This window comes from Leopardus geoffroyi, chromosome A2 (genome assembly GCF_018350155.1).
Source record: "Leopardus geoffroyi isolate Oge1 chromosome A2, O.geoffroyi_Oge1_pat1.0, whole genome shotgun sequence".
Taxonomy (NCBI): domain Eukaryota; kingdom Metazoa; phylum Chordata; class Mammalia; order Carnivora; family Felidae; genus Leopardus; species Leopardus geoffroyi.
Window position 1 is genome coordinate 9,820,578 of NC_059331.1, and position 121,896 is coordinate 9,942,473.

A 121,896-nucleotide genomic window follows, 5' to 3' on the forward strand; every position below is an offset into this window, starting at 1 on the left:
CAGGATGGGGTAAAAGTTGGATAAGCGAGTGCCCGGAGGTACACCAGGTACATGCAGTCCTGTGGGCCCGGGACGGGGGTGCTGGGTCAAGGGACCCTAACAGACCCAGCCGCCCCATAGGTCACCCCAGCTCACACGCACGGCTGCCTGCCGGGCCCCATGGCAACGCTGCACACAGAGACATCAAACAGGCCCTGCCGAGGAAGTCCCACGTCACTGTGGTTAGGGTGGCTCCTCCCAGCCCAGCCCCCCTGGCGCGCGTGTGCTCCTCCGTGCCAGTCAGGGCCCCTGCCTCCCATCGCCCTAGTGACGGGCTGTGTTGTGGACGGAGCAGGGATCCCACCACCTGCCCCCTCCCTAGCCAGTTCCAGCCATTCCCCACATCCGGGGCACGACGTTACGAGGTGGCCCCAGTTCACTGCCACGAACCCTTCCATTGAGCCACCCTCGGCCCGGGTGACAGCACCAGGGAAGCCCTTGCCTACCCACCTACGGCTGAGAGAAGCTGAGGCCCCAGGGATCTGTGGGGACCCCCACCCCCTCCCCCCAGCCTGGCGCCTGAAATCCCTAGGGCAGCGTCTGGGTGTTGCTCAGGGGCACTGGAGGGGTGAGTCAGACAGGAATAGCCCCCAGGCCTGGCCCAGCCCCCACCCGAGGACTGACTCACCACCCACCCAACACCGGATGACATCAGGGCCTGGCCTGCCACCCTCACCTGGCACCGCGCCAGAATGGGGGCGCCCGAGAGGTGTCACATCTGGCTGCCCTCTCCCCTCAGACCGGGACCTGGCAGGCGCAGGGTTAAGGAGGGGCCCTCCTGGGGGTCTCCCCCCTAATCCCATCCCCCCTTTCCCGGGGATTTCGGGCCCCAGCCCCTCTGACGTCACTGGGGGTTGCTATGGCAACTGGCCGAAGTTCCCAAATAAAATTACCGCGGGCGGGTTAAGTTTCCTAGGAGGCAGCCGACGGGTAAACAATGGCGGTGGCAGGCGGGGCCGATGAGGGGCCGTCTCCCCCCCCCCCCACTCTGCTGGGACTCGGGGGGTCCCCACGTCGGGGAGCAGCGTCCCCCCTCCCGCCCGGGACCCGAGAGCCTGTGAGCACCGAAGGCACCGGCGCACAGATGGGGGACAGCAAGGCCACCACCGAGATGAGCGGGGCGCGGGGGGGGGGGAGGGGGGGGGAGAGGGGACCTCGGACACGAGGCTAGGGCGGCGGGGAACAAAGAGGGGACCTGAGGCCTGGGATCCGCCCCCCGCAGACCCCGCCCCCCCCCCCCCCCCCCGACCCCGGCCGGCCGCCAGTCCAGCTGTGGCTGCTCCCAGCTGCCTGGCTCCCCACATCTGGCGGGCCGCGCGCTCACTTCCTGTCGCCCCGGCTGCCTGGAGGGAGGTAAAAATAACCCTCCCCCTCCCCCTGCCGGCGGGCGCAGACGGCGGATCCTCCCGGCCTGGAGGAGGGCGAGGCCGAGCCGCAGCCGGGGAGCGGAGCCCCCCTGAGGCCGCCTCCCGCCCCTCCCACTGCCTCGGTGTCCTGGGAGGAGGGGCGCCGGGGGGTGGCACGGATCCCGGGCTGCGGGACGGGGCTGAGGATCCTGTTGCTTTAGGGCCACCAGAAACCAGGGGAACCTTCGTGTCCAAGCCCCATCCCCCCCGCCCGTGGAGGAGGGGGGTGTGCCAGCTCCAACCCGCTGGTGGACTGCGACCAACGTGCCCGGGTTCCAGTCGGGGGTCACTCGCTCGCTGTATAGGCAAGTTACCGAAAGCTCTCTGAGCCTCCGTTTCCCTCTCTGTAAAATGGGATAACAGTGTTCACCTCAAGGTGCGTTTGCTCAGTACTGTTAGCTATTATCTTTTCGCCATCCCTGGGGAGGAGGGGAGCTAGGGGGCTTGAGACCTTCAAGTACTCCTGCCAGATAAAACACAGGACACCCCGTTGAAGCTGATTTTCAGAGAAACAAGGAATCACTTTGTACCGTAAGTTATGTCCCCGGCAATATTGGGGGACGTTATTATACTTAAAAAAATTTTTTTTACTTGTTCTGTATCCGAAAATCAAATTTAACTGCGTCTCCTGTATTTTTATTTGCTAAATCTGGCAGCCATCATCTCTGGCCCGAAAACACGCCAACAGACACCTCCCTGGCCTCCTTGCTCCTGGCCTTACCCCTTCCACCCCTTCTCCAGAGACAATCTAATCACATCTTCCCTCCTCCCTCTACCATTCAGTCTGCAAAAATTCCCATCCCCCCTTTCCCAGGGGGACGGGATTAGGGGGGAGACCCTACGTTCCTCCAGGGTCTCCCACCTCTTCTGACCACAGGCCCTGTTTGTCAGATCCCCACTTCTCCCCAGCCTTTCACACTCACCTGCCCGCTCGCTCGCAAGCATCCTTCAGATCCTAGGGCATTACTCTTCCAGGAAGGCTTCCTTCCTTCCCACCGTGACCCTCTGACTTTAGACTCTCCAGAACCCTGTACTTTTCTGCGTCCGCACTTCACCATCCCAGTGATTTATTCAATCATTTGAGTTAAAAAAAAAAAAAAAAAAAAAATCTTTTTTTTAAATGTTTATTTATTTTTGAGAGAGACAGAGACAGAATGCGAGTGGGCTAGGGGCAGAGAGAGAGGGAGACACAGAATCCGAAGCAGGCTCCAGGCTCTGAGCTGTCAGCACAGAGGCCCACGTGGGTCTGGAACTCACCAACCGGGAGATCATGACCTGAGCCGAAGTCGGGACGCTACACCGAACGAGCCATCCAGGCGCCCCAGTCGGTGGTACCTGTTATGGGGTCCTGGGGAGCTGGAATGAAGTGGTGCCGACTCCTGGGAAACTTCTCCCTGGCCTCAACTAGCCTGGCATAGCCTCTGGAGGCCAAGGCCTTCAACTGTCTTCTCTGCAGCCCCCACCACACTGTTGCAGGTCCCACCCGAACCGTGAGCTCAGACTCCCCCAGACATGACCACTGCCGCGAGGGGGAGCCCACGACACCCTGCCTGCGGTCAAGCTCGGAGTTCTGCATCCTCTGGCGAAGAAATGGGCCTGTGCCTCAGTTTCCCCATCTGTAAAATGGGCACAATACCTGCGAGCCGTCAGAGGGCTATTGTGAACATTAGTTAATATCCATAGGCACACACGTGTGTAGAGCAGCTTGGAACACAGAATGTATTCAGTGTTAGCTGCTTTGGGGGGGTGGGGGTGGGGATGAGAAGCCCAAATCCCCTCCTCCTGATCCCCCCAGCCCCAGGCAGGCACCCTAAGTCCCTCTACAAAAATGGTTTCCACTCCCTGGTCCAGCTCCTCAGGGCTCTTCTCACCCCACAGCAAGTACATCGTGCCATCCCCTGCTCCTGGCACCGGACTCCACAGGCCCGAGGGAGGGTCCGGCTTGCGGCGACACACGCTCTGTCCCCCGACCCTCATTGAACCGCAGCTGTCTCTTGCGCTCTCGTGTCTGCGCCCACCAGGACCGCAGGCCCGATCAGAGTCCTCAATCTCGGAAAGGCCGCCGCTCCCAAAGCCCCGCGCAGCTTCCATCCGGCGAGAGGCTCGAACCCTGCTCTCCCGGGCGGACGGGGCGGGCTCCCGGCGGCGGTTGCCCGGCAACGCGCTGTTTGTTAGCGCGGGGGGCGGGGCCGGCGCGCGCGGTGACTCACAGCGGCGTGATGCGGCCGGGCAACTCGCCCGGCAGCCTGGCGGGCGGCCCGGCTTCTGCCGGCCCCGGCGGCCGGAGGGGCCCGGCGGCGGGGGCGTCCCAGCCCCCAAGCGGGCGCCCGAGGCCCGTGGGGAAGCGGCCGAGCAAGGCTCCAGCTCTCGGGTTCGGTTCGAACCCGGGCCCAGCCTCTCACTCTCGAGTTACGTGCTCGTTGCCTCAGTTTGCTCATCGATAAAATGGAGTCCACGTTGCAGGATGCAGTAACCCTGCTCTGGCGCACGAGGCAGCTGGGATTATTACCCCGTTACACTCCGGAGCAGCGCTTTTGGTATAGCCCCGACCCGGTTTGATCTCCTGTGGCTTTGGGCCGCAAGGGAATCACACCGAGCCTCAGTTTCCCCATCTGGTAAAAGGAGGTAGCAAGAATTCCCTACCTCACGGGTGGTTTGAGGATCCATGAATCAATAGTGAGACAATGGCTGGCGCATCTCAGCGCCAGGGGTCTGCCCCCAACCAAGGAGGGGAGGAAGTGTAGGAAGTTTTCTCAGTGGTCTGAGCCCTACAGGGCAAGGAGGTCAGCGCAAGGCAGGTGCCCCTGGAAATGGGTGTGGGTCACAGGCTCAGAGTAGGATGGCATGAAGGCGGCTGCAGAGGCCCCCATCCCCAAGCCGGAGCTGGCAGCACCTGCTGCAAGCTGGCCAGAGGGGGGCCTGGGCTGAGTCACCGCCCAGCAATGAGGAGTGAGTCACGCAGGGCGGGGTCCCCCCCCCCCCCAGCCGCTCCCACAAAGGGCCTTTGAGAAGAGTTCCCCACCCCCTCCTCCAGTCCTTAAGCCCCTCTGGAGGGTGGGATGTGGGCCACGACCCTGATGGGCTACCCGCAGGAGCCCTGCCTGGCGGGCTACCTCCAGGAGCCCTGCCTGGCCTGGGAGGCAACAGCCGGTTTCCGCCATGTCTGTGAAAAGTCACCGTGGGCAGCCGGCTGTCCCCCCCCACGGAAGAGGGTTCCAGGCTGCCTGAGTCATTCCGGGGACAGCAGAGGGTCACATGCACAGAGTGGACAAACTGAGTCAGGCTGTCTAGTAAGGCTGGCAGGCAGGGGGGGCCCTGGATTCTGGCTTTGTGAAAACCCCAGGAAGAGCCATCTTTCCAGCCAACCCCCCCCCCCCCCCCCCCCCCGGGCTTGGGAACCTGCAGCTCAGGGAAACCCATGGCTTTTGGCAGGAAGAGGGGTGCACATCTGGCCATGTCTCCTTGGCTTTACCACCCCTCTGCCTTGTCTACAGTGGGGACTCCTTGTCTACAGTGGGGACTTCTCCCCACCTTAGCTGTCCTTGAACTTGGTGTGGAAGGAGCAGCAGGGCCCTGTGGCTGAGAAGAGTGAGGCTCTCTCTGCAGGGTCGGGTCCCACAATTCACAGCGACACCCAAACACTCAGTAATCAAGATGAAACTTTTTTGGGGCGCCTGGGTGGCGCAGTCGGTTAAGCGTCCGACTTCAGCCAGGTCACGATCTCGCGGTCTGTGAGTTCGAGCCCCGCGTCAGGCTCTGGGCTGATGGCTCAGAGCCTGGAGCCTGTTTCTGATTCTGTGTCTCCCTCTCTCTCTGCCCCTCCCCCGTTCATGCTCTGTCTCTCTCTGTCCCAAAAATAAATAAACGTTGAAAAAAAAAAAAATTAAAAAAAAAAAAAAAAAAAAGATGAAACTTTTTTAAAAAAGGTTTTATTTGTAAGTAATCTCTACACCCAGTGTGGGGCTCAAACCTACAACCCCAAGATCAAGAGTCACGCTCAATCGACTGAGCCACCCAGGCACCCCCTGAATCATTTTTTACAACCACTTTACTGAGATAAAATTTATATGCCATACAAATGCCTTATTTAAAGTATACAACTCGGGGGGGGGGGGAGGCACCTGGGTGGATCGGGGGCGCCTGGGTGGCTCAGTCGGTTGAGTGTGCAACTTTGGCTCAGGTCATGATCTTGCGGTTCGAGAGTTCAAGCCCCGCATCCGGCTCTGCACTGACAGCTCAGAGCCTGGAGCCTGCTTTGAATTCTGTGTCTCCCTCTCTATCTCTGACCCTCCCCTGCTTGTGCTCTCTCTCAAAAATGAATAAACATTTAAAAAAATTAAAAAAAAATGCACAATTAGGTGCTTTTAGTATATTCACCCCCACAATCAATTTTAGAACACTTTTATCCTCCTAAAAAGAAACCCAGGTACCCGTTAGTAGTCACCCCCCATTTCCCCTTCATCCTCCTTAGCCCCTGACACAACTAATCAACTTTCTATCCCTGTGTATGAATGGACTCCTATTGTGTGACTTAGGACTGGCTTCATTCACTTTTCAAGGCTCATTCGTGTTAGACCATGTATCACTACCTCGTTCCTTCTAATTGCCAGATAATATGTGGTATGGACACGTCCCTCCCCCCCGCCTTTTTTTTAAGTTTATTTAATCATTTGAGAGAGAGGGAGGGAGAAAGAGAATCCCAAGCAGGCTCCGAGCCATCAGCACAGAACCCGACGCAGGGCTCAATTCCACAAACTGTGAGATCATGACCTGAGCCAAAACCAAGAGTCGGTCACTTAACCAGCTGAGCCACCCAGGTGCCCCTACATCACATTTTTAAATCTATTCATCAGTCGATGGACATTTGGGTTGTTTGCACTTTGGGGCTGATGTGAATAATGCTGCTGTGAACATTCTGTGTAAGTTTTGTGTGGGAGATTAAGTAAGATTTGAGAAAAATAAACTTTTTGTAAGTATACTTCCAACACGGGGGCTCGAACTCACGACCCCGAGATCAGGAGTCACATGCTGTGTCGACTGAGCCACCCAGGCGCCCCTCAGGTGTAGACCTGAGCCTTCCAGGAAGGTTACCACTGATTGCACAGGGCTATTGAGATATGCTGTCAGCGTGGATTTTTAAAAATCTTTTAAGTATTTTATTTATTTCTTATTTATTTTAAAAGTTTATGTATTTTGAGAGAGAGGGGGAAAAAATCCCAAGCAGGCTTGAGCTGGAAGCATACAGACTAACCTGGGGTTCGATCTCACAAGCCGCGAGCTGATGACCTGAGCTGAAATCAAGAGTCAGATGCTTAACCAACTGAGCCACCCAGGTGCCCCTAAGTTTTCATTTATTTAAATAATGTCTACACCCCACATGAGGCTTGAACTCACGGCCCCGAGATGAAGAGTCTCCCCTCTCCTCCGGCAGACCCAGCCAGGTGCCCCACAGTGGATTTTTTTTTAAAGAATGTAAACAATCTGCTTAATAATTTTTATTTGATTGCATGTTGAAATGGTACTGTTTTGGGTATATTGGGTAGATGAAATATATGATTAACATTCATTTCACCTGTTTCTTTTGTCTTTTTTTTTTTTTTTTTAATGTGGCTGCTCGAAGTTTTTCGAATTCCGCATGTGACAGCTTGCGTTTGTGGTTTGCCAGAGCCTTCTGCTGAAGAGTGCTGTGCTGGAACCACTGCCTTGGTTTCCTTCCCTCTCTTTTACTTTTTTTTTTTTTTTTTTTTTTAATGTTTATTTATTTTTGAGAGACTCAGAGAGAGAGACTCAGAGAGATAGAGCACGAGTGGGGGAGGGGCAGAGAGAGAGGAAAGACACAGAATCTGAAGCAGGTTCCAGGCTCCGAGCTGTCAGCACAGAGCCTGACTCCGGGCTCCAACTCACGAACTGTGAGATCGTGACCCGAGGTGAAGTGGGACACTTAACCGACTGAGCCACCCAGGCGCCCTTCCTCTCCTTTGCTTCTCAAGGAGCTGCCTGGGCACATCGCTGACACCAAGTTGCCCAGCCCACCCGACTTCCTCAGCCATCGCTGTCCTCTATCTCTGGGTAACATCTGTCACCTTTGCTCTCTTCTGCCTTGGCTCCGGGACACTACTTTCTCCTGGTGTCCCTCCTCCTCTTCAGTCCTTTCTGTAAAATACCTCCCAAATGCCATCCTCCCCAGGCATAGCTCTGCTCACCGTGTATTGATGACCCCTTCTCTGAATATCTCCTCCAGGAAGTCCTACGGGTGTCTCTGACTCACCCTGTCCCCATGCACGTCCTTGGTTCCTCACTCCCTCTCGCTCGCTCTCCCTCTCGCTCTCCCTGTCTCTCTCTCCCTCAGCCCTGTCGGCCCCAGTTCCTGGGCTCCCCATTCCCATCTTCCCCCAGACCCCTACCTTAATCCAGTCCTGTGTGTTTTCTCCCGGACAGCCACTCCCCGCTGGCCCTCTGCTTCCAACCTTGTCCCCTTTGCAGGGTGCATGACCTGGTACATGTGACCTATTTTTGCTTAAAACCTCCCAAAGACTGCTTTTTCATGATCCAGGCAGTGACTGCACAGCTATATTTATTTATCAAAACTCATAGAATTGTATAAAGCCTGAATTTTACTCTCTGTAAATTATACCTCAATAAACTGAACTAAAAATAAAAACCCTCCAAATGTTCCTGTCTTACTTAAATCCAAACTCCTCCCTGGCCACTGCATGGCCCCACCTCCTCCAGAAGGCTTCCCTGATTGCACCCCATACTTAGGCTGGCCCCCATGCCCCCCCTCCCCCCGTACTCACTCGTGCCTCCAGCTCTCAGCCCTGAGAACTCATTACTATCAGCTAGCTATGTGACTGTCCCCCCCCCCCCCCAAACAGTGGCAGGCAGGTGCCATGTCTATTTTGTTCCCCAGCATGCCAGGAATATGGTAATTATCAATACATCGATGCAACAGATAATTGTCTGAGACTCTGCTCTGGTGCCACAACAATGATCAAGACAAAGCTTCCTGCCCTGAAGAAACTGACACTGACACGTGAGTACAGGAGACAGACAAGAAATGAGATATGCAGTAAAACATAGTGTGGTCAAAGGTGATAGGGTGATGGGTGAAAAACTAGGGCAGGATAAAGCAAGGGGGTGTGATTTTAAACAGGCAGGGAAGGTGTCACTGTGGAGGCGATCGTTGAGCACAGACCTGAAGGAGGCAGCCATGTGGGTATCTGGGGGAAGAGAGTCCCTAGTAGAGGGAACAGCCAGTGCAAAGGCCCTGAGACTGGACTGTGCCTGGTGTGTTTGAGGAACAGCGAGGAGGCCTGTGTACACAGAGCAGAACGAGCAAGGGAGGAGGTGAGGGCGGGGGTGGGGGGATGGGACAGGATAGCGTGTGCAGGGCTGTGGGGAGGAGTGTGCTCTGAGTGAAATGGGAAGCATGGAGAATTCCGAGCAGAGGAGGGACACGACCTGACTCGGCTGATCCCAGGTGCCCTCGGGCTGCTGGGGGTGGACCAGACAGACTGTGTGAAGCTGGGGCAGGAGAGCAGGGAGCTAGTGACTGCATGGGACCAGGAGGAGACCTGGTGGGCGCCCTGGGGCGAGTAGGATTCTGATGCATTTAGGAGGGACAGTAACTGAATTTATTAACGGGCTGCATTTTGTTAAGAAGGGTTTTGGCCCCAAGCGGCTGGAAGGATAGAGCTGCCATTTCCACAGATTGAGAAGATGGCTGAGAAGCTGGTTTGTGGTTGGAGTGAGCAAAACTCCTGCCCAGGGCCTCGTCCTGGCCCTGGACTGTCCCTTTCCAGTCTTTGGTGGGGGTGCAAAGGGAGGCATCCTCACAGTCTGGGTCTTGCCTTTTCAAGCTTTTCTCTTGGCTGACTCCTGAGTGTGCGAGCTACGCACCCATCTGGGCACGTGCAGCCACCACCCAAGACCCCCGCTGACCTGGCATGCGTACCCATGGCCACAAACTTGGGGACCCCTTGGGCCTGGGGCTCTGAGCTGTCATGGCTGAGAAGGGTGGCTCAGGCACCCGCCTGGCGTACATCTGGGTCTCTAAGAAGACCCCCGGGGGGACAGGAGGTGACATGGGGTGGGAAATCTCTCAAGAAGTTCAAGAAGGGCTGCTGCTGAGTCACAGCCCTGGGTCCCCTATGAGTCAGCACTGGCAGGGGCCCCAGGAACTGGGGGCTGGGGCTGGGGTGGGTAGGGCAGTTCCCACGCCCAGAGGAACCAGGCGGTTGGGGCACTGGGGCTTCCCCTACTGCCTCTCCCATCCTGTGCTGGTCCCCGGGGGGATATTCGGAGGACTCTAGGGGCAGGAAGCGGGGGAAGGGTGCTGACCACTGGACTGGGCTCCAGGAATCCTCTCTCCTGATCTGACCCGGTTCAGGAATGCAGAGGCCACCCGCCCAGCAACATGTTGCAGCAAGAAGGAGTAGAGCTAGCCATTAAGAGGGACCACGTGCAAGGGAGGCATTTGTGGGGACGTCGGTTCTATTTAAGAAGAGCTCCTTATTTCGGGGCCTCTGCATTTCGGCAGTGGAGGTTCCAGCCTGGGGGTGCAGGCGGGGTCCCAGCTGCCGAGAGGTAGGGGGTGTGGGAGGCGACGGGAGCTGAGCGCCAGCCTGCCCTCACGGAGGGGAGGGTTCTGGAGTCTGCTGCCCCCTGCTGGTGGCCTCGGGAAGCTCAGCGGGCAGAACTCGGAGCGCTTTTCCGGGCCAATCCTTGCAGGGAAGGAGATGGGGAAAGGCCTCGGGCAGAATTCCAGCTCTGCTGCTGTCCAGGCTGTGCCACCTTGGGCAAGGGGCAGCCCCTCTCTGGGCCTCAGTTGCCCGTCTGTAAAAAGCACAATATTCATTTCGTTGGCTTGCTGGGAAGAGTCTGAGATGATTGTCCGTGAATGAATTAATGAATGTTGTACATTTCAGAGTAGCCCTCTCCCTCTTTTCAGTTATCAAAGGGAAAGGCGGGGGAGGCGACCCCACCCACGAAGGCCCAATTACTATTTACTCCTGTCCTCTTCCTTACATGCTCTCCCTCTCAGGGAATTATCCCCCATTTTGGGGGGAGTCAGGCATAGAATAGACCTGGACCCCCGTAGCCTCTGGGGGATCCTAGGGACATCCACCTGCCTGGGCCAGCTGGAGCTTGGCTTTCCGGGCAGACCTGAGGAAGGGTGCAGGGTGTGGGGCAGGTGGACCTGTGAAGGGGAAACTCAGGCAGGACTATGGTGAGGGGGCCGAAGCGGGGGCGGCAGGGGTCGGGGTGGGGGGGGATATGGCCAGGTAGAGCAGGGCCATGGCTCCACGAGAGTTAAAGTCTGGGCTTGCGTGGGGTGCACAAAGGCTTCTCTGACGCCTTGTCAGACTGAGATGGGGGGATAAATAGAATGAGAAATCTGTCAGCTCAGCCCTGGACATGGGGAGGCCGCCTGGCTCCCTCACGGTCCCTGAGGTGAGGTGACTTCCCTCCACCAACCAGCAGCCATCATGGCCACAGCAGGCAGGGACTATGAGTGTGTGTTCGGAGTATATGAGGATACCTGTGTGTGGATCCCTGGTGGGAGTCTCAGCAAGTGTCCGTTTCCTGCCGGGTGTGCCTGTGTACCTGATGTGCGTGTATGTGAGGGAACAGGGGAGCTCCATGTAAGCATCTCTAGGTGATGAGGGGACCCCCCCCCACCTGTGTATAACTTTTGAGTCTACCTTCTGTATGTGGCCTGTGTATCTGGCCTGTGTGCATGCCTATGCCAGATGGTCAGAGGTACACGTGTCCCCAAATATCCCTGTATTTACTGTGTCCTTATGGACCCCTGTGCCCTGGGGACCTGTCTGGGGTTTTGTTTGTGTGGGTATGACTGTTGGTTTTATGAATTCTAGCATGCCTCTGCCCTTTGTACATGAGTCATTGCGCATATATTTGTGTGTCTGCGAACTTTGTGTCTGTGTGTGTCCCTGAGACTGTGTGTGCCTGGCATAGCTCTATAGATGTGTTCCTATTCTGTGTGTACATCCATGTGTGTTGGGGTATTGTGTTTCCAGGTGTTCCCATGACTGCACCTGGTGGGTGGGGAGGTATGTTGGTTCTCTGTGTATCCCTGTATGTCTGTGTATCTTGTGTGTGTTCTGTGGCCATCCCTTCGAGGTGAGTCTATGTGCCCGCTTGGTATTCTCTGTGCATGCCCCTGGGCTCCTCTCTATGTATATTTCAGTTCTGAACAATCCTGTCCTGTGGAAGGGATGTGTCTGTATTTTGCATGTGTCTGTGTGCTCCCTGGGCCTATTTGTGTAGCTCAGTTTTATGGACATCCTCGTGTGGCCGGTGCCCCGGTGTCCCCGCGTGTCCTGACATCCCCTCCTGCGGGTATGTGTGTCTGGAAACCCCTTGCACACCCTTCCCTGTGTTTGTGGTCCGCGTGCCTTTGTGCGCGTGTGCTCCCCGTGCGCCTTTGAGGTCTACGTGCGTCTGGGTCCCTGCGTGTGCCCGCTCGCGCCCCCGTGTCCCCCGCGCGGGCCCCGGGAGCTGCGTCCTGACGCCCCATGGGTATCCCGCGTGCGTCCCGGTGCGCCTGGCGGGAGGCCTCGGGGCACACACGGTCGCCGCCGGACCCACCGCCCGGCAAGGCGCGGGGAGGAGGGAGGGGGCGGCGGCAGCGGCGGGGAGCGCGGGCACGTCACCGAGACAGACAGGCGGGCGGAAGGGAGGCGGCGGCCGCGGGTTCGAGCCGGCGCCGGAGCCCCGCGGCCCCCTCCCCCGGCCCGCGGCCTGGGCCCCCCCCCCCCCCCCCCGCCCAGTCCGGGAGCCGCCGAAATGCAATTTCCCGTGCAGGCGCCTCGGCTCAGGGGGCTTTTCCGGGCGGGTTTGGAAAGAAGAGGGGCGACGCGGCCGCGGCCCAAAACGAGGTGAGCGCGGGCGCCAGGCGGGCGGGGGCGCCGCCCGCGGGGAGGGGGCGCGGCGGGGCGGGGCGGCGGCGGAACCCGGCTGCGGCCCCCTCGCGCACCTGCTCGCGGCCCGGGGGCCGGCGCCCTGGCCTCTGCAGCCCGGCCCTCCATTGTTGCGGAGGCTGGAGAAGGGGGGCGGGGAGGCCCCGGCGGCATCTCTGCATCTCGCCTTCCCCGAGAAGGGGAGCCGGGGAGACCAGACGCCCTAAAGAGGACAGGCCCTCAAGTACCCGAGGCTGGGCCGCCGAGGGGGAGGGCAGGCCGAGATGCCCCCGCCGGGAGGGGCTGCATGATGGGGGGCGTAGGGGCAGCGGTGCCTGGGCCGCCCGACACCTGACCACGGGGAGGCCCCGGGGCCGGGCGGTGGCGAGCTTTGTTCTTGGGGGCGCAGAGCGGGTGGGGGCCTCCGATATCCAGGGCTGGGAGAAGCTCAGGTCCGGCGCACGCGTTCGGGAAGGCGCCCCCGGCCAAGTTCACGGGCGCGCGGGCCTGCGCGGGCCCTGCGGAGACCGATCCAGGCGCGATTCGGGCGGGGGGGGGGGGGGGGGGGGGGGGGCCCATAGGGCCTGGCTGTGGCCGTGGCCCCGCGGCTCCAGCGGCGCCGCCTTCAGGAGCCCTGGCGCCCTCCGCGGGCTCCCCGCCGGCCTGTCATTACCTGCGGAGGCTGCAGGGTATTTACTGGGGCCAAGGTTTACTAACAGGAACACGCCCTCCAAAACTGGCCAAAGAAGGGAAAAATGGCCCAGAATCCCACTGCCGGGGAGCCTTTTTAAAGCGACAGGACCCCTTTCACAGGGACTTCGCCCTGGTGGGCATGCTGAGGGTGGGGGGATGAAGACCTCTTATTGGCTGGTAGGAGCTGAGAAGTGCCCCCCATCTCCTTTCCCACCCATCCCCCTGCCCTGGACTACTCACAGATACATTTATGGAGCCACAGTTAGATATTCCCAAATCCCTGATGAAGTCTCCCAATCCACATCATCCCTATTGTTACTCCCATCACCTGCGGGAACAGTCATCCGCACACTCGCACACACAGTCACTCACGATAACACTGCCACGTGGGCACACACATCACCCGCGATGACGAGGACGCGCAGGGCTGACAGCTGGAAAACATTGCTACGCTGAAAAATGCAGCCATCGCCGACAGTGGCCGCAGTGTAGGCACCGCCTTGCCTAAAACGTGGACATTCACACAGTTCTCTACTGCACGCGCACACACACCCGGATGCTCAGTGTTGCACGGGCACCCGCAGGCTGTCACCCAGGGTAACCATGACTACCGCAAATACTTAACCCCCCCCCCCATGTACTGATAGATACCACCATCCATAAGCACTGGAACAGACACACGTACACGATGTATTCATCCACGTGCCAGCCCAAGCAAGGATCTGCAGTCCCCCAGATGACTGGACACACACACACAGCTGGTATGAGGCCTGTGTGGACACTGACATCAGGCCATCATAATCGTGACGTACACACGCACAGATCCCCAGTAACACAGCTGCACGTGAGGACACACGGTGGCCCATGGTAAGACTGACCTCCTAGACCCCCATTATGACACCGTCACCCACAGACAGATGGGACCCTTCAGCAGTACCTACACCTATAGTCACCTACCCTAACACTTGATTATACACCTCGACACCTACAGTACCAACACACAGAATAACACACGCGCAATGGCCCACAGACCCACGGGAAAATGACAGAGGGACAAGCAGAAATCTACAGTCACCTGGATGTAAAGCCAACACTTGTTTATTGAGCATCTGTTATGTACCGGGCACTGTTCTAGCACTGGGATGCGAGAGATCAAAATCCCTGTCCTCCTGGAGCTGACATTTTAGTGAGGGCGGTCGGGGGGCACCATGATCAGATGACACACAGACTACAGTCACCCCCAGTGACACTGACAGACGACAGACACCCACACACGCTGGCTCACACGTCGACCTGCAGTTACTCACAATTAGCCTGACACACACCCACAGTCATACTGACATCCACACACAAACAGAAGCCCACGGGAGTGCCGACACTTGTGCCGACACAAAGACACCACTGGCGTAGACAGCCACCCACTACAGCACACGCCCACCTGGATATACAGACACCCACAGAACCCCCCGAATAGCCCAGCAGAGTAGCTAGGAGCCCAAGCCCACTGCAGACCCCCAGTTACAGGTCCATTGGTAGCTGCTGCCCGAGTTTTGGCACAGTCCACCCTGACCCAGACCCAGGGTTACTCTGCACCATGAACCTCACTAGAGTGTCTGAATTTCCCATCGACCTGCCCTAGGCCCCTCCCCCTCCCCAACCCCCACCCCTACCCTAGCCCCGGAGAAGCTGGACCCTTCTGCCTCCTCCATCTCTGGCCCCGTATCTGGTAGCCTTGAGATAGAAGCCCAGGGTCCCAGCCCACTGGCTGCCCCCAGGTCTTGATGGGACAGATGAGCCCCTTGGCTGAGGACCCTGTGTGAAAGGGCAGGCAGGTGGAGAGGAAGCCATGGGGAGGGCAGGTAGGAACCTGAGAGGTCATGGAGGTATCAGGGAGATGAGGAGTCCCCTTCCCTCCAGTCTACACAGCCTGGGCCATCGATGGGACTCCACTTGGGGACCTCCAAGTGCACTTTTGCTACACACTCCATAATGGGCTCTGTCGGCCAGGCCCTGACCAGCTCCTCCTGCACGTGCCCCACCAGGGTCTATCCACACACACAAGGGCACACACACAGGGACACGTGTACACTGGAGCAACTACGGGGTCATGCAACCAGGAACACTCGCATGGACATACACAGAGGGGCACACAAAGATGTGCAGGCTGCCAGACACCCTCTGGAAGCCCTGTACCTCTGACCTTGTGCCCCTGGCCCCTGTTCTTCAGCTTGACAGACCTGCCTCCTTCCGTCTGTACCCATCTGGGTCTGTTGGGACCTCTCACCTCCAACTCTGACCCCCAGACCCATGCCAGCTGCCTTGCCTTGCTGCCTTGCCCTCCTGGAGCTCAGGGTGAGGGTGGGTGTGGGGGCAGGTCAGTGTGGTTTTGGGATGGCTCCCCTCACCCATCACTCCCAACCCCCTGCCTAGACAGATCCTCCCAGTTGGGATGGGAGCTGGGGGCGGGGGGGAGGGGTGCTGTCCCAAGGACTAAGGAACAGGAAGAGGGAGAATGAGGGCTAAAATGGCCCTGAAAAGTCCTCCTTCCTTGCATCAGGGTCTGGAGTTGGGGTAGGAAACAGCCCCCCATCTTCACTCTGCTAGGCTTCAAAGTCAGATAGGGGGATGCCTGGGTGGCTCAGTGCATTGAACTCAGTCCATTTTTTTTTTAACGTTTTACTTATTTTTGAAAGAGAGAGAGACAGAATATGAGCGGGGGAGGGGCGGAGGGCAGGGAGGGGGTCGGGGGACACAAAAGCTGTGAAGCAGGCTCCAGGCTTTGAGCTGTCAGCACAGAGCCAGACAACGGGGCTCAAACTCACTAACCATGAGATCATGACCTCAGCTGAAGTCGGACACTTAACTTTCTGAGCCACCCAGGCGTCCCTGAGCATCTGACTCTTGATTTCCGCTCAGGTCATGATCCCAAGGTTGGGAGATGGAGCCCTGTGTTGGGCTCTGTGCTGGGCGTGGAGGCTGCTTAAGATTATCTCTTTCTCCCTCTGCCCCTCTCCCCTGTGCAAGCTCTCTCTCTCTCTCTCTCTCTCTCTCTCTGTCAAAAAAAAAAAAAAAAAAAAATCAGATGGAAGCCCAGTTGGCCCTTCAGAAAGCCATAGGACGCTTGATGGGAGGAACGGTCAGCTTCCTCTCTCCCACCTCCCCACGGGCCCCAAGTCCAGAGAGTGAGATGCAGAGCAGAGCCAACCCTCACCAAGGGCCAGACCCAGACTTGGAGGGGATAGGTTAACAGATCAGATGTAAAGAGGCAGACGCACACAGGCAGACCCAGACAGCAAGAGACAGGAGCACACACAGAGCAGGAGATCCAGACAAATACTGGCCCATGAGGGGCACAGTCAGACCCAGACAGACACCAAGGGCAAGGGCAGAAGCCTGCACTGACCACCATAGACAGAGAGACAGGCAGACCCAGGGTAAGCCCCAGGCAACCCCTCCTCCATAGGGCCTATAGGGGCTTTGGATTTCCTCCCACCCCTTCCTTTGGCTGGAAACCCTGCCTTCCTACCTGGGCTCTGACCCTCCGGACCAGGCACCCTCTGATGGTCCTTGTCTTGGAGACAACCCCTTTAGGGACTTCCCTCTTTGGTAGGTCAAGGTCAGAGCCCTCAAGGAATCAAGTCAGAGAGGAGACACAGAAGGAAAAGGGTGTCTTGAGGAGTCTCCCCACTATTGTGCCCAGTACCTTATGCCAGATGACTCCTCATTCTAGCTCCATAGTCATCGTCACAAACAAAGCTTCTGAGGAACCTGGGTGAGTTCTGTTCCAAACTCTTAGAGCCTCACCATCCTCATCGATAAAATGGGTATCCTAATAATAGTGATGTAGGTAAAGCATTATTATTATAAACTTCCCTTCCTGAACCACGCTTCTCCCCCATAGTTTTAGGCATTCTGTTCTTTAGGACCTTGATTTTCACTGCAGGAGACCCCACGTGGCTTTCTCAGAAGGGCCTAGATATCCTGAGCCTGGTAAAGGGGGGCCCTCAAACTATCCCCAGAATGGGGCCCTTTTGGCTGGATTGATGGGTGGTGGGGGAGGGCTCCCTACTCTGAACTCCAGTCTGGTGTGGGAACGTGGCTGGATCCCTGGCCAAGGTCAAGAATGTGGGCTCTAGGGAAGGGGCTTCATGAAGTAGGGGAGTTTCACAGGAGCGAGCATTTCCAGGATCCCCTCCCAGGGCTTCCTGTTTGGGGACAGGTCCTACAGGGGCAGAACTTAAGGACCGTGGGCTTCAAGGGGGTGGCCTTGGGGCCTCTGTAGGGACGGGGTTATGGGGGTCTAGGCAGGCTGACTTTAGAGGCGGGACTGAGGGGTGGGGCTTAGTGGCCTTGGGTGCTCCTGAAGCTGGAATATGGGCGTACCAGAAGGGGTGGGTTCAGAGGGCGGGGTGTGGAGGCAGGGCTTAGAGGATGTGGGCTTTTTGAAGATGGGCTTTGAAGGTGGTTTTATGAGGAATGACTTTGGGGGTGGGCTTTAGAGGACGGGTCCCGGGGACTGGCCATAGGAGTGTGGGCTTTCAGAGTCAGGCTTTAGGGAGGGGCCGGGGTGGGTGCAAGGGTCTCTGGGGGCTGGCTCCGGGTAGGGATCTGGGGACCTGGCTTGGAGAGTTGTGCTGGCTCAGTCCACCTTTGACAAGGGGCGTTTTGGGGTTAACTTAAGCTCAGCACACTTGGGATCCCTGACCCCCTCAGTATTTCCCAGTAAACTGAGAAGGGACTGGACATTTGAAGGCCTCTCCCCAGGCAGTCCCCAGACCCCAGTTGGAGGTGGCTTTTCCTGAGACTGCGCATGGAGGGTTGGGGTGGGGGACCTTGAGGGGGTGGGAGCCCAAATCTGTGGGCCCCTGGAGGGAGGGACTGGGAATGGGGAGGGGGCAGCATTTTGGTGCAGTTGGGAGTCTGAGCAGGGATTTGACTGATGCCTATTTTGAAGCCCCAGGGTGAGCGACCCTGTACCCCCACATCAAGGGGGCAGATGGCCAAGGGGGGTCTCTCCTCTAGTCCTCAGGATTCTCCGCTGTCCAGCTGTCCGGTGGACCAAGTGGCCCTACTGCTAGCCCCGAATTTGCAAAGAGGAACAACCCCCTGGGGTTGTTGTGATTCATAAACAATCTTGCCTTGCGGGGAACACATTGAAGCTCACAGAAGGTATTACATTGTATTAAAATGACTTGTTTATCTCTGTTGCATCAATGTCCTGGGGCAATAACCGTCTGGCAGCCAGACCTCTTGGGGCCACTAGGAATCCCTCCTTTGCCTCTCACTAGCAGTGGGTGCCCTTTGGCCTCAGTCTCCCAACTGACAAATAGGAGTCCTCTGCACCTTCCAGGACTGTTTTGAGGATGATTTGAGTAGATGCGCCGAGAAACAAGCCCACCGCCCAGTATTGCTGCCTCTATGTAGCAAAGCCTACGTAAATATCTACAGTTATTATTTATATTTATCTTGTGCTTTTTCCAGGTCCTGGAGCAGACAGGTCCTGCTTGCTGAATTACTGAGTTAATAGGTCCCTCACCCCCTCCAGTCTCTCCTGCCCCGATCCCACTGTCCAGTCCTGCCCCCCCTGGAGAAGTTGCCAAGGGTTTGGGGGAACATTCAACCTGTCGGTGAGTTTGGGCAGCTCAGGCAAACCATCGACCGTTGAGTGGACCCCGAGGCCTGGAACTGCCATCCACCCATCATGACCCCTGCCTTCTATATCTGGAGGGCCGGGGTAGCTCCCAGATCCAGCCTGGGCATCCCCTCCTTTAGGCCACAGCGAAGGTCACAATCAACATTCATTGTTGTCGGTGGGTTGTGAGGACGGAGGCCAGACCCACCGAGGGATGAATGTCACTGTGGCTGGGCCGGACACAGCCTGAGGGGAAGGGACAAGACCCACTCACGCGATGCCCTGACCTCAGCTCCTCACCCCTTGGGGAGGGCTGGCATCTGGGATCCTTATGGACACAGGCCTCATTTGGGGAATAAATCCAGGGGAGTGGGGGGAGTTGGGAGGCACCTGGAAAACCTTTCTGACGGGATAGTGAGCCCTGTTCCCAGAGGACTCAGGACTAGGATTTCTTGAACGAGTCAGTCAACCAATGAATGGGATGGGCAGGCAGCAGAGCCCCTCTTCTCTGTGTCTAGGTCCTGGGCCCAGCACCCACAGACCTCTGCTTTACCTGTGGTTGCCCCTTAGCACCTTGGTGCCTGCTCATCCCTTCATCTGCTGAGTCTCTGCCCCACCTGGGTACCTCTCGAGGGTCTCATTTGAGGGAGTGGGTGGGGATTGAGGTGCTGGGGGGGTCCCCCCCCTCCATTAACCCAGCCTGTGCCTCTGCTGCCCCCATAATGTTTTCTCACTTCCTGTCCACCCCAGGGCCAGCACCTAGCCATAGGGGCTTTGGTAACTGGATGGGGGAGACTGGCTTTTGTGTTGTCTTTGTGAAGTACGGGCAGGTGGCCTCATACCTCAGGGTGTTCATCCATGGAAGTGGTTCCACTGAAATAGGTGTGAAAGCTCCCTGAGGGGCTCCTGAGCTGGGCGTCTTGATCCTTGGCCTTCCCCGTGAACCAGGCACCATCCCCCTTCCAGAGACAGCCGCAGCATCTGCAGCTCCCCACCTTCCCCAAAGAGCCCAGGGGCACCCGGCCCCTCCCCCAGCCCAGGGGAAGGAAGACACAAGTTACTAAGTTACTGACTACATCAGTGCTTGTCTTTGGGGTGGGGCTTCCCCCTCCCCTCCCCGTCTCCCTGTGGGGCAGGACTGGCTGGCCTCACAGGCCTCCAAGAGGGGTAGGCAGGGGTAGCCCTCCCCATGCCCCTCTGTGTGGGGGATGGCTCCCAACTGTGGGTGCCCCCTGCAGCCTGTGTCCTGTCACTCCCCATCACCCCCAGCCCACCTAGAGACCATGTATCCCCTGGCAGGTGCCTTTATGGGGGAGCGGCAGCAAGCCCCCCTGTGACAATAAGGAACCTCCCATGGCCTGCTCCTCCCCCTTCACACTCCCTTGGAGGTATAAGGAGGGAACTGACAGCCCAGACTCCTAGGCTCCACAGAGGGGAAGGGAGGGGCAGAGGAAGGGTTAGAAAGCGGAGCTCTGGGCAGGCAAGGCTTCTCTCTGCCCCTCTACCTGGCACACACGCTGCCCAGCTATGGGAACCTTCAACCTATGGACGGATTACCTGGGTTTGGCGCGCCTGGTCGGGGCTCTGCGTGGGGAAGGGGAGCCTGAGACCAGGCTGGACCCCCAGCCACAGCCAGCTCCAGGACCTGGGGGTCAGAGGCCCAGCCCGGAATCTTCAGCAGCTCCTGAACGCCTGTGCTCTTTCTGCAAACACAACGGCGAGTCCCGGGCCATCTACCAGTCCCATGTGCTCAAGGACGAGGCCGGCCGGGTGCTGTGTCCCATCCTTCGTGACTACGTGTGCCCTCAGTGCGGCGCTACGCGTGAGCGTGCCCACACCCGTCGTTTCTGCCCGCTCACTGGCCAGGGCTACACCTCCGTCTACAGCTATACCACCCGCAACTCAGCTGGCAAGAGGGTATCCCGGCCTGATAAGGCGAGGATGCAGGACTCGGGGCATCGCAGAGGAGGAGCAGCAGGAGCGGGAGCAGCGGGCACGGGAGCAGCGGCGGCAGCCTGTGCAGGTGGCTGGGGAGACCCGCTGTGGAGGGGACCTGCCCCAGGCTGTGGCTCAGTCCTTCGGGGCCTCTATGAAGTGGGGTTAACCCAAGCACCCACTTTAGAGGGGCGGGGGGAGATGATCTGTGTAGAAACTTTAGAACAATATTCTAGAAGTGTTGCCCAATGTGAGTAAACTGGGGCTGGGATTAACTCGTGGCCTTGGGCAAGACTCTCCCTCTTTGGGCCCATGTGGGAAACGCCTTCTTTTCCAGGCATGGGGTGATCTGTCGGGGAGGCTGTGGGGACTAGTAGTGGGATCTGCAGTTAGGTATAGCAGGGGCTCCAGTCCCGCTTGGCACTTAGGAGCTGTGTGGCCTGAGAGAAGTTCTCAGCGTCTCTGAACCCTGGCTTCTTCATGCTCCTCCTTTGTTCACTCTTTCGCCAAATAGCTTGGGTGTCTGTTTTGTGCTGAGTGCTGGGCTGGGTCAGCGATGTGAAAATGTAGATGGGAGAGCGGCATTTCAGAGAGTGTGATGAGTGCTGAATGGGAGAGTCTGGAGGAAGCCCCTGGATCCGGATGGAGGGGTCCAGGAGGGCTTCCTGGGGGAAGTGACTTTTGAAAGTCTAATTCAGTTTGATGGAGTGCTGAGAAGTGTGGCCCAGGCATTGGAGCTCGTTCAGGAACCCAGTGAAGTTAATGTCTCTGGGACAGAATGCGTGTGCATGTATGGTGGAAGAGGTGTCAGAGACTTGGGGGAACAGCACAAAAGCCTTATAAATCTTGGACTTGGGTACTAGGGAGCCACAGAAGGGGCAAGACCAGGTCTGCATGTTAACAGTATGTTGGACCGTGGTAGACTGGACTGTCGGGACAGATTTCAGAATGTTAGAAGGCAGGAAGGAGGCTGGTCCTCCAGGCAAAGGTGTCAAGGCAGCAAGGAGGGAGAGACCCCAGCATCCAGGGAAACGTCAGGTTGTGTGTGGATCAGCTCAGGAGGGCAGCGGGGGCATAAGTTTATGAGAGCTTTGGCTGAAGCCTCCCTGAGGTCTAAACTGGCCCCACACTGCCTGGCTCACCCCATGGGTCACCCCATAGCGATCATCAAATGTGGATTCCATTTCTGCAGGTCTGGGTGGGGCCTGAGCACCTGCATTTCTAACGAGCTCCCAGCCAGGCAGGAAGGCCAGGGACCAGGCAGGCCGCAGGCTTGGTGTAGTTTGAGTTTACGTGGCAGCAGTTATTACAGATGCGAAAGGCCTCAGCTCCTGTGGGGTTTTAAAACAAATCGTTTTAGCAACTTTAATTGCTTTTGCGGAAGATGACTAACAGAAGAGGCAGGTCTGACTGGGCCATGTTGTTGCCCATTTGGGTGCCCGATGTGGGTATAGCCTCTTCCATCAGAGTGTGAGCTCCTTGAGGGAAGTGACTGGGCGGGACCATCTCACCCTCACCCCCAGAAGCTGTGCAGGGAGCATTTGTCCAAAGAGATGAGTCCCTCCGGGAGAAGACCATATTCCCCAAGAGATACAGTGAAGTCCAACTCGGAAATGGGGGAAGCCGAGGGTACATAGAAATGATGGCCTCAGAATTTGCTTTTTTTCCCCTCTTAAGTGGGAGGGAATAGGAAAACTCCCCAGATTTGGAGGGTGGGGTGGAGCAGCCCTCACCACAATACTGGCAGAAAGGCCAGCCTCCTGTAACATTCTGGGTGTAACAAATCCGGAGTCCCAGAGCCCTGCAGCCGCAAGGGGGCAGCGCAGCCAGCCAGAGTGGGAGTTTCTGGGCTTTGTATCCAGCTCTGGGTCCCACCCTGGGCTGTCCTGATCTGGCGGTCACAGGGATGCTATTCCAGGAGCGGCCCCCAGGTGGCGCCAGAGCCCTGGCAGCCTTGAAGTTTGAACCAGGACTTTGAGAGCCTTGAATCATACCCTATTATCGTTTTTCTCCTTCCCTCCGCTTTTTAAAATCCAGGTTCCAAAGGTGCTGGGAAGTCTTCTGGACCTTCACCCTCTTCCTGCTGTCCCTCCACTTCTGCCTAGGAGACTGGTGCAGGGAGGATGGAGATGCTGCCTTCCCCTGGGTGTGGGGACCCAAGCTGGATGGAAGATGTATTTTGGGGAAGGTCCACTTTGCAAGGACCTGCCCCTGGGCCCTTCCCCCAGCCTGGAGGCCTGGCTAAGAGAGCAGGGCCTGGGAGCACAGCTGAAAGAGCCCCCCCACCACGAGGAAGGAGGTGGCCGTTGGTCACCCTGGCCCTCCCTCCCCAGCACTGGCCACCCACTCAGCACTCAATAAATACTTATGAATGGATCAGCGTCAGAAGAGGCCAGGTCTTGGGACAAGGTAGTGTGAACAGCTCCAGAGGGGATGGGGCACCTCTTTTCTATTCTCACTGCATCTTTCAGCCCCCACATGTTACTCTGACCCCCACTTTCCCCAACTGTTATTTGGATTTTGGTTCATCCTGGAGCGCTGGGGTGAGCTTGCTTTATGCTGAGAAATGGGAGTGGGCACCACAGGGTGACAGCCCAGCACCTGAGCACGGCACTTGCTGCCCGGTTAGCACCCTGAAGCCATTTCTGTGATGTTTGGTATTTTCGAACTCCCTTCCAGCCATCTCTCACACACTGACATGCCAAATGGGCAGAATCCTCCACCCTGGAGGTGGGGGCTTGATAGGAGACTGTCCCTCCCCCTCCTCCCCAAATCATCCTGACCAAGGAGGCCCTCAGTGAATGTTTAGGTCATCACAGATGTCCCAGCAACCAAGGCCATGAAGTCACATGCCAGACCCTTCAGAACAGGGAAGGACTTCTTGAGGGGGTTGGCAAAGAATGGGAATATGTCCTGGGGGGTTGGGCCAGCCAAGGCCTTGGGCAGAAGGCACCATGGCTTTGGCTCTGCTTGGCCAGGGGAGGGAGATCCGTCCCTACCAGGTAGTGTGATCCAGTTCTCCTGGGGCAAAGGCTGAGCTTGTGGGAATCCCCACTCCGTGTCTGCTCCCCTGGCCTCCAGAGGGCAGCAGGTGGCAAGTGTCTGTCTAAATTCTTACCCCAAGCCAAGGGCTGGCCTGGGGTCTGGGGTTCCATCCCTAGCTCACACGGTCTCCCAGAGTTGGGTGGAAGCGGGATTTGGATTTTGCAGGTCCCCTCTGGCCCTTGGCTTTTGGACGTGGACCAGGACCCAAGGCCACCCAGGAGGAGGGCTGGGGATGGGAGACAGTCCTTGAGGACAGCCTGGTCCCTCTGCTTGGAGAGGGGAGGGAAGGAGGAGAAAGAAGACCCAGAGGAAGGCTCCTTAGCAGCCCCAAGAGTTTCAAACCGGGTTAGGGGACACAACATCCCAGCCACCCCCAGCTGCTTGTAAGTGCTCCTTGTATAGGCCAGAGCTGCTGGCACTTGAGACCCAGGGTACCAGGAGAAGGGGCATGTCCAGGCAGGTTCAAGGAAGAAGCTGCACATCCAGCCAGGAGAAGGGGGACCATGACCCACCTTGCTCTCCTCCAGCATGGGGTTTCCTGGGGTCTAAGAAGGCAGTAGGAGGGGATCTCTGCCTTGACTATAGGAAATGGGTGCAGGAGTCACAGGTCAAAGGACTAATGAAGGCTCCAGTCTGGTCAACCTTTTGGTGACCAATTTAATTGAAGCATCGTGTTCTGTAAAATGGGTTGGACAGCAGCACCTGCAGACACTAGCTGTGTTTGCATCAGTAACAATCCCCCAGCACTGCCTCCTTCCAGTCGGGGGCCTAAAAGCAGCTTTTTCCTTGGGGGATGGGTAAGGCCATCTGAGCTCTCAAAGCGAACCGACCAACTCTGCAGTTGGGTGATCAACTATGATGTCTCAGTGGGCTTGTTGCCCCACAGATACGGGTGTGTGTGTGTGCTTGGATGTGTACACACACATGGACACACAGCCACCCACTCCTGGAGACTGACACACTTAGCATCTTGTGGGGACCCCTTGATTCACAGGGCCCGGCAGTGGCCCAACCTGCCTACCTGGGGAGGATGAGAAGTAAAAGGAGAAAGAGGTGGTTAGGGAGGTTTGTGGGCAAAACGTAAGGAACTGAAAATGCCTCAAACCCCAAACAACAGGTCACAGATCCACACTAGGGAATCATTTATTAATGCTCTAACCAGAACAAATAAAATGGAAATCTGGAGAAAAACAAAGGTACCGCCAACAAAGGGAACCCTTTTCTCCTCCAGGAAAGAAACAAATTCTGAACCTCCCATAACCTGAGCTAAAGAACTGAAATTTGCAAATACAGATAAACATCCGGGCAGCTCTAGGCCCTGCTCAGAGCAGCTGGCTTCCTGAGTGTTGGGGGCACAGTCAGCCTCCAGCCTCCTGTCTCTGGCCTTTGCTGCAGCCCCAGGGAGGAGCAGGTCCCCTCCCGTACCAACTCCCAAGGGAGGCTATTGACTGAGGCCTGGCCTCCTGTGTTTCCCATGGAAAGCTGACTTCTGGGTAGGCTGAGGGAAGGTTTCTGGGGCCCACTGGGGAAACGCTGGAGCATCTTCTAGGGTAAACCAGGGGGCACACACGGCCTGCAGGCTTTCCGGGGTCTGCTGAGGGATTGTTTCCAGCTGTTTGGCAGGAGTACCAGGCACTTCTGGGGGCCAGCGCAGAGGAAACACGCATAGGCACTGTGAGCTTGCACACAAGTGTGCGCACAGGGCGCTCCTGAGGTGGTCTGGAAGTAATCTACAAATCCCTCCAGGATCGCTCCCCTGGAGGGAGATTCCCAGCTCCCTTTGATGTGTAGGGTGCTGGCGCTTTCCCTGCTGGCCTTGCCTTCCTGTAGTTGAGGCGCCTGAAAGCCTCCAGGTCCCGGTGGGTGCTCATGATCAGCCGGCTGCAGGAAGTGCCAGCGGGAGCTGTGCTCCACCAGACGTCCGTGCAAGGACCCCACCTCTCATTCGGGCACAAGTGGCTGCTCACTCTCCCACACAAGCTCACACACCTACACACTCAACGGATCATGGACACGCACACAGGCAGATGCTGGCACTGGGCCCTCCCCACCCCCCTCCAAGGCCCTGTCCCCTCTGCCACCCCTCCCACCCCACTCATCCATGGATCCCTGCCCAATGCTTACTTCAGGTTGGAGAGCTCAACGACAAGGCCACGCACGGTGTCTGTTGCGTCCTCCATCCTGGCAGCTTCGCAAGCTTTGATCCCTACACAGGTCCTGGGCGGGGGAAGGGAGGGATGACATGAAGCCTGACCTCACTGGACAGCTCTGTCAGAGTCTGTTCTGGGGGCTTTTGCTGGGCCTGGAGCGGTCTTCTCTGGACGTTAATACCTTTTACAGATACGAAGCCACCACAGGCAGAGCCCTCATGGCCAACCTGGCTAGCTGTACCATGAGAAGCACACTCAGAATCCAGCCGCCTCCCCACCACCTTGGTCCTTGTCTGGACAGCTGCCACAGCCTCCCTGGCCCCCAGTTCCTGCCCCTACAGCCTGTCCCCCATTCAGTGCTGGGGTGGGGTGGGCTGTGAAAATGGAAACCGGGTCGGGCCCAGTGCCCCTCCCTGCAGCCCTGCACCATCTGCCAGCACCTCCAGACCCCATCCCCTCATTCTCATTCCCTTCCCCCCCTGTTCCAGCCACACTGAATTCCTGGCTGTTCCCTGAGCACTTCTTAGGGCCCTGGAATGTTCTTTCCCAAATATCTCCTCCTGGTGGGGGGAGGGGGCCTTCCCTGATCACCACTGTAAATTTTTAACCCCTTCCTCACAGTGTTTTTCTCAACACTTCACCATCTGACTAATTTGCTGGTCTCTCACCCTCCCACCCCCACCAGATGGAAGATTTGTGTTTTGTCCCACACGGCCTCCCCCATGCCCAGAGCAATTCCTGGAAGAGCTGGCACTGGATGGCATTAGTATCTATGGAAGGGTAGATGCACCACAGCACCCACTGTATCTAACACATGTGGCCTGCGGGTGTGGGCAGTGGGCTGCCCTCCTGGACTTGAGTCAACAGCTGTTCCTAAATCCTCCCACACCCCAGCTTAGCAGTGTCTCCCGGGCTGTCACTGTGGGAACTCCAGTTCTGCCCCACCCGCTTCGGTCACCCTGAGCTGGCTTGCCTTAGCCTCTGCACGTCCCACTCAGCCACAGAACACTGAACCAGACCCATGACCTGCCTGGGGCTTCCAGTCATCCATGTGGGTCATATCAGAGGCCACTGGAGATTGACAACATGAATCTCTCTCCTCTTTGCTCAAGCAATAGTAAGGCCACTTTGACTAAAGTGCCACTGATCCCCTTGCAGTATGTGTATGTGTGTGTGTGTGTGGCAACAAGTGGTACAACAGGTACTATTTACAGATGTTATGCATGGGTAAGAGGTGGGAACGTGGCCACCTCTATCCTGAGGATGAGGGGGAGGAGGAGGAAAAGGAAGGAGACAAATTCTGCCAAGGGCTGTGTCTCTCACCCCTCCTCCACACTTGCCAGCCAGAAACAGAAACTTGGCCATGAATAATCGATAAGCTGCAGCCTCTGCAGAGAGGCCAGTTCAAGTACAAGGTAACAGGAGAGGACTGGCTCAGTGTTAGCGCCTGGCAGGGTGGGGAGAAAGGACACAAAGGGAGGTGATGGGACTGTGAAAGGCTCTGGGGTAGAGACAGAGGACCCCCCCAACACACACACACACACACACACACACACACACACACACACACACACATTCCATGGCCTGAAGGAGGGAGAAAGTGGCCTGCCTTAGGGCACAGAGCCAAGTGAGGAGATGGGACCAGTCAGGGACCCTGGAGGTCCAGAAGGTGCCAGAGTGGGAACAGACCCCCAGGTCACATGGGCCAACGGTTCTTAGCCCTGTCTGGGTCCTCTTCCCCTCTAGAGATTTAGGGAAAGCTCTAGAACCTCTCTCCACAAAAAGTACATGGTATGTCACAACAACCCATGGACCTGGGGGCACCTTCCCAGGGGTTCTGGGAAGAGACTGTGGTTTGTCTATAGATGGATGATCACGATTTTTCCACTCATGGGGATCAGGGGACATGCACAGTTTGAAAGATGGGGCTTGGCTCCCTTACTGAGGCCCATCCAGGGCAAGGCAGGCCTATGGTGAGGGAGAGTGTGGGAAGCGCCAGTGCCAGGAAAGCAGTGACGTTTTCCCCTCCCAGGCACTTAGGGACAACCGGTACTGGGGCAAGGGTCCTGGGTCAGCCTCCCCCCATCATGTCTACCTCAGCTGGAAGTCAGTGAGGGGGCCTCCATCAGCATGTAGGCTTGTGCCAGGCCAACAAGAGTCCAGCCTGCTCCCCAGAGGAAACAACTGTGAAGAGAGAGCACACATATGAATGACCTAGCTGTGAGCCCTGCACAGGGAAGGGTCATGCAGGGGACCTCTCGGTTCCTCCGGGCTATGTCAGGGACACGGAGGCAGAGAATCCTGCAGAACAGTGGTGTAGGGAAGGGACGGGATGCCCTAACAGCTAGACCCGGGGGCCGCCAGCCCCAGCTGCTCTCCCCACCTCCCCATTCCAAAAGAGCAGACAGGGCAATGTGGGGCCTGACCCTGGTGTCCCCTGCCGGGCCTGTGTTTTCTGAAGGGCTGATCTGTGCTGGCAGATGGCTCTGTCTCTGATGGCTGAGGTGTAGCACTGTCTCCTGCTCATCCTGCAGTATCTGGAAAGATACAGAGAAGACCCCCAGTAATGGTGACTGGGGCGAGGTGGGCATCCGGTGTTGAGGGGAAGAGGTCAGCCAGGTTTCATGTCAGGGAGAGATTTTGCAAATACATTTTAAGGAAAAATTTATAATTAATAGGGGAGAAAGCCAGATAACCCTGAGAAGCTTAAGTTTCTAAATGTCAACGGTGGTTTAACTTTCATGGAAAATGTCAGGCTCAATCATGGAGGTGACATATGTCCCTCTGAAAAGAGGCAAAGAGGCTGGGGCAGAGTGGCCGGCCCAGGGCCTCTTCTGGGGGGACCAAAGTCCTAGAGTAAGTCGGGACCCATTCCAAAAGACATCCTTTCAGAACCGAGCCCCTCTCTCCTGACAGCAGTGGGGGATGGGATGAAGGGCTTGAGCTACAGCTTACAGCTACAAATCGTCCCTGAATCCCAAGGAACAGACGTGAAGAGCTGCTTGTAGCCCAGCGGCTCTCACCAGGGAGGATCACCCCTAGGCACTTCACGCTGGTCGGCACACTTTGGTACTGGGGAAGGTGCTACGGGCGTGCTGTCGGTAGAGGTCGGGAGGGCCACTCAGCACCCTACAGTGCACAGGATAGCCCCACCACACAGAACTATCTGGGGCCAAATGCCAGCAGTGCCGAATTGGGAAGCCCGTCCAGTTATCTGCCAGGCATCTGGTTGACTTTCATGTAAGTGACTGTGGCTTAAAATACAACTTGGCATCACATGTTCACTCAACTCACTGTGCTGTTCTTGGCCATGAGGAATATTCTCCCTCCTGACAGGTACTACTGCCTCCACCAGGGTTCTGTGAATGTTTGACACAGTGAGGGCAGTTCTCCTCCAGAATGTGCTGGAGGCCACCACTCTAGGACCCAAGAGGGACTTGGAATCAGCTTTTTTTAAGTGACTTACGTGGCAGTGGTCTACAGAGGCCCCAGTGTCTCTGTGGGGAGTGTTACATCCTAAGGGAGCTACTATGAGAAGAAAACACCATAGTTTCCTGTGAGGAGACCTGGGTTTGAAACTGCTCTGTCATTGCTGTGTAACCTCTGGGACACCCCGAGTTGCCTCCTCCGAAGCAGTGCTCATGGCTGTGCCACCGTGAGGGACAGTGGGCAGGCCGCTGCTGCCACTCTCTCCATCTACCTGCACTCTATTCCCAAGTGTGCCTGTCCACGCAGCCTTCCTGCTGGGCCCCATCCAGAAGCTTTCCGTGGGAACCTGCCTGTGCCGGGGTCGCCCCAACTTGTTTGGGAACGCCCATTATCTAAACGAAACGTGCCCAGGCGTCAGCAGCCTTGTCAGGGCAGTGCTTCTGCCCCTGGGGGGCCTGTCAGGTCTGACCACCCCGGCTGTCTGCTGGGTCCCACCACTGCGGATTCCTTGGTGTTTTCAAAGCCCAAAGTCACTGGTGGCCGATCAGGAAGGGCTTGCTCTTTGCCTGCTGGATGCCACTAGACAGCCCAACAGCTCCTTTAGCCACTGCCCAGCAGTCAGAGACTGGGGGTAACTTAGACTGCTCTTCTTTCCAAGGGAGGGGTTTATATTTTTCAAGGGATGGGGCTTCAATTATAAAATTTCAGCTGCGCCAGGACCTGAACGCCCATCTATCCCAGGTACTTGTCTTCAAACGTTATGAGTGGACTACACGGCGATTGCTTTCCATGATCTTACTCATCTGGTGATTGAGAAATGGGTGGCACAAGGTACTGGGGGCCCACATGTGGCACCTGGGGCCTGGTCTGAAGCTACCTTGCAGGTAAACATGGTGAAGGGCCAAAGATGACCCTTGGCCATCCCCTGGGAAGGCAGCACCTTGGAGACTCACATTTGCTCAACCCAGCCACATTCCCCTCTGTGGCTGGAACAGCTGGCTTTCTTCAGCTAGGCACCAGATGAAATACTAGGCTTGTGTTTTGGGGCCATATTGTATAAAAAAACTCTTTTAAGTGCTGAAATGATAGGGTACAAAATGTTTACTCTGGGAGAGGCAGGTGGGAACAGTACAACCACAAACCTCACAGGGGCAGGGACCACGCCTGATGTGCTGACTCCTGGAAGAGCAGGCTCTTGATAAGCATGTAACTGAATTAATTTTTTAAACATTTCAACAGGACAGCCGAAGAAACAGAGGCCAATGTTTGTGAAGCAAGCTGGGTTCTGTGTTCCAGGACAGGCACAGCTGCAGAATCAGGCCAACCTGGGAACAGACCCAGCCTGCTTCACTCAGCTGCTTCACCTTGGGCAGGTGCCCAACCTCCTTCAGCCTCTTATCCACACCCAGTGTGTGGAAAGAGAACCACCTACCTTCCAGGGTGTGACCACAAAGCACTTAGCCCGGATTCAGGTGTGCCAGTGGTCACGGATGTGGTGCCTCCCTGGGGGTGGGGCCAAAGCAAGGCTGCTACCTGCCCTAGACAGGTGAATGCCAATGGCTGGTGTAGGCTCAGTAGCCAGGAAAGGTGATTTGGGGCAGCTCTCCCACTGCCTGTTGGGCAGGCAGATCCCTGAAGGAAAGAAAGTCCCTACGAATTCCAGCAGGAAAGCAAAATTCTTGTATATATTTGGAAAAAAAATTCATATCAGGATCCTGAAACGACCCTTAAGATGGGCAAAGGCTCTTTTCAGTTGGAGACTGAAGTCCTCTCCCCCATGCCCAGCTTTGACAACACTGGCTTTTTCAAAGGTACCCTCAAGGCTTCAGGCATCCTCTTTATATCCTTCAGAAACCTGCAGCCAGGGCCAGGCCCTGAAGCGTGGAGAGGGTGGGCACACCTGGGGGCTCCAGTCAAGGAATGGAGGACCTCCATCAACTCTGCCTGGGCTGACGGAATGCATGTGTGTCACTGCCTGGGGCTCTGCAGTTCCCACACAAACTCCTTACAGAAAGAAAGGCAGGACTGTCCTATCTGGAAAATCACTGACTCCATACACACTGAAGCTAAACCTCATTCTCTTAGACCCGTGTGCTGTATAAACAGATGACCACACACCCCAAATTCCCCACCGGTGGGTGGTTTGTGACAGGGCTCATGGCCACTTGACACCTACCTTGGGATAGTCTGGCTATCATGTGGGGAAACTCTTACCTGCTCAGGTGAGGCTGCAAGGTCAGGGACTTCTAGGGCATCCCGTATCTGGCTGTCTGGCAGGAAGTGAGGTTCCATGACTGGAGACTCCCCCAAGAGAGCCTGGTCTGCAGAGCCAGGAGGGGGTTCAGACCAGCCTGTGGGATCTTCAGGGGCATCTGGGTGGTCGTGGCAGGCCCTGGTCTCCTGGGAAGGGCCACCCACTGCTTCTCTGTGCATTGCAGGAGCAAAGGCTCCAAGAGACAGATTGAACCAGTCAAGGTCTTCTTTAGGGCTCTGGCTCCTTAACTCAGCTGCTTTTTCACCTTCAGGCTGCAATAGCAAAGGCAGTGCACATATCCCCCCCAGTCCCTCTTCATCCAGGCCAGGCGCCCTTGTTTGATCAACAGGTGGGCCCACTTCTGAGGCTAGAAGACTGGAATCTCCAGCACCTACTATGGGCTCTTTTATCCTGCGATCCAGAGCCAGGGAGCCTAAAGGGCCCCCCAGGATGTTGCCAGGGGGCTCGTCTTCCCACCTTGCCTCCCTTCTGCCTCCTGTCTCCCCAGTGAGAAGTGTGCAGCTGAGCAGGGCCCCACTGTGGCCTCCATCAGGGGCCTTCCCACTGGGAGAGGAAGGTGCCCTGGTGTTGGCCTGTTCATCTGGCTTGGCCACCTCTGGAGCCCTCCGTTCTGGCTCAGTGGGGTCTGTCCTCCTGTCTGTGATGACAAGGGTCCCAAGGGAGGAATGACTTGGGCCACTACAGCTCTGTTCTGCTTCCCTGCTAGTTTTGCTGGGTATCTGCATGGGGTCAGAGAGGGCCTGGTCTGCAGATCCGGGCTCTGGGCCCTGAGTGGAGGAGGGACCCAGGACACTGTCTCCTTTTTCTCTGTGCCCCTCAGGCAGGTCAGCCTCTGCTCCCCCTTGGACACCTGCTTCCTGGAGGCTTCCTCGGTCTGGCTCCTTCTCTTCAGCATCACTGCTCAGCAGGAGCCCTTTCTGGCCATGATAGCCTAGAACCCAACATCCCTTCCTGCTTTCACCATCCGGTGTGTTGGTTCCTTGCTCCGACAGGTGGTCCTGGCTGGCCCTCTCTGAGGCCAAGGGTACCATCCCCCGTTCTGGAGAGACATTGGTGGGAGCCGAGGGCGGAGAATCCCCACTTCCAGGCACAGGTGTCATGGGGTTTTGGTCTCTGTGTTCAGGGTGAGTGCTGTCTGCCTGGGTCTGGGCTCCCAGCTCCCTGGCCTCCCAGGAAGCAAGCCCTAGTGACTCCTCTTGCAGTCGGCTTCTGGCCTGTTGGCTACTGGGCCCTGGCGGTGTTTCCTATGGAGAGTAAAAGACTCAGCCTTGAGCCTTCAATAATCAACTAAAATTTTTTCTAGTTGTAACTATACCTGTACAAAGTCTCAGATGTTACACGTGGTGCACCCAGTACCATTCAGTACCAGTGCTGGGCATAGTTAGAGCCAGGGGCTGGAATGGGGACCAGAAGCAGAGGAATCCCTCTTTCCATCAGCTCCTTCTTCCCACCAACACTGGGCACATGGAGACTCTTGGACAGATCAAGGATATAAAAATCAAAGGGGCCTGTGGACTGTGTCAACGTCAACTGACCGGTGTTGGCAATGGATACTAGTTAGAAGATGTTACCACTGGAGGACACTGGAGGAGAGCACACAAGGACCTCTCTGTACTGTTTTATTTTCTTTCTTTCTTTCTTTTTTTTTTTTTATTTTTAAATGTTTTTATTTATTTTTGAAGGAGAGAGAGAGACAAAGCATGAGCAGAAAAAGACTCGTCATGCCCTTTACCCAGTTTCCCCCAGTGGTATCATCTTATATAACTTTAGTATAATATCACAGTCCCGATACCAACACTGATCAAGTCCACCGACCTTATTTGGCTTTCCAGCTTGACTTACGCTTGTTTGTGTGTGTGTATGAAGTTCTGCAAAGCTCTCTCAGTGGTGGAGGCTGTGCATCCACCACACAAATAAGATATGGGAAATCTCCAACACAGGGTCCCTTGTGCTGCCACGTGTAGCCACACTCACCTCCCCACCCCACCCTGGTCCAACTCCCTGCAACCACTAACCTACCCATCTGTATAATTTTCTCATTTCAATAACGTTATGCAAATGAAACCCTACGGTATATAACCTCTTGGGACTGGCTTTTCTCACTCCACATAACGCCCGAGAAATCCATCTAGATTGTTGCGTGTATCACTGGTTTGTTCCTCTTTCGTTGCTGGGTTGTGCTCTATGGTGTGTTCAGCCATTCACCCATTAAAGGATATCGGGTGTTCTCCGCTGGGGATGATTACAAACATGGCTGCTGGGAATGCCCATCCCTCACTTTTGTAGGGGCCCCTGTTGCCAGAGACATTATCACCCCGGGAGCTCATGGTAGAAAGGACAAGAAAGTACACTGTAAGACCCATCCCCTACCCCCAACCACACAAAAGCTTCCAAGAAGTAAAGGGGTTCAGGGACAGAATGTGGATTGCCTTTCTGCATTTTTACTACTATCATGCAACCTGGGGGAAACGGCTGTGGCCTTGACCACTTGGGTGCAGGCACAGCTGTCCTGAGCGCCTCACACAGGCGTGGCATACACTCCACACACATCTGTAGCATCACGCACTGAAAAAGGGCATGCAGACAGATGCAGGTCTAGCCAATGCCAAAGAAAACCAAGGTTGAACTCAGTAGCCAAGGCTGGTCCAAGCAGCTACTGGGTGTCTAACAGGCTCACCTGGCTGATTTTAGGGGTTCCACTCCTGGGGTCCTCTTCCCTCAACTCTGCTGGTCTTGTCAGTGTCTTCCTGGACTTTGGAAACTGGGGGACAAACCTCCTGGCTGAATTCTGTGGACCAGATACAAGAACAAAGCAGCAATAAAGATAAGGGCAGAATGAGGTCTCAGAAAACAAACACCAAACCAGTTCCTTTCTTGCAGCTTCAAATGCAGTCCTTGCCCTCCACTCCATCCCCAGCACACAGTCTCACCAACCTGTCAGCCTGTTGATGCCGAATGGAGATAAGAACTCCAGCTTAAGGGAGGCAGCGTTTGTAGTACATATATGAGGCCATAGAACAGGCTCACCTGGGAAAGAGGAGGGGGTGCTGGCTCCTTTTCTGGTTCCCCAAGGAGACTGGCGGGAGCTTGTGCTTCCTCAGCAGGGGAGCTGGGTGGAGAAAGGCAAAACAGAGGTGGTTCTGAAGTTCTGGAAAGCTGTCCGTGCGCGTGGTAAGACAAACAGAATGAATCCAAAGGCAAAGTAGTGCTCAGTCTCCTGCAAGGGAGGTCCTGGAGCACCTGCTTGGAGAGGGTGGGGTGGAGAAGGGGAGCTGTGCCTAGAGTGACATGTGACTGCCAAGAAGGGTGCAGAGTCTCACATCTAGAATCCAAGCTTCCTGCTCTGGCAGCACTTTACCCTTAGAATCCCAGGAATTGGCTCCTGAAATAAGAATAGGATTTCACATTTGGAATGACACTCTAACCCCCAACTCTGCAAATTCCAGAGAAAGGAAGTTGTAGATGCAAAAGACACAATGTCAGAAAAAACAGGTGTACTCATTAATTGCCAAAATGCAGAAGCAACTGAGATTGCATTTAGTGGGTGAATGGATAAACTGTGGTGCGTCCAGACAATGGAATATTATTCAGCATTAAAAGAAATGAGCTATCAAGCCATGAGAACACAGAGAGGAAGCTTAAATGCGTGTTACTAAGTGAAATAAGTGACCTGAAAAAGCTACATATCGTATGATGGAAACGCTATGACATTCTGGAAAAGGTAAAACTACGAAGACAATAAAAAGATCCGTGGGGCCAGAGTTGGAGAAAGGAGAGATGAACAGGTGGAGCGCAAAGAATATTTAGACAGTGAAAATACTGTGCATGAGATTTTAATGGTAGATACATGTCATTCTATGTTTGCCCAAACCCACAGAACATACAACACAGAGTGACCTCTAAAGTAAACTGTGGATTGCAAGTGATTATTACGTGTCAGTGCAGGTTCATCCTGGGTAACAAATGCACAGCTCTGGTGAGTGATTGTGACAATGGGTAAGGCTATGCATGTGTGGGGGCAGGGGTCTATATGGGAACTCTCCATTACCTTCTTTCCAATTTTATTATAAACCCAAAGACCTTAAAAAATTAGGTCTTTTTTTTTTTAATGTTTATTTATTTTTGAGAGACAGAGAGCGCAAGGGAGAGGCAGAGAGAGAGAGGGAGACAGAACCCAAAACAGGCTCCAGGCTCTGCAACGTCAGCGCAGAGCCCGACACGGGGCTTGAACTCACAAACTGCGAGACCATGACCTGAACCGAAGTCGGACACGTAACCAACTGAGCCACCCAGGCGACCCCCCCCCCCCAAATATTAGGTCTTTTTAAAAAGATTGTGAGACTTGTGGTTATATCTAAATAAATGTGGATGTATGTGTTGTTAAAAAAAATCAAAATCTGGAACTAAACCTTCATGATTTCACCTTTATAAGTGGAACAGGAAAAAGCACGAAGATACAGTAACAGGTTTAAACCGTGTCGGGAGGTTATGGAGACAGAATAAATCTAGATACTGACAGCAAGAGTTTGAAAAATTTTTTTTTAATTTTTAATGCTTATTTTCGAGAGAGACAGAAACAGAGTGAGAGTGGGGGAGGGGTGGAGAGAGCAAGAGCGAGAGAGAGAGAGAGAGAGAGAGAGAGGGAGACACAGAATCTGAAGCAGGCTCCAGGATCTGAGCTGTCAGCACAGAGCCCAACATGGGGCTCGAACCCACGAACTGTGAGATCATGACCTAAGTTGAAGTTCGATGCTCAACTGACTGAGCCACCCTGCCCCAAGAGTTTGAAAATTTTTAATTGGAGTGGATTATTTGGGTGGCTGCTAGGGTACTGGTAAAGATTTCATTTCTCAACATAAATGTGTTAAGCTTGTTGGCTTTGCTTTTTTCTGTTGTACTTCTATGCACATGGAATTTCTTAATTAAACATTTTGAAAACAAAAACAGAAAAAAGAGAGTGGGAACCCACTTCTGTAGGTTCTGACTATTCTTATGGACTAAGACAGTAGGGTGGGCAGTGCCTGGGACCCCATGAGCCCTGCTGGCCTCTCCAGGAGCGTGAAGCACAGTGACATCATGCTACCTGTCTGGGAGAACGGGTTAGCTGTGACATGCGGCCCCTCTTCATATCCCACACACCACAGGGCTGCCTTTAGTCTTAAGATTGCAATGACCTGCGACCACACAGCCCCCACCGCCAAAAACAGCTCTGTTGGTCAGACCATGTGCCGCAATTGTTTACTCAGAAAATTTGGTACACTGATCCATGATATTTTCTTTGAAGACTTCTGGTAGCAGGAATCCTCCTCTTAACTCCTGCTAACCCTTTCTACTTTGTTGTAGTTACATGTAGTTTAACTCCATGAATAGACTATGCTCCAGATCTTTCTTTTTCCCCCATTGTGCTTAATTACATATTCCTGAAAATAAAAATAAGGAAGCTGGGAAACCATGGTGGTTAGGAACACAGGAGCCAGACACAGCCAGACCCCAGCCTGCCCTGCACCAGCTCAGTAGCCTTGGGCAATAAGTCATTTGATATCTTGAAATTTCGGAGTCCTCACCTGTGACACAGGGATAAAAACTTACCTCACATAGCCACGAGGATTAAACGAACAGACAGACGTAAACTGTTTATTATTAGCACACTGTCTGGCACATAATATTTGCTATCCCCTTTCATGGCTTATTAGTTCGCAGACCCAGAACTCCATCGATCCTTTCTTGGTTAAGAAGGAATGTGGGATAAACACGGATTGGACCAGCAGAGGACAAGATGCATTCTATTACCAAGTGACCTTGAAACATTCAAGGTTTTCCTTGCCCGTGGTTAAAATATCAACCTTTCTCCCTGGAAAGGAGAGTCCTAGGAATGGCTTTGAGAAGCAACCTGAGGGGCCCTGAACCCGCAGAGGGAGGCGTGGCGTTGGATGGGTCATGGTTGTCCCCACGCTTTTGCATCCTGCCTACTGGATGGCTGTGCTGTGCCCACTGTTGGTGGGAAGGCTTGCTGGAATGTTCCAAGCCACCTACCTGGAGGCTTCCTGTACTGGTTCCTCTGTCCTCTGTTCGGCAGAGGGAACAGGTCCTGATCTGCCTTCTGACTCTTCAGGGAGACACAAACAGCCCCACTCAGAACTCTGGGGGGCCTGCCAGAGTCTCCTAGCCTTGGGTTCTTTGGGAGTTTTGGAGGACGGATTCCTTCTCCACCTAGTTTAGAGAGAAAGGAAAATGAAGGTATGGGAGGTACAAGGAGCAGGCACTTCCATGGCTGACAACCAACATGGCAGGGCCACTGCTGCAACATGAACAAGCTTGTTCCAAGAGCAGGAAACCCTTGCTCTGACACTAGCCTGGAGAGAGAGATGGGATGGAGCCTTGTCTAGGAGCTTAGGTGGCCATGGGATTCAAAGGCTTTTTACCTAAGGACTGGTCATGACTGAGACCAAATCCTGATGTGGCCTGGCACCAAACTACATAAGACAACCTGGTCCAGCCACCTGTCTCTCTGGGAAGGTGGGGAGAGATGTGTACTGGCTTCCTTGAGTCTCAGCTCAAATATTCCTGCAGAGGGCCATCCCTGACTTCTCTATAGGGCACCCCCTGTAGAGACCCACGGTCTGTTTCATTCACTTCACAGCTTTTTTTTGGCAGTATCTGATGTACTGGTTATTTTCTGTCTCCCTCAATACAACCTGCTCCATACAAAGAGGGGTCTATCTCACTCTCTACTGAGTCTCAAGTGCCTAGAAGATCATCTAGTATACCACTGGTGCTCAATAAGTACTTGGTACATGATTAAATAAACACACGTGTAAAACAGAGATCACCACCAGGAAACACTGGTAGGACTAAATTATGTACCACTCTAGTTTTCTGTGATGCCTGCAGAATATCCATCCTGGGAAAACTGGGACCTACAGTCATCGAGTGCTAGGGAGGTGACATCTCAGCTGCTCCTCGGCCCCTTGAATATCTGCAATACCTTCCCCATCACTGAAAGCAATTAAAAGCCTAACACCTATTTGCTGAATGAAGGAAACACCCTTACACGGAAACTGCCAATAGTGGCTGACTTGTAATACCTCTCCAAACCTGGCCCCAACCTACTCATTTATTCAAAAAACAAATGATAAAGGTTGAACCTAGACAACTCCATGACAGACGCTATCCTGAGAAGTTGGGTATGTTATGATACAACTTTGAGGCAGCATCCCACTGTTCTGCCCATCTTACAGATAAGAAAGCTGAGGCACCTGGAGGCCAAGGAATCTGGAATGGGATCCAGTCAGTCCAACTCCAGAGCCTGCATACTTAAGCGCACTTGAGCATTTATTGAGTACCTACTATGTACCGTGCCTCTGACCAGTGAGAACAAAAAGGCAAACCAGGTGGTCTTTCTGGAGTTCAGTCAGGTAGATCCTTTCCAACCTCAGCTAGAAGTAAACCCACTGAATGAGCCCCCCATCCCCAACATCTATCACTAGGGTCCTCGTTAGCATTCACTTGACTGTTTGTGCTCCAGTAGACCACTGTGACTTTTCTGTAATTTTTTTGATTCTGTTATGGTTCACGTGTACCCTTTTAGAACTTTACCTTACTGCTGTGTATTTGAATTAGTGCTCCTGGCGAGAAGCAATTTTCTCTCTCCCCTGTCTAGACCCTGAGGGTCATGAGGGCAGGACCTGAGTCTGCGGCACCCTTTGATCTCATCCTTGCCCCGCCTGCCGGTGCACCCTGCTTAGGTGCCCTCGCCAGTGCTGTACTTAGAGCAAGGCTCCAACGAACGCTTCTTACACAAGCATATTCCTACCCTGTGGTCTGCCAAAAAAGGCAAAATCGAGCAGCTTTGTTTATTTGGTTTCTTACGATGCCCAAACACCAGCTCGCTTTACTCATCCAATGGACATGTGTACCAAATAAAAAACAAAAATATCAACAGAAGTGAAGAGCCTCCCATTTCCTTCCTGTGATCTATCCCCACGGGACTAATTTAAGAAAAACTAAGGCAGAACCTTATGTTCAACACCAAAGGCCAAAGACGTTGGGAGGGAAGGGCTTCTTTCACCCCTTGCCAGAATCCTCTTCCTCTGTCCCCACCCCTTCCAGGACACACAGAAACAGCTGTCCTGGGCCAGCCCGGGGTCCACCGAGCTAGGGAGGCCACTGCCAAGAGAGGCCCCAAATGACATGCTGTGGGTGGGCCTGGCTGTCCCCAGCTTCCCCCTCCAAGGTCAGTGAAATTCCTGTGTTTCCAAGCAGCCTGTTGCTCATTTCTACACAAAACATTTTCAATCCGTTGCTAATTTTTGTCCCACATAGTTGGGGGAGTGGGGTGGGAAATGAGTGCTACTCCTCATGTTCATTAGCCAGTAAGTAATCATTTCTAAACTTCTACGAGGTTTAAGTTATCTTAGACAAGGACAGGGAGGTGGTGCTATACTATGTAACGTTGGGTATTTTTCTTTTCGAGTGAAGAAACGTACACGTAGGTTGACAAATAAAGAGGATTGTGATATCCCATAAAGCAAAAAACAGATTATAGGTCAATATGTGTGATGATTCTATTTTCCAGTGAAAACACTATATTGCTGTATATATATAGGAAAGTTTGGAACAAGCAGTGTAGCGAGGTTCATTTCTTGGCTTCTTATGCAATATTATGATTGATCGTTGTCCTGTGGTTTTGTTGGACATTAACCTCCTGGGAAGCTGGAGGGTAGGGTAGACAGAACCCTGAACTATTTTTGCAAGTTTTCTGTAAGACCAAAATTACTTTAGAATGAGGGTTTTTTTTTTTTTAAGTCTGGGGGGAGAATCATAACAGCACATATACACTTGTGTATACCTAGGGTCTATCCTCTGTGCTTTACAAATACTAATCCACATGTGAGCTCTAGGGCAGAGTGCTCCACCTCGGTACTGTTGACATTTGAGGCCAGATCATTCTGTGTTGTGGGGGGCTGTCCTGCGCATTCTAGGATTTTGAGCACATCCCAGGCCTCAACCCACTAAATGCCAGTCCCTGCCACCTTCCCCACATATATCAGTTGTGAAAACCAAAAATGTCTGTAGACATTTCCAGTGTCTTCCGAGGAGCAAAAAATCCTCCCACCAGGTTGAGAATCATTGTTTGAATGGACAGGGTAGGTGCCTTTATTATCTTCTATTTACAGAAAGGGGAAACTGAGGCACAAAGTAACTCATCTGCAATCACAGGGCAAGCATGAGAGCTGGGATGAACCCAGTTTTTTTTTTTTTTTTACGTTTATTTGTTTATCTTGAGAGAGAGAGAGAGAGAGAGAGAGAGAGAGAGAGAGACAAAACACGATCAGAGTAGGGGCAGAGGGAGAGGGGGAGAGAGAATCCCAAGCAGGCTCCATGCAAATCCCAGCACAGGGCCAAAATGCAGAGTTGGAGACTCAACAGAATGAGCCACCCAGGCTGCCCTCAACCCAGGGTTTTGGTTCCAGAGTGAAACACTTAGCCACCAACCGATGACCCTGTAGTATATCAAAGACCTTGTAGTTGAGGGCACCCGGGCGGCTCAGTCGGTTGAGCGTCCGACTCTGGCTCAGGTCGTGATCTTGTGGTTCATGAGTTCGAGCCCCACGTCGGGCTCTGTGCTGACAGCTCAGAGCCTGGAGCCTGCTTCGGATTCTGTGTCTCCCTCTCTTTCTGCCCCTCCCCCATTCATGCTCTGTCTCTGTCTCAAAAATAAATAAACTTAAAAAAAATTAAAAAGTTAAAAAAAAATAACGTTAAAAAAAAAAAAAAAAAGATCGGGGCGCCTGGGTGGCTCAGTCGGTTGAGCGTCCGACTTCAGCTCAGGTCACGATCTCACGATCCGTGAGTTCAAGCCCCGCGTTGGGCTCTGGGCTGATGGCTCAGAGCCTGGAGCCTGTTTCCGATTCTGTGTCTCCCTCTCTCTCTGCCCCTCCCCCGTTCATGCTCTGTCTCTCTCTGTCTCAAAAATAAATAAATGTTAAAAAAAAAAATTAAAAAAAAACCAAAACGCCTTGTAGCTCTATTCACAGGTTGTCTCTGAGAGCGCACCCCTGCCCTAAGCTTGTGGGATCCCACCCAAGGGTGGAGGAAACTCCAGAAAGCTTTCACTTTTTTTTACCATATGCACTTTCCACAATTCATCCTTTTCTCACCAGCTCCTATGAAGTCACTCCCCCCCGCCGAGGGGCTTGGCGGGGTCGTGTTAGCATTTCTACAACAAACAGGCCCACATCCTCCTGTAACCGGAAGCAGCAATAAAGACGTGTCAACTTGAGTGTCCAAATACCTGAAGTCCGAAGCTTCTTCCTCTTGGTCATTTTATCCCTCCTTTGAGAAATCTGAAAATGAGCACAATCCCATCGTTGTAAGCAGTCCTTGCCCCTGGGTACAGCCCCAGTGACCTTGGCTGAGGGCAGAAGCCACCCTCCCCGCACCTTGGCCCATCAGGCTGCCGGGATGCGGGGTGGGGGCAGGGGGTGGGAGGTCAAGCTGGGCCCCGAGGGAACATAGTGGGGGGGAGTCACAGCCACCTCAGGCCACGGCCCGCCCGCCTGGGAAGCCCTGGGGACACGGCTCTAGTCCCCACGTCGGGACAGAACATGGGAAGCCCCGTCCCTCTCCGCTCTGGTCGGAGGACCTTCCAGGGACACCCGAGGACCCTGGAAGGAGCCACCTGGGGCCCTTCAAAGGGTCAGGGAGCCCTGTGGGGGATGCCTGGGGCAGTCCAGACAAGTCGACACCGACCTGGGCCACAGAAGTTGTCAAGGTCCCTCTGTCCTTATCAGGAACTGGGTAGGTCTGCCTGGATCTGTCGGGGAACAACTCGGTTAAATTACTTGCATTAGAATTTTCTGAGAATATGAAGGGCAAAAGTTGGCCCTCACGGAGGCCGGGGGTCTGGCGCTGACTGTGGGGGGGGGGGAAGGGCGGAGAAGGCCCGAAGCCCGAGCGCTGTGGGCCCGACTTCCGGGGGCCGGACCCACACTAACCCTACCCCGGCCACCTAAAAGTATGGAATGTCCAGACCCGGGCCGCCAGGAGAGGCCAGAGCCCGCAGGTGGCCGCGCGACGCCGCGAACCGCGCGGCCGACACCGCCCCTCACACCTGCGCGCGCGCTCCACCTCTTTCCCGCGCATTCACGGCACCGCCGTGCGCAGGCGCGATGGCAGCACCGCCCCCGCATACGCGCGCACGCCCCGCCTCTTTCCCGCGCGGCCCGCGGCCCGCCCACCGCCCGGCAGTGCGCACGCGTGCCCGCGCACTGCCTGCCGGGAGTTGTAGTTTCAGTGCGGCGGGCCCAGCAAGTCCAGTGGCTGCGCTCTGGTGCCGCGGCGCCGAGGCCGAGGCGGAAGTGGGGCGGCCACCCCCGGGGTCGAGGGCGCGGGGTCAGCGGTCGCGGGGCGCCAACCAGGGGCGCGGGGCTCAGGAAGTGCGCGTGCGCGGCGATAGGCCCCAGGGGAGGAGGCAGGGCAAGGCCAGGCGAGGTGGCCAGTGGTCTGGGCATCCTGCCTGGAAGATGCACAAGAGGAAGGGACCCCCGGGGCCCCCCGGCCGAGGTGCCGCCGCCGCCCGCCAGGTGAGTCTATACCCCACGGCCCCGCCTAGAGAACCGTTCTCACCCCTATCACAGGTTCAGAGGAGGGCCCCACCCACCAGGGGAACCGATCACCACCCCCAGGTGAGCCCCGGTCCCCGCCTTCCAGATGAGGTTCTGCCCCCAAAGTGGGGCCTAGTGGCCCCGGCTCCCCAGCTCCTCAGCTCTTGGCGCCCCGCCCTGGGCTCGGAGCCACCTGTTGCCGAAGCCTCTCCAGTTTGGGAGGGGAAGGCCTCGGACCTGAGATAAGGATAGTTAATGTACTCCTGGTTTGGACACTCATGGAACCTCGCATCAGCCAGGCCAAGTCAGACTTTCTATCCCCACTGTACAGATGAGGACACTGAGGCCCAGAGAGGTGAAGACAGCTTCCCAAGGTCATAGGGATTAACAGCTTGGCCAGGGCTAAGTGCAAAATCCAGAGTGGCTGCCATGAGCCCACGGGACTGTAGTCTGGTCGTCCTTTTCCCTCTTCCGTCTCCTCTGCCCCAGGCACCTGGAAGGTTTGATTTTTCTTAGCTTTGGTGGAAGGAGCTCAGGCCATAGTTTAGTGCCCGGGTAATAGAATCTGGCCAACCTGGAGTTCCCTGCTGGCCTCTGCATGTTGGACACTCAGCTTCACAGCTCTTACACCTGTTTCCTCGTCTGTAAAATGGAGGCCCTAAGAGTCCCTATGTCACAGCACAGTTGTGAAAATTCACTGGAATAGTTTATGGAAAGTGCTAGAACCTAACACTCAATAAGCATAACTTATTTTGTTTAATGTTTATTTATTTTGGGGAGACAGAGAGACAGAGTGGGGGAGGGGCATAGAGAGAAGGAGACACAGAATCTGAAGCAGGCTCCAGGCTCTGAGCTGTCAGCACAGAGCCCGATGCAGGACTCGAACCCACAAAGCGTGGGATCATGACCTGGGCCGAAGTCAGACACTCAACCGACTGAGCCAATAAGCGTAACTTGTTACTGTTGAAAGGAGCCATACATAGTAGCCAGTATTTGCCCATTCTGGCCGACAGAAAAGGCCGTTTTGTGTAGTTCAGTGTAATATCATCACATCACGATTGGTCATTAGCTGGGACGGGATAGGAAGACAGGTCTGTGACACAATGAAAACCCCGCTTTCAGTTTCTATGTTGTCCCGGCTTCTCCTTGCTCTTGATAACTCCAGGCTTCCTGCGTGGCCCCCTCTGCTGAGTATGCTGGAAGGAAAAGCCCAGGTGTACCGAGTGGCTCAGCTTTGGGCAGGGTGTAGGGCCTGTCTTTCCCACTGAACTCAGTCAGCAGCACATTGTGGGTGTGGGCTCGGAGCAGGGAGCGGGGTCTCTCTGCCTGCCCTTTGCCCCGGGTTGATCTAGGCCAGAGGGCCTGGCCCATCTTGGAACACCTGTTGCATTCTCAACCCATTCCAGCCCCCTGGCACTTCCCTGGGGAAATTACTTTCCCTCCGAGACCTGGGTTTCCTTCCTGAGGGAAACCTGGGTCTGTCCTGGTTGCCTCTGGACAGGTGGGGTGCATTCCAAGGTCTGACTGGACCCTTACTGTTCCCTCAGCTGGGCCTGCTGGTTGACCTCTCCCCAGACGGCCTTATGATCCCCGAGGACGGAGTTAACGATGAGGAACTGGAGGCCGAGTTCTTGGCCTTGGTGGGGGGCCAGCCCCAAGTCCTGGAGAAGCTCAAAGGCAAAGGTGAGACTCTCAACACACCCCTGAACATTCTCTGAGCACCTGCTGTGGGCAGGACTCAGCCCTGGGCCCTGGGGAGAAGGGGGAAAGGAGAGACGGAGAAGGTCTCTGCCCTCCTAGAACCCGCAGCCTGGGTTAAGAGGTTAAGCGATCAACTCTGGACCCAGAGTGAGGGTTCAAATCGCAGTTGTGCTGCTTACTGGCTGTGTGACTGATGAGTCCCAGCACCTGTGTGGACTTCGGTTTCCCCGTCTGTAAAATGGGAACAATAACTGCCCTTAGTCACAGTAGTTCATCTTCTCGTGTGTGTTAAGTACTTCACACAGGGTCTCACATTTCCTCCAACATGCTGTCCCATGATCAGGTTGGGGTGAGGGAAGCACAGAGGGATGGGGGAGACCTGTGAGCTGGGGCCAGGTGCCCGCAAGAGACACCCACAATAAGGATGGTCAGCAGAAGAGCTAGAAAGTGCGGCTGGGAGGCCCAGCGCATGCAAAGCCCTCCCCCCTCCCCCCGTGGGAGGTGACAGGGTCAGCGACACTGCAGTGGGGTTTGGGGCTGGAGCTCCAAGGGGAGACGGAACCTTTACGCTTGTTAGCTAATTCAGTCCATTCTCATTATTAACGGATTCCATGTTTGTGAATTCACCAACGGGCTAAACTTTATTGGTAACACCAAAATCAATAGTCGGGGAGGTTTTTGGCAATTCCTTGCGGGCGTGCACAGAGCTGCAGAACGTTTGAGTCGCTCACCTTCCGCAGTCCCAGCTGAGAGAGCGCAAGATGACCGTCGGCCTTCTTGTCTCAGGGCTTCAAGTAAACACGGGTCCTTCTCACAGTCTGTGTAAGGCTGCATTTTGCTCATTTTGGCACTCTTTGTGGGTACTCTTTGTGTGGTACATTTTGCTGTTCAGAATGGCACTAAAGTGTGGCGCTTAGAGCTGTCTCGTGTCTTTAAGGGCAAGAAGTTTGTGATGCGCCTTATGGAGGAAATACGCTAGCAGATAAGCTTCATTCAGACACGAGTAGCCTTGAGTTCAATGTTAACAAACCAACAACATATATTTAAAAAGGTATAGTTAGATAGAGGCACGCATTGAACAAGGTTATGCATCGGCCGGTTGACGAAACTGTGCCCAGAGGCTCATGGGATCCTAACCTTGTATTTCCTCTAGGGCCAGTGGTCCAGTACTTGCTAAGTCAGTGTTGAAGGCACTTTTATAGGACGTAGGTAATGCAAATAATGAGAATAATTCGAATGACAAAGTGCTGACGACGTGCTTTTCTAGAACCTCATTTACCTTGAGTCCTCACGATGCATGTGTGAGGGAGAAACTTGCTCTCGTCTAATAGGTGGGAAGACTGAGGCCCGGGGAGGTCACGTGACTTGCCCAGGGCTCCACAGTAAGAAAGCTGCAGAGCCAGGGTCGGAAGTCCGGCTTGATAAGCACGAGAGGAGGCCGGCAGGATTAGCGGGATCATACCTGGTGGGCCTGAGGGCAGTGGGGTGCCATGGAAGGGCCAGTAGGGGGGCATGCTGCCCTATTCTTTAGGGCCATGGGTAACTGGGACAGGAGGCTGGGGACTCTTTTTTTTTTTTTTTTAATGTTTATTTATTTTTGAGAGAGAGAGGGAGACAGAGCATGAGTGGGCGGGGGGGGGGGGCGCAGAGAGAGAGGGAGACACAGAATCCGAAGCAGGCTCCAGGCTCTGGGCTGGCAGCACAGAGCCGGACGTGGGGCTCGAACCCGCCAATCGTGAGATCATGACCTGAGCCGAAGTCGGCCGCCCAATGGACTGAGCCACCCAGGTGCCCCATGGGGACTCTTGAAGGATCCCAGTCCATCTGGGGCCTGTCACTGCCACCAGGTCCCCTGCCCATGGAGGCCATTGAGAAGATGGCGAGCCTGTGCATGAGAGACCCAGATGAGGAGGAAGGTACCGATGACGAGGAGGATGTGGAGGCTGACGACGACCTGCTGGTGAGCACCCAGGGCAGGGCAGGGAGCCACCCATGCTGTCATTGCCCCGTGCAGCAGGCCCTCATGCCTGGCCTATGGCCGTGTGTCCCTGCAGGCAGAATTAAATGTGGTCCTTGGGGAGGAGCAGAAGTCTTTGGAGTCCCACCCTCCTGTGGCTCAGGTATAGCCCGACAACCTGCTCCCCGTAGTGCAGGGTTCAAGGCCTTCCCTTGCCCCTCAGCCATGTTACCTTGGGCAGGTGACATGACACCTCTGAGACCCAGTTCCCTGCACCCGGAACAATGATGATGATTTCTACCTGGGAGGGGGGGGGGCGGGGACAGCTGGCCCCCGGGGCACCATGCCTGGTGTGTGGAGCCCCTGGGGAGAGCCCAAGTGGGGTCACCACCCAGACCATGCCCCGGTCCCTCCTGCAGCCCAAAGCCGCAGCCCCCAGCCCCGGGGTGGAGGCCACCTTGCAGGAGAGGCTGGCCCTCTACCAGAGGGCGATCGAAAGCGCTAGGCAAGCTGGAGGTGGAGCCAAGATGCGGCGCTACGACCGGGGGCTTAAGGTGAGCGGGCGGGCGGGTGATGGGAGGGCGCTGGCACCCTACCGCCGGCCCACCGCACCCAGCTGTCAGGCTCCTCGGAAACCCATTTCACACCTTCTCTCAGACACTTGAAAACCTGCTGGCCTCGGTCCGGAAAGGTAATGCCATCGACGAAGGGGACATCCCACCGCCTGTGGCAGTGGGGAAGGGTCCGGCAGCCACCCCCAGCCACACGCCCGCACCCTCCCAGCCGGCCTCCACCACGAGCCAGCCAGCCCCGGAGCCCAGGGTCACGGTAGAAGGCCTGCCTTCCTCTGCCCCAGCCTCATCCATAGGCTTGGCTAAGCCCCAGCTTCCGCCAGGTAGGCCGGGGGCAGGGCTGGGCTGACATGGGATGTTGCAGGCGTGGGATTTACTCAGCACTTGACCATTCTGTGGGGGTGCAGGCCCTGCACTGACTGTCAGATATCCTTAACGCCCCTCGCCTCCCCAGGTCCTCATGTCTCTGGAGTTCACGAATGCCGTTTTTTGTACGTTTCGTGGTTTAATACATACAACATGACATTGGCCCTTTGAACCCTTTCTCAGTGTGCAATTGAGTAGCACATTCACCATGTGGTGCACCGGTCTCCTCTGTTTCCAAGACTGTTTCATCAAACAAAAACTCTCTTCCCGCGAAACACTAGCTCCCCATTTCTGCTCCCCCGGCCCCTGACAGCCGCCATCTATGCTCTATGAGTCTGCGTCTCCCGGATACGTCACGTAAGTGGGACGACACACGAGTTGTCCTTTGGTGCCAGCTTCTTTCACTTAGTGTCACCTTGCAGCACGCATCGGAGTCCCTTTTGAGGGCTAACGCGTAAGAGCTGTAAGTGGATAATTCCCCAGCCCTCAGCATGTCTGTCTTCTAAAACTTACCTGCGAGTTTATGAGTTCAAGCCCTGCGTCAGGCTCTGTGCTGACAGCTCGGAGCCTGGAGCCTGCTTTGGATTCTGTGTCTTCCTCTCTCTCTGCTCCTCCCCCACTCACACTCTGTCTCTGTCTCTGTCTCTGTCTCTGTCTCTCTCAAAAATAAACATTAAAAAAAACAAACAAACCCTCACCTGCGGGAGGTTTTCCTTCCCAACCTCTCCCTCTCCGGTGGCCTTCCTCCCACTACCCGAAAGGAGTGCCCGCCTCTGTCCCTTCTAGAATATCAACACAAGCACTGCCCCAGGGGCAAACGCTCCCCAAACATACGAAGAGACTTAAAACTGGGCTGGCCCGGTTGAGAAAGTAAACACCAGGTCTAAATCTTTCCACAGCCCGGCTGGTTTCTAAGCTATTGTTTTGGCAAAGTTCAGGGAAGGTTGTTGGAAATCGTCACCCGAAATGCTCAGCCAAAATCACCAAAGCTTTTTTCACGACGGGGTTTTGGCATACGACTTGGGTAGGGTCCAGGGAAGCCCGCAACATGGTGATAACAGGACCCCGTGTCTTCCCGTCTATTTGTTGGTATGAAGCAGGTTTCCTGGTGCTTTGAAAAAGAAAAAAGGGAAGTTGGGAAACAATGAACGGGGAAACGGGAGTTAATTGGTAGAAGGCGGACCCAGCCCCAGCCCTGTCAGCAAGAGGTGCCAGTGCGATAAAATTGTGCTCTTGGCATATAAAAATTCTTTATCAAAAAGCCTGATATATTTAGGCTTTGTTCAGTGCTATGCTAATAATACCAATGATTCAACCTGGAAGAATGTTTTCGCTGCCCCCCCCCCCCCCCCCCACCAAGAGGGAGCACAAGCAGGGGAGGGGCAGAGGGAAAGAGAGAATCTTAAGCTGTTAGTGTGGCCTGGATCTCACAACCCTGGGATAATGAGCTGAGCCCAAATCAAGAGTCAGATGGACGCTCAACTGACTCAGCCACTCAGGTGCCCCCAGAAGGACATTTTCTTAACTCCGAGAGACTCACTGTGATAGGAGATAAAACCGATCAAATGTCAACGCTCTTTTGCTTCCACTCACAGATACCTTTTCAGGCAAATAGACCTGAACTTAAAGCTGTAGGTGCAGTTGTCAGTCTGAAAAAGTACGACGCATGTAGCTTGCCAGGCGTTTCTAGGATTTGTGGACCCCGGTGGTTGTTTTGTTTTTTTATGTCAAAAATTGCACCAGTTGCCCTAAATTTAATGATACTTCTCCTGAAAACCTATCGAACGTGTCATTTAATACTGTAACTAGCATACTGTTTAAAAAAGCAATTTAGGGGGGCCTGGGTGGCTCAGTCGCTTGAGTGTCCGACATTGGCTCAGGTCACGATCTCGCGGTCCGTGAGTTCAGGCCCCACGTCGGGCTCTGGGCTGATGGCTCAGAGCCTTGAGCCTGCTTCGGATTCTGTGTCTCCCTCTCTCTGCCCCTCCCCCACTCACACTCTGTCTTTCTCAAAAATGAATAGACGTTAAAAAACTAAAAAAAAAAGCAGTTTAACTCTCCATTTCCTCACTTTGCCAATGAACCTCATAGATGGATTTTGGTTGCACAAATATACCATAGGGCGGTCAGGAAAAGACTTATTTTTTTTTTTTAATTTTTTTTTTTCAACGTTTACTTATTTTTGGGACAGAGAGAGACAGAGCATGAACGGGGGAGGGACAGAGAGAGAGGGAGACACAGAATCTGAAGCAGGCTCCAGGCTCTGAGCCATCAGCCCAGAGCCTGACGTGGGGCCTGAACTCACGGACCACGAGATCGTGACCTGGCTGAAGTCGGACGCTTAACCGACTGCACCACCCAGGCGCCCCTAGGAAAAGACTTTTAACAGGGCACCTGGGTGGCTTAGTCAGTTGAGCGTCGGGCTCTTGATTTTGGCTTGTGTCATGATCCCCAAGTCGTGGGATTAAGCCCCTCGTTGGGCTCTGTGCTGAGGGTGGAGCCTGCTTGGGATTCTCTCTGCCTCTGCCCCTCCCCCACTCATACTCTCTCTCCCCCCCCACCCAGTATGAAAAAAAAAAAAACGAAAAAAGGCAGCTTTAAACTGAGCAGGCCCCCTGTTTCTTTGATAAACACAGTGCAGCACTGTATTTCTCTTCCTTGTGGTTTTCCTAGTATCATTTCTTACAGCTTCGTTTATTATAAGAACAGCATATAACGCGCATAACGTACGAAACGTGTCGATCGGTTGTCTTTATTGGTGATGCCCGCGGTCAACAACAAGCTATGAGTAGTCAAATTCGGGGGGAGTCAAAAGTAGATTTCCAACTGCATGGCGGGGGCAGGGGGTGTTGGTGCCCCTGACACCCTCATTGTTCAAGGGTCAACTGTACTTGATGTACTGAATTGTACACTTAAAAAGGGTTAAGAGGGGGGGCGCCTGGGTGGCGCAGTCGGTTGAGCGTCCGACTTCAGCCAGGTCACGATCTCGCGGTCCGTGAGTTCGAGCCCCGCGTCGGGCTCTGGGCTGATGGCTCAGAGCCTGGAGCCTGTTTCCGATTCTGTGTCTCCCTCTCTCTCTGCCCCTGCCCCGTTCATGTTCTGTCTCTCTCTGTCTCAAAAATAAATAAACGTTGAAAACAAAACAAAACAAAATAAAACAAAAACAAAAAAAAGGGTTAAGAGGGTAAATTTCATGTGTATTTTGCCGCAATTAAAGAAAACAAGGGGCACCACCAGCTCATTCAGTAAAGCGTGTGACTCTTGATCTCGGGGTCATGAGTTCGAGGCCCACAGTTGGCATAGAGCTTGCAAAAAAATAAAAAATAAAAATAAGTGAATACTGGTGAGTGTCAAATCACCATGGTAGTTAAAGTACATTAGATTAGGGGCGCCTGGGTGGCGCAGTCGGTTAAGCGTCCGACTTCAGCCAGGTCACGATCTTGCGGTCCGTGAGTTCGAGCCCCGCGTCGGGCTCTGGGCTGATGGCTCAGAGCCTGGAGCCTGTTTCCGATTCTGTGTCTCCCTCTCTCTCTGCCCCTCCCCCGTTCATGCTCTGTCTCTCTCTGTCCCAAAAATAAATAAACGTTGAAAAAAAAAATTAAAAAAAAATAATAATAAAAAAATAAAGTACATTAGATTAAAAAACGTTAAAAAAATTTTTAACATTTATTTATTTTTAAGAGAGAGAGAGAGAGAGTACAAGTGAGGGAGGGGCAGAGAGAGAGACAGGGAGACACAGAATCCAAAGCAGGCTCCAGGCTCTGAGCTGTCAGCACAGAGCCCGATGCAGGGCTCAAACCCACAGACCGTGAGATCATGACCTGAGCTAAAGTCGGACACTTAACTGACTGAGCCACCCAGGCGCCCTTAAAGTACATTAAGTTTTAAAGAGTGATGTGATAGTTCTGTTTTGTGAATGTCAGTATTTGCACGACACTGGGAATGACAACTGTGGCCACTTTTTAAAGTTAAGATGAGGGCCGCCTGGGTGGCTCAGTCGGTTAAGCGTCCGACTTTGGTGCAGGTTATGACCTCACGGTTCGAGGGTTCAAGCCCCACGTCGGGCTCTGTGGTGACAGCTCGGAGCCTGGAGCCTGCTGTGGATTCTGTCTCTTTCTCAGGTCCCGGGGTAGAGTCCCCGCCACACCATCTTGGGGAGACGGCATGGCCTCTCAGCCTCGGTGCTCACATCTGTAGGTCAGGCCTAAGGAACAGGCTTCGTTGTGACGGTTAAACAGAGGCGGTTCGTACGCTGTTCCCCCTTCCAGGTCCCTGCAGCCCTGACCTCCTGGCCCAGTTGCAGAGCCGCCAGCGCGAATATAAGTTGGCCGCCCTCCACGCCAAGCAGCAGGGAGATACTGCCACTGCTGCCAGACGTTTCCGTGTGGCCAAGGTGCGTCCAGACCGGTGGGAGAAGACACGATGCTTCCGACTTTGCGTGGTGGCAAAGAACAGGAGCGCTGTGGTCACACGGACCCCAGTTTGACTCCTGACCTTTAGTCACTCTGTACGTGTAGTTTTCCGTATCTCTTAAAGCCCCGGTTTACCCTGCCTGTGAAATGGGCGTCAGTATCGGAAGGGGCTTAAGCAAGATGCTGCAGAGGAATGGACAGAGGCTCCCCACAGGGTTCTGGCCCCCAACTGCAGCCTCTTCCCCTCGTCTCCTTTCTCTCAGAGCTTCGATGCCATCTTGGAGGCCCTGAGCCGGGGGGAGCCTGTGGACCTGTCCCGCCTGCCGCCTCCCCCTGGTGAGGACCCTACCACCCTGCCCAGCCTCCGGGACTTGGTGCTGCCACCCTCTCTGGTCACCTGGGGACCCCCTCAGACCACACCAGTGTGGGGTAGGGGGTCCCCAAGCAAGCCCCTCACTGGACTGGACCTCTCTGCCCTCAGACCAGCTGCCCCCAGACCCACCCTCGCCCTCACCGCAGCCTCCGGCTCCCAGCACGGTGCCCTCCACGCCAGGTAGGCTCTTGGAACCCTGTGTGGTGGGCAGGCCAGGGCGACAAGTCTCTCCTTCCCAAGACTCTTAACCCTGCCCCTCTGCTCCCCCTCGGCCCCCGTCTGGCCCAGAGGTTCCCCCACCTCCGCGGACTCTCCTGGAGGCACTGGAGCAGCGGATGGAGCGATACCACGTGGCCGCGGCCCAGGCCAAGACCAAAGGGGACCAGCGGAAGGCTCGCATGCATGAGCGCATCGTCAAGGTGTGTGGGGGCCCAGTGGGCAGGCAGACAGCGCCCGGAGGCCTTGCCCAGGTAGCCCTAATCCTGTGTCCACTACAGCAATACCAAGATGCCATCCGAGCCCACAAGGCGGGCCGAACGGTAGATGTGGCCGAGCTGCCGGTGCCCCCAGGTAGGCACAGCCCCCACCCCTGCCCCTCCCGGCCTCTGAGCCTCCGTAGGTGCTATTCCTCCTGACCGCACAGGCCCAGGGAGCTGTGTGCTTCGCATTCGGGAATTCTGCAAACTTGTTAGATAATTGGTACCTTACAGTTGGGTCCCAATCGGAGTGTTTGTACCACGGAAATCGGCAGACGCTAAAAATCAGGGGGTTTTACTTGGAGAGCCTGTTCACCAGCCCACCATCGTCTGTCTGATTTCTTCCATTTCTTCTGTGTTCGACTCCTCCTTTCGCATCAGCTCTCGGCCTTACACTCTACTCAGCCTTCCATCAGCCTCCCAGTGGGTTGGGGGCCTCCTCTGGGTTCTCAGAGCTGCCTGCGCACCCCCGGGAGAGCAATTATTCCTCAACACCTTGGTCCCCTGGGAATCCCTCCAGGCCTGTGACCGCCTCTTGTGCCTGGTAGCCCGCCTCACCCCCTGCTTGCCCGTTGGCGTCTGGTCAAGGCCCGGGGTCAGGTGAGAGGCAGCAGGAGATTAGGTTGGAATAATCTGGCATCTACACAGAACCAGCAGCAGCTCCTTCCTGGATTCAAAGTACATCCAAAGCCCCGAGGCTCCTTAGGAAGGGGAGGAACCCACGTCTCTGCCATCGCGGCATGGGTCCCTCCCTCCTGACTGGGCCCTGACTGGCCGCCCAGGCTTTCCCCCCATCCAGGGCCTGGAGGCTACCGAGCCCACCCAGCAGAGCCTGGTGGGGGTCTTGGAGACTGCCATGAAGCTGGCTAACCAGGATGAAGGCGCAGAGGATGAAGAGGATGAGGAACCTAAGAAGGTGGGAGGGGCTGGGGTCTTGGGGTGAGACGGGAGTGGCAGCAAAACCCTGACAGAGCCTGGGAAGGGCTGGCCTCCCTCCCGGCCTGGCCACTTCCTGGCTGTGCAGCCGCGGGCAAGCCATTTTGCTCTCTGATCCTGCCTCCTCATCTGTAAAGTGGGTCCAGGGGCTGTCTTTGTCTCTGCAAAGATTCAGTGAGAATGAGACCATATGGGGCATTCGTTGCTGAGGAAACAGAAACTAAGACAGTCACCATTGTCAGTTTCGGGCCCCAGCCCCTTGGGGAGTGGAACCATTGCGAGTGCTGGGAGAGCTCTGATTCCCTCCCTGTCTGTCAGCAGCCCACCAGCCCTCCGGCCCCCATGGCCCAGCCCAAGGCCCCACCCTCAAGGGCACCCCAATCAGGCTCCACCCCAGCAGCCAAAACAGCCCCCAAGGGCACATCCGCCAGAGGTAGGTATGCCCTCCCTTCCTGGGCTGCCTGTTGCTTGGCTGTGGGCCAGGCCGCATCCACAGACACCCCTGTACCCACAGCCCAGCAGCAACTGGCCTTCCTGGAGGGCCGCAAGAAGCAGCTCCTACAGGCCGCACTGAGAGCCAAGCAGAAGAATGATGTGGAGGGTGCCAAAATGCACCTGCGCCAGGCCAAGGGGCTGGAGCCCATGCTGGAGGCTTCACGCAATGGGCTGCCTGTGGATATTGCCAAGGTGAACCCTCTAGGCCAGCTGGACCTCCCCAGGCACCCACCTGTTGGGCTGTGGCCACTTAGCAGCCACGTAACTTGGAGTATATTAGTCAGGATCCAGGTTAAGCTTCTGTAACAGATAAGTACCCCCCCAACTCAGTGGCTGAAAGAAGACAGATATGTTTCTCGCATGTAATACTCAGGGCAGTCTGGGCTCTGGAAAAGACAGAGCCCTCCAGGGCCCAGGTTCCTTCCATCTTGTTGCTCTGTCACACCTTGGAAGGTCATCTTTGTCCACGTGCTCAGAGTGGACGGATGCCCTTCCTGCATTCAGTCCATGGGAAGCAGTGAGAGAAAGAAAGGGCAAGGCAAGCAGTTCTATTTAAAGCAAGTGACATGGAATGCCATCACTTCTCACCTTCCACTGGCCGCAGCTGAATCCCATGGCTGTACCCGGCTGCAAGGGATGCTGGGACATGTAGTACCTGGGCTGTGTGCCACTTTGGGAGGAACCATCCACTTCTCTCTGAGCACCACTTTTCTCCTCGGGGAAGAAGAAAGACCAGGGCTGGGGCAAAGCAGTGGTCCAGGAAGGCCTCTCCAAGAAGGAGTGACGTTTCCATGCGCGGGCCTGTTTGTTGCTAACCAGCAGGCCGCTCCCCATGAGGCTTGTCTTCTCTAGGTGCCACCCGCCCCCGTCAACAAAGATGACTTCTCTCTGGTCCAGCGGCCTGGCCCAGGTCTGTCTCAGGAGTCTGCCCGGCGCTACGGTGAACTCACCAAGCTCATAAGGCAGCAGCATGAGGTGAGGTGGGCCCCTGGCCCAGATCAGCAGGCCTCAGGGTCATGGCCCCCCACCCCTCCCCTCACTGCCTTCTGCTCTTCAGATGTGCCTGAACCACTCTAACCAGTTCACCCACCTGGGCAACATTGCCGAAACCAGCAAGTAAGTACCCCTGTCCCTGCCTCTGCCAGACGTCTGTACCCCCATCCCATCCCTGGGTCCAGGGACCTGAACAGGGCTCTCTTGCTGGCAGATTTGAGAAATTGGCAGAGGACTGTAAGCGGAGCATGGAGATTCTGAAGCAGGCATTCGCCCGAGGTCTCCCCACGCCCACTGCCCGCTTTGAGCAGAGAACCTTCAGCGTCATCAAGTAAGGCCCTGATGCCCCTTGGCCCAGATGCCCCTTTGGAGAGGGGCTTGCACTCCCCAGAAGCCAGCAGAGGACTTGCCTCTGGGGGGGGGAGTTTGGTTGCACGGTGAAAGCACAGTATATGCAAGGGTCCTGAGGCAGGCATGAGGTGCAAGTGAAAGATGGTGTTGGGGAGTTGCCAGTGACACATTGAGAAATGGGGAAGACCGAGTGAGTGCAGAGATGTGCCTTGTCCCAAGGCCCGGGCGAGCCCTCAGCGTGGTTGTTGTTGGTCCTGCTCCTCTTAAGCCTTCCCACACCGTGGGGAATTGGGATCATTTCCCCACTTACAGATGGGGTTAGGCACAGCCACTGCAACAACCTAGGATACCCCACACCCCTTACCTTGGCTCTCCCACGTCTGCACAGCCTGGCTCCCCATCACCTCGTCCCCACCCACTGTCCCCACGTTGCTTGCCTCCTGCCACACAGGCCTGTTTTTGGTCCCTCAGACAAACCAAGCATGTTCATCCTCAGGGCCTTTGCACTGGCTCTTTCCTCTGCACAGACCCTCTTCCCCAGGTCTCCGTGTAGTAGCGCCTTCTTGGCATCCAGAATCACCTATGATGTCGCCTCCCTTGAGAGGCCCTCTTTGACCACTCCCGTCTACAACAGCCCATCCTGAGCATGCTCCACTCTCTTCCCCTATTTTAATTTTCTGCAGAATTGCTTTGTTTCCTCTGTTTATATATGCATTGGTTTTCTCTTCATTCAGCTAGCTTGGGCTCCATGAGCACAGGGATGGGGTCTGTCTCACTATATCCCCATCAGTGAGGACACCAGCAGGCACATAGTAGGGGCTTCAGAAATATTGCTCTTTTAAATTTGTTAAGATGTTTGTTTATTTTTGAATTAAATTTTTTTTTTTTTTTCAACGTTTATTTATTTTTGAGACAGAGAGAGACAGAGCATGAACGGGGGAGGGGCAGAGAGAGAGGGAGACACAGAATCGGAAACAGGCTCCAGGCTCTGAGCCATCAGCCCAGAGTCCGACGCGGGGCTCGAACTCACGGACCGCGAGATCGTGACCTGGCTGAAGTCGGACGCTTAACCGACTGCGCCACCCAGGCGCCCCGATGTTTGTTTATTTTTGAACGAGAGAGAGAGAGAGGGACAGAGTGCGAGCGGGGGAGGGGCAGAGAGCGAGGGAGACACAGAATCTGAAGCAGGCTCCAGGCTCTGAGCTGTCAGCACCGAGCCTGACGTGGGGCTCGAACCCACGAACCCTGAGATCATGACCTGAAATCGGACTCTTGACCGACTGAGCCACCCAAGCACCCCCCAGAAGTATTGTTAAATGAAGGGAACGTCCCCCAGCAGTGAAGCCACTGGCTGGCGCAGAGTGGGTCCCAGACTGAAGAAAAGTCTCGAAAATAAGCCGTTGGCAGATCTGGACAAAGAATTCCAGTCTGTCCAGATCCTAAAACTGGAGCCCAGGAGCCCATATAGCTACAAAGGCCAGCACGGGGTGTGTTCCCTGGATCCACAAAGGGAAAAGAAGGCGGGCAGGCGTTGGGGCTGACGTGCCTCTTGTCTCCCCACCTGCCCTCCCGGAAGGATCTTCCCTGACCTCAGCAGCAACGACATGCTCCTGTTCATCGTGAAGGGCATCAACTTGCCCACGCCCCCAGGTGAGGGGCGCCAGGCAGGGGTCAGGGCTGCGGGACTGCCTCACTGCCCAGCTCTGACCCTTGTCTGCCCACAGGGCTGTCTCCCAGCGACCTGGATGTCTTTGTTCGGTTTGACTTCCCCTATCCCAACGTGGTATGTAGAGAGCCCAGGAGAGGAAAGATGGGCTCAAGCCTCATCCGCGGGAGTGGGCCGGCAGGGGTCCAAGGGCAGGCCCCAGCCCCTGAGCCTTCCTGCCTCCTATTTGATTTGGCTCTAGGAAGAAGCTCAGAAAGACAAGACCAGTGTGATTAAGAACACAGACTCCCCCGGTGAGCGGAGGAGGAGGGGGAGGAGGCCGTGGCTGCCAGGAGGCACCCCAGCCCCATGCAGAGAGAACCTGAAACCATAGCCTGACCCCTCCCTCTTTCCTCCTGGGCCTGTCCTCATTCCCTGAGTAGAGTTCAAGGAGCAGTTCAAACTCTGCATCAACCGCAGCCACCGCGGCTTCCGAAGGGCCATCCAGACCAAAGGCATCAAATTTGAAGTGGTCCACAAGGGGTGAGCTGGGGGTGCAGGTGCTGGGCAGACTCTGGGGGAGGGGGAGCTGCCCTGGGCCAACCATCCTGTCCCCCTCACGCACACAGGGGGCTGTTCAAGACTGACCGGGTGCTGGGCACGGCCCAGCTGAAGCTGGACGCCCTGGAGACCGCGTGTGAGGTCCGGGAGATCCTTGAGGTGAGATGTGGACATTTGCCCACAGGCTCTGGTGTGGCTGTGTCACTTGTTAACATTATTCAAAAGCTCCCTACAGGACCTGGGCCTCCTAGGGGTCTCTTCTGCTGACCCAGCTTCTCCCCCAGGGATCCCAGACCTCCATACTACCCAGCCCTAAATATTCCCAGCACCCTGCTCCATTTTGACCAATTGGCGTCTCAGCTCTATCTATCTAGGGGCTCAGATTTTGGAAATTACCCTGGTTCTCTCTGATCCCGGCCCTGGGCCTCCAGCCATTGCCTGCTTCTCAGTAGCCTCCCCTCATTTCCACCCAGGTCCTGGATGGTCGCAGGCCCACCGGGGGGCGGCTGGAGGTGATGGTCCGGATTCGGGAGCCACTGACCGCCCAGCAGTTGGAGACCACAACTGAGAGGTGGCTGGTCATTGACCCCGTGCCAGCAGCCGCGCCCACGGTGAGACTCCTGCCCATCAGCAACCCCAGGGAGGGAGGCTTGGTTCAAGCGGGCCGGGAATCACAAGACTGGTTCTGTCCACTGAAGCAGGTTGCTGGGCCCAAAGGGAAGGCCCCTCCCGTACCCACCCCTTCGAGGGAGCCAGGGAACAGGTAGGTGGCTGGGTCAAGCCATGCTGGAGAGAAGTCCCTTCTTCCTATTTCAGCCCCTCCTGGACAGTTTCCCATCAGGCACGAATTGTAGTGCATCCCTTCCCTTCTCCAAAACGTCTCCTGGCTCCCCGTCTCCTGAAACGTCCTGACACTTCTCAGCCTGATTTTTCGGATCTTTTGTGATTGGACCATTATCAATATATCCAGTAGTCTCGCCCCACCCCACTTCCTCCTGTTCGTTCATGGTTATCTACACCTCATTTTCACTGGCCTCTGGGCTTTTCTGTCTTCTGACGATGTCATGACCCCCCTACCCAGCACTTGCTCCCCACTCCCCTGCCCGACTCTAACTCCTCTGGCTCCCAGCTTGGCTGCGTTCTTCCCTGGGAAACCTTCCCTGACCACCGGGCATGGCAGTTGCCTGAGTGTAGAGCCCTCAGCCCCACTAGGTCGTGGGCTCTGCAACACCAGGGTGGGCCTAGCTTATCTCCTGCTGTTCCCCAGCGCCCAGTGTGTCTGTGAGAATTAACGAGGTCAGGCTTGGGGGGTCCTTGCGGCCCTTCATCCCTCCCCAACTCCACAGATCGGCCCGGCCCCTGCACAGCCTCAGCGTGCTGGCCTTTGATCAAGAGCGTCTGGAGCGGAAGGTGGGTGCCTGCTTTGACAGGCTGGCTGGGGCAGGATTGGGGGTTCGGTAGGCCCTGGACAGGGCCGTCACAGTCCCCCACTCTGCACCCCCCAGATCCTGGCCCTGAGGCAGGCGCGGCGGCCGGTGCCCCCGGAGGTGGCCCAGCAGTACCAGGACATCATGCAACGCAGCCAGTGGCAGAGGGCGCAGCTGGAGCAGGGGGGCCCGGGCATCCGGAGGGGTAGGGTCTCGGGGATGGGCGCGTGGGGGAGGGGAGGGCAGGGCAGCAGCCCCCATCCTGACCCCTCCCCACCCTCAGAGTACGCGGCCCAGCTGGAGCGTCAGGTGCAGTTCTACACAGAGGCGGCCCGGCGCCTGGGCAACGACGGCAGCAGGGTGAGCCAGGCGAGGGCCGGGTGGGCGCTGGGGGGCCGGGGCTGCCCGCGGCTGCCCGCTGACCGCCTCTCGGCCCCCAGGAGGCTGCAAAGGAGGCACTCTACAGGCGGAACCTGGTGGAGAGTGAGGTGAGCGGCCAGGGTGTGTGAGCGGCCAGGCCGGGGGGTGTGGGGCACGGCTGTGGCCATGAATACCCCCCCCCTGACCCTGGCGGCTTCCCCCTTAGCTGCAGCGGCTCCGCAGGTGAGGGGTTGGCCGGATGGGCGGCCCCTGGAGAGTGCCCAAGGCCCTGGCACCGGGAGGAGCTGACCAGGCCACCGCCGGAGGCCAGACAAGCAGACAATCAGCAGACCGTCAGCTCCAGATGGACATGTCCTCCGCTGGGTTCCTCCTGGCGGTGGGCCCTGGAGAGTCCCGTTTGCACAGCCTGGGGTGTCCGGCCCCTGGCCTGCCCCACAGGTGGGGGGGCAGCTAGGACCAAGCCCCGAGGGCCCCTGCAAGCACTTTACTTCCTATCCTTCCCCAGCCTTAACCCTGAAGCCCACCCACACCCCAAAGAAGCCACTGAGGTCAGCCAGAGCCCAGCTGGCTCCCCAGGGCTGACACAGGGAATAAACAGCCAGGGCCACGCCTGGCTCACTCTGTCCTGTTGATGTTTCTTGCCCCCGCCCTGTGGCCAGCTGGGTCTCTCCCACAGTCCCCCGGGGGTTGATGGCAAGGTGCCCATAAGAGGGGCAGGCCGTGGGGGGAGAGTGCCCGTGAAGGATGTGTTCTATTCACACACTTGCTCCGGGGACATGTGTGAGGGCTGTGGCCTGCTTGAGGGCGTCTGCCGTGCCGTGTGTTTCTGTAGCTGGTGGCCTTGGGTATGTGTATACGCATATGTGTATACGTATGGTCAGCTGTCACGTGGTGGTTCTTGCTGACCCCTCGAAATCCAGCCCGGCCGCTCACTGGCCCCGGGACTCGGACCAGATTGCCTGACCCTCTTAGCATCCCACAGCGTCAGTTTCCTCAGATGCTGGGATGGTGAGAGCCCCTCCTGCAAGGTGAAGGGCATCTGGCAGGTGGTGAGCACTTGACAAGGTTATTAGGCTTTATTGTTGCCGCCTCCACTTGTGCGGGGAGTGGGGACCACGTCCGGCAGGGCTGGTGTGGTCTGCGTGCCTGGCGTGCGAGCTGCATGCTTGAGTGTCTCCCGGGGCTCCCTGTGTGTGGACGCAGCGCCCCTGTCCCCAGCTTCCTGGCCGGGCCCTTGAGGCCTGGGAGCGCCTGGTTGAGGCCCCGGATGGGCACCGTCTCCTCGGTCTGTGACCCAGTGGAGCCCCAGGGGTCTGGGCTACACTGCTGGACCCCTCCGGGCTCGGGGGCTCCCTGCCCGTGGCTGACGTGGAGTTGTGGGTGGCAGCCGGACCAGGACCTGCTCGGGGTTGCCCGCCGTATCCACCACAGTCAGGTGCAGGAGGCCCAGGAAGGCGTCCGGCGCGATGCTGGTCATGTGAAGCCTGTTTGCCCTGTAACCGAGAGGCAGGCGTGAGGGTGGGTGCAAAGGAAGGGGGGGGGGGCACGACCGTCCTGGCCCACCCAGGCCTGCTGGAGCCCATCACAGCCCTTCAGGGCCCCCTGCCCCCAGGACTCGCTCTCCCCAGCCGCCTCCGGGGCACCTGAGAAAGAGGGCGCGCAGGCGGGGAGTGCTGAGGAAGGCTTCAGGACCCACGTGGCTGATGCGGTTGCCCTGCAGGTGCAGCTCCTCCAGGGCCTCAGGCAGGTCAGGGGGCACAAAGGACAGCTCGTTGTGGCTGAGGTCCAGCACCTGGGCAGAGATGATGCCACGGCGGCCCCGGGCCTTGAGCCCCAAACCTCTCCGCCCGGGCACTCCACACCAGCCTGGGCCTCCTCCCCTCAACCCCCTCCGCGTTGCCAAATTCCCTCCAGCCCCGACAGAGGTACGGTGAGTTCCGTCTGGGGCAGGCTGGGCTCTAGGTGCTGGGGTCCCAGACAGACGGGGACCTGCCTGCTGCGGGAGAGATCGAAGCAGTTGTTCGCGAGGATGGCACTTCCCTCACCTGGCACCCTCCCGACACCGTCTACTGACCAACCGCTTTCTCCCTAACTAGTGCGTCAGTGCCACGGGCCCGGAGCTGTGTCGCTCTGTGCCCACCTCTCCAGCGCCTAGGACAGCGCCTGCACCCCCAGATGCTCTAAACTCTGTGGAAGCAGCCGCGTTCAGGAGGAACCAGGGGGGCCGTGTTCCCCGGGGAGGCGGAGGGGCTGGTTGCCGAGGACCAGGTGGCACGGACGGCACGGCCCAAGGCCCGGAGGCCGGCTCTGCCTCACCCACCCTGGGTCCGTCTGCCGGGCTCTCTTTGAGGCATCTCGGGGCCTTGTGGGAAGACGCTGCAAGGCGTGGGGATGGAGGGGACGGAGGGGCGGTGGGGGCAGTGTGGCTGACCGGCCGGCGCCTGACCTGGAGGGCCTGGAGTTCGTGCCAGGTGCCGGGCCCGATGTCTCCGACCCGGAGCCGGTTGTGCGCCAGGCTGAGCTCCCGCAGTTGGTCCAGGCCGGCCAGCGGCTCCGGCTCGAGGGCCCGCAGCTGGTTGCGCTGCAGCCGCAGGGTGTGCAGGCCGCCGGGCAGGCCGCCGGGCAGCCGGGTCAGCAGGTTGCCGGCCAGGTCAAGGCTGCGCAGGGCACGCAGCGGGCGGAAGGCCCGGCGGTGCACGCGGGCGCTGACCAGGCGGTTGTAGGCCAGGTTGAGTTCGGCCAGGCCCGGTGTGCCAGCCAGGTCCCGGGCGCCCAGCGCGGTCACGTGGTTGTGGGGCAGCACCAGGGCCCGCAGGCGGCGCGGCAGCGCCAGGGGCACGCGGTCCAGCCCGTTGCCATAGAGATGCAGCGTGTGCAGGCCCCGCAGCGGCCGCAGCGCCCCTGCGGGCAGCCCCGTCGCCCCCAGCTGGTTGTGCTGCAGCAGGAGGTAGCGCAGGCCCCGCGCCCCGCGCAGCCGGGCCGCCTCCACCCCGCGGATGCGGTTGCGGCCCAGGTGCAGCACGGCCAGGGTGCGGGGCAGGCCCGCGGGCACCGAGGCGAGCCGGTTGTGGGACAGGTCCAGGTACTCGAGGTGGTGCAGCTTGCTGGTGGGAGAGAGGGCTGGCGTGGGGCTGGGTGCTGAGCGGGGGGTGGGGGGGGGTGGGGGCGGTGGGGACAGGTGAACCTTGGGGGTGAGGGTTGAGGAGTGCTCCCGCGATAGAAGCCGGAGACCCCAACCTGGGGGTGGGCGAGTCGCGAGATCTGGGTGGGAGGGGCACCTGCTGAGATCAGGGCAGAGTCTGGCCCCCCGGGGCTGGATGCAGAGGTGACCAGGACAGAGTTCTGGGTGCAAGTCTGCATGCGGCGGTGATGACGTTTGGATAATAGAACCCAGGCACAGAGGAGCTGGGAGCAAAAGGATGGCTGCTGAGCCTGGTGCACAGCAGGTGCTCAGCAAATGAGGCCTCGGTTTGGGGGTCATACGGAGGGGGCTGGAGGGTTGCGGGGGGTGGGGCTTAGACCGCGAACCTTCAACCCCTCCTGCCAGCAGGAGGCTGCACCTGTGTCCTCCCCTGTCTCAGGCCCCACCTGAAGGTGGTGGCATCCAGGCCACTGTCCGTCAGCTGGTTGTGCTGGAGGTAGAGCTCCCGCAGGTGTGTCTGGCGGCTCAGTGCCCCTCGGGGCACCTTGGAGATGAGGTTGTTCTGGGAAAGGAGGAGACAGTGAGACCAGGGGTGGGGGGGGCCAGACGGAAGCAGGGAGCTATGGAAGGCTCTTGAGTAAGGGAGTAGCAGGGAGCTAGCTTTGGCAACGCGGGTCCGAGAGCCCCCGTGAGTGACCCGCGCCAGTGGGCAGGACTCGAAGATACTTGTGACTACTGGCATTCTCGGGAGGGGGGGGGGGCTCCCCCAGGAGAGAGGGAAAGGGGGCGGGCAGGGGGCTGGCAGGGTGGAGGAGGGGCACCTGCAGGTGGAGCCGCTCCAGCGAGGGTGGCAGACTGGGCGGCAAGTAGCTGAGCCGGTTGCTGGAGAGGCTGAGGATGACCACGGCTTCGGAGCCGCGGAAGGCGTCAGGGGGCAGGCCGGCGTTGCTCAGCTGGTTGTTGTGGAGGTACACGGACCTGAGGGGAGCCAGGCTCCGGCCACCAGCCTGCCCCCGGCCCTCCCACCGGCCCCTACTGCCGCCCCCGCCCCCTGCACCCCAGCGCGGCCTCCAGTGTGAGGATGCGCACGCGTCCGCGCACTGTCTCCGCCTTGCGTCGCGGTTCTCCAGACGGCATCCAGGGTGTCCTGCCTCAGATCCCCCCCCCCCCCCCCGCACCTCCCTCCCAGGGTAGGACTCTGCCCCTGCAGACCCTCAAGGGCTGGCTCTGATCCCCTCAGTCCTCCAGGGGTAGGGAGTGACCCCAGGCATATCTGAGGTCGGAGAGGTCCGGGCTGGGCCAGGGGCTACCTGAGCGCGGGCTTCTCCCCAAAGGTAAGCGGGAAGATCTCCGTCACTTGGTTGGCAGCCAGATCCGCAACTCGGAGGGAGCGGGGCAGAAACTGGGGGGCCACGGAGAGCTGTGGGGACACGGCCATGCTTGGTCAGGGAGCCCTGCCCTCCACCCCACCCCCGCTGTGCCCTCCGCGCTCTGCTGTATGTCCCTGCGGGCCAGGCCTCAGGGCCGGGGCAGGGGTCAGGTAGGGGTGCTCACCTTGTTGTGGGCCACGTAAATGTGCTGCAGCTGCGTGAGGGACTCAAAGGCCTCATCGGGCAGGCCTGGGAGCGGGATGGGCAGTGAGGGGACCACCCCCCCCCCCCGCGGCCCCGGGGCCCAGGGAGGGGGCAGTGGGGGAGTCTGTGCTCCCAGCTGCCCCAGGACTCTTGGCTGGTGACTGGCAGGGGCTCCTCCAGGCACCCTCCCACACGCCTCCCCACCCGTCCTCCAAAGCCACAGCCTGAGTTTCCATCCTGCTCAGCAAAGGGCAGTTCTGGGAACTACCGCAGAACTACCCACAGACCCAGCAGGGGAGGGAAGGGGCCGCCTCCCGAGGTCCCCTCACCCCTCACCCTCAGAAGAGATGAGATTGTTGTGGAGGTTGAGAGTCCGGAGGCTGCTGAGGCGTGACAGTTCATTGTAGGGGAGCTCCTGGAGCAGGTTGTTCTGGGGGGAGGATTCACACCCCTGAGCCCTCCGCAAGTGGCCGGAGCCCCGATTCCCAGCTCCCCATCGCCTTAAGCAAGTAAGCCTTGACACCCCTCACCCCCACACTTGATCCCCAAAGCCCCATTACCCTGCAACCAAAACAACCCCGTCACCACAAACAACCCTGTGATCGCCAAGATGTTGACCCCCCGACACCCCATCTGCCCCCATAATTGACCCCTGACACCCATCACCCTGACCCCAAACAACCCTATAAACCAAAAAGATGTTGTCTGACATTTCATCACCCCCACACCTGACCCACATGCTCCATCACTCTGACCCCCCCCAAAACCCGTAACTGCCAAGACATTGACCTTTTAACACCTCCAAACGCTCAGCCCCTCCTAAAAGTTCCAGTGTCTGTCCCCCCCGCCCCCCCGTCCTGCCCTCGCCTCTAATGCCCAGACCCCGACGCTCTCACCCAGGCCAGCTTCCATCGCTGCCAAGACCTGCACACCCAACGCCCCGTCACCCTATCACCCTGAAACCCAGCACTTGGCGTGCTCACCCCGGCCCCCGGGGCCCCACCTGCAGGGAGAGGTGCTGAGCTGCCCGGGTGATGTTGTCCGGGAACACCTGAAGGTCCAGGCCATTGCAGTCCACTGTGTCTGCCCGGGGGCAGGAGCAGCGCAGGGGGCAGGCCCGGGGCGGGGGCTGCGAGCTCTCCCCCAGGTGGGGGAAGGCGGTGTCCTCCATGCCTGGGGCGGGTGGGGGGCCGGGCAGCAGCAGGAGCAGCAGCAGCAGGCTCAGCCGCTGGGAGTAGAGGGACTGATGGGTCACGGTGGCCCCAGGCCCAGCACCAGGTCACCATGGCGACAGGAGCATCCCCGCGTGGGGCGGGGGGGGGGGGAGGGGGGAGCAGGCAGGCTCCCCTCCCTCCTCTGCCCTCCCGCCCCCACCCCACCTTACCATAGCCAGCCCCAGCTCTGCCGTCTCGCCTGAAATGCCGACCAGGGCTCCCTAATGGAAACCAGGCGGTCACCTCCTGGAGCCTCTTCCGTGGCCGCCACCGCCCCCCATCTCTTGGCACAGGCCACCCTCCACCCGGCTTGTTCTCCCAGGGGCTGGGGGGTGGGGGTGGGGAACTAGCCGGCCCACCCCCTTCCCCGCCCTGGGGAGGGTGGGAGGGCTGCCGGATGGGGTGGCGAGGACAGGCCAGCCTGTCCCCTCGGTCCCACCCCCACCAACCACCCCTGCTCAGCTTGCGTAACCTCGGCCAGCCTGGGCCGGGCCACAGGAGCATGGAATGCTTGGGGGAAAGCTAAGATTCGCCCTGTCTGGTATTTGGGCCAACCGCAGAAATAGGGGTGGGGGCAGAGGAGTGGAAGATGCTTCAGGCCACAGGAGGGTCCCCAAGGAACTGGGGCTGGCAGCAAGGGGTCAGGGCAGGCCTGGGCTCAGCCTGCCAGCCCAGATGCCAGCCTGGGGGCTCTCAGCCAGGCCTGCCATTTGGGCCCCTCCTCCTCCTCCCTGAATGGCCACAGCCGCAGCTGCCTGAAAGGAAATTACACGTATTGAAGCACGAGCCCGGTGGTTAAGGGTGGTTAAGGATATGCACTCAGCGCCAGCCTGCCTGGGCTTGAACCTGGGCTCTGGCACCTCTCTGGGCCTTGGTTTCCCACTCTGCAAAGTGGGGAGTGGTCATCTCATCTCCCAGGAGTGGTATAAGGATTAAATGAGATAACGCATTTGAGGTGGGTGAGAAGGTTCCCGGCACATTCCTTGGCCTTTACACCAGAGCAGTAGCGTGGGGAGAAGAAGCCAACCTCTGCCCCAGATCCCATCTCCCAGGATGCACCACTTACCCGCAAGGTGTCTTCAGGCAAATCGTTTTCCTGCCCAAACTTCAGTTTTCCCACACGTAGGACAGAGATGACAGAATACCCTTCCTTCCTCAAAGGCAAAACCAGATTTTGGACAGAAAATTCTAAGCACCACATCTGCCCCTTACAAGTGCTCAGCTCAGAAGTGGCCGAGCCGATGGGCTGTGTGAAGGGCATGAAGGAGGTTGAAGTCTGGTGGGGGGAGGGAGGTTTTCCAGAAGCAGAGCTTGGGACAAGGATTGAGTGCATTTGTCTTGGACAAAGAAGCTGTAGGGGAGCAGGGAAATGACAGAGGGAAGGAAAGAAGTAGTCAATGATGAGTTATCTCCGGGGTAATCAACTTGCCTAGAACTCGCCAGTTTTAGCACTCAAAACCCTGAGTCCCGGGAAACCCTTAGTCCTGGGCAAATTGGGACGGTTTGTCACGCTTGTTATCAAACAAGTTCCCACCAAAGGCAGGTAGGGCTCGGTCCTGCTGGGGAGTGCTGGCAGATTTTGTAGGACACACGTCCTACCTGAGGGGTGAGGGAGCTGGGATATTGATTCTCCAACTCCCTCCCTCAGGCACTGGTTGAGGTTTGAGGCTGCAGGATCTGAATTCCCTGGCACTTTGGGTAGAACAGCCCCCAACCCTAAATAGATATAAATGCCTGATGGTGAGGCTTGGGGGCGCCTGGCAGGCTCCAGACATCACTTGCCAGGGAGAGTGGGAGGTTGAGCCACGGAGAGACGGCAGTACATCAGGGGAGTGGGAGGAAGGGACCAATGCGGGGGAATGACGGACAGAGAGGGTATCTGCATTGTTCATCCCCCTTCCACAAAGGAAGAAGCTTGGAGGTGATCATTTGCCCACATTTCCCAGGACGGCCTGCACTCATGACAGGAGACACTCAGGGTCCCTCAGGGCTAGGGCAGGAGACAGGTCTGAGTTTCAGCCAGAAGAGAGAAACAGTCCTCAGCCCAAGATCTCCACGTGGAACCAGTGGCTGCTAGCTCGGAATCTCCTCAGTCTCCCCAGCAGAGTAATGGGACTAGCCTCACAGAGCTACTGAATTTACTGCCTTGATGCTGGCCCCGGTGAGAACCATGCTGCCTCTGGCAGGCCTCTTTCGGTTGCAGAGGACAGAGAACCCAAACGAAACTAGCTGGTGCAAACGAGGGCGTTTATTGACTCATGAACAGAAATATCCAGTGGATGTATCATTCAGGCATAGCTGGATCCAGTAGCTCAAATGACATCCTCGTTTGATCCTTTGCCTCTTAGCTCTCTCAGCAGGCTTCTCTGTTTAGTGCCCAGATAACCCCAGCAGCAACGTGGGCACACTCTGAGCTTTACTCCAACTGAAAAGTCTCAAGTTTCAATCTCATTGGCCTAGCTTTGGTCACATGTCCGTCTGGAACCAGTCCCCGTGGCCAGAAGGATAGACCGCGCTGATTAGCTAGGAACCTAATCACTGCTCTTGTACATGACCTGCTGGCCTTATCTCCCTGCGACAAACTCCATTTTCTCTACCTTGCCCTGCCCTGCCCAGCCCTGCCCTGCCTTTCCTAGCCCTGCCCTGCCTGGTCCAGCCTTCCCCTACCCAACAAAGAGTTCTGCAGGGACAGCACTGGAGGACTATGGTCCACGAATAGAGAGCCTGGCATAATCAGCATTGATTACACCTTCATGGAATGCATGCGTGGACGATGGTGTCTGTGTGTGTGGGAGAGGTTTGCATGGGGAGGCAGTGTTGGCTCTGATCTCAGAGTAGGGAGGACTGTAGGGTCATGGGGACAAGGGACAGTTGCAGGAACACTGTGGGCAGCTAGGGCAGCAATCTGGTCTCATTTTGCTTGCTGGGGCATATGGGGAGGAGGTGAGGGTTGATGTTAAAGAGAGCAAGAGGATGATGGGAAATGTAGTCTCCCAATTAGAAAAGGAAAGGGGGAAAAAAACGGGGTGGGCACCTGGGTATCAGTTGGTTGAGCGTCCAACTCTTGATTTCAGCTCAGGTCAGGATCCCAGGGTCGTGGGATCGAGCCCCATGTCAGGCTCCACATTGAGTGTGGAGCCTGCTTGGGATTCTCTCTCTTTCTCTATGTCTTTCTTCCCTGCTCATGATTTCTCTTTCTCTTTCTCTCTCTCTCTCTCTCTCTCTCTCAAATAAAAAAAAAAAGAAAGAAGGAAAGGAAAGGAGGGGCCTTAAATCACTACACACTAATGATCCCAAGGCACGCCTTGGGCCTGCCCCTCATGCTCTGATGGCATTCAACCTCAAGACCCAGGCTAAGGCCAAACTTCTCAATCGGCCTTCATCTGGCTAATTAGCCCTTCAAGATCTGAGCCAAATTCATAAAATCGCTGATACTTATCTGGGCCTATGGCTGCCTAAGATAAAGTGCCACATTTCCCAGCCTCCCTTGCAGCTGGGTGCAACCATATGACTGTGTAAACAGAGGTGGTATGTGCCACTTTGAGGAAAAAGGAGTGCGTTTCTCTTCCCTACTGTTGGAATGTGGATGTGATGGCTGGAACGCCATCAGCCATCTTGGGCCATGACGTCAAGACCACTATTCTTGAATGGTGGAGGGACAAGATAGAAGCGACCTGGGTGTCACATACAATGGAAGGCCATCCCTGCATTGATGAGTGTTTTGATCACCTCCTACCCACCCTGTTGGTGAAGGAGGGGTCTGCTCTAAATGATACAAGATAGCCACGCACGTGGCAGCCAACCCTGGATAGAAAAAACTGGTGTTGGTTTATTATTCACATATAATCACAGCCTGGAGGAGGGAAGGACACGGCATGCCACGCGGGGAGCCACATGGGGGTGGCGCACGTGGGAGCCAAGTCAAGAAACAGGGTCAAAACAACTAGAATAGCCACCAAATTCGCGATTAAAATTAGCATAGTTATTTAAGTTGTGGCCTCCAAAGTTTAGAATGAAAATTGCTTATTCATAACACAACATGCTCAAATTAGTGCAAATTTTGCAAGTAATCACCAAGAAGCTGGGATACATTTTTTTTTTTTTAACTTTATTTGTTTTTGAGAGAGAGAGAGGCAGAGACAGAGTGCGAACAGGGGAGGGGCCGAGAGAGAGAGGGAGACACAGAATCCTAAGCACATTCCAGGCTCCGCGCTGTCAGCACAGAGCCTGACGCGGGACTCGAACTCACCAACTGAGAGATCATGACTATGAGCCGAAGTCAGACGCTTAACTGGCTGAGCCACCCAGGTGCCCCTGGGACAAATTTTTTAATAAAGAAAAAAATGAAAAAGCAGGCGCTGTGGCAGGCAGGCTTTGTAGTGACAAAAGGGGGAGGTGACCTCTGGTTCCCATGAGGGGGTGTGATTGGCATGTTTGGATGATTTCTCAGGCTGCCAGAGAGGTGACCCATTAGGCAGAGGACCCGATGGGGTGCAGGTGGTCTGGCCGATAGAGGAGGTAGCTGGGTGGGGAGCCTCTCCCTCCGGATGGAGGACATGTCTGACAAAAGCAGAGAGACTCCTGGTTGGGCCTTCGGGGCCCTGTGAGGCTCAGAGATAGGAGAGGAGCCACGGCGTCTCAGGCTTTTCAAGACCCCGGCTCCAGCGGTCTCAAACGCGACGGAGAAACAGACGTCTCTCTTGGGTAAGCCACTGTTTCCCTTTTCCTCTCCTTCAAAAAAACAACATACTCTAAATCCTAATGGGGACGCCTGGGTAGCTCAGTGGGTTAAGCCTCCTACTCTCGGTTTCAGCTCAGGTCTCGATCTCGTGGTTCGTGGATTCGAGCCCCATGTCGGGCTCCACACGATGGTGTTGAGCCTGCTTGGGATTCTCTGTCTCTCTCTCTCTCTCCTCCCTCTCACTGCCCCTCCCCTGCTCTCTCTCTCTCTTTTGAAAAATAAAATAAATAAAATCCTTAAAAAAATAAGTTCTAATGGATACGGAGGCTATCTACAGAATGAGAGTCGCAGCCAAGGTGTGGATGGCATTGGCCAAAGAGAAAGCATAAAATGGAAAGGGAGGGGCGCCTGGGTGGCTCGGTTGGTTGAGCGTCCAGCTTTGGCTCTGGTCATTGTCTCAAGGTTCGTGAGTTTGGGCCCCACGTCGGGCTCTCTGCTGTCAGCACAGAGCCCTCGTCGAATCCTCTGTCCCTCCCCACCTCTCTGCCCCTCCCCTGCTCACACACTCCCTCTCTCTCTCTCAAAAATGAATAAACATTTTTTAAAAAGGAAAGAAAACGAGCAAGGAGACCAAGGGACACTGCTGAGGAAAGCTTGATGGCCGAGGGGTGGGCAGAAGACAGCCAGCAAAGATCATGGAGAAGGAGGGTCCGGAAGAGAGGACGAACCTGGAAGTATCTGGTAAAACCGAAAATGTGCCTGTCGTGTACTTGTGATGGTTAACCGTACAGGTCCAGTGAAAGGTTATACTATAAAGTGATACTGGCCCGTGGGCTGCACAGATTAAACCTGATTTCTGGGTGCATCTGTGACAGTGTTCCCAGAAGAGATTAGCGCTTGAATCTGTGAACTCGGTGAAGTAGATTGCCCTCCCCCAAATGGATGGGCATCATTCAGTCCATGGAGGGGCTGAACGGAACAGAAAGCAGAGAAAGTGAGGCCAGGGGCGCAGGAGTGCTAGAAGACCGGGTTCCAGAGGTTCCCAAATACACCGGCTTCCGCTGCTCGCCGGCGACAAAATCCAAAGGCAGGGAAACCAGTGGTGATGAAACAGGAAAGGAATTTCTGTCAGTGAGGCCAACACCGGGAAGACAGCGGACGAGCTCTCGAAGACTGTCTCCCAAGTGCCAAAAATACTTCCCGGTCGGTATAAGGAAGATGGGGGGCAAAGGTGGGTGGGTGCATGCAGGTGAGCACTGAAGGTCAAACTGATCACGGCCTTGGCATCACTCTCGACTTAGAAAAACCAAAGTTTATTTATTTTTGAGAGGGGGGGGAGGGGCAGAGAGAGAGGGGGACAGAGGAGAGAGAGAGCGGGGGAGGGGCGGAGAGAGAGGGGGACAGAGGGTCTGACATGGGCTCTGCGCTGACAGCAGAGAGCCTGACATAGGGCTTGAAGTCATGAACCGTGAGATCATGACCCGAAGCCAAATTCAGAGGCTTAACTGAGCCACCCAAGTGCCCCTAAATCTTTCTATAGATTAATAGGTGTAGATATAGGTATAGATAGATCAATCAATACATAGAGATAGAATTCTATGTCTATAAATAGATTGAAAGAGGAAGAGATATATATAAAATGATATATACATATGTACATACAAAAGGATATATATATAAAGAATAAAGGATAAACGTATACATGATAAGATAGATATAGATGATTTAGATATGCATATCTTACTGGTTCTGTTTCACATGTGTATATATAAAAAGATAGATATATATACACATATCTATCTATATATAAAAAGATAGATATATATACACGTATATATCTATATATAAAGGATATATATACATGATAAGATATATCACATGCAGATACACATATGTGGTTCGGTTTCCCGTGGGTATTAGATGGGCAGGCAAGATCATTCTGTGTAACAAGCAGCCCCAAGGGTCAGCGACTAACCCCAGAGTTGGTCATCCACACAATATGATCTCAACGGATCAGCAGGGTCACTCTGAGCCACAGTCACTCAGGGATCCAGTCCACCAGAAGCCGCACCATCTTGAACAGCAGCCCCCACAGTTGCTGGCTCTGTGGAAAAGAGAGGACTCCCAAGTCAGCTTTTCAGGGTTTCCACCCAGAAGTACCTTCTGCTTGCATTTCACTGGCCAGGATTAGTCACGTGGTCCTGCCTGACTGCAAGGGACAGAGAAGGTGGGGGTCGGGGTAGGGGCTTGGGGAGGAGCAAGGGGACTATTTGGAGTATTACCCTCTCTGCAACACCCAAGGACCAGAAATCTGCTCTGGAAAACCTCTTACACAGACGGTAACAGATACATACAAGAGTTCCCTGTAGGCTCGTTTGTTACAGTGAAAATTCTCTGCCGCGGGGGATCACACACGGCTGGTGATTTTATAATTAAATTTTTTTTTTTTTTTTTTATAATTAAAAATTTTTTTTTAATTTTTTTTTTTTCAACGTTTATTTATTTTTTGGGGCAGAGAGACAGAGCATGAATGGGGGAGGGGCAGAGAGAGAGGGAGACACAGAATCGGAAACAGGCTCCAGGCTCCGAGCCATCAGCCCTGAGCCCGACGCGGGGCTCGAACTCCCGAACCGCGAGATCGTGACCTGGCTGAAGTCGGACGCTTAACCGACTGCGCCACCCAGGCGCCCCATGGCTGGTGATTTTAATTCACGTCACTTCCTCGGAGGGCCCCTCACCAGAACCCCCAATCAGAAGCAACATTTTTGTCTCTCTCTCTCCTCTTCCCTGCCTTACTTTTCTTCCTGGCATTTCTCACATCCTGACTGACATATCTGCCCACCGTCCACTGTCCTCCCCCACTGTGGAGGGGGGCACTTGGCCATAGTCACCTCTGTCCCTCAGCACCTAGAGCAGTGTCGAACACAAACCAGGTGAGCGGTGAACATATGTCATGTGAACAAGTGAAAAATAATCTCCTAAGAGGGGAATAAACAAACCAAACATGTTCCTGTTAAAATAATAGAGAACCAAGGGCGCCTGGGTGGCCCAGTCTGACTTCGGCTCGGATCGTGATCTCGCAGTCCGTGGGTTCAAGCCCCATGTCGGGCTCTGTGCTGACAGCTTGGAGCCTGGAGCCTGCTTCGGATTCCGTGTCTCCCTCTCTCTCTCCCTCCCTCAAAAATAAGTAAACATTAAAAAAAAAAATAGAGAATCAGATCTAGGACACACAAGGGACTCACTCTATATACGTAATATATCAGCTTCCTGGAACGGTCGTACCGATGCTCACAAACAAGGTAGCTTAGAACGGCAGGCATTTATTCATTTCAGAAGTCCAGATTATTTATTTGGACCTGTGGAGAGAGCCTGGAAGTCCCAAGTCAAGGTGTTGGCAGAGCTGTTCCTTCTGGAGGCTCCTTCCTTGTAGCTCTTCCAGCTTCTGGTGGTTGCTGGCAATCTTTGACGTTCTTGGGCCTGTGGCTGTGTCAGGACCATCTCTGCCTCGGTTTCCATGTGGACTTTTCCTCCATGAGAGTGTCTGTGTTCCTCCTCCTCTCTTTTATAAGGACACTGGCCGTGGGCTTTAGGGCCCAGCTGGTTAATCCAGGATAATCTCATTTCAAGATCTTTTCCTTAATTACATCTTTTTTTTTTTTCCCCCAAATAAGGTCATATTTCCATGTTCTAAGGGTTAGGACATCAGGATACCCTTTTGTGGGTCACTGTTCAAACCATTACATGGATTAGTGTGGGTAGGGCTAATCTCGTGAGGAGAAAAAGGGTACAGAGCGAGGCTGACAGTTTTGATCATTTTCATAAAGTGAAAAAGATATTGGGGCGCCTAGGTGGCTCAGTCAGTGAAGTGTCTGAACATTTTTTTTTTTAGAAACTGAGATATAATTGAGATTATATAAACGTGAGTTTAAAGTGCACAGTACTTCATTTTGTTTATTACGTGAGTTTATTATTCATTTATTTATCACGTGTTGATAGACTTTTACTCGTTTCCCACTTTGGGCGATTAACAAATATCACGGCCACGACCAGTCCTGAGCGAGTCTTTGAGGACACATGTCTTTTTTAAAAGTTCTCTCGGGTAGGGGTGCCTGGCCGGTTCGGTCGGTGGAGCGTGTGACTCTTGATCTCGGGGTTGTGGGCTCGAGCCCCACGTTGCCTGTGGAGATTATGTAAAAAAAAAAAAAAATAAAATCTAAAAAAAAAAAAAAGACGTTCTCGGGTGAATACATCGGAGTGAAATGCGCTGAATCACACAGTAAGTGCACATTTCACTTTTTATGAGACTGCCAAACTGCCTTCCAATGTGGTTGTGTCGTTTTGCACCCCCACTGGCGGCTGTGAGAGTTATGGTTCCTCCAAGGCCTTGTCAACACTTGTGGTCAGTCTTTAATTTTAGCCATTTTGGTGGGTATGTCCTGCTATATTATTGTGACTCTATTTGTATTTCTTTGACGACTAATGATGTTGAACATCTTTTCACGTGCTCACGGCCCATTCTATGTCTCCTCCGTGTTGAATTTAAGACTGTATAAAGGTAATGCCTATTTAAAATAAGTGAGGGGGCGCCTGGGTGGCTCAGTCAGTTAAGCGTCTGACTTCGGCTCAGGTCAGGATCTCACAGTTTGTGAGTTCAAGCCCCATGTCGGGCTCTGTACTGTCAGCTCAGAGCCTGGAACCTGCTTCGGATTCTGTGTCCCCCCACTCTCTGCCCCTTGCCTGTTCACACTATGTCTCTGTCTCTCTCTCAAAAGTGAATAAACATTTAAAAAAATGTCAATGATGGGGCGCCTGGGTGGCGCAGTCGGTTAAGCGTCCGACTTCAGCCAGGTCACGATCTCGCGGTCCGTGAGTTCGAGCCCCGCGTCGGGCTCTGGGCTGATGGCTCGGAGCCTGGAGCCTGTTTCCGATTCTGTGTCTCCCTCTCTCTCTGCCCCTCCCCCGTTCATGCTCTGCCTCTCTCTGTCCCAAAAATAAATAAAAGTTGAAAAAAAAATAAATAAAAAAATGTCAATGATAACACCCATTAGGATGGTTTCTATAAAAAAAAAAAAAAAAAAAAAAGATAACCAGGGCAGTCGGGTGGCTCAGCCGCTTAAGTGTCAGACTCTTGGTTTCAGCTCAGGTCATGATCTCGCAGTTTGTGAGTTTGAGCCTGCACGGAGCTCTGCACTGACAACGCGGAGCCTGCTTGCGATTCTCTGTCTCCCTCTCTCTGACCCTCCCTACTCGCTCTCTATCTCTTTCTCTCAAAATAAATAAATAAATATTTAAAAAAAAAAACGCAGAAGATAACAAATATTGGCAAGGATGGAGAGTAACTGAAACCTACTTTTTTTTTTTTTTTAACATTTTTATTTATTTCTGAGAGACAGAGACAGAACGTGAGCGGGGGAGGGGCAGAGAGCGAGAAGGAGACCCAGAATCCGAAGCAGGCTCCAGGCTCTGAGCTGTCAGCACAGAGCCCGACGAGGGGCTCGAACCCACGAACTGCGAGATCATGGCCTGAGCCGAGGTCGGAGGCCCAACCAACTGAGCCACCCAGGCGCCCCTGAAACCTACTTCTTATCTCTACCCCGATACCCAGTCCTTGAACATGACCCATGGGCCCCGAATACAGCCGCTTTTCTCCATCTTCACTGCTATTACTCGAATCCGAGCCACCATAACCTCTCCCTCTGGCCTCCCTGAGGCCATTCGTGCCCCACCACCCCTCTTCCCCTCAACATCCTCCACACAGAAGCCAAATGAACTTTTGAAGAGTCTTCTCTTCAGAAACCTTGGTATTTTGAAATAATTTTCAATTTACAGAAGCTTTGTGCTATGGACTAAATGTTTGTGCCTTGCCGAAAGGCATACGTTGAAACCCAGCCCCGATGGGATGGTACTGGAAGGTGGGACCTTTGGGGGTGGTTATGTCATGAGGATGGAGACTTCATGAATGGGATTAGCGCTCTATAAAGGAGCCAGTGCTCGTGTGCCTTTGCTCTCTCCTCTTTCTCGCTGTTTCTCTCAGTTATGGGAGGATATAGCAAGGGTATGCAATCTAGGATTGGCTATGCCAGTGCCTTGATCTTAGACTTCCCAGACTCCAGAACGATGGGAAATCAAATTTGGGTGTAAATCCACTCAGTCTACAGCGTTTTTAATATGGCAGCTCAATGAGTTAAGACAATTTGCAAAGGAGAAAGTTTGCAAAGAACAGAATTTGCAAAGTTTGCAAAGAACAGAAAGTTCTTGTCTACCCATTACCCACTGGCCCGAATGGGAACGTCTTGCATAACCACGGTACAGTTGTCACAACTAAGAGGTTAGCTAACCTTGGCACAAGACTGTTCACTAAACTACAGGCTTAATGTGAGTGACACCAGTTGTCTCTCTGATGTCCTTTTCTTTTCTGGTCCAGGGTCCCATCCAGGACACCACATTTCATTTATTTATCACGTCTCCTAAGACTTCTCTAAGTCGCGCCAGTTTCTTGGTCAGGCTTTGTTTCTCGTGATCCTGACGTTTTTGAAGTGTCCTAGTCAGGTCTTTGTAGACTGTCGCTCAAGTTGGGACAAACATCTGATGGTTTCTCACGACCAGATTGAGTTTGGGGGTTTAAGTGACGATATTGAGGAGGTGATGTGTCCTCCTCATCATATCATATCAAGGGTCCGGGCACATGACTCATCGCTATGATGACAATGTTGATTACCTGGCTGAGGTCATGTCTGCCAGATTTCTCCACTGTCAAGTTAGTTGCTTCCCTTCCCATAACTTTATTCCTTAGAAGCAAGTCACTAAATCCAGCCCGCACCCAACAAGGTGGAGAATTAAGCTCCACCTCCCGGAAGGAGGCATATCAAACAATCTGTGGACATATATTTAAAAAAACCCAGTAGTTAATAAATATTTTGGGAGCGATACTTTTAGGGTAGGTGTTTCTCCTTCCAGTTTCATCCACAAATTTTAGCACTCATTGGAAGATCTCGCCTGCTGCAAATTGTAATTGTGGTGTCTGCCTGATGATAATTTCCTATTTCCCTCATTCTTTCTACACTTATTAATTGAACATCTATTAATTGAACATCTTCTATATGGAAGAGTGGTCTCTTCCCCCCCCCCACCCCCCGCCCATTTTTTATTCAATCATTTATTTACACCAGTATGAGCTCATGGGTATTTATTTAATACTTTGGATTACAATGATTATTTCTTTGTTTGTTTATTTATTAATTAAAGTAATCTCTCCGCCCAATGTGGGATTTGAACTCAAGACCTGGAGATCAAAAGTCGCATGCTCTACCCACTGAGACAGCTAGGTGCTCCATGGATCATAATGATCTTTTAAATCTCATATCAGATTCCATTATCTTCTACTAAAAACCTTCCAGAGGCTCCACTTTATGCTTAAGAGTAAAATCCAACTATCTTGCTCACCCGACACTCCCTGCCCACTTCCCGGTCCTTGTCTGTTTGACTTATTTACTTTCTTCCTTGCTTATTCCTGCTTTGGCCCAACTGGACTTTTTGGGGTCTTTCAGTCATGTCACCCTCATCCCTCTGAAGGCTTTGTCTTTATTGCAATATTCCTTCTCCTCACCTGCATGGGGACCTCTCTCTAACTGGCCTGAGCAGCCTTCTTCCTTCTCTTTGATTTCTAATCCTACCTGGAATTAGGTAACTGAAATCTATTTCTTTATCATCTGTCTTGTTCACTGCTGTACCCCTAGAACCTAGAACATAGTAGGTGCTCAAGAAATATTTGCTGCATAAATGAATGTACGGAATGCATTCATGAGGCTGAGAGTACAAAGAACAAGATCCATTCACTCCCTCTCTGATTACAGCCATAATTGAGGCATATGCGTGCCAGGTACTCAGGAGCACTACACGGTAAGCCTCAGTTTCACCCTGTGTAAAATGGACGTAATAAAAGGACCTATCTAGGGGCGCCTGGGTGGCTCAGTCAGTTGAGCGTTTCACTTCAGCTCAGGTCATGATCTTGCTCACGGGTTCGAACCCTGAGTCGGGCTCTGTGCTGATGGCTCAGAGCCTGGAGCCTGTTCCGGATTCTGTGTCTCCCTCTCTCTCTGCCCTTCCCCCTGCTCACGTCCTGTCTTTTTCTCACAAAATTAAAAAAAAAAAAAAATTAAAAAAATCTTTTTAAAAAGGACCTATCTACAAAACTGTTGCGAAGATTAGATGAGCTAACACATATGAAAATGATACTCAGCAGGCATTCAACAATTATTAGTATTGTTATCTGTAAAATGGGCACAACAGCGACTTACTACATAGAATTGTTTGTAAGCTCAGAACCGTGTCTTGCACATGTGAAGTGCTATATAAGCGATAGATTCTATCATTATCGTCATCGTCATCCCACCAGGCCGTCCCTACTTTCAACGAAAGATGTTTTTAATCGAATCTCTTTTTTTTTTTTTTTTTTTTTTTTTTTTTTTTTTGCAAATCCCTTTCTTCGGCCTGCCCTGGTGGTCTCAGGATACTGTCAGGCCTCTGCACCTCCGTAGAGAGCGCCGACATCACTAGGCTGGGGACTCTGGCCCTTGTGGACCACAGACTCCCATCGCCCCGCCCACAGGCCTGGACCGCCCGCGGTCTCCATGGAAACCCACTAGCCGCAGGGGGGCGTGACGCCGCCGAGACGGATAGGGGCCTTCGCCTATCCGGTCAAAGTCATTTCGGCAAGGGGCGCAAATGGGGCCTCTGATGGGTGCGTCCTTGCGGAAAGGCGGGGATACGGCGGCGGACCACGGGGGTTGTGCCGTTTCTACCAATCAAGTGCCGAGATCGCTTTGATGGACAGGCGTAGCGGGAAGAGGCCCCAAGTGCGGGCTTTCACCCAACAGACTGGCCGCAATGCCGAGAAAGGGCCAATGAGGAGGAGGCGGGGGTGGGACGAAAAGGCCGGTTGCTCCGGAAGTGGAGGGAGGGGGTGAAAATGGCGCCCAGCTCGAAATCGGAGCGGAACAGCGGGGCCGGGAGCGGCGGCGGCGGCCCCGGGGGCGCCGGGGGGAAGCGGGCAGCGGGGCGGCGGCGGGAGCACGTCCTCAAGCAGCTGGAGCGGGTCAAGGTGAGGCCTGGAGTCTGGGGAGAGCTCGCTGGAGGGTGGGGAAAAGGGACGAGGGAGGCGGAGGGAGGGAGGGAGGGAGTTCGCGGGGTGAGGGGTTGGGGGCGGAGCCCCGGGGGAGGGGGCTCAGAGGAAGGGGGCTGGGCGGGGCCCAGGAGAGCGGACTTGGATGGAGGGGGCTGGGACGGGGGCTTGGATGGAGTGGGCTGGGGGCGGGGTCCGCGGTAGGGGGCTTGGATGGAAGAGCTGCTGGAGGTGGCCGGGAAAGAGCTTGGGTGGAGGGGGGTCGCTGCAGGAATAAGGAGAAAGGGGGCGATCCAGGGTCAGACTCGGTTTTCAAAACCCTGCTCCCATGGCCCCTCCGTTATGGAGCCTTTCCGCCCCCTTGGCAGAGCCCCTGCTACCGGCTTTGGGCTTCCTCTGCCTGGTGTTCCTCTCTCTGTCCCGGCTCTGACCACACGGGAGCCGGGAGTTCCTGTACCTGTGTCTGCCTCCCCCATCGAATGGGAGGGATCTTCCTGGAGAAAGCCTGGTCTTCTCCCTCAGACTGGGAGCTTCCTGAGCAGGGCTCTGTCTTCTCCATCAGACTGTAAACTTACAATGTGTCCGCGTATCTATCTCCCATCAGTCTGGGAGCTCCGGGAGGGCAGACATGTGAATCTGCTGTGAGGTCAGCAGCAACCTGGGCAGAACTGTTTCCCTGTGGGTAGCGAGAGTGCCTTCTCCATTAGGTTGGAACTCTGTGAGGGCAGGGCTGTGTCTCCTCCTTTTGACGAGTTCCTTGGGCAGGGATAGCCGCCACCCTCAGCCTGGTTGCTCCCTGGGTTGGTCTGTGGCTCCACCCTTAGCTTGGAAGCTCCCTGGACTGGGATTGTGTCTCCCGTCAGCCTGGGCCTCCCCAACAGGGCTGTTCCATCAGACGGGGATCTCCTTGAAGAGTGTGCCAGAGAGCTCCCCAGATAGGGGTGTTTCCCATCAGACTGTAACCTCTTGAGGGCAAGGCCAAGTATCTCACTCAGATTGGGCTGTAGGACCCGGGTGCTCTGATCCCCTAGCACTCAGCTGGTGCCTGCCTGTCCCCCCCCCCCCCCCCGCTCAAATTCTTCCTTGAAGTTTTTGGGATGAGGGAGTCGGTTGGAAGGCGGCTAGGTTAATTGAGAAGGGGGAATTGGGCAGAAATTGGAAGGTCACTGGTCAGCCCCACCCTTCTGCTGCCTCACCTGTCCCTGAGGCCAGGGCTGTCCCAAAGGCCCTGAGCACCCTGTGTGTAGGCTAGTGGGTCAGGAATAGGTGAGTGCGGTTGGTCAAGCCTCTTTAGTGGTGGAGGACACCCACCGGAAACAGCCTTTAGGAAGGCAGCCAGTGTGGCCCCTTGTGACCAAGGTTGACTGGGGAACCTTCCTGGAGGAGGTGATGCCAGTGCTGGTCCTCAGGACCTGGGTGCTTGGGCAAGAGGGGGCTCTGAAACTGAAGAGGTGTGAGGCTGGGAGGGTGGCATGGGTCCCTCGTGGAGAGTGAGGCTCAAATGAGGCCCAGCTGAGCCATCTTCCTTAGCTATTCCCACCTTCCGGAGCTCGGACCCCTCTTGACCGTCATAGTTGGGGGGGGGGGCTATGTGTCTGGGCGAGAACTTGGGGGTGCTACTCTGCTTTAGGTGAGGGGACTGGGGGCGATGGTGCCTTAAGAGCCAGGGCCACCCCTTCCCCAGATCAGTGGGCAGCTCTCCCCTCGCCTCTTCCGGAAGCTGCCGCCCAGGGTCTGCGTCTCCCTCAAGAACATCGTGGACGAGGACTTTCTCTACGCAGGGTGAGGCTGCGTGAGGCTGGGCCGAGCAGGGGGGTGGCTGAGTGGGGTGGCAGGCTGGCCCTGACCTGGCCATTCTGCCCCCACCCCCACAGACACATCTTCCTGGGCTTTTCCAAGTGCGGCCGTTACGTTCTTTCCTACACCAGCAGCAGCGGGGATGACGACTTCTCCTTCTACATCTACCATCTGTACTGGTGGGAGTTCAACGTCCACAGCAAGCTCAAGCTGGTAGGGCTGGGCCCGGTGCTGGGCTGTCCCTTCCAGCAGCAGGACCCGCAGATCACAGCACCCCTGAGCCCCAGTTTCCTTGTTTGTAAAGCAGAGAAATCGTACTCCTAAGGTCGTTGTCAGGACTTACCACGTGTGAGGTCAAGCCACACGAAATTGCCGTTTTTATAGTTGAAAGCGGGTAGACAGCAGCACCCTCGTGAGGTTCGGCTCAACATCTAGCCTGCGGAACACGGCGGGCTCAGGCCAGGGGGGAGCCGTTAGCTTTGCTACCCCATTCGCTTAACCCTGACTTTGACTCCTTGAACCCCCCCATTCCAGCAGGTGAGTGCTGTCAGACCAGCTGACACGTGAGCCCAGGGAGGTGGACAGGTTTCAGGGTGGAGCCGGCTTGGAACCGATGTGTCTAGCAGGGTCCCCTTTTGTGAGGCAGAGCTTCTATCAGCTTCCTCCCTGCTGGGCCAGGGCCCTGCTTCCCGTGCCAGGCCGCCTCCCTGCTTCCCCTAGTTGTGAGGGTGGCTTCCCCTGCCCGTCCTCAGGAAGACAGAGGCTACGGTACAGGGGCAGCTTAGACTCCCTGGCTGGAGTCACACACCTCCCCCCCCCCCCCCAGAAAGGGCGCTCCTGCCAGCTCAGCCCCAGTTCGGATTCCAGGCCAGCATCGTGCAGCCTCGGGCCCCCTCTCCCCCCACCCTGCCTGCTCTGACTCCATACCGACCCCGACCATGCTGCTCAGGTCCGGCAGGTGCGGCTCTTCCAGGATGAGGAGATCTACAGCGACCTGTACCTGACCGTGTGCGAGTGGCCCAGCGATGCCTCCAAGGTCATCGTCTTCGGCTTCAAGTAAGACCCGGGGACAGGGAAAGCCCGGCGAGGGTGGTGCGTGGGCCAGGCCGCTGAAGGTGTGCCGGCCCCCAGCACCCGCTCGGCCAATGGGATGCTCATGAACATGATGATGATGAGTGACGAGAACCACCGAGACATCTACATCAGCACCGTGGCGGTGCCGTCGCCAGGCCGCTGCGCCGCCTGCCGGGAAGCCAGCCGGGCCCACCCGGGTGAGCGGGCTGGGGGCCTCGGGGTGCGGGCTGCTCCCCCCCCCCCCCGGCCCCGCCCCGAGGCCGGGAGTGAGCCTGGGTGGCTTGTGTTGCTGCAGGCGACCCCAGCGCGCAGTGCCTGCGGCACGGCTTCATGCTGCACACCAAGTACCAGGTGGTCTACCCCTTCCCCACCTTCCAGCCCGCCTTCCAGCTCAAGAAGGACCAGGTGGTGCTGCTCAACACCAGCTACTCTCTGGTGGCCTGTGCGGTCTCGGTCCACTCGGCAGGTAGGCCCCCGGGCCCGACGATGGGCCGAGCACGGGCTGTAAGCCTCAGAGCCCGTGACCTGCGGACTCCGCCTAGCGGCCCTCCGAGGGTGGTCCTGTCACTGCCCCCCACGGCAGATGAGGAGGCCGGGGTATGCAGAGGTGGAGTCCCTTGTCCAGGGCCACACAGCTGGACAGCAGGAGTACGGGATCCGAAGCTAGCCATGCTGCACCCCGGCACCGTCCACTAGAACTTTCCGTAGGGGTATGATGGTCTATATCTGCCGTGTCCGCTCCAGCCGCCACCGGTAGCCACTTGGAAGCGGCTGAGTGACCCAAGAACTGACTTTTAAATTTTATTTAATTTTAGTTGAGCTCAAGTAGCCCCATGTGGCCACAGCTACCATGCTGGACAGTGCAGTGCCCTTTTCGAGCAGAAACGGTCACTTAAAATTTCAGTTGGTAGACAGAAGGCCATCTTATGTCTTCGGGAATAGGAAAAACGCCAGTGAAAGTCACAAGGTGATGTCCCTTGTAGCTAATGTTAAGAGTAGCTAATGTTAAGCTGGTTGATGTTACCACTGGCGGCGATGGGGGACCCTGGGGCCTCACCTGCACCCTCAGGGCCACAGGGCAACAATGTGACCGCAGCCCGGCCTGAGCCTGGGCACGTCCAAGGCTTTGGTGGTAGGGGCTACCTGGCGTCCATCCCTGGGGATCGGGGAGGTAGGACAAGGCAGTGATTCCCTTGGATCGGCAGTCCACTGAGCGCCCTAGCACGCGTGTCTGTGGAGCATGCCTTGAAGACACATCCAAATGCAAAAGAAACCAAGGAGATCTGTAACCAGTCGACGACACCACTTATGTCCCGATTTCGTAAGAATGGAGTCAGTAAGAAGACACCCACTAAGTACATTAAAACGGTTGTCCCTGGGAGAGGGAGTGGAGTGGAGTGGATATAAAAAAAAGGATTAAATGTATACAATTAAGCCACAAACCAGCAAGGGCCAGGATGTCCTGTCCCCAGGCCCATGCAGGGGCCTCCTTCCCCGGCTGCTTGTGCCACTGTGGGCAGGGCCCTCTCCAGAACCCAGGCCTGGTTGAGGCCGATACCTGCCCCCGGTACTTGTGGCTATGGGTCCCTGTAGGAAGCGTCACGTGGGACAGGATTCAGCTTTGTGCACACTGGGGTGAGGGGGACATCGTCACCCGTGTCTAACACCTCGCCATAGGACAGTGTTTACACAAAGGGGGAGTTTTGACTTGACCGTCGTCCACTCTGGTGGACAGGAGTGCCTTGGTTCGCATTGTCATGCAGTGTGCCCTTGGACAAGTTTCCCTCTGAGCCTCGTTCCCCAGTCTCTGAACTGGGAGGACACAGCCCCCGCCCTCTCAGTGTTGATTGTGGGGGGGAGGGGGTCCTTTGGAGCTGGTGCAGGCAGGGCCCAGGGCTCAGCTACAGTGCTCCTCCCTGAACACACTGGGGTTGTCCGTGGCGAGCCCACATTCCTGATGGTGCCCATAGATGTGCCCAAGTCAGTCAGGCTTCCGTTGGGGAAGATGGAGGGCTATGGAGTAAGTTTTCAGACTTTGGTGATTTTTAGCTTTTGTCACTGTAAACTGTGAACTCCCCAAGGGCAGGGATTTTTGTGTCTCGTTCCCTCGCGTCCTCAGTGTGGCATCTGGTAGATGCTCAGAAATAAAGCTTGAAGGTATTGTTTATGCACGTGTTTGCACGCGCATGTAAGGCCTTTTCCCCTTCTGAGTGTTTTCAACTGATCTTTCAGCATAGGGAAGTCTTCTAGAAGGGTGTCCCCAAGGTGGATTTCTAAGAACCACCCGCCCCACCCCCCACCGCCCTGCCCCCGGGCAATGAGGGAGGTCTGCAGTGCCCTAGATTTGAACTTGTTTATTGACATCCCCACCCCCCCTTCACTGTTTTCGTTTCAGGCGAGAACAACTTCTGCCAAATCCTGTATGACCACACCACCTCCCCTCCGGCCCCTCCCAGCCCCCCTGGGCCTCAGAGCCCTGAGGTGCCCCCCACCCTCCCCAGTCCCTGTCCCGAAACAGCCCCCGCCCGGGTCCCTGGGGCCCCCGAGCCCTCGCCCGCCATCGCCAAAGCCAAGGAGTTTGTGGCTGACATCTTCCGCAGGGCCAGAGAGGCCAAGGGCGGGACCTCGGAGGAAGCCCGGCTGCCCCCCTGCCCGGGGCCCTCGGGCAGTCGCTGCCGCCCACCCTCAGAGCCCCTGGCCCCATGTGGGGATGTGGTACCCCGAGACAGCCCCCCTGCGGCGGAGGCACCAGCCCCTGAGCCCGGCTACGTCAACTACACCAAGCTGTATTACGTGCTGGGGTCCAGCGAAGGGACCGAAGCGGAGGATGGTGAGCTGGGAACCCACCCAGTGGGCAGGGCCCCAGGCATGGGAGGCCACCCAGGCCTCCCACCACCCCTACCCCCACTTCCTGCCCCCTCAGAGTTCGAGGATGACAAGATCTCCTTGCCCTTTGTGGTGACTGATCTCCGTGGCCGCAATCTGCGGCCCATGAGAGAGCGGGCTGCCGTCCAGGTTGGTGCCAGTGGGGGGGCAGGCCTAGGGGCAGCCCCTGGGGAGCCTGCTGGGGTGACAGCTGATGCAGTCTTGCCCTCCGCCCGCTGTCCACAGGGTCAGTACCTGACGGTGGAGCAGCTCACGCTGGACTTCGAATACGTCATCAATGAGGTCATCCGCCATGATGCCACCTGGGCCCACCAGTTTTGTTCCTTCAGTGACTATGACATTGTCATCCTCGAGGTGGGCCCAGAGAGGGAACGGGGGGGGAGGGGGGGGTGCCCAGGGCCTCCCTGTTCTGGGCATCACCCTCAATAACTGTCACTGTCCCACTGCCTGCCCCCCCCCCCGCGCCCCTGCCCCCCAGGTCTGCCCAGAAACCAATCAAGTCCTCATCAACATCGGCCTGCTGCTCCTGGCGTTCCCGTCCCCCACTGAGGAGGGCCAGCTCCGGTGAGTGAGCGGGACGCCCCTCGCCCCCGCCCAGCAGCGGGCCACGCTCGGATACTTCAGGGGAGTGGGCGAGTGGGGATGTGAGAAGACTTCCCCTGCCCCCCCAAACTCCGTTACTGTTCCAAAGACAGAAGCCCCCCAGGGTTGCCTGGGTCCCAGCTGAGGGACCCGTTGGTCCCGTCCCTTTCTCCTTTGCTCCTCACCCACTGCAGACCAAAGACCTATCACACCAGCCTCAAAGTGGCATGGGACCTCAACACAGGCATCTTCGTGACAGTCAGTGTAGGCGACCTGACTGAGGTCAAGGGGCAGACCAGGTGAGGTGGGACTGGGGCCGGGGCCGGGGCTGGGGGGGGGCGGTGCTGGGACAGGGGTGGGCAGCCTGGGTGATGAGAGCCCCCTCACCCCCTTGCCCTCAGCGGCAGTGTCTGGAGCTCATACCGCAAGAGCTGCGTGGACATGGTCATGAAGTGGCTGGTGCCTGAGAGCAGCGGCCGCTACGTCAATAGGATGACCAACGAGGCGCTGCACAAAGGTGGGCCCCGTGACCCGATGGCGGTCAGGACTGAGGTCCTTACCCTGGTGCCATGCCAGGCCTGGAGCGGGTGCTGATTCCTAAGTGTTCCTGAGTGGAGGAGTCCGCTGGCTGTGCCACTGGACACGGTGGAATGGGGGTGAGGGGAGGAGGGCAGGCCCGGCGAGGCGAGGGGCCGGCTTGGAGAGGACCCGGCAGGCGTGGCGCCTGGGGAGCCGCGGCCAGTCCTTCATTCAGCAGAGCTTTGCCGGGTGGCTGCAGGCCTCCAGCCTGCAGCGTAACTCAGCAGGCTCACTGCCTTCTGGAACCCTGTGTGGCCCAAATCAAGTCGGGGAGAGAGGCAGACCCCTCCCACAGCCTGGGCCCGCAGAGACTCCACGGCTCCCTTCTGCCCCTTCCCTGCAGGGTGCTCGCTGAAGGTTCTGGCAGACAGTGAGAGGTACACGTGGATTGTGCTGTGAGGGCCCGGCCGCTCTGGACACTGACTCCAACTACCTCCGCGGCCTGGGAGCTGGCCGCCTTCCTGGCAGCCTCTCCCCGGCTGGCCGGCCGACCGGTGACCGACTGACGACCGGCACTAGTGTTAGGCTGCGGGGAAGGGGGCTGGGTGGGGCAGCCCCTGGTGGCCTGAGAGTCTGGACGCTTCTTATTTATGCCTATTTAAGTTGGGAAGGGGCAGAGGGAGGGAGCCCCCTGCCCCACCAGCCTCAAGCGCCCACCTTCACCCCGCGCTGGGCACAGGCCCTTGCTCTTGGCGCGTCTGCCCCTTTCCTTGGCTACAGGTGTGGACGTTGCGCCCCGGGGAGGCCGAATGGACCCCTTTCCCCTGCCCTGCCCGTCCCAGCCTCCCCCACCTGAGGTGGCAGACCTCGTGGCCATCCCCTCCCCTTGCCCGTCATTCCTCTTCATGTAATAAATGTTTTATTTCTGAGCCTCACTGAATTCCCTTTACTGCCGCTCAGGGCCCAGTTGGAGCCCCCAGCCCCGAGGCCCCTCGAGTCAGCAGTAGCCAAATATCACAGCGGAATTTATTGTGTTTTAAGAAAGACTACAAAAAGGTAGAAAACAGCTCGGCACACTAGACTACCACACGCGTGGACACTTTCACGGCCAGGAGAGGGGAGGCCCCGAGGGCGGGGTGGGGGGGGGACGGGACGGGGTGGGGGTGGGCCACCCCAAAAGCTGTAGCACGCGGAGCACACAAAATAGTGATTTTTATACAATAGGTTCAGGTTTTTCTTTTTTTTCCTTTTTTTTTTTTTTGTTTTTTGTTTTTTGCTTTTTGCCATAAACATCTATCTCACAGGTTGAAGACACTGAGAAAACCGGAACAGATAAGGCCATGATGGTTGGAAAAAAACCAACAAGTTACCAACTCCGCTCAGGCGGCTCACAAAAATCGCACAATAGTCGTGTGGGGGGCGGGGCGCACTGCACGGAGGAGAAGCACAGTCTCCTGGGAGAGGAGGAGCGCGGAGGTTCCATTACAAACCAGAGGCGGGCGGCCTGGGACACTGGGGTCTTGGATCTGAGGGAGTGGAGCCCCCAGCCTGGGCCGGGACGGGCGCGGGCACTTCTGGACCCCACTGCCGGCAGCAGGCCCCTCGGGGCTCCCACGCCCAGCCCCGCCTGCTGCTCTTTGGAAGCTGGAGGCGGCATCCCCCGGCCACCCTACCCCCGACCAGGCCAGGCAGTGCCCCCCTCTAGGGCTGCGGGGCAAGGGAGGGCCCAGCTCTGGAGAAGATGCGACACCCACGGCTTTAATTGCACTTATACCAAGGAGTGGGGAGCGGTGGGGTTGCTGGGGGAGGGGTCCCGGGGCTGCTGCTGACAGTGGGGGTCCCCAGGTGACGCCCACCTGTGCCCACCTGGGGCTCAGGGTTGGGCCCAGGACAGACTGTGCAAAGCCAGCGAGCTGAATAAGTTAACGGTTCCACAGGGGAGGGGGACCTGCCTGCCTGCCCCCTGGGATGGGAGAGGGAGATGCTGAGGCCTTGGAGGCCAAGGAGCCAAGCTGGCTGTCCCACGGGGCACCTGGGCACGGAGGCGGGTTCCTTAAGGCACGTCTTTTGTGTCAGTTTGCAGCTGCGGCTCCGCCCCGGCCCTGTGATTGGTGCCGGCCCCACTGGGGGCGGGGACCCCCTAGCCTTCCCTGTCTTGGAGGCCCCCATCCCGGCCCTGGCCGAGGCTGGAACGGTGACAGCGAAGCCACAGAAGCTGTGAGGGACCCTGGCGTGGATGGGCGGCGGGGGCGGGTGGGGCGGGGTGGGGGGAGGCCGCGGGCTTAGCTGGAGGGCAGCGCCTGCACGAAGAGGCCCCGTGTGTCTGTCCTTGCCAACTTGGCCGGCGGCTCCAGGGCGTCCGGGCCCAGAGCGGGTGACTCTCCGCCGGCCGCCAGTGAGATGTCCTGTGGCAGCTCGTCCTCGCTCTCCTCCTCCTCTTCCTCCTCCTCGTCTGGGGCACACAGAGCAGGCCCGGCTCAGCGTGTGGCGGCCGCACCCCCAGAGCACCGTGGGCACCTCCTCCGCCCCAATCCCCCTGGGTCGCCGCCCCTTGGACTCAGGCCCTGGGTAGGGACGTGCCCCGCCTACCTTTGTCCGGGTCAAGGGGGTTCAGCGAGGTGGTCAGGTTGGCGAACTGCAAGGAGGCAAGACAAGGGGTGAGGGTCCCGCCAAGGGCGGGGGGGGGGGGGAGGGCCGCCCGCGCCCCGGGCGCCCCGCCGCGCGCACCTCGCCCATGACGGCGATGGGGGTCTCGCCCTTGGCCTGGGCCACGCGGTGCTCGATCAGGTAGTACATGTACTCGTCGTAGAGCAGCCGGATGAGGTGGAAAGACCCAAAGCTGGCAGCGCTGCGCAGGGTCAGGTCCCGGATCACCATGGAGCTGTAGGCGGCGGCGGGAGAGGAGACCGTCAGGCCCGGCCCCGCCTCTCGCCCCCGTATAGTACCGCAAAGACCCCAAGCGCCGGCAAGCCCGGCGACCCGGGCCCGGCCTCGCGCTGGCTCCCCAAGGGCTCCCGTCAGTGACAGCAAACGGTCATCACCCAGCCCACCGCCAACAGGGCGCCTCCGCCTTCGTAAAAGGGCACCTGAGCCCCAGGGAAGGCGGGGGCGGGGAGGGGGGCGAGGTCTTCTCCAGTCCCAAATTCCCCGAGGAGGCGGGGCCTCCTGTGATCCCATTCTGACCCGCCCCCGGAGGGGAGGAGCCGTCCCTAAGCCCCCGCCCTCACATCAGGGTCCTCCCACCCCGCCCCTTCCCGCCCGGATCGCGCAGGGCCTGAGCGCACCTGTAGAAGGACCACTTAAGGAGGAAGAGCTTGGCGGCCTTGGGGAAGCCGGCGCTGCCCTGGTAGGGTTTAAGCACCTGGCTCACGACGCCGTCAAGCCAGGCCGCCCACTGTTCCAGTGAGTTCTGCTGCTGCAGGGTCACCTTGAAGTCCTGCTCCAGACGCTGCACCACGCGGTCCTCGCAGCGGCATACCCACGAGGCCTGCTCCTGCAATACAGCGGGCACGTGCCCGCGGCTCAGCCACCGCCCCGGGGCCGCCCCGCGCTCACCGGCTCCGCCGCGCGCTCACCTGCACGTTGGCGAAGTCCACGCGGTTGAGGTCGCTCAGCATCTGGTTGATCTGCGCGGTGTTCTGCAGCACTGCCCGCGCCGCCTGCGCCAAGTGGTTGAGCGACGTGTAGCGTCGCAGCGTCTGCGCGAAGGCACCGGCCGCCGCCACCTGCGGGGCGGGGGGAGGGGGGGAGGCTTGTGGCTTGTGTGGAACCCACCTCCACCCCCGCCATCCCCTGCCCCACACACTGCAACTTCTCTGATCCTTTCTTTCTCCTAAAAGGGAGGGATGTATCTTGTCGTTTTTGTTGGGAAATCAAGGGGTTTGGGATTTTCAAACTTTGGGTGGACACCCAAAGTATGGGACAAAAAAAAAAAAAAAAAAAAAAAAAAAAAATCAATGCAATGTGTCTGACCAGATTATTTCTTTTCTTTTAAATTTTATTTGAGTGAGAGAGAAAAACTGTGCACACGAGCAGGGGAGAGAGGGGAGAGGGACAGAGGGAGGGAGGGAGGGAGGGAGGGGGGGGGAGAATTCCAAGCAGGTGCCACGCTCACCCCAGAGCCAGACACGGGGCTCAATCCCACAACCCTGGGATCATGACCTGAGCCAAAATCAAGAGTCAGAAGCTCAACCGACTGAGCCACCCAGGTGCCCCGTGTTGTTATTATTTTTAATTAAAGGACACAATACAAACTCTGAGGGCACTGCCTAGAAAGGGCATTGCTTGGATTGTTATTCCTTTGAGTGTCAGGGAGGGTGGGGTTTTGTTCATCTCCGTCATTGCTGCGCTCCCAGCATTGAGAACCATGCTGGCACACAGCAGGTGCTCAATAAATGCATGCTGAATAAATGAATGAATTCATGAGTCTTGCCAGTTCTGAAGGGCTTCCCCCTGGATCCAGCTTCTACTCTTTCCACCCCTCACCCCCCACCACCCCCCCCCCCCCGCCCCCAGTGTGCAGTGCACTCAGGGGTGATGCTTCAGATGTCTGGTTCTGTACAACTGTCTTGTTACCATTTTAAGGACAACAAAACAACACTTTTCTTCCTTTTACTTTTTTTGGCCAAGAGCAAGCACGTTGCATCTAATCCCTCACATCTAAGCAGTGAATGTGCAGCATTGATGCAGAGGGCCATTATTCTGTCACCTTATAGATGGTGCTTTCCCCCCCCCCCCCCCATTGAAACCATCTGAAGAGAACTACTTCAAGCTGCATTTGGTTTTGATTTTTTTAAGATGTCGGATCGTGTACAAAAATACCACCAAGGGGTTGTGTTTCAGAAGTGGGCACCTGAGGAAGCCGGTTTGTAAAGACAACACCCAAAGCTCACTCTGAGGGAACAGGAACTGCCTCTAACAGGGAGGGGAGACCAAGGCCCCCAGCCCACAGTTCCATGGCCAGGAGGGAGGAGCTGGGCTGTGCACCCAGGCTGGCCGCTCGGCCCGCCCTCACCTTCACACGCAGCATCTCCTCTGGGATGTTCACCATGGCGTGGGTGAGCCAGCTCTCCAGGCTCTTGGCAAAGTTCCGGATCGCTTGGGTCAAGGCACCTGTGGGTGGCAGCGGGGGCGTGTCAGGACCGCGGGGGGGGGGGGGGGGGGGGGGGGGCAGGGCGGGGAGGTGGGAGGGCGGAGGGGGGGTGCGGCAGCGGCGCACTCACTGGGGATGGGCCGCAGCACGTCAGGGATGAGGATCTCCACCAGGCCCTGGTACAGCACGTTGTCACAGTGCTTGGTCCACTGCAGCACTGGCTCAAACTTGGAGAGGAGCACCAGGCTGGCCTTGGGCAGCCGCTTCTCAGCCTCGTCGTGCCTGTGGACACCCACCCCGCCCCTGAGGTCAGGCTGACACGGGCCCCGATGCCCCCGGGGTCAGACGGGCACAGGCACCCACCCGCTGCAGGGAGGAGACGGCCCAGCGAGGCGCGCTATCCCCCCGCGCCATCAGACTGACACACAGGCACGCTCCGGGGTGGGGGTCACAAGGCCACATACACCCCCCAGACTGCAGGGGTTCGGGCAGATGCCCCCCTTCTACATGATGGCCGAGGTCTGGCTGCCCCGGCCACAGTGCCCCACTTCCTTCCCTCCTCCCCACTCCCACTGAGGGACTCACACGGCCAGCGGAGGCGCCTCGTTGGGCTGGCTGAGGTTGTACCTCCAGAAGGTTTTCCACAGCGTCTCCACCAGGGTGAACTGCAGGTTCACCATGACGTCGACAATGGCCTGTTGGGGAGGCTGGATGCTCAGGGACGGGGTGGGGGTGGGGCAGCATGGCCTTCCCTCACCCCTGCCCACCCAGTCAGCTGCCCTACCTCACAGTGTTCCCGGTACAGGACCTGGAAGGCCTTGATGTCCCCAGGCCCGACGCCCTCGGGGAGCACTTTGCCCTGGAGGTCAAGCTCTGAGAAGTCAGGGAGACTCCTCGAGGCATCTGGAGGCGGGAGGAGACACCATGAGGCCTTTATCCTCTACCTGCGGGCACCCCCCCCACCAAGCCTCTCCCCGGGATGTATTAGGTTGTCATCACCCTCCTCCCCAGCAGGGCCCCCCCCCCCCGCAGGCAGTGGGGGACGGTGAGGCTCTGCGGCGGGGGCGGGGGGACAAGGGAACCATGTGCATGCTCCCCGGAGGCCTCGGACCTGCCCCAGAGCCCGCCCCGCGGGCCAGGACACTCTCACCCAGAAACTGCTGGTACTGCTGCACCTGCGCGCTGATGTCCGACAGCCCCGCGGCCTGCTGCGGCCCCACAGCCACGCCGTTCGTCATGCCCTCCATCTTCTGGAGGGGCTTGAGCCTGCAGAGGGGGCAGTTGGGGCCCTGAGACAGGCCAGCAAGCCCTGCCCCCCGCCCCCGCCCGCGCGGGGCCGCCCCTTCCCGCTACCTCTGCTTCTGCGAGAAGGGCTGGCCCCGCATGGCCATGTGCTGCTGGTCCTCCATCAGCCGCAGCAGGGGCGAGCTGGCCTTGATCCGCAGGCCGTAGTAGTGGTATTTGGAGTTGCCCCTGGGGGGGAGGCAGATGGTGAGAGCCAGGCTGCGCCCGGGGTGGGGGGGGGTGGGGGGCTCCGGTTGTTCGCCGGGCCCTTCCCGTCCCCCCTGCCTCCTCTCTGCTTGGGGGACGAACAGCCCAGGGGGCGAGACCCGTGTTCCACAGAGCCGAGCGGGCGCCGTGCTGGGGAAGGACAGGGGCTGTGGGTGCCAGGCGAGGTCCCCACGTGCCAACGGCCTTCTGGGAAGGCGGGGCCGGCATCGGAGGGCACGCCTGGGCCCCTGACGCTGGCACGGGCCGGGACCTCAGCACAGACTCGTAGACTAATAGTTACAAGGACACCGCGGGCCCTGGCCTGAGCGCTCCGCACGCACAAGGGCCCGTGTTCCTCAGCCCTCTCCCCTGAAGGTGCTCCTGGCACCCTCCACAGACAGGTGAAGAAGAAACCGCGACACAGAGAGACGGTCAGGCACGTGCAAGCGAATGAGGCAACACCTAAGCTGGGAACTGGACCAGAGAGATGAGCAGGGCTCACCCCAGGGAGGTGTGGGCGTTGCAAAGGAGAAGAAGGGAAGAGTGGGTTCGTGGGATGGCTCCTTGTTCCTCCCTACATGAATTCACTCGAAGGCCCTGATTTAAGCACCAACCGTGTGCAGCTCCTGCATTTTAGCATTGGAAGCCAGATCAGAAACAAGAGAAGGGAGTAACCCAGAGTCATGTTGGATGGTGCTCCTCCGTAAGGAGAAAAAGCAAGCGGGGAAGGGGGCGGTCTGGGGAGTCAGGGAGGTGGGAGGTGGGAAGGCTGCAGTTTTAGTTAACGGGGCCAGGAGGCGTTTGAGGAAGAATACGGGCGAAGAGTGCGTGAAGGAGAAGGCATAGCTGGTGCAAAGGCCCTGGGGTGGGGATGTGTGGGTGTGACAGGAAGAGGCCAGTGAGCGAGGGCGTGACAGGGGTAGCTGAGGCCCTGGAGAACTTGGGAGACGGGACGGGCTTTGCGGCTGTCGGGGGTGGACGGCCCACCTGGTGCCCAGCCGTCGGGTGCGCAGGCCCATGAACACGGAGCGGATGAGCTTGCCGAAGGAGGCGGCATTGACGGGCTCCAGCTTCTGCTCCTGGCAGTGCAGCAGGTAGTGGCAGTAGAGGGTGCTCCGTGGCAGGCTCACACCCTCGGCCGTCTCATAGTTGTCTAGGAGCCACTGAACCTGGGGCCGGACCAGGGACCGAAGAACATGAGGAATTGCTTTAGTTTCTGGAATACTCATTGTGAAGTGTTCTCTGTACCTATTTTCTTTTCTTTTGTTAATGTTTATTTATTTTTCAGAGAGAGAGAGAGAGAGCACAAGCAGGGGAGGGGCCGAGTGAGGGGGACAGAGGATCCAAAGCGGGCTCTGCGCCGACAGCAGTGAACTCACGAACCCTGAGCCGTGACCCGAGCTGCAGGTGGAGGTTCAATGGACTGAGCCACCCAGGCGTCCCTTCTCTCTGTGCCCATTTCCAATGGTGACGCTGACAACCACGTTGTAGGTCACATCATACGTAATCACCGGTGGGAACTAAATCTCATGGAACTCTCTAGAACTGCACCGTCCAACAGAGTTGCCTCCAACCACACGTAGCTATTTAAATTAATTTATACTGAGTGGAAAAGGCCAATGTCAAAAGGTCATGTGGAGTATGATTCATAGAACACTCTCGAGATGACAGCATTATAGAAATGGGGAACAGATTCATGGTTACTGGGGGTTAGAGACGTTGGGAGGGAGGAGGGCGGGGGTTACTATAAGGGGTAGTTGGGGGGTGATCTTTGTGGCAGTGGAACAGTTCTGCATCGTGATTGTAGTGGTGGTTTTCCAAATGTACACCCGTGATAAAAAGATAGAAGTAGAGGGGCGCCTGGGTGGCGCAGTCGGTTAAGCGTCCGACTTCAGCCAGGTCACGATCTCGCGGTCCGTGAGTTCGAGCCCCGCGTCGGGCTCTGGGCTGACGGCTCAGAGCCTGGAGCCTGTTTCCGATTCTGTGTCTCCCTCTCTCTCTGCCCCTCCCCCGTTCATGCTCTGTCTCTCTCTGTCCCAAAAATAAATAAACGTTGAAAAAAAAAAAAAAAAAAAAAAAAAAAAAAGATAGAAGTAGACCCCCCCGCGTTGTACCAAGGCCAGGTTCCTGGCTGGATACTGTACTGCAGTCATGTAAAACGTAACTAGTGGGGTAATCTGAGTGGGCGGGGTAACCTGGGTGAGCCGCCCACAGGGGTCTCCCTGTACTATTTTTGCGGCTTCCTACGAATCTACAATTATACCAAAATAGCGTAAGGAAAAACAAACAACTCAGTTCCTTGGTGACCCCAGCCACATCTTAGGCACTCAATAGCCACATGTGGCCAGAGGCCTCTGTATTGAACAGCACAGAGGGAATACTTCTATCAATGGGGAATGTCTAGAGGACGGCAGTGTTCTAGTGAAGCGTGTCTGCAAACCTCGGGTAAGGACCCGTTACAGGGTCATGAAATCAGCTGGGTGGGTCACAACCAGCATTCGAACAACATAGACCTGAAGCCGGGCTACATGGGGGTATAAGGGAGGTTCAGCCTGCCTTCTGAGAAAGCTTCCGTCTCGGTTATGTGGTCCATGATGGGTGGCTATGTCAAAGGGCGGTATTTATTTTATTTAAAAAAGCTTTTTTTAATGTTTATTATTTTGGAAGGAGAGAGAAGAGAGAGTGAGCAGGGGAGGGGAGGGGCAGAGAGAGAGGGAGACACGGAATCTGAAGCAGGCTCCAGGCTCCGAGAGCTCTCAGCACAGAGCCCGACGTAGGGCTTGAACTCACGAACGGTGAGATCACCACCTGAACCGAAGTTGGACGCTTAACCGACTGAGCCACCCAGGCGCCCCCAAAGGGCGGTATTTAAAATCGCTCCAGACCCCCGGGGCACCTGGGTGGCTCGGTGGGCGAAGCGCCTGACTTCGGCTCAGGTCATGATCTCACGGTTCTTGAGTTCGAGCTCTGCATTGGGCTCTGTGCTGACAGCTCAGAGCCTGCTTCAGATCCTCTGTCTCCCTCCCTCTCTCTCTGCCACTGCCCTGCTCGCTCACTCTCTCTCTCTCTCAAAACTAAATAAATATTAAAAAATAAAAATAAAAATAAAAAAAATCACTCCAGACCCCAACTTCCAAGAGGACAAGGACCACCCTGAGACTACTAGGCCCTGATCCAACCACAGTCACAGAGCTAGTGAGAGGCCCGGCCCAAGTGACTCCATACAGCCCACCTCTGGGCAGAGAGAGGTTTTCTTGTCGCCTTGTAGATGGACAAAGTGCCTTGCTCAGGGCAGCTCCCCCCATGCTGGTGCCTGCCTCTCCCTCCCCTTGCTATACGCCTGCCATCATCAGTTCTGATCACAGGAGACAACACTTCTCGGGGCCCTGGTCTAACAGCCTCATGCATATGAGCTGAGGCCCAGAGAGGCTGAGTAACTTGTCTGAGGCTACACAGCCAGGATCTGATCCCCGGATATCTTCATCTGAGGACTCCAGCGCAAGGGTGCGAAGACTCCTGCTGCCGGCGACCAGTGACCACCCACCGCCCGCGCCCAGCACCTCCCCCCGCCCCCGGCCCTGCATGCCTTTTCTGGGGCCCGAGTCGGCACTCACGGTGGCTGGCGAGGCACGCGTGGTGTGGGAGTAGGACTGGCTGGCGCTGCCCAGCATGTAGCCGCCCTGGATCACATAGGTGCCTGCTCCGCTGCCGCCGCCGCCGCCACTGCCGCCGCCGCCGCCGCCGCCCCCGCCACCGCCACCGCCGCCCCCGCCGGTGCCGCCGGTGCCGCCGGCGCCGCCGCTGGCCCCACCCGCGCTGCTGGCGGAGCTGGTGACGACCTGGCTCCCGGACACGTACATGGGCACAGAGCCGCTGCTGGCCACCGCCTGGGAGGTAGCGGGCGTGCTGACCTGCGCAGCTGTGCCTGCAGCTTCGTAGTAGCTTGCGCCCGCTGTCTGCGTGTACAGCGGCGTCTCCGGGTAGGGGTAGGTACTGGAGCGGCTGAGAGGGAAGCAGAGGCAGGAGTCAGCGGGCAGGAGCTGGGCAGCCGAGGGGCGGGGCGGAGGGGGCTCCTGTGGCGCCGGGGCCCTCCCAGGATGGGAGCCAGAGGCCGCCAACGTTTACCCATGCCGGACCAGGCACCACTCTGAGCGAGTGCCTGATGGGGCGCAGTTTTCCATGTAATCATCAGAACGGCCCCTGGCATGGGAGCCCAAACCTCAGATGTGAAGAAGCCAAGACGGAATGGCTAGGTCACTTGGAATAGGGCACACACTTCACTCAATTAAAAACAAAACAAAACAGAACAAAACAAAAAAACCAACTCATCGAGCACCTACTGTATGCTGGACACTGTTGTAGGCACTACAGACCCAACAGTGGGTAAGACAGAAAAAGCCCTGCCCGGGGGAGTTCACGTTGTCGCCGGGAAGCCAGAGGTGAATCAAGGGCATTGCAGAACGTGGTCCGTGCCCAGGTAGTAAACGAGATGGGAAGAGGGGGCTGGAGAAAGGGGAGGTGGCCTCCCTTCAATCCGGTGGCCACCCTGGGGGGCCATTCAGCGACGACTTCTGGAGTGCAGAGCATGTCCCTTTTGAGGCAGAGGAACGTTCTCCTCCAGCCGTCCCAGGACCCGCGTCAGATGATGCGGGGGCTCAAGGCTGCAGTTCATAGCAAGAGAGCAAAAACAACTGGGGTCCCTCTTTGGAGGACAGTTAAGTGAAAGGTGACAGAATCCTAAGAAAGGGTAAGAGAGAGGAAGATCCTGCCAAAGAAGAAGCTCCAGAACATTTTTTCAGGTGAACGAAAGAGGTGGGGAAAGGTAAGGATGGGGTTTCCGGAACAGGGGGGAGACTGTGCCCCATTTCCTATCTATGTCTGCATCATGCGGGTGGAGGCCCCATGGATGGGGAGTAGGCATCTCACAAGACATTGTTGGACACAGTTTTGGTTTCTGAGTCCTCTTAACTTATTAGTGATTCAAAACAACATCAAATTTTAAAAATCCAGAAAGGGAGCAAGGCCGGCCAGATGGGACCCGCCGCAGAAGGCTCTGTTGTAACAGGCTCCCGAAGGAAGCTGGGGAGGGAGACTTGCAGGCCTCCAGGGCGGCAAGGAGAAGGCGGGGGGAGGGGCAAGGGGGGAGGGGAGGGGGGGGGGAGGCTGGTCACCCGAAGTGGGCGCCCTACCTGTTGGACACCAAGAGGCAGCTCTTGACTGTGGCATCCTGGTCCACGTCTACTGAAGTGGCACTGGGTGGCACCAGCAAGTGCCCTCCACCCCATCCCCAGGCAGGGACCACAGCCAGCCCAGCCCAGCACCCCACCCCACCCCACATCTGGAGCCACACGTGCTTGAAAAATGTTGCTCTGCCAGCAATTTGCTGCATGATTGAATGAACGTGTGTGTCTCTGGACAGAGCCAGAGCCAGAGGTGCAGGGACTGTGGCTTTGGCCAGGGAGGGGGTCCAGGCTGGCAAAGGGCTGGGAAGCCGGTTAAAATCCAGTGCAAGAGACAGACAGGGGACACAGTGCTACTAACAATTTCACCAGAATCTGATGGCGGTGATGGGCTACGTGTGATCCCACACGTGATAACCACGGAGGGGAGAATTCAAACAGAAGCAAGGACAGACACTACCAGGGGAGGCAGAAGGAGCCAGCCCGGCACCACAAGGCCTGGGCTTGTTCCTCAGTTCTACTTTCTGGGGGCCCCATGGGGGCCACTCTTCTTTCCGGAATGCCCTGTATGGTCCCTACCCACTCTAGTTAATTGCGTGGCTAAGAGACTGGCAGCATGGGAAATAAGTCAACGGAACTATGAGGTAGCTGGAGGCCGTCGACCATGACTCAGGTGCCAGGGTCAAGCCCCCTGGGATAGGCCACAGCACCACGATCCAGGCACTGAGTTGCTCTATGAGCTAATCCCCAGCATCACGCCCTTATGGGACAGGTGGGTGGGGGATGTAAGAAAAAAGGTCAGACACAATGCAAAGAAAACCGAATGAAGCTTCCAACAATTAAACCGACAATCACCGTGATCCTGGAACTATTACTGTGAAGGAGGAGAGAGCGAAGGTGGTGTGAGGGGTCTCCCAGACAACAGTGAGCCAGAGCGGAGGCTCGGGCAGGCCTCGGGCATGGCATCTGCCTGACGTGGCAGGTGCTGATAATGCTGCAGGGCACGCGACAGCAGGGAGAGGAGGGCCCCCAAGTGTCGGCCGGGCGGGCACCGGCTACATCGTTCACGCTATGTCTGCACCGTGGAGTACTATGCAGCCGTTAAACAGGGTGACTGGGACCCGGTCAGAGAAACAGGGAAGAGCTTTGAGACACACAGCTGGGAAGAAATAAAGGACAGAACATTCTGCCTGTTTCTGAACAAAAAAAAGGGCTAGTTTCTATTCTCAGGGTGTCTCTAGGAGGAAACAAAGAAACTGGTCACAGCACTGCCTTTGGAGCAAGCTTGGGGGTCAACAGGGAAGATTTCTTTTTCTTTAACATTCCCTACTAATTCAGAAAGCTTGTCTTATAAAAATTAAATTTTCGTTTTTTCTTTTCTAAAAACCATGCCCATCGGACCCCAAGGTCTTAAGTTATACTGGGATGCCTTTCCCAACCTGCGAGGGTCCCCTCTGCTGTGCCCCTGCCTGATGGCTGCTGGTTATCCTGGGGAAGCACCTATCACCTGTCACCTGAGGCCTTGAAGGCTGGCTGGTCGGCTAGGGGCAGGGACTCTCAGGCCTCAAGTCCCAGCAGGGTCCTGAGCCGACATAGGCCCCGCCCCGCCCCGCCCCCCCCCGCCCCCCCCCCCCCGCGCCCACTCACATGGCACTGGCCGTGTAGCTGGCGTCACCACCCTCCACATACTGCACTTGGCTGGAGTACACGTGTGGGACGGGCACCTGCTGGAGCTGCTGCACCTGGTGTGGGAGGAAGGGCACACAGGAGGTCAGGGGTGGGGCGGTTCCTCTGCCTCTGTCTCTTTCTCTAAAGGGCTGGTAGCTGTCCAAGCTCGCAAGGACACTTGGCTCCCCGGTGGGGAGGCTGCATTTCTGGACTTTCTGAACACATCCTGGACAGGGCCAGGGGTCAGAGGCCCAGGGGTTGTGGCCTTGGTCAGGGCTGGGAATCGGGTGGAGCTGTGTCAGAAGCCAGGACTCTGTGCTTAGGCTACAGACAGCAAGGATGGGGCCTGACGTGAGGCGGGCTGAGGAGACCCCGGAGTCCTACTCTGAGCGTGAAAGCTGGACCCCACAAGTAGAGCCAAGCACTGGGACAAGGCTGTCACTAGAGCTAACGCCAAAGCTGGAGCCTGAAAACCACATACAAACAGGGCCTCAGGGGTGGAGCCTGCATCAAGGGAAGGATCCCCGTCTGTAGGGGCGGGGCCTGGAAGCTAAGTACAGGATGTCAGGGGAGGAGCCAGAGGCCAGGGGTGGGGCTCCGGTTGGCGGGACACAACCTGGAATTACTGACAAGGTTTGGGGGGCGGGGCGTGAATTCCCCACCCCCATCCCCCGCCCGGGACCTGGGACCGCCAGTCTTGGGGGTGGGGGTGGGGGTGGGGTCGGAGGTGGGTCCCCACACTGGCCGGGCGGAGGTGGGGTCTTCAGGGCCAGCAGGGCCAGGCGGGCAGCCTGGGGCCGGGCGCCGGCCGGGGCCGGCGGATCCCGCCCCCGCCCGCCCGATGCCCCCCGCCCGTGCGTCGGCCACCTACTTTGAGGGCCGTGGCGGCCGTGCCGAACACTAGCACCTGGGGGACTCTCTGGATCCTGACCCTCTGGTCGGGGCTGGCTCGGGCCGGGAGCCCGGGCAGTGGCTCGAAGACCACTTTCTGCTGCGGCAGGAGCAGGTGCGGGGGCATCACGCCCACCAGCTCCACCCACTGCTCGGCGCCCGGCTCGTAATGGGGCGGCGGCGGCGGCTGGGGGCTGCCTAGCTGCCAGACCTCGCCCCTGCACGCGGGCGGGAGCGGCGGCGGCTCCGGGGCCAGCGCGCTCGGCCGGGGCCCGGGCGTGGGTGGCCGGGGCGGCGGCTCCGGCGGCGGCGTGGGCCGGGGCTCCTGCTGCTCTGCCTTCCTAGCGGGAAACTGACTGCCTGAGCTCTGGAGGACAAACAGAGACACTGGGGGGTCACCGGGAGCGGCCGCGGGCGGGGCTCTAGGCCTCCGCCGCCCACCGGGTCGCTGAGCCCACGCGGCAACCCCACAGAAGATCCCGCCCGGTGCCTCAGGGAGGGGAGAATCCAGATCTCTCTCTTAGCAAAACCTGGGCCCTTGAACCGCCAGGTGCCCGGGGAGAGGGGAGGCTCCAAGACAGAGTCTACAGCCCACAGCCCAAGCCCTTGAGGAACTCCCCCCCCACCCCCCCACCCCGCCCCCGAGCCCCCCGCCCCGCACCATTCCCTCCCTGCAGCCCGATGGGCCGGCACCCACCCCTCCCCAGCCCGGGCCTCCCCAGTCCCAGTTTGCCCAGAGGTAAGTGGAGAAGACACGCACCTCTTGAGCCACGTGAACTGGCTGGAGCCCCTGCACCGTAAGTTGCTGCACGGGGCCGGCTTTGGGCGCCTGTGGAGTGGCTTGGACCACGGACCTCTGGGATGGAAAAGGCAAGTCAGACTGTGGTAACCGTGGCGACCAATGGCCCACCCATCCCTGAGCACCCACTCCATGCCCACATGAACTCCTGTAAGCCTCACAGCAGCCCGGTGAGAAAGAGGCCACCATTCTCCAGCTCTTCCCTGCCGGCCCTGCACCAAGTGCCTTTGAGATTCAGGACCACATTGACCCCGGGCGTTCAGTTAGAGGCGACAACAGAGGCTCATCAAAATGAGGCTGACAGGAAGTGGCAGAACTGAAGCTGAACCTGGGACTGCCTGCGGGAGTCCTTGCCACCCACCCCTACTCTGGACATGAGTTATCGCACACCCCCACATCCGCCATGCCTCCACGTCCTTACTTTCATGCTACCGCAGGAATACTGACATCGCCCTCAGGGCACAGAGCGAGGGGCAGAGGCCGGGGGTGGGGTGGGGTGCCAAGTGGTGGATTAGGACTCGGACCCAGGCCTGGAGGCTCAGAGGGTGCGTGGTGCTCGGCAGGACATCTGCGAATCCTTCAGGATGGGGTTTCTGCTTTTCCTCTGGGGGAAGTCTGTGCCTTTCATCTGGTTTTGCGAGGGGTTTGGGACCCCGCAACGTTGAGTGATGACAACCAGATGGCAGACGACCCTTGCCCCTTAACCTGCTCCAGCAGCTCAGAGCATAGCCTCCTCCCAAAGGCTGGCCGTGCATTTGGAGGCTGGGCCTCTCCCTGAGCTCCTTAGGGGTAAGCCTGGACTTGGCCTTGGGGCTTCCTCCCGGCGAGTGGGCCCAAAGAGGCAAGGTTGTTTCTCAAAGTTGTTTCCAGCGCCCATTCAGTGTTAGGTGCCACCTGTGAGGACCACATCTCATCCCCCAGCAACCCCGACCACCCTGCCCCCAGACTCCCAGGGCAGAAGCCATTATGCAGATAAGGATGCTGTGTCTGAAGGAGAGCAGAGGTGCTTGCCAGAGGCCCCCGGGGGCCGGCTGAGGATGCACCCCTACCTGCTTGGCTCCCACAGACCTTCCCGACCGCAGCTCTCACAGACAGCCAAGGAGGCCGCAGAGGCTGCCTGGCCAGGAACCCTGCCCCAGCCACCGCCCGCCTTGGCCTGGCACCTCTTGGGTGACGGGGACACTCTGCTGAACGCCACAGACCTGCAGCTGCTGCGGCACTGCACCCGCGGGGGCCCCAGCCGTCTTGCTGGAGGAGCTGTTTGCCTGCCCCGGCGACCGCTGCGAGGGAAGGAGACACGGGAGCGTAGTCTGGGCACCCAGGCCCTGGAAAACCCTTCTCAGGAGGGCTGTCCCAAGAGCTACTTGGGGAGGGTGGCAGTCTACAGAGGTCTCAGCCTCCTAGGCTGGTAACTGGCCGCGTTTCATAAATCCAAATGCCTAGTCCCTGCCGTAGCCCCGCTGATTCCCAGGCAGGGCTAGGGGTTCGGCTCAGAGGTGCTGTTGGGGGGACCCACCCTCCGCAGCCCAGATGGCCTCAGCTCAGAGGACACCTGTGCCTCCGAAATCAGAGGGACTGCCGCCTTGAGGTGAGGAGGGGTAGGTGAGGCAAGCCCCACTTTCCAGATGGGAAGGGATGTCCCAAGGCCACACAGCTGAGTGGTGGCACCAGGCACTGACCCCAGGCAGACTGGCGACAGAGTCCCTGTTAGCTCTGGGCCATGCTGTGGCCACACGGAGCTGACGGCACTTGGTATTATTAGCTGTTTTACATAGACAACACTGGGCTCAGGAGGCTCCAGGGGCCTGGCCAGAGTCCCCCAGGAGAAATGGCTGAACTGGGGGTCTGACCCCAAGCTCCTGATGCTGCCGCCTATGCTCCCAGACACCCGTGGTCTGCCTGCCTCCAACACACTCATTAGTGCTTAGGGGGTCCCCAGAATCCACCCTGTAGTCTGGGGAAGAGCCTCTACCAGCCCTGAGGGGCGCAGGGGGACCCGCTTTGCTTCCTGGGACACGGGGTCCTGATGTGGAGCTGCGAGGCCCATCTCAGCCTGGGGTGGGAAGCAGCTCAGAGCAGACAGGGCCACGAGTCAGGCAGCCAAGCCGCCCGACCCGGGCTTATTAAGGACTTTGGAGGAGCGAGTGGGCTTGGGGGCGCAGGGACCCCTCCAAGTATACTCTGGGGGTACATGCCCAACCCGGGGAGAGAGGTACAGAGAGGGCAACTGATGGGGCCACCACCTACCTCAGGGGGCGAGTGCACCTGCTGGGTGCCATGCACTGTCAGGGAAACCTGGCCACCCTTGCCGCCTGGGGCCGTGCTCTGCACCACCAGACGCTGCGTGGGGAGAGCCTAGAACCAGGAGGAAAAAGGACCACAGTTCACTCACAACAGCCCGTCCGGTTCCCGCGAGCATCTGCGCCACACCAGGCGATGTCCTGGTGGTGCTCACCCATCAGCTCACAAAACTGCCCCGACGGCCCCCGGGCAGCACTGTTACTACCCCCACGGCACACAGGGTGACAGCGAGGCTTGGGACGGCGAAAGCGCTCGCCTGAGGCCCTGGAACCGGTAAGTGGCTGAGCCAGGGTTGACGTCCAGGGAGCCTGGCTCCACAGGCCATGCACAATATGCTCTCACCCTTGAAGCCCGTTCTGGGCGGAGCCCCGTCACACCGCCGTCAGCCTTCTGGGGGACAGGCCACTATGTACTCACGGTCCCCGTGCTGGCTACGTGCTTGGCTCCTAACTGGCATTGGGTTCTCTGCTTTGAGATATCGGGGCCGGGCCTGAAAGCCACCTTCCTTACTGCTACTCCTCGGCTGTCTATTAAGATGTCTCGTGCAGCAACTCCTTCCCCAACGGGCCCTGACTGCCACCGTCTCACTGGCCGGAGGCGGCGGTCATCCCCCTGGATGGGGCCTAGGTCCTTGATACTGGTGAAAGCACATCTGAGCAGGCCACCAGGAACTGGCTCTGCAACCCAGGGGGAGGCCGGGCCTGGTGTGGCAGCCTTACCTGCTGGGGCACTGAGATGTTGGTGAGCTGGAGGGGAGACACGTGGCCCGGCTTGGCCTGCACACTTGTCTGGACCAGCAGACGCTGTAGGGGCAGGGAGTAAGGACCTGAGCCATGCGGGCTTCCCCAGGGCGGGGTGGGGGTGGTGGCTGAAGCGAACATCTTGCTAAGAACAGGTGAGCAGATGGCTCTGGCAGCAGGGTGGGAGGGGAGGCCAAGTACCTGTGGCCACCGTCACCAATGCCCCTCTCGTGTGCCCTCCCGCCCTGCCCCCTGGGGGGGGAGGGGAGTCCGTCCTACCTGCTGGGTGCCCTGCACCTGCTGAACCACCTGAGTGGGGACTCCGGTCTGGCTGGCTGTGGAGCCCGGGCTGGCTTCTGATACAGTCTCACTGGCCCGCATGGCGCCTTCTGTGAGGAAGGGTCATTGGGTCAGCTCTGCCTGCTGTCCCTGTCAACCCTGGGCCTGAGCCCATCAGGAGGGGACAAAGTGGCCTGAAGCTGATCCTCTGACAGAGCGGGGTGTCTCCAAGATCCTGCCTGTCTCCTGGCAGGCCTTGACACTGCACATTGGGATAAGCCTTAAGGACCTGTGGCCCTTGACATGCAGAAGCAGCCCCACCCCACCCCACCCCTCCTCGTCCCAACGCTAGACCAGGAGGGGTGACTGAGGAGCCAGTGATGCTCAGGCCCAGAGGGCTGGATCCCTTTCCCCAACAGATAGGACTTGTGGACAGCCAGTGACTGATCCCCTTCCCCAGGGTCTCAACAGCCCTGGAAGGACCAAGGTGCTGGGGCCACCTTCCTCAAGAGGACTCTTGGCTTCCCAGGAATGGGAGATGGTCAGGAGTGAGCTCAGAAGGCCTTGCCAGCCTGTGGCCAAGCACCACCCCCCCCTCCACTGTCCCAGCCTCCCTGTCCTCGGTGGGGCGGGGGCAGCGGGGGGGCTTGGAGGTGGGCAGGCAGGTACTCACGCTGACAGGCAGCCGAGAAGAGGCAGTCGTAGAACATGGTGCCCACCTGTCCCCGCCCTGCCCCTGCCCCTGCCCCTGTCCATCCAGGGAAACCTGCCCCACGGTCCTCACTCCTTGCCCACCTCTTTGGGAACTGCAGGGTGCGTGGGCAGCTTTCTACCCACAACCTTGGGGAGCTAATCCCTCCCGGTGGATGCAGAGCTCCGGGCTGCCCTCTTAGAATAAACACTCTCCTCCCAGCAGACACGGCCCAAGCAGGGCCTTCTCTGGGCCGGGGCCTTGCTATGAAGTCAGGAGGGAGGCTGGTACCCGGAGATGCTATCGGGCAGGCGCAGGTCGAGTTTCATGCACATCTCGCTGAGTGATTAACAAGGGAGCTGAGAAGGGGAGGGGCCCGGGGGGCAACTGTCCTTGAGGGATGCTGGCTGGGAGCCCCCCGCCCCAGTCAGGATACCATCCATCCTGCCCCCTCCCTGTGGCCTGGCTTGGTCCCAGCAGTTCCAGAAGCCAGGGTCGGGTGGTGGGGCGCATATGTGCCTGCCTTCCTCCAAAGTGCTACCAGGAGCTAAGCTGCCAGTGCCACCTCCCCGGGGGGTCCCTGGCAGGACTGGAGGGTGGTGGGCAAGGAGGAGGGGTACCTATAGTGCTTCTAGTGCCCCAAGTGTTGCGCTACGGTCTTCCCGGGCAGCTGGAGGCAGAAAGAACTTTTATCACCCCTGTTATTAGATAAGGCAAGCGACAGGGAAAGAGGAAGTGACCTGCTTAAGGTCACCCAGATGGGAAGTGGCAAGACAGGATGCTGGCCCAGATCTGTGCCCACATAAACCTCACATTGTGCGTAGAATCCAGAGTCTCGGGTCATGCTTGGGCTGACACCCCAAGGGCCGTGGTAAACAGTGGGGGGGGGGGCGGTCAACGGGAACCCCAGAAGGACCAGAGCATCGGGAACTGGGCCTTGGCTATGTGGGGACACAGGCTTGGGAGAAGAGCCTGGCCAGGGCAGAAGGGCAGTGCCAGGGAGCAGCGAGAACCTCAGGGACCAAGTCTGGAGCAGAGCTCAGGAACGTGTTATGCACTGGGGGGAGGGGGAGTGGTGGCCAGATGTGGGAGGTGGTTGTTGGGGGAGGCCTCTCATTGGCCACACGTGGGACACACATTGGGACAACTTCAGGCCTGCTTGGCCAGCTGCCTCTGCAGCCAGTTCCAGGAGACACCAATCCCTAGATCCGGCTAGAGTCCTCCCTCGTATCCACTTAGGCTTCCCTGAGCAGTGAGGAAGGCAGCCATCACTGAGATGGGCCCCCAGGAGAAACCTGAGAAAGCCCTGAGTCACGTGAGGGGCCTGGCACACCTGGCTGTCCGTGGGACACGGGGAGCCAGCCCCAGCCCAAGGAATGGCACCCAACCGAAGAGGCCTCTGACAGGTTTTGCCTAGTTCATGGTGGGCCAGTGACTGGAGGGCTGGCCCCAGCTACCTCCTAGGCCCGGGGCCTCCGATGAAAACGCCTTCAGTGGGACCTTCAGCGGGACCCTCAGCATCTGGGAGGCCTGGGGACCTGCTGAGACCAGGGGATGGGGAAGCCCCAGGAAACAGTCTGGGATGGTCCTCAAGGCTGGGAGCCCCGCATCTTCCAGGCCAGGAGGGGGTGCCAGGCTGCACCATGAAGTAAGCAGGTGAGATTCCAGAGTCTAATATTTGGATGTGGAGCTTCGTGTGTGTGTGTGTGTGTGTGTGTGTGTGTGTGTGTTGGGGCCTCTGCATCTGTCTGTCTGCTTTCTCCATTCTGGGCATGTGCATGAGACCAGGGAGGGCCCTGCAGCCTCAAGTCTATAGTCAGGAAGTGGCAGCTGGTTTCCTGTCCCTCAATCTGATGAGCATCACTTCCTCTCCGGGCCCTGCAACTTCCCCATTGAGACCTACTCACATCTCCAGGACCACGAGCTATGAGGGGGGGAAGACTGAGGGAAGCCCCAGAGGCTTGATGCCAAGCTGTCGTCCTCACGGACGACAGACGGGGCAGTCTGGCTCTCTCCCTCCCGATCCTTTGATCCTGAAATGACTTCCGTCAGGCGCTCTTGGAGCGGCCTGTGGGCCCTGGGTCCCTCGTCTGCCCTGACCTTGGCTTCCCCATCTGTAAAGCTCTCTTTCGGACACAAGTCTTCCTGGACTCCCAAGGACTCCAAGTGTGAGCTAAGCAGGGAAGACAGGCTGGCCGCAGACCCTCCTTCAGCCAGCCCTGTCTCCTGCAGGCCGGCTCAGTTTCACCTTCCTGCCGTGGCAGCCAGGGCCCGCAGTGCCCTCCTTCCACCTTGAGTTTCGGGCAAGAGGCTGGCAGCCTGTGAGGACAGGCACTTATGGATCTAGAGGGCTGGTCCTGAGCAGGGAAACGAGTTTCCTTCCCATCACCTCCAAAGACACCTTCGGGCAGAGCCCATAAAGTCTGGCGTGTGGTGTTGCTCTCAGTTGGGCTTCCAGCCTGGGCTCCAGGTTGGATCTGGCCCGCGCCCCCCCGCCCCCCGCCTCCTCCCTGTGTCCCCCTGGGTCCCTGGTCAGCTCAGATTGCTCTGGCTCTGAAGGAGCCCCTGGCACCTTGCCGCAGCCTTGACTGGTGTCAGTTACCTCCCCTACCCCCGCCGCCGCGCCTGGGATGGGCTCACGTGACCCAGAGGCCACCCTTAGATGAAAAGAGACACTAACCCAGGAGAGGGTCATGGAGGAACCCTGGGAAATCACTGCGAGGGGATGGGGGAGGGGCCAATGGAACAACCTCCTCTTCCTCAGAACAGACGAAGGAAGCATCACCCAGTAACCCTTTGGGGGACAGGCTCCCCGCCACCGGAACAGGGAGCAGCGGGGAACAGAAAGCCCCCAGCACCACCGTGAAAGACAGACCAAAGAAGGAATCCCTAGTGTCACCCCCGCGGCCCATTCACTGCAGCCCACCAGCATAGAGTGGCCCCACGGTATAATGGGGGACCAGGGGAGTGGGAGCAAAGGCCTGACCTCTAAGCACCAGGGGCTTGCTCCCTGGGCATGCATCAGGGAGCGCAGGAGAGGCTGGGGGCGGAGAGAGAGGAACATGCCAGGAGTTGGGGGGGACATGCCAGGCCCTAGGGCCTGGAGCCATGTGCCCTTTCCAAACCCTTGCCCTGAGGGCCCTGGACCCCCAAAGCAGCAAAAACCAGCACCCCGGAAGTCCGGGGCCAATCAGATGCCCTGTATGCTGAGCGAAGTCCTCCGGCAGTGACAGGCGAGGCCTCCCGCCTGCTCTCGGCTGCCCAGGGCTGACCGAACGTGAAGGCTGTGATGGGTCAGGCTGGCACTCACGTGGGTGCTCACCAGTCATTCCACAAAGACCCAGTGGACAGAGCCCCACCCTCAGGGATAAGGGGATGGGCGTCATCACTTCAGGTGACGACGAGTGTTAAGAAGAAAAATAAAGCAAGGTCAGGAGACAGAGCGAGCCGTGGAGGGTGGGGAGGTGTGGGCGTCAGGGAGGTGGCATCTGAGCAGACACCAGAACAGAGAGGACAAGCCATGGGAAGGTTTGGGACGAGCAGCGCTCCAGGCAGAAGGCGCCGAGAGCGCAAAGACCTGGAGGTCAGACTGAGCCTTGTGGGTTTTTAGAGCCGCAGGAAGGCCAGTAGGGCTGGAGCAGATGTGGGAGGGGGCAGGTGGGACCAGGTGGGGCTGGGAGGCTGGCAGATCTCCCAGCCAGAGTTGGAACGCTAGGCAATTGTCGGCAGGGGATGTAGGAAGGGCAGAGCTTTGAAAGCCCTTTCCTTGTGGGAGAGGCCACAGGGGGCCAGCTCTCCTCAGGTGAGAAAGCCAAGGTCAGGGTTTCTCAGAGAGGGTTCCCAGGGCCACCTGCCTCCGAATCATCTGGGTTGAACTGGGTTGTGATGCGATTAATCAATAGTTGCCATCAGGCTCCCTCTTGGGCGCTGTGGGGGTGGACGGTGGTGGGTGAGGGCAGGGGCTGGATCAGGGTGGGGGCCGTGGAGGTGGGAGAGATGGTGGGTGCTGGCAGCATTTAGGAGGTGGGGCCAAGAGGTCTTGCTCAGGGATGGGTAGGACGGGAATCCAGGCTGGCCTGGGCCCGCGTGTGGTATTTATTAGGATGAGGAAGTCTCAGGAGAGGGCGGACTGGATGAGGGGAAAACATCCGAGTTCCATCTGGCCATGCTGGCTTGGGAGGCCTGTTCAACCCTCAATGGATGGGTCACAGGTGGCTGGGGTTCAAGGCCACGGCCCAGGGAGTGCTGTTAGCACCGAGGTGGGAGTGAAAGTGGACACACTGGACAAGGTCACCCTGAAGGGATGGGAGGAGGAAAACAGCAAAGGGGGCTGAGAAGGGAGGCAGGAAGTGGGCAGAGACCAGGGCAGGAGGGTGCTTCTGGGAGGAAGGGGACCAGTGTGTCAGGTGGCTCCCAGGGACCAAGGAAGCAGACCAGCAGACAGACAAGGTAGAGCTGTGGGCGACTCCCAACTGGGGCCCTGGGCGGGGGGTGGGGGAAAAGCACAGGCCAGCAGAGGAGAGAAAACGAGTTAAGGAAGGGAGGGGGAACCCTTCAAGGAATTTGAACTTAAAAGGAAGTGAAGCCGTGGGCAGCAGCTGGAGGGGTGCAGGAACTGGGGTTTCTGGTTAAAATGGGAGCTGTTTCACTTTTGCAGGCTGGTGGGAAAGATGTGCAAGAGAGGGACTGAGCCACGAGGCCCTGGAGGGGACGGCCTGGGATTTTCAGAGCTGGTGGGCACAGACCCACCCTGAGAGCTGTGAGGCCAGCTCAGGGGAGATGGGGTCCTTCTTGATAAGTGATGGTGCCTGTCCCCAGTCCCCAGTGAGGTAGGCAGCAGGGTCAGGGATCAGGAGGGAGGCGTGAGATGAGATGATGGAGGTGAGGGTCGGCTTCCTGCAGAGCTGGGAGGTGGGATATGCTGGTGAGAAAACCCAGCAGGATAACTGGGCAGTGCTGGGAACCTGCTGGAGATCTGCGACCTGGGGACCCTGGCCATGTCCATGGCTGGTGCTCTCAGCATGGCTCTCACATGACATCCCTCCAGGCCAGTCCCTGTGGTAAAGAGTCACCACTTTGAGCCCCTGCTTGCCCCTCCCCCCACCCCTCTCTGGAGACCCCGACACTGCCAGGAGCCTAAAGGACGCTGCTCGGGGCTCCGGCTACATCCGCTCTGGTCCCCTGGGGCCATGTCAGTTGCCACATATCACTCTATATTGTCCTATCTTCCTAAACCCGGTCTTGACCTGCTCCTTGCACAGCCTCCCAGGATGGCTTTGCGATTCCCCCTCCTTCCCTTTCCATTCTGGAAGGATTGAGGGGCTTCAAGGCATTCTCCCCCTGTCCTACCCCCACCCCACCCCTCGATGCACACTGGAAACCACTGAAGATGCCCAGTCCTGGTCTGAGCTCTGCCTCCTCAGGGGCGTGACTCCCTGTCCTGACCCTCTGCTCCCAGTCCCTCCTGCTGGGCCCATCTCTAGGACGTGGGAAAGATGGTCCAGGCAGGAATCACGGACACCACGACTCAAGCTTCCCGGCCACTTTCTCTACAGCCACGGGGGAGACTGCAGTGAGAAACAGGGGTCCTTGGCCACGCGATCAAGAAACTGCCCAACCAACAGCCTCCCTCGGCCCCTGGGTCCTGCCAGAAACAAAAAGGGTGCACCTCTGGGGAGGCCTCCCAGCTGACCTCCCCAAAGTGCCCCCACGAATGCCTCGCATGAAATGAGGGCAGGCCGTTCACCCTCCGTCTCCAACAGACGTTTGCAAACTTTAAGTCCCCCGCCCAGTCCTTTCCTCAAGTGGCAGTTTACTTGGGGACAGAGACAGAAACAGCTCTAAGGGCCGCCCTGGTGGAAAGGAGTTCAGGCGCACAGAAGCCTCGTTGCTTGGCCTGACCCCTCCTTCCCCAGAAATGCCCCCCACCACGTCCCCCCCCCGGGGACCCCAGCAAGTTTGAAAGCTGCCGTGCTGTTGACAGGCACAGTGACAGAGGGAGGGCGTCCCTGTGCCCCCCTCCATCCAGGACGCAGGGCTCCCCAAAGTCCTGTCCGAGTCGTTCTCAGAGCACCCCCGGCTCCGAGGACATGTCCACTTACCAGAGACGGTGACCACGATGTACTGCTGGGACGCCGGGGTCGGGGTGGGGGCGCCAGCCGGCTGCGAAGGCGTGGGGGTGGCCGGGAGCTCCGTCACATACTGCTTCTGGCTGCCTGGTGGCTGTGCCTGGGGCTGGGGGCTCTGCAACTCAGTGACATATTGGGGCTGGGGGGTAGCCGCGGCGGCAGGCGGCTGGGGGGGCTGGGGCGCCGCTGCTGGCGGCGGTGGTGGCTGGGGCTGGGCCTGTGGTGGCTGGGATGGTTGTGGGGCTGCCTGGAGCTCAGTAACGTACGCTGGTGTTGCCATGCCAACAGTGGGGGAAATGATAATAAATAAGGCTTTTTTTTTTTTCTTCCTTGCGAAGAAGGGGAGGGGGGGAACAAAAAAAAAAAAAAAAAAAAAAAGAAGGAAAAACAAGAATTAATCTACAGGCGGAGGAAACCAGGGGCAGCTCCTGGCTCCCTAGAGACACGGTTAGGTTCATCGCTAACTTAATTAAATCCTGAGGCTGGTGGCCAGAGACAACCAACCCATCACTGCAGGGGAACTGGTTATGGACTGGGGCTGGCCCACGCTTCTTCCACTCACCCCTGTCCAGGGCTTCTGCCTTCTTCCTTCCCAGCCTCGGCTGCCTGGGGGACCCCTGTGTCAAAGGAGGGTGAGGGAGGGTGGGGTCTTGGGCCCTCACCCAGAGACAAATAGTACACTTCTCCTGAGGGCTCCTGCAGACTGGGCAATGTGCTGAGTGCTTTCTCTCCATTATTTCATTTTAAACTTTGCAACAACCATGCCTGGGTTTGGGTTTGCTCCTGCCAGATGAGGAGCTGAGGCTCAGAGAGGTTAAGGAGCTTGCCCCAGGCCACACAGCAGGCTGAGGCTGAGTCCTGGGCACTCTGAGCACCTGAGTAGCTAATCAGTGGGCTAATTGTTGGAAGGTAAGGTCGTGGGGAAAGCTGTCTCGCAGCCAGCCTGCCCCAGTTCCCTAACATGCCTGCTATTTGGGCTTGGATTCTTGGCTGGGTATCATTCCCAGTGGGGTGCCAGACAAGGGAAGAGTGTTTTTGAGTCCAAAAAGCTCTTAGAGCAGCTTGTGGCCACAGAGGCTTTCAGGCCCTTGAATGGACCGTAATGGGTTACCATAGCAGATGTGAGCTCATCACAGGAAGAGTGCCCTTCCGAGTCTAGGGGCACCGGGCTGGGAGCAGGCCCCGGCCACAGGGCAGGCTCAGCAGTCACCGCTGACCTCAGAACGGGGCCGGCCCAACCAGGCAGAGGCAGCTTTTCTGGCTGCTGAGGGGTCGTGGGTCCCGCTCCCAGGTACTGGGCTAGGCACCCGCCCCTCCCGATGAGCCCAGTCCCTTCTAGCTGACCGCGCCCCTCCCAGTGCTAAGCCCCACCCCCGCAAGCCCCACCTCCCTCTCACCAAGCCCAGAAGATGGGCAAACGGTTTCCCCCGGCCGCCGCCGCCGCCGCCCACTAACGGGTGCCATCCCCAGCCCCTGAACATCTGAGGACAGCGGAACAAACACTGGGGTGGTTAACAGAAGCTCCAGCCCCCATATCTTCGCGGCCCCTGCCAGCCCAGGATAGTATTTGAGTTTGACAGCCCTGCCCGTGGTCGCCTGTGACACCCGTGGGCACGCCAGGCCCCGCTGGCCGCTGAACCAGAGGCTCTCCTGCGCTAACCCTTGAGCACCTGTGTGCCATCGCGCGCCAACAGGCAGCCCTCCGGCCACTGGTGCCGAGGAGTGGGATTTGCAAGGGGAAGGACGCGGGGGGTGGGGACAACTCTTGGTTGACCAGAAGCCCCAGGAGCCCTGGCTGCGATCACCTCTGCACAGCAGCCCCATGACGGAGGAGCCACCATGGCCATTTTACAGATGAGCAAAACCACGCCAAGGGCGCCCAGCAACTGGTAAGAAGAGGATTTGAACCCGGGTCTCTCGGAGCTCCAGATGTGTGCTCTTAACTGCTAGCCCCACCCCGGGAGCCAGGCGCAGGGCTCACTTACTTCTCTCAATCAGTACATAGCGTGTTCCCTGTTTTCCAGATGGGGATACCTGAGCCCCACGCACAGAGATTAAACACCTGCCACGCGCAAGAAGATGTCATCATCCTGCAGCCCCTGCCCTCCCAAAGTCTTCGTGCCAGCATCAGAGGGGCTGCCTTATGGGGGCTCCTCACACCATCAGGTCCAAACTCTGGCCGAGCTCAGGGGCTCGAGTCACGGCTGCTGATCAGTGTCCGTCTGTTTGGGGTCAGAGCCACCTCGACACGAACCCTGACTGGTCTCTTAATTCATGAACACGTTACTGACCTTCCGCTGGGCCTCAGTTTCCCCATCTGTACCTGGGGATGAGGAGGACACCGACGCATAGGGCTGGTGTAAAGGTCCGACGAGACAAGCCCAGCACCCAGTAAGCCCTGAGAGGTGGAAACCACTATTCTCCTTCTCATTGAACAAGGATCTGTGCCACGTAGAGATGGAGGGGGAAGGGGAAAGAGGTCTTAGAAAGAGGTGCCCAGGGGGACTCCAACCCTGGTGTTTGTTCATCAGGATCACCTACGGAGCTAGTTAAATGCAGGCTCCTGGGCCCCACTGCCCAGAGTCTGGGATGGCCCCAGAGTCTGCTGTTTGAGCTAACTCTCCACCAGATGATTCAAGGCAGGTGGCCCTGGGGGACGTCTGTGAGAAACCCTGGCCTGGGCTTTTCTGAGTCCCAGCACGGCTCGCTCCTGGGGTACCTCCCACAAGGAAAGAACTTTAAGAGCTCCACACTTGCAGGTGCTTTCTCCTCCTTGAGGTGCAAAGCCCGAAGGCCTCATTCCTTCCACTCAGGGGCAGGGGAAGGAAGGGACAATGAAGGCTGAACAGCGAAATTGACAAGGAGGAGGGGAGGGGCGCCTGGGTGGCTCAGCCTGGGAAGTGTCTGACTTCGGCTCAGGTCACGATCTCACTGTTTGTGAGTTGGAGCCCCGCATCAGGCTCTGTGCTGACAGCTTAGAGCCTAGAGCCTGCTTCAGATTCTGTGTCTCCCGCTCTCTGCCCCTCCCCCACTCGGAGTCTCTCTCTCTCTCTCTCTCTCTCTCTCTCTCTCTCTCTCTGTCTCTCTTAAAAATAAATAAACATTATTTTTTTTTTTTAAAAAGAAGGGGAGATTAGTGAAACAGTTAAACCAACTTCTCTATTGGCAACTGTCATTGCCATCAGTCTCCAGGAAGGGCCATACAGGATCCCAAGTTTCCCACAATTGTGTGACCAGGAAGCCCTTTTCTTTCCATTCGTGGATGAGTAGGTTAAGCACTGTTCTGCAAGGGGCTGCCTAGAGAGAAATAAGTCACGAATATTTATAGGGCATGAGACCCCTTTCTTTACAGAGCAGGGCACACAGAACAAGGGAATCACTCAGCAAACCTGTTCCTTGGCAATGAGACTGCCAAGAAAGTCACCAATGGCTGTATCTATCTTTCAAAGTCAGTATCTGTTTTTGGAGAATGTTTGCATCAATCATTGAATCAATCAATCTGTGGGCAGGCAGCCTCTATTGCAACTACTCAATTCTGCCCTTGCAGTGAAAGCAGCCATAGATAATATGTAAACAAATGAACGCAGCTATGTGCTAATAAAACTTTATTTATAGACACTGAAATTTGAATTTCATATCCTATCACGTCAGGACATTTTATTCATGCCACACAATATTCTCCTTTTTGATTTCCCCCCCCCCCCAATCTCTGAAAAGTGTAAAAATCATTCTTTGTTCACAGGCCACACAAAACCAGGTGGCAGTCAAAGTTTGCCGACCTCTGTTCTGGATGCCAGACTCTACAACCAGATGGTTTATATCTTGGACAAGGCCCTCCGAAGGAAATGGAAAGAAAGCTCACTTTCCTCATCCGTAGAATGGCTTCAACGGGGAACTTGCAGGGGAACAGGGAATTTAAATATCATGATGTGCGTCTCCTTGATCCTCTATAGCCAGTTAGTTTTTAAGACTTCTCTGTAATTCCTCCAAAACAGATCCTAAGGCTGGACACTTCTCTCCACTTTCATCAGCCAATCCCAGTTGTCAGACCCCCACAACACTCTCATTACTGGCTCCTAGCTCCAGTCTCGCCTCTATAGTCTTTAAGATCCTTTGAAAACACAAATCCTATCTTGTCACTCTTGTATTCAGGAGGTTCCAAGGCTCCTATCACGGAAATTAAATAAAATCCAGAGCCCATCCCAAGACCTCTGGGGCCTTGAGGCATCTAGCCCCTCAAGTCTCTCCTTCTCACCTTGAATGTTCTAGTCAAACTGGCTCTTGCTCCGAGAATGTTCCATGCCTCCTCCTGCCTCAGGACCTTTGCACCAACTCTTCCACCTGACTGACATCCTCTCCTCACCTCTACTCCCATTCTCCACTGCTGGCTGCCTCATATCATTCAGGTCTCAGTTTATATGTCACCTTCTTGGGTCTCAAGTGTGCCTCCCACCCCAAGTACTCTGAAGCACGGACTCCTCTGTTTTATTTTCTTCCTGGACCTCTATTTCCTTATTTGCTTCTTTTTTCTTTTTTTAAACATTTATTTTATTTTTGAGAGGGAGAGAGAGAGAGAGCGCGAGAGCAGGGGAAGGGCAGAAAGAGGGAGACAGAGGATACGAAGCAGACTCTGCTCTGTGAGCACAAAGCTCAATGCAGGGGCCCGAACTCACGAACCGTGAGATCATGACCTGAGCCAAAGTTAAGAGTCAGCCGCTTAGCCGGCTGAGCCACCCAGGCGCCCCCCCCCCCCATTTTCTTATCCATAGTTCCTCTTCCTTCCATGACCAGAAACGCAAGCTCTCCCAGGGCCGAGACCTGGCCCGCCTTGCCCATCACTGACCTCCGGGTCCAGAACACTGACGGGCACGTAGTAGGGACTCAACTTTTACTGTCAAGTGAGTGTCCACATGCCAGGAACACACTGTTAATGGGTGTCAAAGGTCACTGTGAATCTACCAATGGACGAGATCTTGTGAAAGAGTTACTGCCTCCTGCCTCTGCCTGCCAGCAGCAGGCTTGTGCAGCAGGGCTGGGCAATGCCCCCTGGTCCAGAACGGGCTGCCCAGCCCAAGAAGAGCATGCAGTGTGTGCCGTTGCTATCTGCAGGCTGCATCCCCGGGGAAGTCTGCCTGGCCCATCCCCGAGATGTTGAGATGTGTATGGGGAGGGGAGGGCAAGGACTTCAGCTCCAGGGACACCATTCCCACGACACCCACATCTCTGGCTCACCCAGCTGCCTCCTGGAAGCCTTGGGGCTGAGTCTGGGCCCAGGCCCAGGAGAATTTTTTCTGTTTGGCTGCTCTCCTGAAGCGGGAGAAGGACTATTCAGGAGCGAGGGGAATAACACTTTCCCACTAGAAACTAGAGTCCTGGTATCCAGCTTCCCGGGATCTCTGTCATCTCTGTCATCTGCCCACACAGCCCAACAAGTGAGTCAACCTTTAAAGCCACTAGGCTCTCACCCAATTCAAAATGATAAAAATAAATACAAGCGGTGTAATTCGGAGGGCTGAGCAGGAAAGGACAATCATGATAATAAGGGTAGCCGCTAACACAGTTTGAGCAATTACTATGTATTTGATGTTCAACATGGATTCTTTTATCGGGTCCATAACACAGGAATATGAGATTAAGAGTATTACCAATGGTCACTGTCCCTCGCTTGGACAAAAGGAAACTGAGGTTAGAGAAGTACAGTAACTCATCGAAGGGCACGCAGCGACAGTTGATTGCGAGAAAGCAGCTGATTGCTTCCACAAGCAAACTAAACCAGTGCCCTCAACCCTAGTCACAAGACCCCTCTGGGCTTGGGCCCTTCAAATGTAAAAGTTATGGGGGGGGGGGAGGGGGCAGTTAACAAGCCTAGATAACTGCTAACATCGCCTTCTGCTCAAAGTTTGCCTTTCCGACAGGTGGTGATGACCTTTCTGGCGACTTGGTATTTCCAGTCTGGCTCGGAAAATTAATCTCTGCCTTTCTGAACTTTCAAGGGGTCCTGTCACCTCTCAAAGAGGAACGGGTCTAGAAAAAGTCCCTGAGAAGTGAGACCCCCCCTCCTACCCCTCCCCCCTTGTCTCAAATTCTTGACGGAAAGCCTTAGGAGAGCCTGAGACGATCCTTTTCCTCGAAGTTGATTGACTTTAAAAGAAAAGGGCTACAGTTTGCACACTGCCACTCAGCTCTGCTGATGCCGAGCTCCAAAGCAAGACAGAGAACAAGCAAAGTGGACTTGGCCCAGCTGGCTATCTGAAAAAAATAAATCCTTCCCCAAGCAGGTAGATCCTGTTGCCCGCCAAAGCAGTCGCTCAGATTCTCCTGTAACCAACATGGAACACTTCCCCTTTCCTCTAATCTTGATGTGCCGCTCCTGCCCACGTGGCTCTGGAGGCTGGTACCTCCTCAGTGACATGTGACCCAGCTGACACCAACTTGATTGACACAAAAACATGTGTCTGGCCAAGAGAAGCAGCTTAAGAAATCTAAGAAACTTCCCCAGGCGCCATTTGTTTCCCATTCCCAGAAAGGCAGACCTTGATGGGCAAGAAGGTTAGAAATCGTCCCATCTCCAGAAACAAGTGCTCTGGCCAGGGACGATACGAGGTCTAAGAGAGCAGCGCACAGAGAAGCAATCAAGTTTCTGTTCGTCTACCTCAGTCACCCCAGATCACTCCTCCCCTGCCATGGGCTTCGACTTCTGCAAACCAGATCCTCCCGGCTGAAGCCATATTCCTAGCCCACAGTTTCGCCATGAAACTTTGTTTTCCTTTGCTTTCTCTCCGAGAATAAGGGAGATTTAGGAACAGACGGCAGTGTGGAAATCAAGATTAGCTAACAGTTCTATCAAACCATATTCAAAAATAGCACATAGCAGTAAAAGTTCAAAGATGAGGCCTAGAGAAATTCCTGAAAGGAGTCAGAAATCCCTGAAATGTAGAAAAGGGACGATGGCAATGATTCTCCCCACTTTACAGAATGGAAAACTGAGGTCTCAGATGTGGCAGACACGGAGTACTGGGAATGACTGGGGGGGGGGGGGCTCTAAAGCGACGCAGCACAGGTGGCTTTCCATCCCTTTGGGAGGCTGTAAGGCCCTGGCGGCAACTGCCCCACCCGGTTCCCCCGCCACCGGCACCCGCCGGCCCCGCCCACACCTTACGACCTGGCCCCGCCCATTCACCTCCGCCCCGCCTCGCCCCTCCCTCGCTCCCATTGGCCCAGCCTCCCCAGGCCCGCCTCTCCGCGCCTCCCAACATATAAAAGCCCCCCGCCCCGTCCAACCGACCTCCACTCGCCGCCGGCCTGCTAGCGCCCGCCCCTCGCGGGGGCTGGGCCCCGGACCCCAGGGGCGGGTGGTGTCGCCCCAGCCGGGCCCCGGCCCCCTCCCCCACGGCCCCGACAGTCGCCGCCGCCATTTTGACCGCCCGCCCCTTCCCCCCCGACTATGATTACAGCGACACCCGCCGCCCGGGCCCCGCCGCCCTCCCTGGCCGGGCCCGCCACCCCAGGGCCGCCGGGGTTACCTCGGCTTCTTCCTACTTCTGTCCGCAGAAGGGCTTTCCAGAGGTCTCGGAGGCGATGTTGGGAGGGGGACGGAACGTGCCGGGGTCCCCGGGCCGGGCAGGGGGGGGTGGGGGTGGGGGTCGGCCGGGCGGTTGTTGTTGTTGACTCGCGTTGCCGGGTTGCTTGGTCGCCACGACTACCGTGGCTATGGCGCCTCCGTTTCCCTCACCGGGGCAACTGTTGCTACCCACCCTATACACGTCATGAGCGGGGGCGGAGTCCCGGGTGATTGGCGGCGCCAGGAGAAGTGATTGGATGGCGCTAGGTCCTGCTGCTAAGCTATTGGTCCTAAGTCACGCTTTTCAACACCCTCTCGACTTCTCGGCGCTCTGATTCATCGGTGTGAATGTCCATCAAAGGAAATTGAACCCTCAAAGGCAGAAGAACCCGTCACTCCCGCAAGGAAGCAGCGGCCTAAGAATAAAGGGGTGGGGTCTGTGAGGTTGGGATTGGCTTGCGGCTGTAAAACCTGCCTTATGGTTCAGCTAAAGGGATGTCAATCCATTCCAAAGGTTTGCCGCGCTCTCCAGCTGGGAACCGTGCGCATGCGCAGCACGCAAAGCCAGCTGGGAGTGGTAGTCCGCTCAGCGTACTTTAAACGCCTTACCAACTATAAAAGGCGAGAAAGGAAAGCTCTCTTCCTTCAGACTTCTTCCTGCCCCGGTGGGTCAGTTCCTCGCCTCGCGCGCTTACGTCACGGGAGGAATGCAGTGACGCGCGCGGCTCGTCTGTGACGTCAGCGGCGGAGCTGGGCTAGGGATTCAGTGACGTCACTGGGCGCTCTTCCCCTCCCCCCTATTGCCCTACGTTGGTAAGATGGTCTTGGGATGTGAAGGCTGGGTTCGACCCCGGGTCCCATCCCTCGAGCAAACTTCCCCCGCCACCTCCGCCTAGACCCGGCCTCCGCGAGGGCTCCCGCCTCCCCCTCCTATCGGGCCGGAAAAGGTCACCGCTGCCGGGACAACCGCGGCTATCTCCGCCCCGCAGGCGGTGCGGACAGCCCTGGGAAAGGTCTCCTGCAAGCGGAGGACTTAATTAGAGGCTTCTAGCGCGGGCGATAAGCAAAGGTCGGCGCCCAGCACCCCCAGGGGAGTGCGGGCTGCTCACCAAGGCTCCACACCGCACCCCGACGCTCTTCCCCCTCCGTCGCGCCGCCCCCTCACCGTCCTCCTTGCCTCAGTTTCTCCAGGAGAGAAGAGACAGAAGCGGGTCGAGACTAGGTTGAGGGCGCAAAAACTCAATCATCAAGATAAATGACATTCTATCCAATATTTTTTAAGTATCAAAATTAATGGGGAAAAAATAAATCCATGATGACCAAACTACCAAAATTTTAAATAAAGATAGGATCCTGCCAGGAGTGGGATCAAGATGAAGTGAGTCACGCAAGTGCTGGATCGGATCTTGTCTTTTACTTTTTCAAAAACATATTTTAATCATCCATTTTTTTTGCATTAATTTTGATTTCTCAAAATAGTAATTATCTTGATAAATGAGTTTTTTGCCCTCCCCCCACCCCCACCTGCCCCGCCACCCCCTTCAGTTTTGCGCCGTGGTCTCCACCAGAGACAGGAAAATGAACGAAAAAGCTCAGAGCCCATGGTTCTACTTGTAGTCCTGCTGTGTGACAGTGTGACGAAGAGGCTTTGTCTCTGAGCTGCTGTTTCCTGGTTCAAACAACTTCACCCCTCTTGTGTGCAAGGCCCGGGCTGTAAAAGTAAAGAAAGCAGACAAAACCTCAGGCTTTGCATTTTATTAAGAGAGACGCCATTACTAGTGAAATGACTACATAAGATAGGTTTTTAAGGGGCTGTAAGAGTGACATGGGAGAGGGTGGGAGAGGAGTGACAGGATGCAGTGGCCTGTGTCACTTGAGGGAGGGGTCCTGCAGTCCTGAGTTGTGAAAAGAAGCCAACTCCATAAAACCCAGGTGGAGGGAACGGTGGGGAGGAGGGGAGGCGGGAGATAAACATCAGGCTGGGGCAGAATGAGCAAAGAGGAAAGCGTCAGGAGGTGAGGTCAGAGAAGCAAAGGCAGCCAGGTGATTCCCCAGAAACCCTCCACCTCCCAACAGCCCCGCAAAGTGGAATATCCACCCCCCCACCCCGCCCCACTAGACGGGTAAAGCAAAAAAGCAAATAGAGTCTCAGAGGTAGAAGGAGATTCTTCCGGGATCACACAGCTGGGAGGCAGCAGAGCCCAGACAGCCTATCTCCTTTTCTGGGCCTTTCCAATGTGCTTTGATGCCCCTGGGTGTGACCCTCCACGGTAGAGGAAAAGCAGCAGCAGTTTCAATCAGCCTGGAAATGCTCGCGGAGCCCCAGCCCTGATAAGTCCACCCAAGAATGAATGCGACTTGCAGGCATAAGGTGGCCAGGATAAATCCCAGCCCGCAGAGCCAGTCAGCCCCTGCAGCTGCGTCTGTGAGACTGGTGGAGGTCCCAGGGCCAGCCCTGTGTGCATGGGGGCCACGGGCGGGGGGACTAGAAGCCCTATTGCCACCTCCCACCCATTTCCCCACCTCCCTGAAGTCCCTAACCCCCCAATGAGCACAGCCAAGCCTGGAAATCATTTCTTCAATCGCAAATATTCATTATAAGCCTTTGTGGCAGGGAAGGCAGTGTGGGCTAGAAATGTTCTATTTTTTTTTTTATAGTGTTTGCATGGGTTTATAGATATAAAAAATTCCCTGAGCTCTCCATTCG

The 121,896-nt window shown here is 56.9% G+C and overlaps 6 protein-coding genes across 25 annotated transcripts; 3 read left to right on the forward strand and 3 right to left on the reverse strand.

The window, feature by feature from the left end:
- The first annotated feature begins 11,952 nt into the window (after window positions 1–11,952).
- Window positions 11,953–23,003, forward strand: NANOS3 (nanos C2HC-type zinc finger 3). The gene is made up of 3 exons (XM_045492206.1): window positions 11,953–12,346; window positions 18,542–20,715; window positions 22,665–23,003. Exons 2-3 carry the CDS (start codon window positions 20,220–20,222, stop codon window positions 22,730–22,732), a joined length of 564 nt encoding a protein of 187 aa, XP_045348162.1. The 5' UTR covers window positions 11,953–12,346; window positions 18,542–20,219; the 3' UTR covers window positions 22,733–23,003.
- Window positions 23,004–24,799: 1,796 nt separating this feature from the next.
- BRME1 (break repair meiotic recombinase recruitment factor 1) lies at window positions 24,800–42,728 on the reverse strand. Its single transcript, XM_045492199.1, is given in 12 exon segments — window positions 24,800–25,553; window positions 25,797–25,889; window positions 27,918–28,006; window positions 28,249–28,359; window positions 31,466–32,770; window positions 34,204–34,314; window positions 34,554–34,635; window positions 37,560–37,683; window positions 37,686–37,736; window positions 41,821–41,872; window positions 42,279–42,342; window positions 42,640–42,728. Coding segments are annotated over 12 exon segments (2,265 nt in total). The 5' UTR covers window positions 42,672–42,728; the 3' UTR covers window positions 24,800–25,402.
- Window positions 42,729–42,747: 19 nt separating this feature from the next.
- CC2D1A (coiled-coil and C2 domain containing 1A) lies at window positions 42,748–60,401 on the forward strand. Of its 4 annotated transcripts, none has more exons than XM_045492195.1 (29): window positions 42,748–43,111; window positions 44,680–44,815; window positions 46,681–46,793; window positions 46,888–46,953; window positions 47,210–47,344; window positions 47,448–47,685; window positions 51,997–52,121; window positions 52,404–52,476; window positions 52,622–52,693; window positions 52,802–52,932; window positions 53,011–53,083; window positions 53,772–53,905; window positions 54,244–54,358; window positions 54,440–54,612; window positions 55,273–55,395; window positions 55,478–55,536; window positions 55,628–55,744; window positions 57,341–57,414; window positions 57,489–57,547; window positions 57,672–57,723; window positions 57,853–57,952; window positions 58,039–58,129; window positions 58,444–58,581; window positions 58,669–58,733; window positions 59,317–59,380; window positions 59,476–59,602; window positions 59,681–59,757; window positions 59,838–59,885; window positions 59,984–60,401. In XM_045492195.1, the coding sequence occupies exons 1-29, from the start codon at window positions 43,052–43,054 to the stop codon at window positions 60,002–60,004; spliced, it is 2,859 nt and encodes a 952-aa protein (XP_045348151.1). In that variant the 5' UTR covers window positions 42,748–43,051; the 3' UTR covers window positions 60,005–60,401. The 4 variants fall into 4 exon arrangements, with proteins under 4 accessions (XP_045348151.1, XP_045348153.1, XP_045348152.1 ...); XM_045492197.1 differs by having other exon boundaries at window positions 42,780–43,111; window positions 58,672–58,733; XM_045492196.1 differs by having other exon boundaries at window positions 42,780–43,111; window positions 54,247–54,358.
- A 438-nt stretch (window positions 60,402–60,839) lies between these two features.
- Window positions 60,840–66,158, reverse strand: PODNL1 (podocan like 1). 5 transcript variants are annotated; one of them, XM_045492202.1, is made up of 10 exons: window positions 65,879–66,158; window positions 65,498–65,722; window positions 64,831–64,924; window positions 64,475–64,539; window positions 64,231–64,340; window positions 63,742–63,898; window positions 63,367–63,482; window positions 62,225–62,882; window positions 61,422–61,570; window positions 60,840–61,271 (listed from the first exon to the last, which is right to left on the reverse strand). In XM_045492202.1, the coding sequence occupies exons 1-10, from the start codon at window positions 65,879–65,881 to the stop codon at window positions 61,097–61,099; spliced, it is 1,752 nt and encodes a 583-aa protein (XP_045348158.1). In that variant the 5' UTR covers window positions 65,882–66,158; the 3' UTR covers window positions 60,840–61,096. The 5 variants fall into 5 exon arrangements, with proteins under 5 accessions (XP_045348158.1, XP_045348156.1, XP_045348159.1 ...); XM_045492200.1 differs by having other exon boundaries at window positions 62,210–62,882; window positions 65,879–66,108; XM_045492203.1 differs by lacking the exon at window positions 64,475–64,539 and having other exon boundaries at window positions 62,210–62,882; window positions 63,742–63,873; window positions 65,879–66,111.
- Window positions 66,159–79,322: 13,164 nt separating this feature from the next.
- Window positions 79,323–87,303, forward strand: DCAF15 (DDB1 and CUL4 associated factor 15). The gene is made up of 13 exons (XM_045492223.1): window positions 79,323–79,489; window positions 81,195–81,292; window positions 81,385–81,520; window positions 82,257–82,363; window positions 82,439–82,578; window positions 82,677–82,847; window positions 84,777–85,211; window positions 85,305–85,396; window positions 85,493–85,621; window positions 85,746–85,831; window positions 86,044–86,148; window positions 86,251–86,366; window positions 86,772–87,303. Exons 1-13 carry the CDS (start codon window positions 79,358–79,360, stop codon window positions 86,825–86,827), a joined length of 1,803 nt encoding a protein of 600 aa, XP_045348179.1. The 5' UTR covers window positions 79,323–79,357; the 3' UTR covers window positions 86,828–87,303.
- A 77-nt stretch (window positions 87,304–87,380) lies between these two features.
- Window positions 87,381–119,944, reverse strand: RFX1 (regulatory factor X1). 13 transcript variants are annotated; one of them, XM_045492215.1, is made up of 24 exons: window positions 119,799–119,918; window positions 119,152–119,605; window positions 112,191–112,245; window positions 111,602–111,743; window positions 104,810–104,919; window positions 104,510–104,593; window positions 103,737–103,844; window positions 102,653–102,769; window positions 101,451–101,546; window positions 100,671–101,057; window positions 99,779–99,873; window positions 96,566–96,953; window positions 93,939–94,120; window positions 92,814–92,933; window positions 92,611–92,726; window positions 92,245–92,363; window positions 92,046–92,155; window positions 91,591–91,742; window positions 91,383–91,480; window positions 89,944–90,093; window positions 89,653–89,861; window positions 89,096–89,249; window positions 88,958–89,003; window positions 87,381–88,820 (listed from the first exon to the last, which is right to left on the reverse strand). In XM_045492215.1, exons 5-24 carry the CDS (start codon window positions 104,909–104,911, stop codon window positions 88,651–88,653), a joined length of 3,003 nt encoding a protein of 1,000 aa, XP_045348171.1. In that variant the 5' UTR covers window positions 104,912–104,919; window positions 111,602–111,743; window positions 112,191–112,245; window positions 119,152–119,605; window positions 119,799–119,918; the 3' UTR covers window positions 87,381–88,650. The 13 variants fall into 13 exon arrangements, with proteins under 13 accessions (XP_045348171.1, XP_045348164.1, XP_045348166.1 ...); XM_045492208.1 differs by having other exon boundaries at window positions 111,602–111,957; XM_045492210.1 differs by lacking the exon at window positions 112,191–112,245 and adding an exon at window positions 118,324–118,325 and having other exon boundaries at window positions 111,602–111,953.
- Window positions 119,945–121,896: the final 1,952 nt, after the last annotated feature.

Coding starts and splice junctions, on each gene's coding strand:
- NANOS3 (XM_045492206.1), top strand. CDS start 20,220: ATGGGAACCTTCAACCTATGGACGGATTACCTGGGTTTGGCGCGCCTG. Junction 20,716..22,664: donor AGCGGCGGCAGCCTGTGCAG/GTGGCTGGGGAG, acceptor TTTAAAATCCAG/GTTCCAAAGGTGCTGGGAAG.
- CC2D1A (XM_045492195.1), top strand. CDS start 43,052: ATGCACAAGAGGAAGGGACCCCCGGGGCCCCCCGGCCGAGGTGCCGCC. Junction 52,694..52,801: donor CACGGTGCCCTCCACGCCAG/GTAGGCTCTTGG, acceptor CGTCTGGCCCAG/AGGTTCCCCCACCTCCGCGG. Junction 59,886..59,983: donor GGAACCTGGTGGAGAGTGAG/GTGAGCGGCCAG, acceptor CTTCCCCCTTAG/CTGCAGCGGCTCCGCAGGTG.
- PODNL1 (XM_045492200.1), bottom strand. Junction 62,883..63,366: donor CTGGATGCCACCACCTTCAG/GTGGGGCCTGAG, acceptor CTCTCCCACCAG/CAAGCTGCACCACCTCGAGT. Junction 61,272..61,421: donor CTGCGCGCCCTCTTTCTCAG/GTGCCCCGGAGG, acceptor TCTCGGTTACAG/GGCAAACAGGCTTCACATGA.
- DCAF15 (XM_045492223.1), top strand. CDS start 79,358: ATGGCGCCCAGCTCGAAATCGGAGCGGAACAGCGGGGCCGGGAGCGGC. Junction 82,579..82,676: donor AGCCAGCCGGGCCCACCCGG/GTGAGCGGGCTG, acceptor GTGTTGCTGCAG/GCGACCCCAGCGCGCAGTGC. Junction 85,212..85,304: donor AGGGACCGAAGCGGAGGATG/GTGAGCTGGGAA, acceptor CTGCCCCCTCAG/AGTTCGAGGATGACAAGATC.
- RFX1 (XM_045492209.1), bottom strand. CDS start 111,908: ATGGCAACACCAGCGTACGTTACTGAGCTCCAGGCAGCCCCACAACCA. Junction 92,934..93,938: donor ACCCGACGGCTGGGCACCAG/GTGGGCCGTCCA, acceptor CCTCCCCCCCAG/GGGCAACTCCAAATACCACT. Junction 92,727..92,813: donor CCCTTCTCGCAGAAGCAGAG/GTAGCGGGAAGG, acceptor CCCCCTCTGCAG/GCTCAAGCCCCTCCAGAAGA.